The 144,179-nt window shown below is 43.3% G+C and overlaps 1 protein-coding gene and 1 pseudogene across 1 annotated transcript; both read left to right on the forward strand.

Moving 5' to 3' along the window:
• Positions 1–29,165: 29,165 nt before the first annotated feature.
• DNAJC15 (DnaJ heat shock protein family (Hsp40) member C15) lies at positions 29,166–104,370 on the forward strand. The gene is made up of 6 exons (XM_077483197.1): positions 29,166–29,350; positions 65,591–65,642; positions 69,702–69,775; positions 69,929–70,005; positions 80,000–80,070; positions 103,729–104,370. The coding sequence occupies exons 1-6, from the start codon at positions 29,246–29,248 to the stop codon at positions 103,797–103,799; spliced, it is 450 nt and encodes a 149-aa protein (XP_077339323.1). The 5' UTR covers positions 29,166–29,245; the 3' UTR covers positions 103,800–104,370.
• Positions 104,371–110,788: 6,418 nt separating this feature from the next.
• On the forward strand, positions 110,789–111,464 carry LOC143984441 (transcription cofactor HES-6 pseudogene; annotated as a pseudogene).
• The last annotated feature ends 32,715 nt before the right edge of the window (positions 111,465–144,179 follow it).

The raw sequence follows: 144,179 nt of genomic DNA on the forward strand, positions 1-144,179 counted from the left end.
GGAGTAAACCCCTGTTCCCTGCTGCTTTAGAGGAACCGGTGAGATTGCCTCTTTCTGAAGTAATTCAGTCACATATTCTTGCAAGCACCTTCGTTTTTTTAGGATCTTGTGGCCATTCTGTCTGGACAAGGATGTCTGGTGGTTTTTCTCGAAACATTATCTTGTATCTTTGATTGACTGTTTTCTGGACCCATTGGTCCTTAACTTTCTCCGCCCATACCTTCCAAAAGGATGCCAACCTGGCACTCACATGGGGGTGATGGGTGGTCAACCGGTCAAAAGGACTTCTCCGTTTTTGAGCGGCCTTAGACTTCACGTTCCGAAGAAAGGAACTTTTTGAACCTCTCCATTGAGGTCTCGTATATTCTCAGCCTGGTCTATATGACCTGACCTCCTGCTCCCTTCTGAGCTCTGATTGGCCTGACTGAGCGGTTTTCTGTCTCCTTTTGGGTCTCTGTGGTAGCAGACCCAACTTCCCTCCAAGAGCTTGTTTAATAGCTTCCTCCAGGGTGTCCCCGAATAGCATCTTGCCCTTGTATGGAATGTTAGAAAGTGCCTGTTTCGAGGTACTGTCTGCCACACAATGACGTAACCATAGGACCCTTTTCACCATTACTGAAAACGTCATAATTCTTGCTAGCAGTTTTACTAGGTCTATAGAGGCTTCTGCCAAAAAGGCGGCTGAGAGATTAAGTTCCTCCATTGCTGAAATGATTCTGGCTGTCTCTACATCAGACTTCAGGGCCGTCTCCACATTTGTGACCCAGACCTTCAGAGCCCTGGAGATCGAGGATAGGCTATGGCCAGGCGGCAAGCTGTGCCAGCAGTTAAATAGATTATCTTTAGATCTGTATCTGTGCGCCCGTCCATCGGGTCTCTGAATGTTGTAGAATCCTGCAATGGCAAGGACACCTGCCTTGCTAAGCGCTGCAAGGCCGCATCTACCCCTGGAGGTGACTCCCAAAAGGCAGCATATAGGGTGTTAAATGGGTATAAACGTAAAAAGCGATTTTGTACGTTTGCCTTCCTTTCTGGCTTTTTCCATTCCTCATTGAATAATTTGCGGATCTCCGTCATGAACGGGAAGGTTGCCCCTTGCTTTTTAAAGTTAGGGAAATATCTTTAAATTTTTTCTGGAGGCTGAGTGTCCCCAGTCTATGGCCTCCTTCACTGCTACAATGTAAGGATCTATGAGTTGGAAGTTGAATAAATATTCCGACGGGTCATCAGAGTCTGAAGAATCTCCTGAAGATATTTCAAGCCCCGGTGATGAGTCTCGCTTCTGCTTAGATGCGTTCTTGGCTCTAGGCTTAGTCCCAGAGGCACTACTGTCTGCATACTCTCCGTCACCGCCTCCTGAATATAGTCCTTTATCCTACGTGCCTCTGTTTCTCTATCTGTGACTACATCTCTTATGAATTCTGCACACAAGAGTTTCTCAGGGGCGGATGGTGCTTAACAGGCCTAGCAGAGGCCTTCGGCGGGACAGCTTCTTGTCGCACTTGGTTCTGCTGCCATAGCGGTCTGAGTATCTTTGCGGCGTGGACTTGGGGTCTATGTCCTGTGCGTGACCCAGATACATGCAGAGATTTTAAGCGGTGGCTACTGCTCCTATAAAGACAAAACACCTTGTTAGACTGGTGTTGCACTCTTTTGTTTTGTAGCCCCCATAGACCCCTCCTACCTTTCCGACGATCTTTGTGCACTTTGGGGTTGTGGTGAGCTCATAATACAGCAACAAAAGACAGGATATAGAAATGAGAAAAAAGAAGTTCCTATTCTACCACTTTTTTTTTCTTTTACTGGCTCTTTAACCGCTTAAGGACCGCCTCCTGCACATTTACGTCGGCAGAATGGCATGGCTGGGCACATCAACATACAAGCACGTTGCTCTTTAAGTGCCCAGCCGCCGGTCCTGAGCTCCGTGACCGTGGCCATGGGACCCGTGGACCCGATCGCCGCTGGTGTCCCGCGATCGGGTCACGGAGCTGAAGAACTTCCTAGTGTGGCTGTCACCGATTGTCTGTTCCCTGTTATAGGGAAAGATGATCAGTGACGTCACATGCCAAGCCACGCCCCCAACAGTAAAAAAAACACACACGTCGCACTTAACCCCTTCCTGCCCCCTAGTGGTTAACTCCTTCTCTGCCAGTGTCATTTACACAGGAATCAGTGCATTTAAATAGCACTGATTGCTGTATAAATGACAATGTTCCCAAAAATGTGTCAAAAATGTCTGATGTGTCCGCCATAATGTAGCAGTCACAATAAAAATCGCTGATCGCCGCCATTACTAGTTAAAAAAAATATATTAATAAAAATGCTATACAGTAAAACTATCCCCTATTTCGTAAACGCTATAACTTTTGCGCAAACCAATCAATAATCGCTAATTGCGATCTTTTTTACCAAAAATATGTGGAAGAATACGTATCGGCCTAAACTGAGGAAAAAAATGTTTTTTTATATATTTTTGGGGGATAATTATTATAGCAAAAAGTAAAAATATTGAATTTTTTCAAAATTGTCGCTCTATTTTTGTTTATAGCGCAAAAAATAAAAACCGCAGAGGTGATCAAATACCACCAAAAGAAGGCTCTATTTGCGAGGAAAAAAGGACGCCAATTTTGTTTTGGAGCCATGTCGCACGAGCACGTAATTGTCAATTAAAACGACACAGTGCCAAATCGCAAAAAGGGGCCTGGTCCTTTGGCTGCAAATTGGTCCGGGGCTTAAGTGGTTAAAGGAAATAACTTTACCTTAATGCTGGATATGGAGTCACTTGGGGTGGCAGCTGGTTTGTAGTGTATCTGAAAAGCTGTAAACACATGGTGTAATGCATTTTGTGATCATGGCTCAGTAACAACTGACACAACCCAGCCATCCCTCCCCCTCTGTGAAGGAAACTCCATTACACTTCCCTCACTAGCTATGGCAAACAGAACTGGAGCTTCTGGCTCTCCAGGCTTTATGGTGAGCATTGCTAGGTGACGCCTGACTCCTCCGCCCCACAGCCCAGTCCCCTTGTGAGGTTATCTTTGACCGACAGAAAACACAGGGAAGGTGGCCGGCGCAGCTCCTAGGGAGCAGGAAAGGAAAGCACGATACAACAGCAACACCATAGTCTAAAATGGTAAGCTCTTTAAGCTTAGTATGCCCGCATGGCTCCTGTACATAGAGCATCCAGTGTGATAAAAGGAACTACCTTTATTGTTCTGGACCTTCCAATCCCAGGAGAGGCTTGAACCTGGGTGGGTAGGTTCGGTAGGGGGGGGTGGAGTCTAATCCACGAGCATAGTGGCCTGGAGTCCAACCAAAAAAAGGAAACAAGGGCGGGGGAGAAGGGGCTCCCTTTTATCAGCTAAGAGAAGGTGGTACTGAGAGACTGGAGGAAGAGGTTAATCCAATGTGTGCCTAAATGGGGGCTTGCCAGGAAAGAGCAACTAGCTGCACAGCAAACTAATAGAAATATCAAATATTTCATTTAATGCACAGGAAGGGAAAATTTACAAATTCGATTCTGTATGCTAACAATAGCTCTGTCATAAACACACCCGCATTTTTATAATGTAGAGAAAGTAACTCAGCAAACTAGTGGTGAATCAATCACTGTCACTAAGAATCTTAACTTTTAGGCCCGGTTCACACTGGTGCAACGTGCGCTCCGACTTTGAGAGCACTAGTTGCATGACATTTCAAAATCAATGTTTCCCTATGAGAGCCGTCTTAACCTATTTCAACTTGTGTTATTCTGACTTTTGAAAAGGTTCCTGTACTACTTTCGTCTGACTTGGGTGCGATTTCATCCCATAAAATATGGAAGTCGCATCCAAGTCATATCACCATCTTAAATGATCTGACTTGTGACATGTGTAAAGAGGTCAAATTTATCTGAAGACCCCCTGCTTCTGTAGCCCCTTTCTGTTGCTGTGCTGTGGTGTGTGCAATGTTAGCAATGCAAAATGTATTTATTTTTTAAAACGGCGTAACCCCCCCCCCCTCCCACAAATCCATACCAGGCCGTTTGAGTCTGGTATGGATCTTGAGGGGAAACCCCATGTCAAAATACAAATTAAAACACCGGCGTGGGGTCGCCCCCCCCCCCAAAATCCATACCAGACCCTTATCCGAGCATGCAACCTGGCAAGCCAGAAAAAGGGGAGGCGAGCGAGTGCTTAAACCATACCAGGCTAAATGCCCTCAACATGGGGGGTGCTTTGGAGCAGGGGGACTCTATCAGAATCTTTCTTATCCCAGATAAGATCCCGGCCCCCCCTGTAAATTAATATGGGGTACATAGTATGAGGGCATGTGGCCTTTTATGGTTCAGGAGTGGGGGGGGCTTGCTCATCCCCCCTTTCCTGGCCTGCCAGGCTGCATGTTTGGATAAAGGTCCTGGGGGGGTCCAATGCCATTTGTTTTTTACATTTTGGTGTGGGGTTTCCCCTCAAAATCCATACCAGACCCTTAAGTCTGGTATGGATTTGGGGGGGACTTCAGGTCCTTTTCTTTTTAAATATGGCGTAGGGTTTCCCCTCATAATCCATACCAGACCCTAGTCGTACTCATCTCAAAGTCGGATCAATATCAGATCCAGTTAATTAAAGTCGCATGGAAGTCAGATCGATGTTGGACCGAAGTCGCAGGGCAAAGTCAGATTGACAGTTGCACGACTTTTGTGTCGTACCAGTGTGAACCGGGCCTTAGTGAATGTTTGGTGAATGTTAGATTCATTGTTTTATAAATATGCCCCTTAAAAGTTGTCTATGTGTTTTTACCGTAGTGTCCCTGACGGTACGATTATGTCAGATTTTTACATCTCAAAGCGGTACAGTTATTTTGCATAGAAATTTGGCGTTTTATGTTGTAGGCCTGTAATTCTTAGCAATAACACACTTAGATCTTTGCAAACAAGAGTCTAGTAGATATCCTGGGTATGATAAAGTTTGAAACACAAAATCATAAATTATAATATAATAAATAAATATAAATAATTGTAAAAAATAATAATTTACCCATAATTTACTATATGTTTTCTAGCTGGTCTAAAACCACTTTTGATGAAAGGGACACTTTTTGGTTGCTATGGACAATCTCCAGTTTCCAAGCAGAAAGAACAGTACCGTATATATAATATCAAACTGCATGCAGGGCACTGGATACAGCACTGGGGACAAAAGGGATGTGAAATAATTTCATACAGTAGTGTAATCTGTAAGTTTACACTGTACTGTATGTATTATGATTTTTACATTTTTTTTATTTGCCGCCGGGCTCTGCCCCCTGTGCGTCGCGATGCTCATAGGGAACAGAGCCCAGTACACAGAGGCTTCGGGCGGAGGATGGAGCCTGTGGACACAGCGGGGGGACATCGCAGGATCCTGGTGACAAGGTAAGTATACCGCACCAGGATCTTGCAATGCAGTCCCGAGTATGTCTCGGGGTTCCTGCTAATGGACTGAAATTTAACCCCGAGCCACACTTGGGAAAACTGCCAGGGAGGTTAATGCATTTCTTGCATTAAGGTAAAAAACACACACACCCCCCCACCCCCCCCAACACTTACGTGATATCTGACACATTCCAGCTCAAGCCCTGGGGGAGGAACTGGAATGAAGCCGTAATCGGCTTCATTCCAGTATCCTAATAGTAAACACGGAAGCGACGTCATGATGTCACTTCCCGTTTCCTCGGCTGCCAATGGCGCCGGTTTAAAAAAAATATACAATATTCAGAATCGCTGTTTTCGGCGATCTGAATACAGTGAAGTGTAAAGGAGGGATGGAGGGTCTTTTAGACCCCCCATCCCTCCATAAAGAGTACCTGTCACCACCTATTACTGTCACAAGGGATGTTTATTAAATACATTTATTAAAATAAATAAAATATTTCTTAAAATAAATAAAATAAATAAATAAAAAAAAATTGAAAGCGCCCGCCGTCCCCGCGAGCTCGCAAAGCAAAGAAAGCGCATACCGAAGTCGCGCGCGCATATGTAAACAGTGTTCAAATCACACATGTGAGGTATCGCCGCGATCGTCAGAGCAAGAGCAATGATTCTAGTACTAGACCTTCTCTATAACGCTAATCTGGTAACTGTAAAAAAAAATTAAAGCGTTGCCTATTGAGATTTTTAGGTACCGCACTTTGTCGTCAATCCACAATTCAATTATAAAGTGTGACATGTTTGGTATCTATTTACTCGGCGTAACATTATCTTTCACATTATGCAAAAAAATTGGGCTAATTTTACTGTTTAATTTTTTTATTTTTATTTAAAGTGTCCCTTTTCCCAAAAAGTTGCGTTTAAAACACCGCTGCGCAAATACCGTGTGACATAAAATATTGCAACAATCGCCGTTTTAATCTCTAGAGTCTCTGCTAAAATATATATAATGTTTGGGGGTTCCAAGTAATTTTCTAGCAAAAAATATGGATTTTAACTTGTAAGCACCAAATGCCAAAAATAGGCTTAGTCATGAAAGGGTTAAGTGGAGACACCCTTGTTGGCAAGCACAGAGGTAAGTTGTTTCTTGTAGTTGGTTAACAGGTTTGCACACATCTCAGGAGGGATTTTGGGCCACTCTTCTTTACAGAGCTTCTTTAACCACTTCAGCCCTGAAAGGTTTTACCCCCTTAATGACCAGGCCGTTTTTTGTACCACGGCACTGTGCCTATTTAACTGACAATCGCTGTACCCAAACAAAATTGACATCCTTTTTTTCCCAAAAATAGAGCTTTCTTTTGGTGGTATTTGATCACCTCTGCATTTTTTATTTTTTGCGCTATAAACAAAAAAAGAGCAACAATTTTGAAAAAAAAACAAAAACAATATTTTATACTATTTGCTTAATAAATATCCCCAAAAAATTTAAAAAAAATAAATGTCTTTATCAGTTTAGGCCGATATATATTATTCTACACATTTTTGGTTAAAAAAAAATCGCAATAAGCGTATATTGATTGGTTTGCGCAAAAGTTATAGCGTCTACAAAATAGGGAATAGATTTATGGCATTTTCATTATTATGCGACATTGCAGTGGACAGATCAGACACTTTTGACACATTTTTGGGACCATTGACATTTATACAGCAATCAGTGCTATTAAAATTTACTGATTACTCTGTAAATATCACTGGCAGGGAAGGGGTTAACATGTGGGGTGATCAAGGGGTTAATGTGTTCCCTGCTAGGTGTTTCTAACTGTATGGGGATGTGACTTACTAGAGGAGGAGACATATCGCTGTTCCTACTTAGTGCGTGTTTACAAATACATCCCTGCTCTGGCTCTCGTGCCCACGATCACACATGGCCGCCGGCAAACATCGGCTGCTGGCAACGCCCATCGTGTCCCCGCTGTACAGCCATCTGTTTAAAGGGCCGACATACAGCTACAACGATTTGCGGGAACATGCTGACCTGGCGGCTGGGTGGCAAGTGATTAACTACTTCCCACCTGGCCACTGCACATAAACTGCCGGGTGGTCCTTTCCTCATTCTGAGTGGATGTTGCTTAGAACGAGTGCTCGCAGCGGGGCCACGAGGCATGCTGCGGCTCGATCCTGTGATCATTCTGATCACAGGATCCAGCTGAGCAGAGATCAGGATATGGGTGCTGTGATTGGCCCTCCCGATCACCTGGTGGCTGTGTTCAATCACAGCTGTCACAATGTAAACAGAGACACGTGACAGGTCTCCCCGTTGAGCTCAGTGAGAGCTCAGTGCAGAGGGGAGGGGGAATCTGCAGATCTGTGACAGCTCTCTGTGTGAGGATGATTTTACACAGAGAAGTGTTATAGATCACCCCACAAATTACACCAAGCACCACTGATATACCCCTGTCCCTATACTCATTTATTGTCCCAATAAAAAATGTGTCAATCCCCCATCACTGCCAACACCAAATAAACACTGATTTGAGTTATTTTTACCAAAGAAATGTAGCAGCATCATTTTTGGTCAAAATATCAAGTATCAAGAGAAATTACTTATTTGCAAAATTGTATAACAGAAACTAAGAAAATGCATTTTTTTGGGGAAATTTTTCATTCTTTTTTTATTTGTAGCATAAAGAATAAAAACCCAAGCTCTTATTAAATATTACCAAAAAAAAGCTCTATTTGTGTGAAAAAAAGATACAAATTGAATTTGAGTGCAGTGTTACATGACTGCACAATTGTCATTCAAAGTGTGACAGCGCTGAAAGCTGAAAATTGGTCTGGAAAGGAAGGGGGTAAAAGTGCCCTGTATTGATGTGGTTAATGTAACACTTTTTTTTTTTGCTGTCTATCAATGTCTAAAATTGGCTTATCTATTCTCTCTCATAGACTGTAACTGTTTATCTGCATCACTCTCTTCTCTATATCCATTCAAAGTTCAGAATTTATACAACTTGTCTGAGCTTTCAGAAAGCAGGGGGCAGGGAACTGAATTTTATAATCTTCATTTTTATTAAGTTTATAATCTTATTTTTATTTGAAGTTTATAATCTTATTTTATTATTGAAGTTTATAATCTTCAGAGCTCAGTGAGAGCAGATTGGTGGGAGAGTCACACCCCCCTTCACACAGCACACAGGAACAGAGCTGAGGCTGTCAATCACAGGCAATGCGCTGGTGTTCTCTCCCCTGTCACCTTTTCACCTCTTGGTATAAGGAAAACTTGTCAGAAGTCACTCATGCAGATAGTAGAGGAACGAGGCACCAGACAAAAATGACACTTAAAATGGAGTGCCCCCTAAAAAAAAAAAAGTTAGGAGTCAGCAGCTACAAATACTGCAGCTGCTGACTTTTAATAATCGGACACTTACCTGTCCCAGGTTCCAGCGATGCGGGGAAACAAAGCTCCCCCTTGTTCCCCGCTCCGCTCGCGGCGCCTGCATTCTTACTGTGGGCACCCAGCTGTGGCTTCACTGCCGGGCACCCACTGCGCATGCGCGATCGGTGCCACGCGCCGTGATACGCCGCACAGTCATCTGGGACACGTGACAGGTCCCAGAAGACTGTGCGGCACCGAAGGGAAGTGATGTCAGTGCCCAGGCACTGAAGGAGGCAGACTACGAGGGACCCACTAGCAACAGGCATTTAGAGGTGAGTACATTTTTTATTTTTCCAATTATTTTTTTTTTTTTATGAATTTTAAGCTTTTTATTTTTTTTTGGTGGAAACACCACTTTAATTCGCTGGATTGAGACAAGTGCACACTATAGAGGGATATGCTTTGTTCATATTGCATGTTGAAGGTTTACAACCATGTTAAACAGTTGGTATTAGCTCCACTGCAATGCCAAATCTGTATTTTAAGAAAGTGTGCACATGAAGTCTGCAATCTGAAACTAGATCTAGAAGTCTGTAACAATGTCAGAGAGCAAAATTTCAATAATCACAATGCTTCTATGGACTTCAGTAATTGTCTCAAGGGATTTAAATTCACACATAGCTTACTGTGTTTGACATTTAAAGTCCCTGGTGCATAAAACCTAAGTCTTGGTAGCTCAGCATGTGCCCAATTCAAGGAAAAATGTCAGAACAAACTGTCTCAACCAGTAGTTATAAATGATGTGTTCGCCTCTACCAACTGCAATTAGGATAATGAACCAGAACATTCAATGAACATATACTGTAACTAAAATATGCAAGAACCTTTTCCAGAGAAAAGCTATAGGAGTCTTCTGTAAACTAAATAATTATAAGATGGTGTTCTAATGAATGCAGTTACTGAAAAGGCGCCATTTGTGAATGCTATAGAACTAAGTAAAGCCCCATACACACTATCAGATTTTCTGCTGATTTTTTCCTTCGGATTTACCAAAACCATATAATATGAGGTCAAACCTTAGGAGATTCAATGTGTATGCAATCAAGCAGGCCCTTGCACTACATGGTTTTGGTAAATCTGAAGACAAAATTCAACAGACGATCAAAGCTCGCCACAGCGCTTAGAGGCGATTCAGTTCACATTGTGCGCTATACAAGTATTTCATTCATTCAGCAGAAAATCTGATCCTGTGTATTGGGCTTAAAGCGGAGGTCCACCCTAAAATGGACCTTCCGCTCATCGGAATCCTCCCCCCCTCCGGCGCCACAATTGGCACCTTTCAGGGGGGAGGGGGGTGCAGTTACCTGGATAATCCAGGTAACTGCACCCACTTCCGGGATAGCTCTCTGCGGAAAGGGGCGTAGATTACGCCCCTTTCCGCAAGTGCCCGCCCCTTTCCGCAAGTGCCCCGCTGCCTGCTGGGAAAACACACAGATCCCAGAGGACCGTCCTTATTGCGCAGCGCGGCTCGCGCATGCGCAGTAGGGAACCGGGAAATGAAGCCGAAAGGCTCCACTTCCTGATTCCCATACCCAAGATGGCGGCGGCAGCACCCGACAAACGATCTACAGATCGGCTTCGGGTGCCGACATCGCAGGCGCGCTGGACAGGTAAGTGTCACTATTTTAAAAGTCAGCAGCAGCTGCAGTATTTGTAGCTGCTGGCTTTAAAAAAAAAAAAAAACTTGGAGTCCCGGCGGACTCCCGCTTTAAGTCAGTAAAATGAGAGACAGAGACTTATTATGCATTTCTAATCAAAAGGGTACATCACTAATCTGCTAGTAGTTATATTAGTGTGTGTATTACTAGAATCCCATTACTGTTTATTATATAGATTGATGAACATGGGATTAAAAAGAGAAAATCTTTATAATTTTGTTCTTTTTGTAAGGACACTTACCCCAGTTCATACCAGTTCAACAAGGGCATAGTAGATCTGTAAAACCACAACAAGTCTGATTTATAAAAGAGCTGCGAGATGTATTTGTAGAAAATATACACTCAAGTATTCTTAAAGTTTAAAATGAACTCTCCTCTTTTTACAGCCAAGGAAGCTGCCATCTTTAAACTGTATTAAAACACAAAATAGAAAGCAGCGCTACAAAACACACAATATTATTATTTTTTTGTATGTGCATGTATAACCGGATAAAATAAAAATGAAACGATATGTATGTAAGATATGTTTTGTGATACGCATGCAATGAAATTGTATTTGTGTTAATGTATAAAAATGTGTTAAAAATCAAATATAGAATTTACAAAAAAAACACACAGACAATATCATATAACAGGTGTGCATACTAAATAATATATATATTGGAAAATGCAATTAGAATATTAAAGTCCAAATGTGCCTAAGTCCTGCATTAATAGCAGGATCATTAGGTAAGATCAGTCCACACAGAGTTCAATTCCAACGTGAGGAAGGAAAGATGTCACCAAACACCTCCACGAGTGCCAAGCCATCCACCCCCTCTTGAACTCTTGCCAGATCAAGCTGGGTCAAAAGTGTAAACAGACAATTTTTTATCGAACAATCTCTTCCCAAAGTTGCAGCCAGGAGCATGGATCAAATATCAATGCACTCATCAAGAGAGAAAAGCGTAATCTCGTTTAAAAGAAATCTCGTTTAAAAGATTTCTTTTAAATCTCGTTTAAAAGATTTATCGTATTCAAAAATTCCCCCCTTTTAAGAATCACACTTACAAACAATAAAAGTACCGTTTACAAGCATATTATGTAGTTTAGTGTACCAATAGGAATCCTGCAAGTGTCTCCTACCGCACATATTAACTCTCTCTGGCACTGCTGGTATCGCCAATTTGGTGTGGTGACCTCAGTGTTGGTCGTCGTATGGACCCACCCTGACGTGTTTCGTCTACCTGACATTATCAAAGGGTGTGGCCACACTACACGATGTACCAGCTAATATAGCCACTGACTGGACGGAGTTAACCATTCACCACTCATATTGAACATCTAACAACCGAGATGTCTCCATACATCTGCCGATCGTGATATCTCCGAGCAACAGAGATCGTTCCAATAATATAACCATCATGTCTCGCACAGAAACAACACTACATCGAGGCATGAGGGAAGCTCCATAATTAAAACATACACAAGTGCTCTCATCAGTTTATATAACATTCATAAACTGTAGTTGACTTGGTACCTTGAATGGAACTATTCTGGGAAACATTTAAATTTGGTGGGTTTAGTTCCGCTTTAAGGTTTCAGCACAAATGACATCCTCATAAACATGTACATTAATGGCGGAAATCCCTCTTCTCCATTTGTCTTGGTGACCTGTATTGCTGGGTATTAAAAAGAGAAACACCAAAATGTTTGAAATGTCTGCAGAACTAGAATAGTAAAATCATTCAGTGGGGGCACTTGTTCTGGTGACAACTTTGGAGAGATTGTCTCTCACTTCCTGCTGTGCCTGTGAAGGAAGTAAGGGGGAAACCGTCCAATAAAACACACACAGCAAAATGAATAAATAAAAAAACAGCCTCTGTTTCATTCCCTATGCTATCCAAAATGGAAAAAAGCTTTGGCTTCATATAAGGACACTAAAAACTACTTAGATACTTTGAGTGGAGGTTTCTAGGTTAGTTTAGGTTAGAAGGCTAAGAGGGGTGGATTAAAGAAGTTTATATTAACAGAGACAGAACCTCCACAACCCCTCTTTATTTAGTACTTTGGGGCTCATATGTACTGCCCCCACAATGAAGCACTGGGTGCCAGAACTGTCGGTCACCGAGCCTGAGCACTTCCATGAAAGGGCTAGGTAAATTTGCATTCCTTTATGCAAATGTTGACTCTTTAAAGCGGAGGTCCACCCTAAAGTGGACCTTCCGCTCATTGGAACCCTCCCCCCCTCCGGTGCCACAATTGGCACCTTTCAGGGGGGAGGGGGGTGCAGGTACCTGTACAGTACAGGTATCTGCACCCACTTCCGGCGTAGATTCTGCTGAAGGTACGCCCCTTTCCGCAGAATCTACGCCCCTTTCCGAAGGTCCCCTGCTGCCTGCTGGGAAACACATGGATCCCAGAGACAGCGGGGACCATCCTTATTGCGCAGCGCGACTCGCGCATGCGCAGTAGGGAACCGGGAAATGAAGCCGAAAGGCTCCACTTCCTGATTCCCATACCCAAGATGGCGGCGGCAGCACCTGAGAGATGATCGGGAGATCGGCTTCGGGTGCCGACATCGCGGGCACGCTGGGCGGATAAGTGTCATTATTTTAAAAGTCAGCAGCTACAGTATTTGTAGCTGCTGGCTTTTAAAAAAAAAAAAAAACGGCGGACTCCCGCTTTAAGTAGGATACTCAGGGACCCCAGTAGTGGATACCAGCAGCAGAGGAGCAAGGAAGAAGTAACAGCAGGTACATGCATAGAAGTCACAAGCTTTACTATTTTCCACAAAATAGTAAAAAAAAAGTAAGCTTATACTATTTTTACAGATAAAGTGATTGCAAAGTCAAAGTTTTTTTTCTCAATAAAAAAAAGCAGGTTATATTTACCTGCTCTATGCAGTGACACTGCACAGAGCCAGTTCCTTACTTCTCCTCTAGTGGTCCCCACTGGTGTTGTTTTCTTCTTCTCCCTGCCAGTGCCCTTATAGCAAGCCATGTGCTATGAGGGCACCTGTGTGGGCGCACTCCACAGCCAGGATGTGTACATCCATAGACACCACAGCACTGGTTCCCCCTCTACATTATCCTGCTCCTTCCTTACTGGATCACAGGATTTGGCTGACAGCAGCAGGAGCCAATGGCTCCCGTTGCTCTCAGTGAAGCCTGTGTCTCTAAAGAGGAGACATTTTAATGAACCACTTTAATTAACCACTGCCTGGAAGAATTTACCCCCTTCATGACCAGAGCACTTTTTGCGATTCGGCACTGCGCCGCTTTAACTGACAATTGCGCGATCGCTTGGCATGGCTCCCAAACAAAATTGACGTCCTTTTTTTCCCACAAATAGAGCTTTCTTTTGGTGTTATTTGATCACCTTTGCAGTTTTTTTTTTTGCGCTATAAACAAAAAAATAGTAACAATTTTGAAAAAAAGAATTTTTACTTTTTGCTATAATAAATATCCCCAAAAAATATTTAAAAAAACATTTAGTTTTTTCCTCAGTTTAGGCCGATATGTATTCTTCTACATATTCTTGGTATAAAAAAAATCGCATTAAGCGTTTATTGATTGGTTTGCTCAAAAGTTATAGCTTCTACAAAATAGATGATACTTTTATGGCATTTTTATTGATAATTGTTTTTACTAGTAATGGCAGTGATCAGTCATTTTTATCGTGACTTTGACATTATGGCGGACACATTGGACAATTTTGACACATTTTTGGGACCATTGGCATTAATGCAGCAATCAATGCTAACAAATTGCAATAATCACTAGGCCCTTGTACACACAGTCGGACATTCCGACGGAAGGTGTCCGATCGGACCGTGTTGTCGGATAATCTGACTGTGTGTGGGCTCCATCGGACTGTTTCCGTCGGAGTATCCGACGGACCAAGTTTTCCAACTTTTTCGACAACATGATCCGATCTGACTTTTTCCGATCATGTGTAGAGAATTCCGATCGGACAAAGTGCCACGCATTCTCAGATCAAATTCCTAGACCAAAGCTATTGGCTACTAGCCTGAATGTAGTCCCGTCCTAACGAAATAACGTCATCACGTTAAGTACGATCGGATTTTCTGACAACTTTGTTCGACTGTGTGTATGCAACAGTTTCGGACAAAATCCGACGGATTTGGTTGTCGGAATGTCCGACCGTGTGTACAAGGGCTAAGACAAATAGAAAAACAAAAGTGTGATAAGGGTTATAACACTTCCATATGACCAATAAAATATATATATGAGTTTAGTTACACTTTAGCCTTGTGTTAGTTTTATAAATACTGTTCAGGCGCTGGTTGGCACATATAGCGGTTGATGCTATATTGTTTTGTTGGCTACAATAGTATTTAATAAAGAAATGTCTGAGTGCAATAAATGATCAAATTTCAGTCAAAATGTATGAAGCAGTGAAGTCAAATCTGGCACGGTCACATCGTGAAATCAGTTAGAGTATGGCTAGCCTTAACCACATTGAATCACATTGTACTCAGCCGCTCACGGCCTTAAAAAGGAGCAGCAAGCGTCAAGTCACATTTGTTGAACATTTTACAACAGTTAACTGAGCAGGAAACAAAAAGCTGCTTGTTAATACAGTCTGGGACCATGACTTGTTTTTCTCTGCAACAAAGGCTATTATTTGTGACACAGGTAATGAGTTGCATCAAATTAGCAGTAAATAGATTTTTTTATACAAATGTGAGCACTGAAGGAGCGCTCTGTTCCCAGAGTACTAATGCATCTTCGCACATCTGATATAATAACTGCCAAATAGCCCACTGTAGATTTTGAAGACACGCAGTGATGTTTGCAGGTGCTACTATATTTTCCTTCACCTACAACCATTAAACCTTTTAGCAATAAAGGTGTGATGCCTAAGGCCCAATGCAATATCATTAACTATCTGATCTTTACTTACATTCGCAGTATAGCCCCCTGGCACTAAATTATAATTGCCTTTTTTGTAGTGCATGTCAGAGAAGAAAGCAATGAACCTGAGATAATTAAAATGGGTTGCAGGTTACTATAGCCATGCAATTACCATACGGAAGTAAGAAGATTGCTGTTTTATTGCCTGACACTCATTAGCAAAGTGTTATTAAACGTGCCCAAATGTTTCATCATGGCTCACAAGTACAACCATTTAACGAGTTAAAGGAGTGTTAAGATACCTGGAAAATTTGTAAAAGTTACAAAGATAAAAAATGTTTCTACTTTTTCTGTTTTTGAAATGCAAAAGTATTTTAGTATATGCTGCATTCAGGGAAGAATCAGGAAATTACATTTATGCAAGCTAATTCTTACCATATTAAAGATAAAATTAAAGTGGAACTTGAGTCCCAAAAAGCACTTTGCATCTTAGCATTCATTCCCCTCTCTAGAATCTTAAAAAGCCAACTTCATTTTTTTGGTTATTTAACTTTTATTTCATTTATTTCTTGCTTTGGATATTCCAAGAAGCATTTGCTTACAGATAGGGGCTGAAGGACCAGGTGGTTCACCATCAGGGAGCCTGATGTGGAACACAGCAAGAAAAAGCTGGGTTTACTGGGCATATGAGTATGTTATTTGGGCAAAACCCAGCTAAAAAGGGAAGAGGGGTCAAAACCTAAATCAGCCCCTGGTGGGGGCAAGTTGACCTGATGCTGACTGCCCTGTGTAAAGAAAGATGTATACAATTGGTGCTCAACCTGTGGCCCTCCAGCTGTTGCAGAACTACAAATCTCATGAGGCATTGCAAGGCTGACAGTTAAAAGCATGACTCCCAAAAAAGGCAGAGCATCAGACTGATGCTGCCTCCACCTAGGTGAGTATCATTTTTCTTTTATGAATCCCAAACTTCCCTTTACTTGGGCTGCAAAGGCATGATGGGACTTGTAGTTCTGCAACAGCTGGCGGGTCACAGGTTGAGAACCCATGATGTATACAATTACATATTCTCAGCCCGCTCTGTTACAGTCACATGATCCCCGGTGACTGCAGGGGAGCGCTCGTCAATGACTGGGAATGATGATGCCACCCATAGGGTTATGTGTCATCTGTTTTCCACGCTCCTTTCTCTCCCCTGCAGCCACCGCTGGTTGACAGGGGGGAGCCAGATCACGTGACTGGACCAGAGATGACTGAAAATAGGTAAGTGTAGCGGTGTGTTGCCACTAGTTACTAACATCCACCATATCACCCTGCTGCCCAACCTTCATATATCACTTCTGAGACAATGAACAGTCATTTTCTTTGTTTTGTTTTTGTTTATTGGGGGGATATAACTTGGATGGGGAAAGGGTATATAGGATGCCCATAGATCAAATTACCTTGCCATCATATTTATAAATTAGAACTTCAGTTGAGCCTTGAAGAAATGATGCACATGTATAACATCTACAGCCTCTTGCCTGCATCTCCATGCAGATTATTGCTCCTCCTCTGCATAACTCCTGCAGACTATTGCTCCCAGGAATCCTTCCCTCCTGCACAAACTTATTCTGTAGCACATTATGTTTCATGTCACATCCTCTTCTATATGCAAAAGATCCTGCTCTGAATAGTCTCTAATTCTGACTCTGATTGGTTGCTGCTACTAGGCCAGAGGCCTTCAGTACCTCTCCCCTTAGGCCTAGCAGTTTAGTAACATGTGCTGAACGGTGGACTACTGTTCCCAGCTAGCCGAGCTTGCAAATCCTGCGCCCTCGTGCCACATCGATTTGACATTATTTCCCACAGTCTCTCTTCTGCTCCAGGACTCCTCATCAATGACCATGTAAGAATGAGGACTTCATCCATGACCGTGTAAGGATGAAGTTCCCTCACAGACTCCCTGACATGTCTCCACATCCAGCACTCCACCGTGGTACACTCACAGACCTTCTTCTGCTCCGAGTCCATGGGGAAGAACTTAACCGGACTGTATGTTCCGACAGCTTCACCTGTCCCTTTGCTCCAGGAACTCCTCATCAATGACCGTGTAAGGGGGAAGTTCCCTCACAGCTCTCCCAGGGCCTCCTCCCACGATCAGCGCATCCCCCCCCAGATGGGGGTGCACTCCTGCTGCTGTCTAGTACTCCATTCTCCAATCCTCCCGGCCCGACAACTTCTCCCAGTGGCCTGTTACCTCAGCTAATATGGGAGACCTGCCCCCCTGCCAATTCCAGTTGGGGATTGGTCAGGGCTCCTCACATGAGCTGCCTGCCACTCCAGTTCTAGGCCCTGGCCCTCTTCCAGAACATTCTCACTGGAAGCAGGGGAGGCGCCTCAGAACTAAAGTACAGATGGTCACACCCACTGCTACACTAACCACTCCCTGCCCCCAGATCAAAAACAAACAGGCCTAGCTTTCAGCATAGGCCTGTTTAAATGTACCTGTACTGCCAGAACCTACCAAAAATCCTTACGCTAGCACCTGCCTATGGTAGAGGGTGCTACATAAGTGTATACATCTTTTTTTACACACATTAATCAGCAGAGGTGCTAGGAGGAGGGAGGGGACAGTTTTACGGCTAGTTAAGTTTAGGTTGGAAGTCTACTTTAACTTTGAAACTTGTTTGAATGAGCAAAGATATGCAAATACTCTATTTGATTTATTCTCCAGTCCCCATCTGGGACTGACAAAACAGAGATCCACGGAGAATTCAGATTTATGGAAATTGTTTCTCTTATTTCTACCCACAATCATTCTGTCAAGCACCATTCTATGTGACAGCTTCTGCATCTACCATTCACTGCTGCAGCACATCACAGATGTCAACCTGGAAGAACAGTTTACAGGGCGACAAGGCAGTATGTGCACAGCATGCCTCATATTAGGGTATGTCTTCATCCAAGGGGCATGGATAGCTTAATGTTTAGATTTTAATCATAACTGGTATGTAAAACATGAATAGAATTACACCCAGAAAAGATAACAAGAAAAGATGTACTATTTACTATCCATGCATACAGAATAATAACAGCTACTGAGAATTATGCCATGCATACAGATTAAGAGAAGTGATATTGTGCAGAACACATATACCCAGACTACGAGCCGATAATTTAAATTATACCCAGTATACAGAACAAGTGATAAGGACAGATACTGAAAATTAAATTCAGCATACAGGACAAGTGACATGGTATTGTAAAATATGCCACAGACTTGAGTGTAGAATATTTAAGAAAGTCTCTGCCACGGACTTGAGTGTAGAATATTTGGGAAAGTCTCTGCCACAGGCTTGAGTGTTACTGAGGGCCATAGACAATTTTAAAGAGCTATCATATGGTACCAGTATCTCTCAGCCGATTTGGTGATGCCGTATGAGTGTAGATCCATGTAGTGTCCTTGTACTAATCCTCCAGGCTCCTTCAGAGTAGCCAACCTTGTGCATGGCCTTCTCCTGAAGAGTCCTCCCCTGGGGTTTCTCCAGTTGCTGGGCCTCTCCCTTAGATGAGACGGGACCGAACCACCTTTGGATCAATCGGCCCCAAAATCCATTCAGGCCTGTCCCTGCAGTTGCGTTGCCTTGGGCTAGCCAGCTCCGAGACTCGAAATGCAGGGCCATGGGGCTGGTCAGGAGGACCAGAACCAAACAGACAGAAAATAATTAATCCTTGAACCCCGTGATGTCAGTATCTTAAATACCACCTCCCAGAATGCACAGCAGGAGAACACTCCCACTGAGCTGGCATTGAAGAACAGTGGCATTCAATACACCCAGCTAAGCTGCGTTCTTACTCTTGCCGGCGGTGATAGCGACACCTGCGGTCAAGGAGAACCCAGTGCAACCCAGCTGGACTGGTACTGAAACCATAAATTTAGAGAATTAGCCCCAAAACCAAACTGTGGTTTCAGGAAAATTTTACTTTGAAAAAGCCATAGCGCCTGCTCGTCAGGAGCCAGAGCTACATAAAGAACAAGAGAAAGTGGTACTATGCAGCATTCAGATAGCATAGGAACACATACAAAACATTACACCCATCATACATGAACAACTTATCGACAAAGGTCTAAGCGAATGACCCCAGCAATTGGATCTTTTGAGCTCTATCACACGGGCAGTGTTGAAAGAAAGGGGAGGGTGGGTGTGGAGTAAAAACAGGAGGCTGAATTCTAACATTACAGCCTGATCCGCCTGTACATATGCTGCGCCCAGGATGCCTTGCCCTTTACAGCTGTGGCATTTCTAAAGGAGAAGTATAGCCAAAGCTATTTTCACAGTTTGTTCTGGACTCCTGTAATCTGTTTTCAGCCATCAGCGGACTAAAATCAACTTTTGATTGACATCACTGAGTCGGTCAAAGCTCTGAAGAGATTAGGACCAAATAGTCTGGATTCACCCAGATGCCTGGATCGGCAGCTAGCTTAGTCTCTCAATGAGCCACTGAGAGCCTGAGCCATCTGCTCCTGCCTTTTGTAGTCTTTTTCTTATCATTTTTTTCACACGAAAACCGTACTAATGAAATGAAAATCGGACATTGAGTTCACATCCGACAAAAATGTTATAGTCTGCACATCCAGCTTATATTTCTGACGAAAAAGCAAAACCGGCTGTTGAAAGCACCGTACTAACGATCCGAAAATCGTCAGACAGCTCTTCGTACAAGTTTTTCCACCTGATTTTCGTATTGTGTGTATGGGCCTTTAGAGCTGTCAGGGGACAGATGCAGCATCAGACCAATGCTGCCTGTACCTAGATGAGTATAATTTTTCTTTTAAGAATCCAAAACTTCTCTTTTAACTTGGGCAGCAAAGTTTGGTAGTCAGCATCTGTCAAATTTGCCCTTTGAGACTGAACACTTGGCTCGCAGTTTAGGCGTGGTCCAGTAAAATAAAAAATAAAAGTAAAAAGAGGCCTCAAGAAGCAGAAGTGGCACCTCCTGAATAGCTGTCAGTCACTGCTATACTGCTTTCTGAAAAGCAAGCCACCATAGTGTGCTTTTCAGAGGGCAGTCTGAAAAAACACTGCTGGAGAACCCCCACTTTATTTACCTTGTTTTGTGTGACATACTATAACTACATTGGAAGCCCATTACATAATAGGGAGAAAGCATGTACTTCTTTTCTCTCCCCAGAACCGAACGGAGCAACAGGAGAGCCACGGTGAGTATTTGTCTTGGGGAGGAGGAAAGCCAACATGTACAAAGCAAAGGCCTGATATCCATACATAATGCAGGCAATCACTTCTTTCATTAGGCCAATACATTAGAGAATACAGCTAATCTGCAGATATCACCCAAATCATTCTCTCTGCTCTTCCCAGGGCCTCCTGCTCTCTAGCTCCCTTCTAACTTCCTCCCACGCTCACCTACAGGACTTCTCCAGAGCCTCTCCCATCCTCTGGAACTTCCTGCCCCAGTATGTCCGCTCCTACCCTGTCCGCCTTTAGGCAATCCTTAAAAACTCACTTATTCAGGGAAGCCTACCCCACCTCCACCTCCACCTAAGAACTGTAGTTGAGTCCCCTCCATCAGATCATTCCCTGCAGCCATTACCTTTTGTACCACCTCTCCCTCCCTTTAGATTGTAAGCTCCATGAGCAGGGTCCTCCTATACCTTTATTGAACTGTATTGTAATCTTACTGTCCCCCTTTTTATTGTAAAGCGCTGCGTAAACTGTTGGTGCTATATAAATCCTGTATTATAATAATATGAACTACTGACACTATTGTGGTATCACAAGTTAAATTAGCAAAAGGTACACTTTAAATATATCTGAAATGTGGAAGTCTGCAGCTCGGTACAGCAGGGGTAAGCACACATTACAGTAACGGATCCATCTTAGTAAATAAGACATATTTTATATTCTTCCAGCCTGGGAATTGAACAGCTTTTTGAGTATGGTTTTCAGAAAAAAAATATGTAATTAGGTTGGGAGATTAGGGATGTTAACATGTGTCTGGGGACTGTTAGTAGTGTTTCAAACAAACAGTGACATGCTATTCTTGCAAACGGCAGCCCACAATCCTGTTTATGCATTAGATTTAGAGAGCCTCATGCATGTTTGGTATTCATCTGGAAACAAAGCCTGGTATAAACAAAAGATGTACACTAATTTGACTCATAAAAGCACCCTATGGAAAAGACTTTGTTCATAGATAGAACTGCTATGTAGCATAGCAAGATGGAGAATTTCCGTGTGCAATAGCAAATGTCTCAAGCATTCAAATGCAGGCTTTATCACCATATAGACAGGTTAGGGTCTCCAAAAGCATTTTAAAGGAAAACTCCACTGCCTTTAAAAAAAAATAATATAGCATATACAATTGTGAAACAAATCATTTTGTAATTAAAGCAGAACTTCACTCTGTAAATCAACATTGACTATTTTTATTCTTTATGCTGATAGCGTTAGTAAATAGATAGGAAAGTATATCATAATTAATTGTTTTACACTTTTTTTTTAGATTTTTTCAGTTACTTTCTGGTTTCCATGTCTAGATAAATTATGTCATACATTCCAGGAGTCTTCAGGAGGGAAAGAGGGACTTTTTTTATCTAGTGATGAAAAAAATGTAGCGCTAAAACAAATAGTGCAGTGAAAATACCTGAAAAGTATTAGTGCATACAATTTTGAATACTAAAACATTAAAGTCCAAATAAGTGTATAGATAGGATGGAACCATATGAAATATAGTCCTATAGCCCCAGTCCTATGGAAAATTCCTAATAAAAATAACAGTCCAAATGTGAAGTGATGATCTCCCGATGGAAAATAAATCCAACACAGGTAAATCCTTAAAGTGAAAAGAGGTTGTACACGCTTATCAAAACAGGTGGATCCGAATGTCAAATAACACTGGATCAAACAGGCATGAATATGCTGATAGATGTTTTTTCGCAAATGGAAAATGGAGACCAGAAATCTAATGGCGTCTCTTCTCAGCTGGGAGGATTTCCATAATATGCAACGAATATGAAGAAGCTGCTTGACCGATAGTAACACCAACTCTCATACAGCCATTGTATATGGAAAAAAGAGGGAATGTTCCAATGGTGCAGGTCAAAAACAGTTGGTTTATTAAACCGACAAGCATAAAAATTGTAAAAAAAGTGATCACGTGCAAATAAAAAAGCAATGTGGTGAGCGATAAGCCTTGTCCGTCACGTTTCGTCCCAATCGGACATCTACTATCGGACATCTAAAAGACGCAGAGGTGATCAAATAGCACCAAAAGAAAGCTCTATTTGTAGGGAAAAAATTATGCAAATTTCATTTGGGTACAGCATTGCATGACTGCGCAATTACCAGTTAAAACGGCGTAGTGCCAAATTGTAAAAAGTGCTTTGGTCAGGAAGGGGGTAAAACCTTCTGGGGCTGAAGTGGTTAAAAATGAATCAAATAGCACTTTTGGTTTGTGGTGCGCAGTATAGTTCCACTTTAAATGTTAATAAAAAAGACCTTTCCACTTTCATCTGCAGTCCCAGTCATTTTTTGAAACAACAAACAACATGAAATGCCAAACTGGAGCCAATTTATACACCGTTGGTGTACAGAAAGCCCCCAAGATTTTACTTCTTGCTTGTGTGATTGGCTCACTCATTTTCTTAAAAGTCACATTGGATGTATGCCCTGCAATAGAAATTTCATTTTTGGTGAAATGCTACTAAGACCACATGCACACAGACATTTGCAGGCATAAAATATGCCTATCACAAAATTCCTGATATTTTCCCAATGCGCAAGTTGCCAGCTCGGATGTGGTAAAACGGAATTTTACACAAAACATATATTATGCCTGTAAATGTCTGTGCCTAAGGGTTAATTGCTTTTAAATGGATGTAGACATTGCAGTTTCCTTAGAATACTGTGGGGTTGATTTACTAAAATTGGAAAGTGCAAAAGTTTAAACTCAAACTTTGACAATAAAACCTGTAAACTGATTGGTTTCTATGCAGCAGATTTTGCACTCCCCAGTTTTAATAAATCTGCCCCTGTAAGTGCAACAAGTGACTATAATGAACCTGCCCCTCCCATTCATGAATCAGTCTGGGAAGGACTTGCTGAAACATACAACTATTCCTTCTGAAAAGTAAAAGGTAGGAATTTGCTACAAAGTTTGTTAAAATCTTGCAATGTACATAGATAATTTTCCCTATATATCATATTTCCCCACTGACACCTATCATATTTTTCCTTATACTTCCCACTGGCCACCATTTTCAGGACATTGTCACTGACCTGACTGTTGGGTCCTACTATGGACACTGAATCCCGCCATTTTTTGTTTAATGCTCTCATAGATCACAGATGCCAGGATATTTTTCCCCTGCTGACCACTGGCACTGGTTATTTTCCTTCCCACTGACCACTGCAGCTGAGTGGTTCAAACTTCTACTGCTGCTGGGTCATTTTTTTTTTTCTTCCACTGACCATCAATGTAAGGGACCCGATGACACTCCTGATCTCTACACTTTAAACTTTGCATAGTTCAAGACTGCTACACTCTATATCAGTGATTCTCAACCAGGGTTCCTCCAGAGGTTGCTAGGGGTTCCTTCATCATTGGGCAATTTCTGCCTCTTAGATAAGTTCCCACTGACACCATTGATCTTTTTATCTATCTGTAAGGAGGTAATTCTTCCCAATGATCACAAGTGTAAAGACCATTCTCCCCACTGACCATCACGCTAATGTATCATGAGTTGTAGATTTCTAATTTTTAGCAGGGGTTCCCCGAGACCAGAGAACTATTTCACAGGTTCTTCTGAGTTGAAAAGGTTGAGAAAAGCTGCTCTATATAATGTTCCCTGTATTACATAATCATGACAAGAGTGATTATTTTTTCAACAGTTGCTCATTGCTTTGTACTGTAGTTTGCAACTATTTGGATTAAGATCCTCATTTAAGTGGAACTTTAAAAAAAAAGTAAAAAAGACAGGAAGGCTTTCTATTTCAGAAGAGGCATGTGGAAGTCACATTCTCCACCCTGGCCAGTCATAGAAAGCCTTGTATTCATTGATAAAAATACAAGACTGTCCCTGAATGGCTGAGGTGCCATGTAAGCTACTCTGTTCCCACCAAGAGGAAGGGTCTGGTACCAGTGCGGGAAAACAGTGCTGATTACTGTATGCAATACAAGCTACCTCACTATATTACAGCATCCCCAGCTATCAGACTGGTCTACAATAGTAAGCATTTGTTTTAACCTTGCTGACCTGAGCAATCAATATAACCATTTGAGCTCCAGAAGGTTTTACCTCCTTCATAGCACTGCCCTACATTAACTGGCAATTGGGTGGTCATGCAACACGCTACCCAAATGAAATGTACATCACTTTTTCACACAAATATAACTTTCGGTGATGTTTGATCACCACTAGGTTTTTCATTTTTAATTATATAAATGAACAAAGGCCAAGAATTTTTTTTTTTTTTCTATTTTCTTTTGTAGCCAGGAGCTGGATATTTACCTATTCCTGCTATCAGAGGACACTGTGTGGTTTTGTTCAGGGGGAGCTACTTCCCTCTAGTTAAAAAGATTGAGCACAGTCGCGCTTATGTAATACAGGAAGCAGAAAAAATATGAAGAATAAAGAACATATAAATATCTGTATATAGATATAGGTTGCAGCGCCCCAACCAAGAAATCCCCGCAAGGGTTTTTCAAAATAGTTAGTAATCTCAAGAAAATGTGGGGTATCAGGCGCTACCTAATAATAAAGGGGAGGACCACCCTTATTTCCACTAAACCAAGTGTCACCTCGAAACAGTAGATTATTAGTATACATAAACCTTTCTATATTCGTTGAGAGTAATCGAGTTATCGCAATAAAGATTCAATAGATTGTGAATAAAGACCTACAGAAACCCATATAAAGTGCTTTTGTGCAAAGGTAAGTGCCACATATAATACTTGATGTGAATTACGTCAAATTCACACAATTCCCTATGTGTGTTGAATAAATCAACATTAATGAACTACAAACTTTCAAATTATCACACTAAAGTGCAAACTTATGAAAAACCACACAGTATGGTTATAAAAGGTTTGGAGTTACTGTTTACAAATTTTATAACCATACTGTGTGGTTTTTCATAAGTTTGCACTTTAGTGTGATCATTTGAAAGTTTGTAAACCCATAGTGTCTGAGGTGGCATAGGACTCACAGGGTTAGGGCAACCAGAGGGGTATTGATCTATCTTGGGACCCTGAAGAGAGCAGCGTTACACTGTTATAGCACATAGTAGATAAAAAATGTCTTCATAAATTTAGTCAAACTGTATTCTGCTACATGTCTTTGGTAAAAAAAAAATCCCAGTAAGCCCCAATAAGTGTATATTAATTGGTTTGTGTGTAAGTTATAGCTTTGGCAAATGATAGTATGTATACTGGAATTAATTTTTTATTTTTATACTAGTAATGGCGGAAATCAGCAAATTATAATGGGACTGCGATAGTGCAGCGACCAATCTGACATTAACTGACACTGGAGGCAATGGCTAACTGCCACTGACATCACCAGTGACACTAATAGAGTGATCAGTACTAATAATAATCACTGTCACTGTACTAATGACACTAGCTAGGAAGGGGTTAACATGTTGGAGGTTGCGTGCTGCTTTCGACTACATACATCTTTGTTTCTTATCCCTGCTTTGCATGGATGCGAAACATAGATAATTTCCTCTGTACAGAGCCCTGTGTTGATTGTCAGTATAGGGCTCTGGGCTGTGATTGGACACAGCCAATCAGCAGGTCCCAGACATTAATCATTGGTCAGGAAGTGCTGACTAAGTCCTGCTGTCTTCAATCACAGCAGAGTGAGCTGGCTCCCAGAACCTGGAAGTAAGCCGCTGCATACAGGTATGTACTGCGGCGGGTCGGCAAGTGACAGTAAAGTGAGAATTCTGGTATGAGAGGTATTTTGTGAATACAATGACTATGGGCTATGTATGGGGTATGCTATAGGTAGGTTTAGACTCTAATATAAAAAATTTGAAAAAAACGTGCTAAGAAATATTCTGAATGAAAAGTGTAAGCAGCAAACCTTCTGTGAGACATATACACAGTGAGTAAACATAAATAAAGGTCGCATTATTCAATCATGTATATACAAATGTAAAAATGAGATGATTAGAACAGTCCATAAGTGATGTGAAAATAAATCCTGATGTCAATCTCCACTATCCACCACCGTAGTAATCTTAAATATCAGTGCCTCCACCAACAGCTAAAAGGCATGCTTACCAACTCCTATTGATGCCTCATTACATCACCTGGAACCTGAGTGAGAAATCTTCACATCTTATACGGTGCCAAGGGGTGATCTTGTTGGGAGACCATCCAGACCTGGAGAAAGGCCTTGGCTGGGCTAAAGCCACAAGCACCTATAATAAGGCTTACCTGTAGGGAAAAGTTGTATCCCTATTGTGGGGTCATTAGTATGGTATTTGTATATTAAAATCATATCCCCTCTCAAGTGTCTCTTCTCCAGAGAGAATAAGTTCAGTGTTTGTAATCTTTCCTCATAACTAATATCCTCCAGACCCTTTATTAGTTTTGATGCCCTTCTCTGGACTCTCTCCAGTTCCAGCATAACCTTCCTGAGGACTGGTGCCCAGAACTGGACAGCATACTCCAGGTGCGGCCGGACCAGAGTCTTGTAGAGCGGGAGAATTATCATTTTATCTCCAATATGCCAATATTCTGTTGGCTTTGCTTGCAGCAGTTTGGCATCGCATGCCATTGCTGAGCCTGTCATCTACTAGGACTCTCAGGTCCTTTTCCATCCTAGATTCCCCCAGAGGTTCTCCCCCTAGTGTATAGCTTGCATTCATATTTTTGCCACCCAAATGCATCCAAATGCAAGGATTGTAATTTAGAGAAGTTGGCTCTTTTGAAATCCAGTGTCTTATATTCCATTTCCTATTTGTGTGATTTATACTAAAACAAATTGACCTGTGATCGCGGTTTCCTAAATTACACCGTATTTCCACATCCGTGGTCAGGTCTGTATTGTTGGTAATCAGTAGGTCTAGTGACGCTTTGTTTCTTGTTGGTGCATTTACCATCTGACCCATGAAATTGTCCTGCAAGACATTTAGGAAATGGCAAGCTTTAGGTGAATGCACGGTTCCTTCCACCCAGTCTGTGTCTGGATAATTAAAATCCCCCATTATAATGACACTTTCCATCCTTGTCACTAATCCAAATTGTGATAGGAGGTCCACCTCCCCCTCCTCCCTCAGGTTAGGGGGCCTATAGCATACTCCCAGTACAACTTTCCCCTTTGAAGCTCTTCCCATAAGGATTCCACCTCCTCCCTTGCTCCATTAGGGATGTCATCTCTCACATTCACTTGTACATCATTTTTGATATATAGGAATACCCCTCGACCTTTTTTACCCTCTCTATCCTTGCGATATAGGGAATACCCTTGAATGGTTGCCAGCCAATCATGATAGCTGTTGAACCAGGTCTCTGAAATTCCTACAAAATCAAAATCTTCCTTGTACAACAGTAGCGCTAGTTCTCCCATCTTGTTTGCCAGATTCCTGGTATTGGTAAACATGCCACGTAGTTTAAACCGGATGCATACTATCCCCTTATTGGGTGTTCTGCGGTTGCAAATAGGACTGTATTCACAAAAAAGACTGTACTTACCTCGGATTGAGTTGCTTTAGTCAACCTACCACTAATGCCCCCAATACTATCCTCTGTGCAGACTATCTCTATATCTGGACCTTCCCCCATCGGCTAGTTTAAAAGTCCCTCTAACTTGTCGGACAACTTCCCTCCCAGCCGATCTGCACCCTCCTCATTTAGGTGCAGTCCGTCCCTTCTGTAGAGCTGGTAACCGACTGAGAAATCGACCCAGTTCTCCAGGATCCAAACCCCTCTTTACTACAGCAGCTCCTCAGCCAGTGAAGGGAATTCTTTCCAATGGGACACAGATGACAAACAAAAATTCATACATAAATAAAATAAAATGACAGGGGTTCTAACCCTCTCTTATTGTATCCAAAATAGCATTTTTGCCTTTAGATACAGTTTAGGAGTTGTTTAACCTTCGTTGTGACTGGGCTAATAACATACCCCCCAACATTTTGAGATCGGAAAGAGGGACACCTACCTGCAAAATATGTAGACATAGAACACGCCCCCTGCCATTCCTTTATATTGGCAGGTTTAGCACTGGGAAACACTTTTTGAAAGATAAAAAGTGCATTTTATATACAACTATATAGATCAGACCAAAATGAGGGACAAATGAGGAGGAAAGAGGGACAGAGTGACATTGGGGGTTATTTACTAAAGGAAAATCCACTTTGCATTGAAAGCGCACTTGGAAGTAAAGTTGCTGTAGTTCCGAGGGGGACATGCAAGTAAAATAAACAGCATTTTAGCTTGCACATGATTGGATGATAAAATCAGCAGAGCTTCCCCTCATTTCAGAGCTACACCTTAGATTCAGAGCGACTGCACTTCCAAGTGCACTTGCAGTGCAAAGTGGATTTGCCTCCTAAATAACCAGCATTGCTCCAAATCCGGGACAGTCCCTCAAAATCAGGGACAGTAGGGAGCTATTCTAATAATATATTTCTCATATCTCCAAACTTCTGAAAAGGGGGCAGTTAGTTTATCTGTGCGGTAAGCAGACAAAGCGCATGCTCCCCCTTCCTGCTCCTCTAATGAATGAATCTAATCCCAGGTTTCCTGTCACTATTACATTCCCTTCAATTCTACAGAGGAGCACGTGACTTCTCCGGGGGGCGGGCCCTTCGAGGTGACGTTGATAGGATTGGATGACACTTCGACAACATTTCCGGACAATTTTGTCCCTCCTGAGCCCCGTCCGAGTGTCATGGCGACCTCCAGCAGCGGCATGAGTTCTTCGGAAATACTGCGCTACCCGGAGTACAAGGTGGGGAGCCGGGGGACTGCGGGAGCTGACATGGATCGCGCACTGGTGAGTACATTGGGGGACCCCGGGAGGTGACATTGAGGTGGTGATGAGTTGGGGAGGTCCTGGTTGTGTCGCACACAATCTTTCTAGAACACTCCTCTGTGATCAGTGACCCCCTATGCATCATTCAGTAACGGTGACCCCCTGAAATTCTAGGTTTCAATGATGTGTCTCTGCCATGGCCGTCCCAGGGATGGATTGCACTGATATTACATCAGCTGGGTGTCAGAGAATGGTGTTCTGCCTCCATCACTGTCCCCTCACCCCAAGGTCTTCCATGACTTCTTCTATTACATCAATTGTTCTAGAGATAAACCTCACATGAAGTGCACAAACACAAAAAGGTGTTTTCTGGTTGTCATACAGATTTGTATTTTTAACCCAATCCTGACTGAGGGTAAAAAAAATCTTAACGCCTAAGCACAATTTTTCAACTTTGACATGTGTTATTAAAACCGTACTCATCATCATCATCATTATTATTATTAAATCATAAAAAAAATATACATTTTTTTTTCTTCTTTTTTTTTATTATTATTATACAGGATTTATATAGTGCCAACAGTTTATGCAGAGCTTTACAACATGAGAGCAGACAGTACAATTACACTACAATTCAGTACAGGGGGGAAATCGGAGGGCCCTGCTCATTAGCGCTTACAATCTAGGAGGGAGGGTCAAGTTCTACAAAAGAGTACTAGCTCTGGGGGATGAGCTAATGGAGAAAATAGTGCAGTTGTTAGTCGGAGGCAGGATAGGACTCTCTGACGAGGAAAGTTTTCAGGGATTGCCTAAAAAGTGGATACATTTTGGAGACATTCTGACAGATTGGGGTAGGGAATTGCAGAGGATGGCGGAGGCTCAGGAGAAGTCCTGGAGGCGGATATGGGAGGAGGTGATGAGGGAGCTAGAGAGCAGGAGGTCTTGGGAGGAATTAAGTGGGCGATTAGGTTGGTATTTTGAGACTAGGCTAGTGATGTAGCTGGGGGAAGAGTTGTGGATGGCATCACAACTACTTTGTGCATCGTGTCTTGTTTTTTTTTTTTTTTTTTTTCCAGGACAAATTGGGCTCTCATTTGGTGGTAAAGGGTATATCCTTTGTGGGTGTGGTGTTGCAGCGATACCATATATGTGTATCTTGGTACACGTAGTACAGCCCAGAAACATTAGTGCGCATTTTAATTCCCCCCCCCATTTATTATTATTTTTTATCATGATTAAAGGGTAAGTTCACCTTTACAGAAAAATCTGTAAGTGCTACACACGGGATACTCTCCTCATCCCGACCCAGTCCTGCTGACCTGCATCGCAGCGATCTCCCATTCTGAATCCTGCTATAGCCGCATCACAAGTCTGGGGCTTGGAAATCTCCATGTGCCCTGTCAGCATTCTAACTGGTCGGCGCCGGCCAATTAAGACTCGCGTAGCCTGTCCTGTCAGTGGGGAAGAAGACGCATGAATGCAGAGGGGATTTCTAAGCCTTGGACCGGTGACGCGGCTATAGCAGGGCTCAGAACTGGAGATTGCCATGCAACAGGTCAGCAGGACTGGGGTGGGGGGGGTGAGGAGGGGTCCTGTGTAAGCTCATCTTACAGATTTTTCTTTAACCACCTCAGTACAGGGCACTTACACCCCCTTCCTGACCAGACCAATTTTCAGCTTTCAGCTTTCTCACGATCGGTGTGTGAGGAGGAGAACCCGGTAACATCTCGTTACCACGGTTTGTTTACATTTTAGTGATCGGCTGTGAAAGGATCACAGCTGATCACGTGGGTAAACAGCCGGGCAATGGCTGTTTACCACCGCCGGTGACGAGCAGTGTTCCCGGGGAACACGCCGCCACCGACGTGCACGATCACACGCATGCGCCGTGCACAGCGGGGGTGTGACCATCTGTGATCGTCCGTGACTTTCATCATGGCCGATCACGTGGTAAACAGCCATAACCAAAGGCTGTTCACCCCCTTCGGTGGCGAGTGATGTCTCCGTGACACGCCGCCACTGAAGAAACAGGGATGCGCGCACACGATCGCTCGCATTCCCTGTTTAAGCGGGAGGTTGTCATATGACGGCCTCCTGCCACAATAGGTGCGCCGCCTGGCCGTCAGTCGGGAAGCAGTTAAAGGCGAACTTACCCTTTAACTGCTCCCTGCTCATCACATAGTGAAATGACGGAGGGGCGTGAGCACTCTCATTCTGGGAGGACGTCATATGACGTCCCCACATTCCTGGTGTGCAGATTTGTGGTACGCTGTGACACAGCCAATCACTGAACACGGTAAATAGCCTATGATGTAGGCTCTTTATCAGGTGATCAGCTGTGTCCAATCACAGTTGATTCTAGCATAAACAGAAAAATGAAGGTTATTGGACAGGAGAGCTGGTAAGCAGCATTTCTCAGTGGGGACATCTGCACTGACAATCAGGGCACTGATCATCTGATCATCATCAAAAGCGCTGCGCAAACTGTTGGTGCTATAAAAGCGCTGCGCAAACTGTTGGCGCTATATAAATGCTGAATAATAATAATAATTAGTGCAGCCCCAACAGTGCCCACCAGTGATACCTGTCAGTGCCCATCAGTACCTCCTCATCAGCACACATCAGTGAAGGAGAAAAATAACTTGGATTTTTTTTTTTTCCAATTTTTATAGTTTTTTTAATTTGTTTAGCAAAAAATAAACCACCTAGTGGTGATTAAATACTACCAAAAGAAAGCTCTATCTGTGTCACAAAACCCTACAAAATTTAGTTTGGGCGCAGCATTTCACGACTGCGCAATTGTCAAAGCGAGACAGTGCTGAAAATTGGCCTAGGTAGAGGGGGTCAAAGTGCATGGTAGGCAAGTGGTTAACATTAGTGTCGGTGTGTTTTTAAATTGTAAGTTCACCTTACTCTGTAAGGCAGGGATGTCCAAACTTTTATTCTAAGAGGGCCAGATTTGATGAACTGAACATGGGCGAGGGCCGACCATTTTGCCTGACATTCTGTGAACCATTAAAATTCGGTCTAAGTGTGTTCGTCCGAGCACTAATACACTGCCCAACAAGAATTCTCTTGCCTTTGTGGCTGTGTGTGGTGAAAAGATGAACTCAAGTGTATTATTTGGATACACTGTATTTATTGGCGTATAACACACACCTTCACTTTAAGAGGGAAGCTTCAGGAAAAAAAAAAAATTACAATTTTAAATAAAGAACTGTGAAGCAAAATACGTGTCAGTGCCCATCTGCAGACCCACCATTGCCGGGAATGCAGCGCCCACCATTGCCGGGAATGCAGCGCCCACCATTGCCGGGAATGCAGCCACCATTGTTATGAATTCGCTCACCATTGCCAGGAATGCAGCCCCACAATTGCAATTGCCATGAATGCAGCCACCATTACCATCAGTGCAGCCATGGAGGGCAGGACGAGCGCCAAAGACATCCTACAGAATTTCCTGTTTACACAACGGCCCCTTTAAGAGAAAGTCCCGCCTCCTCTGATGGACAGAACAGTCATCCAATGGCAGAGATGGGACTTCCCATTACAGCTGCCGTATAAACAGGAAATTCTACTCCTGTGTGCATGGCACTCGTCCTGCCTCCTCCCTCCGTGGCAAGCCGGACTATATATCTTTTGTGACCCCGGCGCCGGGCCGTTCAAAACCAGACTGCGGGCCACTTTTGGCCCGTGGCCCAGACTTTGGACATGCCTGCTGTAAGGTGAACTTAAGCAGGATAGAAGACTGTATAATGTCCTGCATGAATGAACATTTAAAGTGGTTGTAAACCCTTACAAACCACTTTGACCTACAGGTAAGGCTTACCTGTAGGTCCAAGAAATATCTCCTAAACCTATACGGTTTAGGAGATATTTACCCGAAGACAGCCACCGCTGTCTACGGCACATGCGCCATAGACAGCGACGTGCAGGCGCACTGGGCAGGCCACAGATCACGGCCATATGCCACGAGTGTCGGCTCCCATGCGCATGCGTGGGAGTGATGTCATCGCGACTCCGGCGAATCACAGCACCGAAGCAGCGAGACCCGGAAGTCGCTCCGGGATACATGGCAGCGGCGAAGAGGAAGACGGAGGACCGCTTCGGGGGCTTCCTTCTCAGGTAAGTTATTCATAATGAGCTAGTATGCTATGCCTTTGCCTTGCAGGGTGTGCTTTTTTTTTTTAATTTTTTTTTTTGCCTTTACTTCCTCTTTAAGTGATGTTTAAAGAAAATGGCAGTTTGGGCTCCTTCTGATGTGCGTCAGCCCTTGCTGCTCTCTGTAAAGTAATTTTCGGTTAATCGTCTTTCACAGAGTAGCTGGGGGGCGATATGTCGCCTATTCACCATCAGGTTTAACCCTCAAAAGTCTTGAGTGATTACGTCACATCCACATAATGACAGGATGGTTGCACCATGGCCCCGTTAACTTGAATATCGCAAACAGCGGCCGTGGAATGTGTACCACCCTCAGCGGATGCATGCCCTTGTTAGAGCGGGCGGTCCCCCACAGCTATTACTCTTTTGTATAACTTGACCCTCCCTCCTAGATTGTAAGCTCTAGTGAGCAGGGCCCTCTGATTTCCCCCCCCCCCCCCCCCCCCCTGTATTGAATTGTAGTGTAATTGTACTGTCTCCCCTCATGTTGTAAAGCTCTGCGTAAACTGTCAGCGCAATATAAATCCTGTATAATACGGTAATATAAAAAAAATATCTATCCTTTCTTTCTTTCTTTCTTTCTTTCTTTCTTTCTTTCTTTCTTTCTTTCTTTCTTTCTTTCTTTCTTTCTTTCTTTCTTTCTTTCTTTCTTTCTTTCTTTCTTTCTTTCTTTCTTTCTTTCTTTCTTTCTTTCTTTCTTTCTTTCTTTCTTTCTTTCTTTCTTTCTTTCTTTCTTTCTTTCTTTCTTTCTTTCTTTCTTTCTTTCTTTCCCACTTTAAAGCACCGGAATCCCATCAGGTTGCACTGGGTTGTTTTGATTATATAAATGGAAGAAATGCCTCCTTGGTGCCACCTTGGGATTGGTTAAAAAAAGGCATGTGAAATAATAATGGAATACTATCATTAAACATTTGAACTGCATATATAAAAAAATTAAGTCAGCAGCTACAAATACTATATTTGCTTATTTTTAATATAAGGACATTATCTGTCTATCTGTCCAAGGATCCAGTGCTGTCCTCACCTGAGCCAGGAGGGAAGTGGGGGGGGGGGATGCACACGAGCACCAAGAATTTACTGCATCAAGACTCTTTAAATTCATAAAGGGCGGCTCCCCTTCTTCTTCCCCAGTCTTTGTCCACCTCCACCGGAGGAGGAGGCTGAATGGGAGCTCTCAATCCCCCTAAGCCTGTGCAGGGCTGCCTAAGAAGTAGGGGGAAGGAGGTCTGCAGGTACCTGTAAGCAAGGATGGCAGGAATCTAATTCCCCCCCCCCCCCCCCCGTCAGGCTGCGGGGGGTTGATACTGGCGTTGTCCTCCATGCATAGGGCTGGTGCTCCCCGCACAAGGCTCACAGCGGTCTGCTGACCGGATAATATGGTCACATGTCAAAGTTGCAAAATTGTGCTTAGGCATTAATATTTTTTTTTTTTTTTTTTTTTACCCTCAGTCACAAATTGGTTACAAATCTGTATGACAACCAGAAAAACCCTTTTTGTCTTTGTGCACTTCATGTGAGGTTTATCTCTAGAACAATTGATGTAATAGAAGAAGTCATGGTAGACCTGGGGTGAGGGGACAGTGATGGAGGCAGAACACCATTCTCTGACACAGCTGATGTAAAATCTGTGCAATCCATCCCTGGGACAGCCATGGCAGAGACACATCACAGAAACCTAGAATTTCAGGGGGTCACCATTACTGAATGATGCATAGGGGGTCACTGATCACAGAGGAGTGTTCTAGAAGGATTGTGTGCGACACAACCAGAACCCCCCCCATGTAATTTTCTTATTTGCTCATTTACTTTATTTATTTTTCATATTCAGTTCTCTAATCTTGCATCTTCCACCAATCAGAAAATAATGATATTCCGCCACAAAGATGATGCACACATTCAGTTTAGTACTTCCATTCATATATCATTGGTCCTGTCGTAAAAAGCAAAAATACCAGTTCCAGCTCCTATTAGTAAGGTTAGGGTAACACTTATGTGGGTGGTTACATGTTGTTCCCACGTCTGCAAGTCCCATCACCCGTCCCCCCCCCCCCCCCCCCCCTCATTTCACTGAAATAGACACCGAATGCAGAGAGCAGGTAAGAGACACAGAAAAAGAAGAAATCTGATAGATGTAAGTAGGCAGAGGAGAGTGCCTTGCTGTCCTGGAGGCTTGGAGAGCTGATTTAAAAGAACCCTGTCTACATGCTTGCTTTGACCCATCTAGAATGCATAGTAGTGGTGACATAAGGAACACAAATTGCAGTTTGGAGGAGGAAAGATATCCGTATATCACACTGGACACGGAAATGTGTATTTATTTTGAAAAAATATGAGAGAATATGTTGATCCTGTATGCACAGATCCTCCCCTTCTTACATTGTCCCCATAACATGTCCATATACGGAGTTGCTGCCATCAGGCTGCACGAGCTAGGTTTGGTGTGTATTGCTAGAGGGGTTATTATTATTATTATTATTATTATTATTATTATTATTATTATTATTTTTTTTTTTATTACTTGGGAGAGTGCATGTAATCAGCACTGTCCAGACAGGGGGTCAGGGGTTCTGCATCCTGATAGGACAGGCAGTGAAGTATGAAAACTCCTCCTACTAGCTTTAACCAGACACTGATAGATGTTACAAGACTGCTTTATACTGCTGATGAGAAAAGGTATTTAGCAGTTCATATATAGTAAAATAATTGCATTTCCATGTTCTGTGTAGTGTGAGAGACCAGTTACTGGGTTTAGTAACACTTTAATGTAATGTGAACCGAGAGTATATGTATATATTATTTTTGTTTGGAGGATTGCTCATATTGCTATGTGTTAGGTAGTTTTATTTTGTCGCATAAACATTTTATGAGATATCAAACCGTGCTGCTGCTTTTGCAGATGGGCAGGACTGCCATTCATTATTAATATTCGAACCTTGGGTGGCCCTGTCAAGACCACTTGGCTAGACGAAAGTCCATTTTTTATTTTATTTTTTTAATTGCCTTTTTTTGAAGGAGTCAAATGTAAAATCGTCAGCCGAACAGTGACTGCAGCCAATCAAAAGCATTCACTGTTTATACATTCTAACAGCAGTGAACATCAACTGTTAGAAACAATAGCCAGCAGGAGAGATCCACATTGATTAGATGGGGTAATCTATTAGATTTCTCTTGTTCAGAAATCTTTGTGTGTTTAAAAAATTGCTTTAGATGTTTTACAATTTGACATGTACATTTCACCTACATCTGGTCTCTTAAAGCTTTTGTTGCCCCAAAAAAAATACAAATAAAACCCATCCTGTTCCCTTAAAGCATGTTATACAGCACAGTTCTTGTGCTGTGCAATTTGGCCCCCTGTAACACCGCAAAAACCTGGCTATACCCTCTCAGCTGTAAGCTGACCATGGTATATCTTAGCTGCTGAGCACTGACACTGTGGTCAGTTTATGTGCCTCCGTCATCCGCAGCTCTGCTCTGTTCTACTCTGCTTTCTACCCGTCCCTCTCTGTCTGTCAGCTCTGTAACTTGGGAGGCAGGCAAAACACATGGCTGATTCCCATTATCTAGTCATGTGCAAACAAAAATGTTTTTTTTTTTTTTTTTTTATTATTATCCTTTTGTGTGATTTGGTATTTTTATAAATTTTTTTTTTTTTTTTTTTTTATTTTTTTTTTTTGATGTTGTGTCATTGTGCATCACACAGTGAACCTTAACAATAATGTCTACCTGGGGACCACTGAAGGCATCTAATGGAAGCTTGTGTTCAAATATTTAGTGGTTACAATTGAAGTGGTTGTAAGGCCTGGTTCATACCTATACAGGTTGCAGTTCATGCATATTCCAGGTGCATTTTGTATGTTTTAACACACGTTTTCGCTCCATTGAAGTCTATGGAACCAAAAAACACAACCTGCTGATCCCTGGCCCTTTCCATAAAATGCACAGATGTGAACTATGTTAAATGGACCGTAGTGTGTTTCTGCAAAACTGAAAATGCACTAAAAAAATGCATAGTTGTGAACCAGGCCTTAAGGCTGAAGTAGTGTTTTGTGTGTGGGTTTTTGTTTTTTGGTTTTTTTTTTTTGTTTTGTTTTTTCTCCCCTTGATGTGCACAAGAGCCTTGGCAGTCCCAGGACTTCCGTTCCTCTTTGGTTGAGACAGCAGCAGGAGCCATTGGCTCCCACTGCTGTCAATCACAACCAGTGAGAGGGGCACGGCGGCTGAGCCTCGGCTCTGTGTCTTATGGACACACAAAGCAGGGCTAGTGCTCCCAAAGCAAGTGGCTTGCTAATGGAGGCACTGATCAAGAGGGAGGAGCCAGGAGTGCTGACGGAGGACACTAGAAGAAAAGGATCTGGGCTGCTCTGTGCAAAACCACTGCACAGAGCAGGTAAGTAGTGTGTGTGTGTGTGTGTGTGTATGTGTATACATAATACATACATATTTTTTTTTTTCTTTCTTAAAGCAGAACCTTTAATTCCACTTTAAAGTGCCGGAATCCCACCAGGGTTGTTTTGTTTATATAAATAATGTGGAAGAAACGCCTCCTTGGTGCCACCTTGGGATTGGTTAAAAAAAGGCATGTGAAATGAGGGAATTCATATACTGAATACTATCATTAAACAATTGAACTGCATATATAAAAAAAAATTAAGTCAGCAGCTACAAATACTATATTTGCTTATTTTTAATATAAGGACATTATCTGTCCAAGGATCCAGTGCTGTCCTCACCTGAGCCAGGAGGGAAGTGCGGGGGATGCACACAAGCATCAACAATTTACTGCATCAAGACTCTTCAGTTGACACATACCAAACAAGAGATGGAGTGTCCACACAAGTCCACTAGAGAGAGGCTCCACCTCCAGAGGCAGGAAACACAAAATTTAAATCCATAAAGGGCGGCTCCCCTTCCATCCTCCCCAGTCTTTGTCCACCTCCACCAGAGGAGGAGGCTGAATGGGAGCGCTCAATCCCCTAAGCCTGTGCAGGGCTGCCTAAGGAGTAGGGGGAAGGAGGTCTGCAGGTACCTGTAAGCAAGGATGGCAGGAATCTAAATTCCCCCCCCCCCCCCCCCCCCGGGAAGGGCTGGTGCTCCCCGCACAAGGCTCACAGCGGTCTGCTGACTAGATAATGTGGTATTCCGGCATGAGTACAACGGGGGGCAGGCGTAGGTCTCGAGTTCCAGCCTGTGAAACGCAGGAGGGGGGGGGGGATTCGGGAACGCTACTTCTGGTTCCGGGTCGCACAGTGAGAGTGGACGGCAGATCCATGGTGGCTTATTTAAAAAATGCCAGCCACGGCTAGCAGAGCCAAGTGGCAGTGGTGCCAGCCCAGCTCAGGTAGGTGGACACTGAGGTGGTTTTGGCCTACAGGGCTGGGAGGGGTGGTGGTGGACTCAATGCTAGCACCCATCTCCTCACCCCTTGGTGAGACGGGATCCAGGCTAAAGAGTCATGTGAATCTCATCAGCAGCTGGTGGGGGTGCATATAGGTGTTGGTGAATGTACACCCACTGGTTGGCAAAGGTATCTGACAGCAGTTTGTCCCTGGCTCCTTTTTTTTTTTTTTTTTTTTCTCTTCCCCCTCCCGGCTCTTCTTTCCTTCTCTTGTCTCAGGCTCAGCCCAAAGAACCAGAGATGTCAGGGGGAAGAAGAGGTGTCCGTCATGTGCAAACAAATTCAAAGAAGGGTGAGAAAAGCCCCTTTGGAACCCTGTATTGATAAATTGATTTACAAGGAGGCAACAGGGGCATGCAAAGAATTGATTGATTTCTGGCATTAAGAAGGAAATAAAGGCTATAGAGTTGATGCTGTTGAACCTTGAAACCCCAAATCAAAGAGGAGGGTGACGAATCAGGGGGAGGAATTGGATCTTTTGGATGATCTAAGTGAGACGGCATCATCCAAAGATACTCTGAGCCAAAGGACAAGGTCACCCAGATACATGCTCTTGCTCGAGGAGGTGGATGCCTAAGGCTACTTTCACACTGGGGCAGGCTGGCGTCGGCGGTAAAGCAACGCTATTTTTAGCGACGCTTTACCGTCACTTTAGCGGAGCTATTCGGCCGATAGTGGGGTGCTTTTTACCCCCCCCCCCCCCCCCCAGCAACCAAAAAAAGCAGCTAAAACCGCCCGCAAAGCGCCGCTTAAGTTCTAATCCTATCAAAGGCCAGGTGTCAGCCTTATCGGTGTGTTTTTACTAGGGATGCACCGAAATTTCGGCCGCCGAAACATATCGGCCGAAAATGCCCTTATCGGCAATTTGCCGAAAGAGAAAAACGGCCGATAATGGAGCCGAAAATGGGGCGGGGCCAGGGTAGGGGGCGGGGCTCCGCCCCCCGCCCCTGGTGCGCCCATCATGAAGAGCTATATCACGCTATAGTGCAGGCGAGCCGTCTCTGCCGCCTGTTTGATCACAGCGCGGGAACATCACAGCTTTCAGGTCAATAGCTGTGTGTTCCCGGCCGCGCGCCATCATGTACAGCCCCTCCCCCTTGTCAGGGCACTTTGATAGACAGATCACCCGTAGGATTGGACGGATGATCTGTCTATCAAAGTGCCCTGACAAGGGGGAGGGGCTGTACGTGACGGCGCGCGGCCGGGAACACACAGCTATTGACCTGAAAGCTGTGATGTTCCCCTGCTGTGATCAGACAGGCGACGGAGGCGACTCTCCTCTTCTCTCTTCTGTTTTCTCTTCACAGGTTGGCTGCTATGAGGGGACACACACACACTGGCTGCTATGAGGGGACACACACACACTGGCTGCTATGAGGGGACACACACACACACTGGCTGCTATGAGGGGACACACACACACACTGGCTGCTATGAGGGGACACACACACACACTGGCTGCTATGAGGGGACACACACACACACTGGCTGCTATGAGGGGACACACACACACACTGGCTGCTATGAGGGGACACACACACACACACTGGCTGCTATGAGGGGACACACACACACACACTGGCTGCTATGAGGGGACACACACACACACACTGGCTGCTATGAGGGGACACACACACACACACTGGCTGCTATGAGGGGACACACACACACACTGGCTGCTATGAGGGGACACACACACACACACTGGCTGCTATGAGGGGACACACACACACACACTGGCTGCTATGAGGGGACACACACACACACTGGCTGCTATGAGGGGACACACACACACACTGGCTGCTATGAGGGGACACACACACACACTGGCTGCTATGAGGGGACACACACACACACTGGCTGCTATGAGGGGACACACACACACACTGGCTGCTATGAGGGGACACACACACACACTGGCTGCTATGAGGGGACACACACACACACTGGCTGCTATGAGGGGACACACACACACACACACTGGCTGCTATGAGGGGACACACACACACACACACTGGCTGCTATGAGGGGACACACACACACACACACTGGCTGCTATGAGGGGACACACACACACACACACTGGCTGCTATGAGGGGACACACACACACACACACACTGGCTGCTATGAGGGGACACACACACACTGGCTGCTATGAGGGGACACACACACACTGGCTGCTATGAGGGGACACACACACACTGGCTGCTATGAGGGGACACACACACACTGGCTGCTATGAGGGGACACACACACACTGGCTGCTATGAGGGGAGACGCACACTGGCTGCATTGTATCAATTGTATCATGTGTCATGTATCATGTGTGCAATTTCTGACCCTCTCCTGTACCACGTCCGCAGTCTCTGACCATCTCCTGTACCACGTCCGCAGTCTCTGACCATCTCCTGTACCACGTCCGCAGTCTCTGACCATCTCCTGTACCACGTCCGCAGTCTCTGACCATCTCCTGTACCACGTCCGCAGTCTCTGATCATCTCCTGTACCACGTCCGCAGTCTCTGATCATCTCCTGTACCACGTCCGCAGTCTCTGATCATCTCCTGTACCACGTCCGCAGTCTCTGATCATCTCCTGTACCACGTCCGCAGTCTCTGATCATCTCCTGTACCACGTCCCCAGTCTCTGACCCTCTCCTGTACCACGTCCCCAGTCTCTGACCATCTCCTGTACCACGTCCCCAGTCTCTGACCATCTCCTGTACCACGTCCCCAGTCTCTGACCATCTCCTGTACCACGTCCCCAGTCTCTGACCATCTCCTGTACCACGTCCCCAGTCTCTGACCATCTCCTGTACCACGTCCCCAGTCTCTGACCATCTCCTGTACCACGTCCCCAGTCTCTGACCATCTCCTGTACCACGTCCCCAGTCTCTGACCATCTCCTGTACCACGTCCCCAGTCTCTGACCATCTCCTGTACCACGTCCCCAGTCTCTGACCATCTCCTGTACCACGTCCCCAGTCTCTGACCATCTCCTGTACCACGTCCCCAGTCTCTGACCATCTCCTGTACCACGTCCCCAGTCTCTGACCATCTCCTGTACCACGTCCCCAGTCTCTGACCATCTCCTGTACCACGTCCCCAGTCTCTGACCATCTCCTGTACCACGTCCCCAGTCTCTGACCATCTCCTGTACCACGTCCCCAGTCTCTGACCATCTCCTGTACCACGTCCCCAGTCTCTGACCATCTCCTGCACCACGTCCCCAGTCTCTGACCATCTCCTGCACCACGTCCCCAGTCTCTGACCATCTCCTGCACCATGTCCCCAGTCTCTGACCATCTCCTGCACCATGTCCCCAGTCTCTGACCATCTCCTGCACCATGTCCCCAGTCTCTGACCATCTCCTGCACCATGTCCCCAGTCTGACCACCTCCTGTATAAAATTTTTTTTTAAAAACAGTCATTTTCGGTATCGGTGCTGTTTCGGTATCGGTTTCGGTTTTCGGCCTAGTGTATTTTTCATTTTCGGTATCGGTTTTGGCACCAAAAAACCCATTCCGTGCATCCCTAGTTTTTACCAACCCCCCCCGCCCAAGGTATCACTTTAGGGCATGAGGCATGAAAATGCCATATAAATGATGCCTAACACTTTGCAAAAGATGCATTCAGAAGGCATTATGTGGTAACCTTACTACTCAACCACATAATGCCTTTAGAATGCATCTTTTGCAAAGTGTTGGGCAGAATTTATATGGCATTATGCCTATTGACCTAGAGCAGTGATGGTGAACCTTGGCACCCCAGATGTTTTGGAACTACATTTCCCATGATGCTCAACTACACTGCAGAGTTCATTAGCATCATGGGAAATGTAGTTCCAAAACATCTGGGGTGCCAAGGTTCGCCATCACTGACCTAGAGTGTTGTTGTTTATAAAGTAACACCACAAAAATGCTGGTCAACATACAATAACACTATGTAATTGTAATCATTACATAGTGTTATTGTAGAGTGTTGATTGAGCAGTATTTTTGTGGTGTGTTACTTTTAATTTTAATGAAAAAACATACCTGAGGAGGTAACATAGTTTTCAAGAAGGAGCCATATCCAACAAAAGCACTGCTGCACTGAACTGCTGCTCAACACTGTGTGTGCAAAAACACAGACATATACAAAAATAAAGTGCCAAAAAATAAAAGGTAACACTTTACAGCATGAGGCATGAACATGCCATATAAATTATGCCTAACACTTTGCAAAAGATGCATTCAGAAGGCATTGTGTGGTAACCTTACTACTCAACCACACATAATGCCTTCAGAATATATTTTGCAAAGTGTTAGGCAGAATTTATATGGCATTATGCCTGCTGACCTAAAGTGTTGTTGTTTTATAAAGTAACGCCACAAAAATGCTGGTCAACATACAATAACACTATGTAATTTAATCATTACTTACATAGTGTTATTGTAGAGTCGATTGAGCAGTATTTTTGTGGTGTGTTTCTTGTAATTGTAATATAAAACATACCTGAGGAGATAACAGTTTTCAAGGAAGGAAGGAACCAAGCCCAACAAAAGCACTGCTCAACACTGTGTCTGTGCAAAAATAATGGCCAATACACTGAAGGCAGCCATGAGCCATCTCATCATAAATACACTAATACAGCCCAACAAGAGCAGTGCATGAGTGCAAAAGGTTGGGGGCCTGTGTTACTCCATTGCAATGCTATATTTTAGCATTGCAATGGAGAAAGGTTAGCATATCGACATACTCTGAATTTAGGCTTGCTCTTCTTCTTTTTTTTTTTTTTTTTTTTTTTTTTAGTCACTGTTGCCAGCAACTGAGAAAAGCCTTTCAGATGGGGTTGATGTTGCAGGCACAGACAAGTAACTCTTTGCCAGCATGGCCAAGATGGGAAACCTCTTTTCATTTTCCTTCCACCATTTCAGCGGATTTTCTTCCTTTAGAATAGCCTGCTCACTGAAATACATGTGTATCTCATTCCGCACAACTTCACTGTGGGTTTCTTGATCTTGGATGTGACCAGTCATGTCATCCTCGCCATTACTGTGGTGGTCATCTGAATCTGAAGATCCAAGCAAAGTGTCTAACAGAAACACTTGCCTGTTCTAATAAAATTTCATGTCTGCACAGGCTAACTGTTGTTCCTCACATCGATGTTGCGTTTTCTCTTCCTCATGTCTTCTTTTCACTTCAAGAGCAAGAGCTTGGACCTTGAGGTGAACTTTTAAACTGTCTTCTGCTGGCAGGAATTTAAATTTGTGGAATCTGGGGTCCAGAGCTGCTGCAATAAAACATATTTTCTCCACCATCATCTCTGAATTTAGTTTTCCGCTCCCATCTTGATGTCATCTCCTGTGCAGCAACACTTTGGAAAGCCTTGACTGCTGCTGTCTAGCAAATTGTGCTCTGTATGGATTTCTGGAGGCCCTTTACCAGAGGAGGTAGAGCGGAAGCAGTCACATAGGACTCTCCACTCAAGAAAACAGTAGCACACTCAAATGGCTTCAGGACTTGTTCCACTTCCTCAAGTAAGCTCCACTGATCATGTTTTAAATCCAGGAAGCACTTCCCTCATGGTGTGACATCAGGATCGGAAAGAGTTGTAGTCACAGGCCACCTCTGTTCAAGCAGGCGGCTGATCATGTGTAAAGTACTGTTCCATCTTACGGATACATCATTTATTAGTGCATGCTAAGGGGTACCCATTTGTTGCTGCTTTGCTTTATGCTTTGTAGTGGCCAGCTCATTTTTTTTAAAACATGTTTCACAAGGCACTTTGCAGCCCTCGGGGTCTTGCTGATCTGGGGATCCCTCAGGGCATGGTTGACAACTAACTGCAATGTATGACCAGCACACCTAAGAGAAGAGATTACATGCTTTTCTTCCAAAATACGCAGAGCAGTGACAACATTTGCAGCGTTATCTTGGACAACTACATTTACATTGGCCATGGATATCTCAGCTGCTTTTTCCACCCAGTTAGCAAAGTTTTCAGCTGTGTGCCGATCTTCAAGTAGCATAGTGGTCAGATTGTACGATGTAAGATTCCAGTCTTCATTGATGAAGTGCCATGTGACACATCATTCTCCTCATATTTCTTCTCCATCAGCGTAGTGAAATGGGACCTGGAGGGAAGTGTGTATCCTGGGTAAAACGTGTTGATCATCTCACAAAATCCTTGACCGTCTACAATAGAAAGAGGTCTCATATCTTTTACAATCATGTTGAGTATGCTATTGGTATATGCAACGGCCATTTGGGGTGTGCAAACAGTGACATCCCTTTTTATGGAAGAAGAACTCCTGTACACAGCTTTGCCTCTTCCTGAGAAAAAAACAACAAACACACGCAATAATAATTAACATTTAGGAACCTGAACCAAGTTTGACCAACATGAATGCTCAATGCCAATAATGTACTTGAACTGTGTATTTCAAAGAGGCTACGGGTAGGGTAGTAAATGTCTGTAATAAATTAATATTATATTGTTGCTGCTCTGTGTATTTTGGAAGAAAAGCATGGCATCTCTTCTCTCAGGTGTGTGCTGGTCATACATTACAGTTAAGCCCCGTACACACGAGAGGACTTATGTCCGACAGACTTCCAAAGGAGTTCCGTCGGAGTTCTGCTGGAATTCCGACGGAGTTCTGACAGACTTTTCGGCCGAACGGACTTGGCCACACACGATCACACTAAACTCCGACGGATTCGAACGTGATGACGTACGACCCGACTCGAATAAGGAAGTTCATAGCCAGTAGCCAATAGCTGCCCTAGCGTCGGTTTTAGTCCGTCGGAGTAGCATACACACGAGCGGATTTTTCGAAGGGGACCGGGTCCGGCGGAGTTCCGTCGGGAAAATTTGAAGCATGTTCCATATTCTAAAGTCCTTCGGACTTTGGTGAGTCAAAAGTCCGTTGCAGCCCACACACGATCGGATAGTCTGACGGACTCGGTCCTTCGGACTTTGGATGTTTAAAAGTCCGCTCGTGTGTACGCGGCATCAGTTGTCAATGTCAACCATGCCCTGAGGGATCCCCAGATCAGCAAGACAATGAGGGCTGCAGTGCAAAGTGCCTTGTGAAACATTTTAAAAAACATGAGATGGCCACTACAAAAAAGCGATTAGCAAAGCAGAGCACAGAAACAAATATGGGTACCCCACCCCTGAGCATGCACTAATAATGATGTATCATCTGTAATAATTACTAGCAGCATAAATGAATTGACCACAAATTACTCCCATTGTCTCCCAAAACGAAAAAAATACTAGTAAGTACTTACAAAGATGGCTCGTCCATTTGAGGCCGTAGAGCGCCAGGATGTTTTCTTCTGAGGTGCTCGTGCATCGCAGTAGTGCTGCCGTGGTACGCCATTTCGGTTTTGCAGAGGGAACAAAGGACCATTTTATCTGGCTTCTGTTAAAAGAATTCCCATACATTTTGAGAGTCGTGGTCTGGCTTTTCGTGCTGCAGCGGAACTTTTTTCCCCATTCTCTGGAGCAGGAGGAGGAGCGGCAGCCACTGCCGCCATTACCGCCATTTACCCGCGAGATGAGATAAGCATGAGGCGTCTACGGCCTTCAAGCACGTCGATGTGTTTTCGTAGTCGATTACACTGACGCATCGTGGCAGCTCTAGTGGATATAGATATACTGTATATATAAAATATATTTTTTAGTTTTGAGCATTGACTTCCAATTTAACCTATTGCCTCAAATGTTTTTCTTTTTGTTTATTGGTATTCAGTTACATTGGAAGTTGTTTTTACTCAGACTTTGCAACCCTTGTGCCTTTTATCTCACTATGAAAAGGTAGCTAGCATTTCATTTTATCAAGTCTTTTTAGTCTGAAAAGGTGGACAGAGCATGGATGTTCCTTTTCCTGCCTCATCTGTGTACAAGTTTAAAGGAGTAAAAAAAGCAAACCTTTTTAAACATTTCTCTTTAAATTTGTTAGACTTTGATATGCCTCAGCTTTTTTTTTTAAATGCATAGGACTGTATGAATGAAATTTGCAGAGTCTTAGCCATGGATGGCATTTTCGTGGTAGTATGCTAAAGGTCACCTCCGTCCATAAAACATGACGTGCTCCAGACTAGGTAAACTTGCTACACTTAACTGCATTCAGTACATTGCTGGCATTTATTGGAAGAAATGGGAAATCTTAAAAATGCAGCAATGCTTTACACTTGCAGCTGGTCTCTCTCTGCACTGCAAAGGTTAACGGCTTGTTTTGTTTAGGGGCTTTTATATATATATATATATATATATATATATATATATATATATATATATATATATATCTCTATCTATCTATCTATCCCCAGAATTCAGATTTAAGCGTTAATAAAAAAAATACAAATTTTATTATTCAAAGCTGAACTTAACTCTCTAAGAGCCCTTTCATACTGGCTGCGTTTTAGAGGTAAAGCGCCGCTAGTTTTAGCGACGCTATTCGGCTACTAGCAGGACGCTTTTAACGCCTGCTAGCGGCCGAGGAAAGGGTTTCAGGCCCCAAAGAAGCGCTGCTGCCGAATCGCTTTGCAGGCACTTCGACATCGGTGCCATTCATTTCAATGGGCAGGGGCACCACCCCAAAGATGCTGCTTGCAGGACTAATTTTAACATCCTGCCAGCGCACCGGGGAGCATTGAGAGATGTTTTTTAGGCGCTATTTAGGCTAAAGGGCTACTTTAGCACCTGGAAAAATGCCTAAGTGGGAAAGGGGTCTTAAGGATTTTTTAATCCTCCTGCTGAGTAAATAAATTGGAAGGTATAATTTACTTGTTTTAACCAGCCAAACTGATAGCATACATCCCTGAAGTATTAACATTATTTTCTTTCATCTGGAAACGGGGCTTTCTCAGCTGAGTACACCCTCCAGAGCCTGCATATCTGAGCTGAGGGCAGATGGAATTTAGGAAATAAATGCTACATGAATCACCTGCCCTTACTCAAAATGGCTGCAGCTAGAAATGCTACTAGGTATTTTTCAAAGTGTTTTCCAATTTGTGTTATTATAGGAACTAATTTCCATTATCTCCTCGAACAAAAGGACTTCCACAATGACACCAGTACTGGGCAGCCCCGCCTTTCCCCCTAGATTAGATCATCTATATTTTGGCACCTCCAGACAGTTTTTCCTGAGAATAGAGGACTGATTATTAATTCCAGATATCAGAAATTTGACGGACCACCCTCTGACCCCATTGAAGCTCGGGCAGGCCAAGCAAATTAGACATTTTTTCATTACTCTTGTAGCCCAAGGGACTCTGTCAAATACCTCTATTGTCTTGTCTTCAAGGTCCAGTGTCAAACCCATTACAGCACACTCTGTCCTATGATTTCCTTACTAACCCAATTGAGAGTATACACCCCCATTACTCCTAAAATGGGAAAGAGACCTGGGTTGTATACTTATCCAAAAAGCGAGAGACCATATTTTATTTGTTGCTCATATATCCTAGGTTTTCAGCAACATTCAGGAAACCTGGCTGGTCCTGGGAGACATTAGTGGGTATTCTGGACCTGCTATCCTCCCCTCATCCTTCCTCTTTTTTTATTTATTTCATTCTATCCCCTCTTCTTGCATATCCTCTATAATCATTAAAAACCCAATCCACACTGCCAGAACAGAAAGCTACATTATTATTGTTCAGGGTGGATGTTTGGCATTGTTCTAGCAACGCTATAGTCTCTAGTTTTTGATATAATCCAAATATCTTCTCTTTGTGGATTGTATAAATAAAGAACTAATAAAAAAAAAACTACTGTATTTATCGGCGTATAACCAGCACTTTTTTCCCTACACTGACTAGTCTGCAAATGACACTGGCAAGGCTGCAATGACAAGGTTGCAAATGACACTGATAAGGCTGCATTGATGGGCATTTAAATGTAAGTTGTTGGTTTTTTTTTTTTTTTTGTTTGTTGGTTTTTTTCCTTTAAACTTCCCTCCTAAGCTTGGGGTGCGTGTTATACGCCAATAAATACAGTAATTCAGGAAGTGCTAGAACGTAACTTTATTTTTCTTTGCATTTACTCATTCACAAGCAGATCATAGTGGTAACTTTCTGCATATGATGGCAGCATTACAACATTACTTAGGTGTCAGAGCATAAGCAGTTAATGCCCCACTACAAAAACAAAAAAAAAATATGAAAATGAAAAATGTCTATGTGCGAATGTTACCATAACAGGAATAGAGGGGACATTTTTGAATAAGGGCACTCGTTCTGGTGACAACCAGGAATTTTGGCAATGGGACAAGAAATTAAAGGAAATCTTCCCAGTGGCACACAGATGGCAAAAAGTGGTAATAAATTATTTTTTAGTTCTACTGTAAGAATTATGGAATCAAGGCGTTTGTTTGGTCGAATTAACATTAGATAATTGTTAATGCGTAATTCTTGTGTTTTTTTTTTTTTTATTACAATTTTGTTTTTATAACTTTTTTTCATATTTTTTACTTTTGAGATTGCTTGTTGCTGATTGAGTATGAGGTTATTTAATATTTGCATTATGTTCAAATTAAAAGACAGGCAAGGGGAGAACCACTGTATATGTCCTACGAATTAGAAAAAAAAATTAAGGGAGAATATGATTGCATGATCACCATATAAAAGTACATAAATGGTCCATGCAGTGAACGTGGTACAAAGAAGTTCTGTACAACACACATTTCAAATGATGCCATGAGGAGACAGGGAGGACATCTCTAAATACTGGTGACTTAATGAAACCTCACTAACACTAGCGCCATTATACTAAAGCCCAGGAGCCACAGATTGCTACACAGTGGCACATACTGTGAACAGGGGTAGGGCGCTCTGGTGAGTGCATTGGTAATAGGAGCACGGATAAGAATTGCAGCACCACCCATTTGAGAGAAAAAATTTCCTTGGAAAAAGTTGGCTAATCATGGAACAATTTTAGAGCACAAAGTCACTTTGAATTAACCGCTTGAGATCCGCGCTATAGCCAATTGGCGGCTACAGCGCGGACCTGCTTTGCCGGGACTACGTCTATTGACGTCGTCCCTTGCACGAGCGGCCTGCGCGCCCCCTGAGGGGCACGCGCGGGGCGCGCTCTGATCAGCGAGTCTATAAGACTCGCCTGATCACGGATCGGAGCAAGGGGTCGATCCCGACCCCTTTCCACATGATCAGCTGTCAGCCAATGACAGCTGATCATGTGATGACAACAGAGCCGGTAATTGGCTATGTTTCAGCGCGAGGAGAAAAAAAGCCGACCACCGGCGGCCGTGATCGAGACATCAGTCCTGATCACGGCCAGCTTAGCACTGCCCACCTGCCCCCTGCCAGTGCCACCCAAATAATAAAAAATTGCCACCCATCAGTGCCCACAGTGCCACCTATCAGTGCCCACAATCTGCCTCAACAACAGTGCTGCACCCCAGTGCCACATATCCGTGCCATCTATCAGTGCCCATCAGTCCCATCTATCAGTGCCACCCATCCGTGCCCATCTTTGCCCATCTTTGCCCATCAGTGCCGCCTTAACTGTGCCTATTAGTGCCGCCTTAACTGTGCCTATCAGTGCCCACCAGTGCAGCCTATCAGTGCCCACCAGTGCCGCCTCATCGGCGCATTTCAATGAAGGAGAAAAATGACCTGTTTGCAAAATTTTATAACAAACTATTAAACATGATTTTTTATTTTTATTTTTGGATCTTTTTTTGCTTGTTTAGCAAAAAATAAAACTCCCAGCTGTAATTAAATACCACCAAAAGAAAGCTCTATTTGTGGGAAAAAAAATGATAAAAATTTAATTTGGGTACAGTGTTGTATGGCCGCCCAATTGTCATTCAAAGTGCATCAGCGCTGAAAGATTGGTCTGGGCAGGAGGGGGGTTTTAGTGCCCAGTAAGCAAGTGGTTAAGCACCAGTCACTTTTTGTTTATGTATATGGAGTATACAAAGTCGCTCTGTGTATCATTAATTTTTAGTCACTTTATTTTCATTTATTTATATGGAGTGTACAAAATCATTTTGTTCACCATGTTAAGCACCGTCACTTTATGTATAATCTTTTATCTGTTTATGGTACATCTTTATGCTATATGTATACGGAGTAGGTATTATGTAGAAGACACATATATATATGTGCATATACCTATTCATTTCTTATACATCTGTTTATATTGCATGAATGAAAGTACTCCAGTTAATAATTTGATGTTGCAATTATATTTTTTCATTCATTTTTATCTAGTATCTTTTGTGTATTGGAGATCATAGAATTTTCAAGAGCACAAGTCACTTTTTTTGGCACGGTTTTTCACTTTTATTAGAGCACGTGACATAACTATATTTATTTTAATTATTTTTTTTCATTTTTATATCACTATTTTGCCTCAAAAACCCCAGAGGGTCTAACACAGGTTAATTTCATAAATGCTCTATAATTAATATCAGTTTAAATCAATCCCACTATTAGACCAGAGTGTTAATCATGTCAGTATCAGGCCCAATTGATTAAGGAAAACTCTTAAGAGGGTAACAAAAAAGTTCACAGATAACAGTCAAATATAGGCGGAGGATCAAACGCGTGGGAGCATTTAGTCCAAAGAGTATCCATAGGGTGGGGCACTTATCCCTAACCCCTCCAGGGTTTTTTAATGGATCCACTTAACCAACCTCTGGGCTTTTTCATATATAAGGTTATAACCTGCAGAGGGTATAACACAGTATTATAGGAACAGCGCCACACCTACTGCCATATTCTTTCTTTGTTACAGATTGCCCTCTCTGTGCTTTTTAAGAATTGCGTCCCCCTTCCACCAGAACCTGTCTTTCAAACATGATTTGAATCTATTGACTGTCATGGCCGAAGCAGTATATGCGGAACTGGCTGTGAGCCTGAGAAGTGGGCCTGATAGTGATAACCATTCAAGCTATGACTGGCATGGTTTGTCGGGCCTTACAGCTAATAGCCAAGAGGCTGAAACCTGATTGTATAAATTGCCATAAGGGATCAGCAATACCTTTTTTACTTTCCCACATGACCTATGTATGCTTTGGAATAAAGGTGCTCAGTTTGTGGGTCATCCTATTTTTACCCTGAGAAGTGGAGGTATCCAAGGAATATGTGTGTGTTTTTTATTTTTTTATTTTTTTCCCCTCTTTATATAATATAATTTCTGCCTTAACACGCACATTAATTTTAATGGCATACCAGTCTTGGTGTATAGGGTTCAATTTTGAGTTGGCGCACCCTTTGCAGCTATAACAACTTCAACTCTTCTAGGAAGGCTGTCCACAAGGTTTAGGAGTGTCTGTGGGAATGTTTGACCATTCTTCCAGAAAAATTTGTGAGGTCAGACACTGATGTGGACAAGAAGGCCTGACTCGCCGTCTCCACTCGAATTCATCCCAAAGGTGTTCTATTGGGTTGAGGTCAGGCGAGTCAAGTTCCACCAACCCAAACTCTCTCATCCATGTCTTTATGGACCTTGCTTTGTGCACTGGTGCACAGTCCTGTTGGAACAGGAAGGGGCCATTCCCAAACTGTGCCTACAAAGTTGGGAGCATGAAATTGTGCAAAATGTCTTGGTAAGCTGACGCCTTAAGAGTTCCTTTCACTGGAACTAAGGGACTAAGCCCAACCCCTGTGAAAAAAAACCCACGCCATATACCCCCTCCACCAAATGTTTTGGACCAGTGCACAAAGCAAGGTCCATAGAGGAATAAATGCACTAATACTGCCCCCACAGGGTGGCATTGTGGACAGGAGAAAAATACACTATGCCACGTCCTTTAAATTATCAGAAACATTTAGGAAAATGGAAAGAATAGACTTTATAGGCATGATTTAAACTTTTTTCATAAACAAATGTTATTTATAGCAAAAAATTATGGACATAGACAAGTATAAAAACACATACATCGGTGGCTAAAAATTCTCATTGACCAATACACGGTCGAGAATCCACCCAGACTCAATCGGCTAGGCTGCTGGGCCAGAGCATTCCTGAGTTTGGTGATTGTCCCAATATAATAACATGGAAGGTAACCTGATCAGGTATAGTGCTGACGCAAATGGTAACAGAAACCAACTCTGGTTATATATTCTTCTGGACTTTAAAGTGGTTGTAACCCCACTTGGTGCTTTTCAGGTAGTCTCCTGTCTTCCTTGATGCTAATTGCCCTGTGTATGTGTTTTTATTTTACATAATGACGTTCTTTACCTTTTTATATCCTAGTGCCACTCGGCGCTCACGTGACTGCCCGCCCTTTCCTCTCTCGATCTGACAGCTATAGTGGGCGGGGCTGAGAATCCCTCGCTGATGTCAGATAGGCAGTCGCGTGAGCGCAGAGAGGAGCTCACAAATATAGTATAGAACTGCATTATTTTTTTTTTTTATTTTTATAAAACGCATACATCGGACACTTGCTAATTTTCAGCACTCACCTGTCTGCCTTAATGCCAAGTTATTTCTGCAGGAGGGGAGGGGCTTTAGGGGAACAGAGATAGATAGATAGATATATATATATATATATATATATAATATAATTTTTTTTTTTTTAACTCCTGCTCGCGTTTTGAGTTAAAGTAAAGCAGAATCAATATACCCTGAGTTTACTTTCTATTTAATTATATTGGGACAACCACCAAACTCAGGGATGCTCTGGCCTAACGGCCTACCCAATAGAGTCCGGGTGAACTCTAGACAGTTTTATTGGTCAATGAAAATTTTTAGCCATATCTATATTCACTTGTGTGTGTTGTTGGTGTTTTTTTGTTTTGAGATTTTTTTTTTTTTTTTTTAAATCATGCCTATAAAGTCCATTATTTCCATTTTCCTGAAAGTCCTTCAAGACATGGATGAGTGAGTTTGTACTTTTAAGTATATACAGTTGATCCCTTGAAGATTTTGTAAGTTACTTACAAAGAAATGAAGGGTCTATACGTTTTTTTTTTTTTTTTTTTTTATCATAGGTGTATTTTAAATGATCGAGACAGAATATCAACCAAAAATCCAGAAAATCGCATGATACAAATGTTATAAATTGAGTTGTGATTCAGTGAGTAAAAATAAGTATTTGATCCCCTACCAACCAACAATAATTCGGACTCCAACAGACTGGCTACAGTATGTGCTCATGTGGTACACAGATTAGTCCTGTTAATTTAACCACTACAGCCCCGGACCAATAAACACCTTAAGGACCAGAGGTCTTTTTCCAATTTCGCACTGTGCTGCTTTAACTGGTAATTGCGCGGTCATGCAATATTTCACCCAAACGAAATTTGCGTCCTTTTCTTCCCACAAATAGAGCTTTCTTTTGATGGTATTTGATTGCCTCTGCGATTTTATTTTTTGCGATATAAATGGAAAAATAGCGAAAATTTTGAAAAAAATACGATATTTTCTTCTTTTTGTTATAAGAAAAATCGAATAAACTAAATTTTAGTCATACATTGAGGGCAAAATGTATTCAGCCACATGTCTTTAGTAAAAAAAATGTCAATAAGCGTATATTTTTTGGTTTGCGCAAAAGTTATAGCGTCTACAAACTAGAGTACATTTTCTGGAATTTACACAGCTTTTAATTTATGACTGCCTATCTCATTTCTTGAGGTGCTAAAATGGCAGGGCAGTACAAACCCCCCCCCCCCCCAAATGACCCCATTTTGGAAAGTAGACACCCCAAGGAAATTGCTGATGGGTATGTTGAGCCCATTGAATATTTATTTATTTATTTATTTATTTATTTATTTTTTTGTCCTAAGGGATTGAATAATGACAAAAAAAAATAAAAATTTTACAAAAAGTTGTCACTAAATGATATATTGCTTACACATGCCATAGTTATATGTGGAATTGCACCCCAAAATATATTCCGCTACTTCTCCCGAGTATGGGGATACCACATGTGTGGGACTTTTTGGGAGTCTAGTCGCGCACGGCACCCCGAAAACCAATCACCACCTTCAGGATTTCTAAGGGTGCAAATTTTTGATTTCACTCCTCACTACCTATCACAGTTTCGAAGGCCATAAAATGCCAAAATAGCACAAAACCCCCCCAAAATGACCCCATTTTGGAAAGTAGACACCCCAAGCTATTTACTGAGAGGCATGTTGAGTCCATGGAGTATTTTATATTTTGCCACAAGTTGCGGGAATATTACAAACTCTTTTTTTTTTTTTGCACAAAGTTGTCGCTAAATGATATATTGCTCACACATGCTATGGGCATATGTGAAATGACACCCCAAAATACATTCTGCTGCTTCTCCTGAGTACGGGGATACCACATGTGTGGGACTTTTTGGGAGCCTAGCCGCGTACGGGACCCCGAAATCCAAGCACCGCCTTCAGGATTTCTAAGGGCATACATTTTTTATTTTACTCCTCACTACCTATCGCTACCTATCAGTTTTGAAGGCCATAAAATGCCAAGATGGCACAAAACCCCCCCCCCAAATTACCCCATTTTGGAAAGTAGACACCCCAAGCTATTTGCTGAGGGCCATGTTGAGACCATTGAATATTTATTTTTATTTTTTTGTCCCAAGGGATTGAATAATGACAAAAAAGAAAAAAAAATGTTTTTTTACAAAAAGTTGTCACTAAATGATATATTGCTCACACATGCCATGGTTTATATGTGGAATTGCATCCCAAAATATATTCCGCTACTTCTCCCGAGTATGGGGATACCACATGTGTGGGACTTTTTGGGAGCCTAGCCACGTACGGGACCCCGAAAACCAAGCACTGCCTTCCGGATTTAAATATAAAATGCTACCAAAAAAACTGTTAGTGATCGCAGGGATCAGGCCTGACTCTGCGATCGCTGCATTTATGTGTTTAGTGTTTTGTAAGTGACAGTGATCGATCGATACTGCACTTGGGTGGGCTGGGCAGAGGGGCAAAACGCAGGTGCTAGCAGGTATCTGCGCTGATCCCGCTAACAATGCGTTTTTTTGGAACCCTAAACTGCTGGGGACGCTAGTATAGATCTGATCAGATCAGATATTGATCTGTTCAGATTCTATACCACTACGGGAGGTTTATGCTTTGCGTGTGGGTGTTAGCGGTACTGGCACTAACCTAGCGCTGCCTGGGGCGACGCAGACCCTGACCCTAAAACCTAATTGATATCACCCGCCGGGTGATCAGGGGGTTAAACCTTTATTGGGTAATAAATGGTGGGTGCCCTGATGCTATAAAAAGCAAACTAACCAGAGGCACCCGTAACACTTATACGGTGATCAGTGGTGAAAGGGTTAACTAGGGGCAATCAGGGGGTTCAGATTTTTATTAGGTAGTATATGGGGGTCCCTGGCGCTATATAAAAACCTGACGGGGAACCTAAATAACTAACTGGCTAACCAGCGTCACCAGTGACATTTATACTGTGATCGCTGGTGAAAGGGTTAACTAGGGGCAATCAGGGGGTTAAAACCATTATTGGATAGTATATCGGGGTACCTAGCGCTATAAAAACCAGGCGGTGAACCTAAAAAAAAAAACTAGCTACCTAGCGACAGTAGCGACACTAATGCAGCGATCAGAAAAATGATCGCTTAGTGACACTGCCAAAAGGGGGTGATGACGTACAATGGCAGTACGGCGGTCCTTAAGTGGTTAAGAAGCTGCTCATAACAACAACTCATTATGTGTATAAAATACACCTGTCCACAGCATCTTTCTTCCATTCAAGCCTCACGATCATGGGCAAGATCAATGAGCTGTCAAAGGACGTGAGGGACAAGATTGTAGACTTGCACAAGGCTGGAATGGGCTACAAGACCATCGTCAAGATTCTTGGTGAGAAAGTGACATCTGTTGTGTGTTCGCAAATAGAAGAAATGCAAAATAATCATCAATCGCCCTTTGTCTGAGGCTCCATGCAAAAGTTTGCCTCATGAGGTAAAGATGATCATGAGAAAAGTGAGGGACCAGCCCAGAACTACACAGGAAGAGCTTGTAAATGATCTCAGGGCAGTTGGGACCATAGTCGCCAAACAAACCATTGATAACACAATGGGCTGTCATGGAGTGAAATCCTGCAACGTCCTCAAGATACCCCTCCTCGCGAAGGCGCATGTACAGGCCCATCTGAAGTGTGCCCATGAACCTCTAAATGATTCAGAGAAGGATTGGGAGAAAGTGCTGTGGTCAGATGAGACCAAAATTTTGCTCTTTGGCATTAACTCGACCTGCTGTGTTTGGAGGAAAAAAAAATTCTGACAATGACCTTAACACCATCCCTACAGTCAGGCACGGAGGTGGAAACATGATGCTTTGTGGCTATTTCTCTGCTAAAGGTACAGGCTTACTATTTCACATTGAGGGACCAATGGACTGGGCCATGTAATGTAAAATCTTGTATGAGAACCTTCTTCCCTCTGAAACACTGAGATCACTGAAGATGGGTCATGGATTGGTCTTCCAGCATGATAATGACCCAAAACATACCATCAAGGCAACAAAGGAGTGGCTCATGAAGAAGCACATTAAGGTCATGGAGTGCCCTAGCCAGTTTCCAGACCTTATGGAGGGAGCTTAAACATCGAGTTGCCAAGCAAGAGCAAAGAAACCTTAAGGATTTAACCACTTGCCGACCAGCCACAGTGTGTAGATACTGCGGCAGGTCGGCTCTCCAGCGTAAACTGACATGCATGTTAAACTGCATGTTAGACTGGATGTCCCTGGCCAGGAGAGACAGAGCGGGGATCTGCCTAGGTAAATAAGGCAGATTCCTCCGTTCTGTCAGGGGACAACTCTGAGATCTGCTGTTCCTAATGATCAGGAACAGCGATCTTTGTCGTCACAGGCAGCCCAGCCCCCACACAGTTAGAACACACCCAGGGAACACAGTTATCCTCCTGATTGCCCCCTAGTGTTAACCCCTTCCATACCATTTTTTTTTTTATGGCACCGATCAATGTAATAAAGTCACTGGTCACCAAAAACCACTATCACCATTGTCATTTGGGGTCAGATTTGACCGCTGCAATGTCCAAGTCCCACAAAAAATTTGATTGCCACCATTACCAGTAAAAACTTCTTTTTTTTTTTTTTTTTAAATAGGTCCATAAATCTATCCCCTATTTTGTATACACTATAACTTTTTCACAAACCAGTCAAACGCTTATTGTGAATTTTTTTTTTCTCTTTCTTTACCAAAAATATGTAGCAGAATGCATATTGTCTTAAACTGGTAAATACCTCAAAATGACAACCAAAAGAAAGCTCTATTTGTGGGAAAAGGACATCAATTTTGTTTGGGTACAGCATCTCACTTCCGTGCAATTGTCGGTTAAAGCGACACAGTGCCGTATTGCAAAAAATGGCCTGGTCGTTAACCACATCAATACCAGGCACTTAAACACCTTCCTGCCCAGACCAATTTTGAACTTTCTGCGCTGTCGCACTTTGACAATTGCGCGGTCATGCTACACTGTACCTAAATGAAATTTTTATCATTTTTTTTTTCCCCCCACAAATAGAGCTTTAGTTTGGTGGTATTTGATTACCTCTGCGGTTTTTATTTTTTGCTAAACAAATAAAAAAAGACCAAAAATTTTGAAAAAAAAAAAATTATTATTATTATTATTATTTTTTTTTTTTGTTTCAGTTTCAAAACGTTGTAAATAAGTACGTTTTTCTCCTTCACTGATGGGGCGGCACTGAGGGGCACTGATGAGGCGGCATTGATGGGCACTGATAGGTGGCACTGATGGGCGACACGGGTGGACACTGGCACCGATAGCTGGCACGAATGGGCATGGCTAGGCGGCACGAATGGGCATGGCTAGGCGGCATTGTATTGTACTGATGGATGCCAATCAGTGATGCCCATTGTGGGCACTGATTGGCATTCATTGTGGGCACTGGCATCCATTGTTGACACTGACTGGCATCCCTGGTGGTCTAGGATGGCATATCTGGTGCTGGGCATCCCTGGTGGTCCAGTGTGGGCATCCTTGGGGGGGGGGGGGGGGGGGGGCTGTGCTGATAATCGATCAGCACAGACTCCCCCCTTGTCAGAGGAGCAGCCGATCGGCTCTCCTCTACTCGCGTCTGACAGACGCAAGTGAGGAAAAGCTGATCACCGGCTCTTCCTATTTACACTGTGATCAGCCGTGATTGGACACGGCTGATCACGTGGTAAAGAGTTTCCGTCGGAGACTCTTTACCGGGATTGTAGTTACGGGGTGTCAGACTGACACACCGCAACAACGATCACCGCGGTGCGCGCTCCCGGGGGCGCACAGTGGCTCAAAATCCTGAGGACAGTCTATGACGTCCAGTCAGGATTTTGAAACCCCTTTGCTGCGGTCCTTTGACAATGGGCGGGCGGCAAGTGGTTAAGGGGGTTAAACCTTCCGGCACTGAAGTGGTTAAAGAAGAGTGGACCAAAATCCCTCCTGAGATGTATGCAAACCTGGTAACCAACTACAAGAAACTACTTTCTACCTCTGTGCTTGCCAACAAGGGTTTCTTCACCAAGTACTAAGTCATATTTTGCATTGGGATCAAATACTTATTTTTCTCACTGAACTACAACTCAACATTTGTATCACCTGTTTCTTCTGGATTTTCGTTGATATTCTGTCTATCATTTACGTGTAAATGATTGGGTTTAGAACTACTGTAACCTAATCCGCGCATAAATCCTATCCTTCCTTGCATCCACTACACATCTCTTAAAATGAACCTCTTAACTCTTGTCTCTAACAATAGCGTAACGGTTTACTGCTACTTCTTACCACTAGATTAACTAATTCAGTAAATCTGTGTGTATACCTAAAGATTATAATGCTGTAAATAATTTTTTAGTGGAACACCACTGCTTCCATTGCCTGGTGAATTAGAGACTGGTGCATAACCAAAACAACTAAAATCGAATCTCCTCCATTTTAGGAAAAATCAGCAGCTGTTAGGAGCCAGCCCCCGTTACTATGTGTATGGCTTCCAAACAAATTACATTTTTAATCAACCTGGATACTTTATTTTTATTTTTTTATTTTTTTTTCCCCCTAAACTAATTGCAAAGGTACTGTATTCAATGATTTTAACATATGAAAGAGTAAAGGCGGCATGTAGAAGGGTTAAATGATTAAATGTATTACATTTTATGGAAGTGTGCCAAGCCTCCAATGTACCTAGTAAGACAGTTTTCATTGAGATGATTTTGGAGCTGATACAGGATGACCACTGATGGGATCAAGCCTGTTTAGACCTAAATAGTAAACTATTAAATCAATTATTTACTTTAAATAATAAGGAAACAAAAAAACAAGTCGGTGAGTATTTACAAAGCATATTTATTGAGTTTTACATTTTGACCAGATTTTTAGTTAGTGCTATTAAACCTTCCATGAAAAGTAGCAGCGGACCTTGCATCAGTATTGTTTACCGTCCCCTTTTTGTTACCACAGCATAATGAGCCTTTGATAGTGGGTTTTTTAAAAGGCATTGTACACTTTTTCATATGTTTTTGGTGTTTTAACGAAGTATAAGTGTCGTTTTGTTCCCTATGTTGGTTTACCTCACCTTGTAATAATGGGCTCACAGGTTGTGTCTGCAGTGTGTAGTGTTGTGGCTGATGGATTTCCCTATGTTCATGTATTCCTTTACCAAGCTTGCCCAGATTCACTAAAGGGACAAGGAGCATCCAGTCAATGCTTCGCCAATTCTCTGTGTTGCTTCACAAATGTGGGAGTGCTAATATGATAACCTATCTTCTCTTCATTACATTTGCCTGCTTATGTATGTTTCAGATCTAGTCACTATGAAGTTTTCACCTACAAAACACTAGACTGAAAGACCCAGGGTTTGTGGGATATATAGTTTCTTTACAGGAAGTGTCAGTTCTTGGGCTACAGACAGAGATCATGCCATAACCTGTGCAGTGTCTTGCGGCATGCCTCATGCTTGAACAGAAACTGCTGACACCAGAATGTGAATATTTACTATCCTGTAGGCTGTGTACAAGGCTTCAAATGACCTTCTATAACTACAGGTAGAAAACGCACTGTGTAGATAGTAAGGCTTATAATGCCTTTAATGTCCCCCTATAGATTAACTGTGTTACATTGCAGGGTCTCCCTGGAGGCCGCGCATAGACACACTGACATGGGGCATATGGCATTACGGGCAATGCACAATGTATCTTAGGCAGTTGCTCATTACAGGCAGTTCATTGGGAATCATGGGAAATGTAGTACTAATTGAAGTAGGGGGAAGAGCAGCAGAGGGCAAAAAGAAGAAATCTCAAAGTGGGAGTAAACTTCCACGTCTGACTTGTACCTATAAGTAAGCCAACAATAAGGTCTGATGCTGCATCTGTCCCCCGCTGGCTCTAAGACTGAGAACTGAGAGATCAAAGACTGCTGATAGCTCATTTCTCAAGGCTCTGCTCTGCTACAAACCCCCCCCCCCATGATCACTCGAGTGCTCAGCCTCTCAATGGCTTGCTGAGAGACTGAGCTGAATGCCAGCCCAGACATAGGCGAATTCTGACTTTATTGTTGCGATCTTGCCCTGTGGCTGGACCAGCTCTGTGGCATCAGTCGATTGCGGGATTCAGGCCCGTTGCCTACTGAAAAGGGGTCACAGATGTGCAGTGCAAACTGCACTCCTGTGATCCACAGGAGAAGTGCAGCCTAACAAGGTTTGGCTGTACTTCAACGGGTAAGTTCACCTTTACAGAAAAATCTGTAAGGGTGAACAAGACACCCCCCCCCCCCAGTCCCGCTGACCTGCATGGTGGCGATTGCCTGTTCTGAGCCCCGGTATAGAAATCCCCAGAGCTTAAGCTCCTAAATGTACCCAATTAGGAGCATTCTAATTGGTCAGTGAAGTCACATGGGCAGCGCCCACCAATCAAAACCCACATAGCCCATCCTCTCAGCGAGGTAGAAGAGAGAAAGGGAATTTCTAAGCCCCAGGGCTCAGAATGGGCAATCGTCCCCATGCAGGTCAGCGGGATTTGGGGGTCCTGTGTAAGTTCACCTTACAGATTTTTCTGTAAAGGTGAATTTGCACTTTAAGTTTTTAGAGCAAAGCACAGAGAAGTAAAGGTTTGTTTTTAAGGTACTAAGCTAGATAATAACCAGGATGTTGTTCCTTGTGTTTAATACTACTAAGAATGCACCACTCCTGCACTCAGGTAAATATGAAGTTAGGTATTGTATTTGTAACGGCAACTTTGCAGAATTATAACCATCATGCAATGTTTTATTTCTTTCTGCTCCGCAGGTAGTGCCATACTTTTTTGGCAATCGCTCTGATGAATCGGCATATTTTTTGTTTGCAGGACATTGAAATAAAATCAAAGTGCTTTGTTCACAGAATTTGAAATAAACTGTAGAAGGCATAAAAATACGAGGATGGCACATAAAAAAAATAAATAAAAAAAGAATAGATGCCTCAGCAGAATGTAGGAATGTCAATGCTTGAGAATGGGATGTGAATCATTTCTGCTCAGTAGAAACATTCTTCAGGATTTGTAATACTTCCAGCTGGGGATAAAGCAGATGGCTTCCCTCCTGCTTTCAAGTTTCACTTACTGCTAATGTGTTGCACATGTAAATAACACTCTGCATGAAAGGTCTATGGGCCAAAGGAGAAGAAGTACTATGACAGTCTGTCTTGCATTGACACATAGCTTTTCTGAAAATGGCATCTCTGTAATGAAGCTCCAATCCTTTTATCTTTTGTTTTTCCAACCTTACTTCATGTACCTCTATGAAGAGCTGTCATTACTTATAGCAGACAATGTTGAAGTGTGGCTCTGCATATAATTTCACAAAACCCAATAGAAAATTTTTCTTTTTTTTTCCAATATATTTTATTGAAGGAAATTGCAGTACAGCCTATGACAATGGTGGTAATACATTTTCATAAAACATTTGGCATAAACCATGTAGCCTAGGCGTTGTTTACATGGGTAGACTGTAAAACTAGAGTAGTAAGAAACATCATATAAGAAAAACTTCCATGAAGAGATAACTGGGTGGATCATCTGTGGAGGATCCCTAAACTACAAGGTGGAACAAAAGAGGGGGGGAGTAAGGAAGGGTTGGGGGGAGGGGGGGCGTACACCAATTATACTGTAGAAAGACACTAGGACTGTGACGTCATGAGCTGAGTGCTCTCAGTTGGGATGCCGATGATTGGGGTACCGGTGAGGAAGGAGGGTGGTCATGTTGAATGACTTTTTTGGATCTCGAGTCCCACTAGTTGTGGGTGTTAGGTGACCATGGTAGTAGTTGATTGTCCCAGTACCTGAAGATGAAAAGCAGGGGGTCTTTTGGCAATTTCAACAGGGTTATACCATATATAAACGATATGACTTGATCCCAGAAGGTGGAGATGTAGGCGCATGCCCAGAAACGGTGAGTTAAGGAAGGCCTTGCCTGGTGGCATAGGTGGCGGTGCCCTGGTTGTTCTTTTCTGAGTGGAAAGGTACCATGAAGAATTTTGTAGTTGGGTTTCTCTCCAAGATTCGTTGGGGATCAGTTGTAGGATTTTGTTGCAGCCTAGTAGAAGTTTATCTACTATGTCTGTCTGTATCTGGAAAGTCTCTACCCCAGTTTGCTGCTGCTGAGGTTGCTATCATAGGAGTGGTCATGTGCAAGAGAGGTTTGTAGATGTCAGACAGTATAGGAGTCTTCTTCTGGAGCAGATGATTTGTGCTCCTCTCTGCATGAGTTGCGAATTACGCTGACACATTGCCCAGAATTAAAAGCATGGGACTGGGGGAGGTAGAATGTTTCAGCAATGGCTGAGAAGGTGGGCCGCATAGTATAGAGAATTTGGTAAGGCTTATTTTTTTTTTTTGCTAGATAGAAAAAGGTTTGTGATCCATCCTCGGAGTGAAGTTTGGGTTGCCCTGGATCGGAAAGGGGCCTGGACATGAAGGGGGAGAGTTTGACTTTTTCTTGCTTCGCTCCAGGCTATGGCTGTGTCCTGTAAGAGGAGGTTAAATTGTATGGTTGAGGGAATAGATTTCCACTTGCAGTGCAGATTGGCCACCAAGGAGTAAGGGTGGGTCATTAGAGATTCAATGGGGTAGTTTGAACAGCGGGAGGATTGTGTGCTCTGATATTAGGAAGACTAATACCCCCTTTACGCCTGTGAAGATATAATTTTGCAAAAGCAATACTTGGTCGTTTATTCTGCCAGATAAATTTATAGATGGCTTTAAAATTTTAATATTCTTGTGCTGCAGAAGTAGTGAAATTATTTGGCGTGGGAGTCAGAAGGGATTAGCTGAGACGATAAGAACATCGTCGACGAAGAGGGAGGTGCGTAGTTCATGTTTGCCAATGCTAATCCCATGTAATGGGGCCTTTTGGGTTAAGTATCAAGAAAGGGGTTCTAACGCAAGATTAAATAGCAGCGGGGATAGGGCTTGTCCCATGCCATTGTCGAGGTGGAATTCGTCCAAGAGAAGGCTAGCCATTGCCAGGCTGGCCACGGGGTGTACATGGCGTTTACGAGATGTTTAAAGGGGCCAGTAAGCCTAATTTTTTGGCATGGTCATTGAAAGCAACTCAAAACTAACGTTATAACGAAGGATTTCTCCACGTCCATAGTGATGATGGCGAAGTCTCGTCCTGTTTCATCCCTGCATTCACTGCCTTCTTCACTGAGGCAGCTATCATGGGCGTCAAAAGTGTTGCCACTGTGTGAGCTATGCGCTCAGTATTGTCTCCTTGGTAGGAGAAAAACTTCCAAATGAGGCTTATTTAACAACTTACTGACCGGCTTATGTATATATACATCAGCAGTTTGAAGATGGATATCTCGGTAATGGCAGCAGCTGCTGCCACAACCGAGGTATCCATCTTTAGAGCTGGCGGTTCTGTTTACAATAATGGTGGTCTCTGTGGCAGAATCACACAAGATCACCGTTATCGGTGGCGGGAGCCGTCGTTATCGGCGGAGTCGATTGTGACATGTTTGGTATTAATTTACTTGGCGTAACATTATCTTTTACGATATAAAAAAATGGACTAACTTTACTGTTGTCTTTAAGTGGTTAAATAATTACAGAATTCATAGAGTGTCTTGCATGATCCCTGGTAATGTACTTCCTGAAGCTTGTGTTGTGTAACTTTCTCTTCTTCTGCCTTTTCCAGGTATATTTGGACTTGCAAAAGAATCTTTAATTTATTGGCTTTTGCTATACGACTGTTCCATTTACTAGTATGAGAAAGTATTGTCATTAAATTATTGGTAGAGAATGACAGGCGGCAATAAAAAAAAAATTACCAGAAATATTAATCTTTTTCTCCAGTCAAAAAAGGTGTGTGTTTTTTATTTTTTAATTGCTGTCCTCATGGCTAGGATTCACATCTAACATATCTTGCACAGTTTTGCTTATGTCCATAGCAATGAATAGAATTGCAGAATGCATGATTGGGCATAGATAAGTAAAGGACTTTAAGGTGGGGCCTAGAGTGAGGGTTGCTTTGATATAAGTGTAACCACAACAGGATATACTATATAATGGAATTATTGATTTCTTTTCTACTATTGCACTAATATACTACAAATGATTGTACATTTGATTTTTCTTATCAGTTTTTCCCACGCACAGTATTTTGGTTGCTTTTCCATGTATTGTATGTATGTGGTTTTATTGCAATTTTGTTATACATGTATGTTTTATATTTAGTTATATAAATTATATAAACAAACTTTTTTGTTTCTTTTTAGGGAGGGACATTGATGGCAGTGGGTCTTGGAGTTGCAGTTGCAGCTTTTGCAGGTACGCATAATAACATTATGTGTTTATTTCCTCTTTGGTAAGTGAGATTTTAAAGGGAAAAGCCAACTTTATTGGTAGCGGGTCAAACATTCCTCTTAAAGCAAACCTGCTTTAATGGTGGTGGGTCAAGGTCAATGATTCCTTTTCTAAAGCTAGATGTGTCTTGACTGAAGAATTTGGATTGAAGCAAAAAGTCTGTAATTATTGTAGAATATTTTATTGCTGTTGGACTTCTAATTCCTATTATAATGTCCATATAAGTGCTGTATACTTTGCATATATTACCTGTTTGTTAGCCAAAACACACTCCCCTCTATGGCTCTTTGAAACTTTTTTTAAATCAAATAGAATTTGATTTACAGGAAGGATCATCTTGCACCCCTATTCTCACCAGTCTAGATGGCGTGTAATGGACGCGCAGGAGTACATATAACTGGGACAAACTTTGGGCCACATTTAGGGAGCATAGGGGAACTGCAGAGAGCCTCCTCCCATTGGTCCTCCTCTAAGGCTCCTATATCCCTTTCCCACTTGGATATGATCCCTGCGGGGCTGTCGGGTAGGAATTTGTTTAGCAGCATAGAGCTGCACGAGATAAAAAACCTTTATTCAAGGTTACTTCTCTCATGTAATTGAAAATGGGCATGAGGCTCTGGGTCCAAGCATCACTGTCCAGTTAGGCTTTAACTGCGTGTTGGAGTTGGAAATAATAAAACGGCATGGAGGCAGGGAGTTTAAATTCCGACTGCAAAGCATTGAACAGGCAAAGTTTACCATCTCTAAATATTTGTGTCATATGTGTAATCCCATATTGTTGCCATCTCATGCCATTTTTAATCTCTCCAAATATCGCTTGTTTCCCCAAATGGGGCTATGGGGCTAAACCTGGTGAAACCCTCTACTTGTTGTAAAGCTCCTAGCTTTGTTCCATACTTTCTGCATCAAGTTGTAGGTAGGAAATGGCATTTGGAAAACCTCAGCGCCTCCAGGCCATCCACCGCCCCCCCCCAATACCCCTCCATTGTAAACCGGAGAAGGTGTGCTGTAGGGTCCACCAAATTCAGCACTGGAGCACTAGGATGGCTCAGAACCCTAGCTATGTGTTGGAGTTGGGAGGCTAGACAGTACAGTCATGGATTTGGAAGTGCCATCCATCCTGCCTCCTTAGAATGCTGCAACTGTTCCAATTTTACCCTTGCTGTTGAGTTTAGCCAAATAAGGGACCTAAAAATGGAGTTAATAACCCTTCTCTCTTTTTTTTTTTTAAAGCAGGACAATCATGGGGGGGGGGGGGGGGGGTTGTGGAGTATATAAAGGAGCTGTGGCATCAAGATAATTTTGATCAAATTTATCCTGCCCACCAGAGATAGTTTCAATCTAGACCACACCTTTACCCGATCCCTGCAGTGATTCAATAGAGGGGGCAGATTTAAAGTGATATATTCTAGAGGGTTAGGTGTAGCCTATATCCCCAGATAACTGAACTCCATGGAAACGGGGATGTCTAGTAGATTTGTCACCTGCGGGCCTGATTTCTTATTTATTGGCATGAGAGCGGACTTGGTACAGTTAATCGCTAAAACTGAATAGTGGCCAAACTTTCAGACAACAAGGAGCGTAATGCCCTGTCCCCCATATTATCGGAAGTGGATTGTAGATTGACAAATAACCTGTGTAAATTTATGGCCATAGATTTCTGAGACTTGAACCCTGCTTGATCCAAATAAATTATGGAAGCTATAACCTTGTTCAGTCTTAGGGCCAGCACCTTGGCCCTTTTTTTCATGTCTGATTGCAGAAGGGATATTGGCCTTGGTCTAAAGGGTCCTTGCCAGGTTTCAATACTAAGACTATAATGGCTTTAGTCATAGAGGGAGGAAGGCACCCGGTTGTTTTGGCAGCATAAAATATCCCCAACAGTCTATACAATAGCTGTTCCCCATATTGATATACACCTCGGCTGGGATACCATCCGGCGCCTTGGCGTTAGAACATTCTGGTCACTATCTGTAGCTCCTCTAGTATCAGGGGAGCATCCAGTTGTTGTCGATCTGTGTCTGATAGAGTAGGTAGCTCAACCCCTTTAAGATATGCATGTAAGGAATTGTTAGTGTAGTTCTACTGAGAAAGCTATAAATCTGAATAATATGAACTAAGAGCCTTCATAATAATTTCCGGGGAATTTGTCACCTTTCATATCCGATGCCCTTAAGGCACCAATGGATGGCGATGTCTGTTGAAAATTGGCAATTTTAGCTAAAAGACGACCAGTATGTTCACCCTAAAAAAAAAACAGTTAACCCAAGGTACACAGAGGTACATCCAGGTGACCCAACTGAAATTCCAGCATCACCCGCAGGACCTAATGACTATACAGAGGTGGGATATATAAAAAAGGCAAGTATACAGTTCAAAGAAAACAGGCGGCAATGTAAAATGACATATCTTCCCTCGGTATCCACCTCACTATTCCTGGTGGTCTAGTGAGCCATGTATCGACACACTCACCCCTCTGGAAAAGGAGGTGTGGAGTGATGAGCCTTGCCAACCCACTGGAATTTGAGGCAAGACGGAGTCAGGGGGTGAGGTGAGTCTACTGTAATGCACAGATAGCAGGGAGATATTTTCTCAGAGATGTGGAAACCATTGTGCCACCGCTGACATCCGTTGCTCCATAGACTAGCATGGAGCACCCCGTTCAGGTCCACCGACAAAACTGGCAGGCGGACCTGAACGGTCCGACAGTGTGACAGGGGCCTTAGTGTAAAGATACTCTACACTGCCTCATAAAGACACCAGTCAAAGCTGGGTTTATAAGATATTTTCCACTCTGTGTCCTTGCCGCCCCTTGACACCTTTGGTGCAATTAAAACTGCAGACCCAGGTGGTAGATCAGCTCTGTCAGGAAATTGCCAAATACAAGCTGTTCTTCAAATGCAATTTCATGGAAAAAATACACTTTTAATGAACTGCAAAAAAACACTATATACAACCCAATTTATTGGTAAAATATAAAAAATTGATACCTAACATGTTACGTCTCAAAATTGCACATGCTCGTTTAAATGGCGACAAACCATTTATATGTAATGGGATGGAGGCACTTTTTTACTATTAATATTTACATATTTCGGTCTGCAAGTGGCTACTTTTGAACCAGGTGGCACGCTAGCTAGCTGGTAAACTGTGACAAATGTGTGTAGAATACTAACAAGAAGGCAGGATGGAAGAATGATCACATTTTGGACGTTTTTTTTGTCCAGACTTCAGGGATTCCGCAAATGGTGCTCAGTAGTATTAACTGACATGGGCCCCTTGTCTGCATAGTCCTTTTAACAGAAAAGTTAAACATATAGCCTTTAAAATGTGTGTGTGTGTGTGTGTGTGTGTTTATATATATATATATATATATATATATATATATATATATATATATATATATATATATAATCTATCTATCTCTCTCACACACTCAAGTCTGTACCTATTATTTATAACGACATTTTATAAAGTATTGTTGTTTTCATAGATACACCTTTTTATTGTTTAAAGCCATCTAGCTGTAATGTCCATCCAGGGTTGTAGTCCATAAATCCTCTTTACAATTTGGTTAGAGAGCTGTGCTGCATTGATTAGTGAGTAGACTGGATCCTTAGATAGGGTTCTTCTGTCTCATACTTCAGTGTCATAATAACCACAGGAGAGAGTTTCAGTTCAGAAGGTTTATCTTACATGATTTTCTCATACAGAGAATCTTTTACTGAATAATAGAAGTGCTGATCCCTGTGGGGAAGCTTTATTTTTATCCCTACCTGACTATATGAAATAATATTAAAACACCCAGAACAAAAGTAACCAAGGTTTTTATTCAATAACGAGCTGCAATTAGTTTGCATTTTCCTAACTAACTAAATTACATTCATAATACAAATGTTGTCCTGAGGTTATGAGTTTAATGTATATCATATTACTAACATGTTTGTTCTATTTGGTTTAGCATTCATTTTAACACAACATATTCATACAGAGAGCCTTATTAAATGATGTGGATTTTTCTAGGTCGCTTTGCATTCCAGCTGTGGAAACCCTTGTGTCAAGTTATTGTAGAGCATGCAAAGAAAATCTCGACTCCGGTAAGTGTGAATTGAGTTTTTTCTTCCAAGTAAGACAGAACAGTACAAGCCTTCATTGTATATCCCAGATTCAGTTTCTGATCACGTCCAGGAGTGTGATTTTGTTACATTGCTGTGATTTCTGCAACATGGATTTGTTTTCTCTTTCTGTAGGGCCTTTCTTATTACTACAAAGGCGGATTTGAGCAGAAAATGAGTAGGCGAGAAGCCAGTCTAATTTTAGGCATCAGGTGGGTGTCTTTCTTGTGTTTTTCCTTGACATAGGAAATGAATATACTAAGCATCAGTTAGGAAAGCAGTGAAATTAAAGTTCTGTCCACTAATTAAGCGCTCTTTAAAGGATTTATGCATATCATGTTTATATTCAGTTAAATGCTTTCTTGAAATGTGTGCAAGTACACCCTAGATATCCATCTACAGTGGCAAGAAAAAGTATGAGAACCCCTTGGAATTAACCGCCTGTGTCAGTATTTTGCCATGAAATGTGATCTGATCCTCATCAACATTACAACAATAGACTAACACAATGTGCTTAAAGTGGTTATAAATGCAGAAGGTTTTTAAAGCTTTCATTCATGTAAAAAATCTACTGTGTTTAGCCACCTTAAACATTTGAGCCCAATCTCAATCCAGGGCTATGCCCAATAGCAGCGGTTCTCTCCTCACTGGACATGGAGGCAGCCATTGGCTCCAGCTGTCAATCACAGCCTGCATGGAGAGAGTGGCATGCTTACCCCCGTACAGATTGCTAGGGGGGCACTGGCGGGGGGATACTTGCCTTAAATGGTTTTGCACAGAGCAGCCCCGAGCCTCCTTTTCTGGGGTCCCCCGCCTACTCTCCGGACCATCCCTCTTCAGTGAGTGCCCCCAGGGAAAGTGGCTTTTATTGACACAGGCCAGGCAATTTGGCCAAACCTCCCATTACCTCATCCTGGCGTATGATTGACAACAGCGGGAGCCAATTGTTGCCACTAATATCAATCTGCCCAGTGAGGAGGGAGGCAGCGGTGAGAGCCGCTGCTCTCGTACAGATCCCTGGATCGGATCAGGCTTGAGTAAGAATGGGGGGGACTCCTGCAGTACAGAAGTTTTTTTAGCTTAATGCATACAATGCAGAATCCTCAATGAGGTGAAGAACCCACAAGTAACAGAGGCTTGAAGACCTCGCTGCAACTGGAAAACATCCCTGTTTATGAGTCTGCCATACGTAAGCCTTTGAACCGGCAGGGTGTCTATGGCAGAACACAATGGAGGGAAGCCAATGCTCTAAAAAAACATTTCTGCGCACCTAACATTTGCCAAAGGGCACCTTTTCAAACTGCAACAGTACTTGGAAAATGTTTTGTGGACTAATGACCTAAAAGTTTAATTATTTGGGAAGAATACTTGGAACTCAAAAAACATGCCAACGGTGAAGTATGGTTGAAGAGACTATCATGATTTGGGCTTGCTTCACTGCCTTAGGGGCCTGGACCGGGACTTGTGGGGAAAACTGATTCCCAGTTTTACCAAAATATCCTACAGGATAATGTCAGGATGGCTGTCCACCAGCTGACAATTAGTAGAAGGTGGGTGATGAAGCGGGACAAATGACCCTAAGTATCAGAAGTAAATCCACAACAGACTGTCTTCTGAAAATTAAAATGCGCTTTTTGAAGTGGTCCAGACCTTAACCCCATAGAGATGCTGTAGAATGACGCCAAAAAAGCGATTCACACCAGATCTTCTACAAATGTGTCTGAGCTTAACCACGTCAGACCTGGAAGGATTTTTTTTGCCCTTCCTCACCAGAGCCTTTTTTGCGTTTCGACACTGCATCGCTTAAGCTGACAATTGCACGGTCATGCAACATTGTACCCAAACAAAGTTGACATTCTTTTTTTTTTTTTTTTATTTCCCCACAAATAGAGCTTTCTTTTGGTGGTATTTGATCACCTCCTGCGGTTTTTATTTTTTGCGCTATAAACAAAAAAAAAAAAGACAATTTTGAAACAAACAAAACTTTTTTTTTTTTTTTTTTTTTTTTTTTTTTTTTTACTATAATATCCCCAAAAAATATTTAAAAAAATAAAAATAAAATTTCTTCTACAGTTTAGGCTGACATTTATTCTTCTACATATTTTTGGTAAAAAAAAAAATCACAATGGTTTGTGCAGAAGTTATAGTGTCTACAAAATAGGGGATAGATTTATGGCATTTTTATTATAAATCGTAGCAGTAGATCCCTGTCATGTTGCTAGGCAGAACAGGGAAATTCCTTGTTTACATGGGCATCTTCTCCCTGCAATCATGGGATGCCGGCGAACATCGAGTTTGCGGGACTCGTGGACACGTTACCGCGCTTCTGCTCGACGGCAAATTTAAAGGGACGTACATTGGCGTGCAGTGGTGGGCAAGTGGTTAAGCAACGTTGTAAAGAGGAATGGTCATGCAGTTGTCAAAGAAGATTCGACCAGCTATGGTGGGTTTACTTCCTCTTTGTTTCCCTGCAAAGGTAAAGCATAATGGGCTACTATGCATCGCATAGTAGCCCATTACATGTCACTTGCCTGACACAGGAGCCAGCGATGTCACCGCTGTCCCCTCGGAGCGTCCATCTTCGTTACGGGTATCGTGGCTCTGGCTCTTTGATTGGCCGGAGCCGTGATGACGTCACTCCCGCACATGAGAACCGCCACTAACTGCATATCGCCGTTAGCAGCAGCATGCTCAGTGCGCCTGCGTGCTGCTGCCGTAGACAGCGGTGCCTGTCTTTTGGCAAATATCTCCTAAACCGTGTAGGTTTAGGAGATATTTCTTGGAATTACAGGTAAGCTTTAATCTAGGCTTACCTGTAGGTCAAATTGATCTGTAAGGGTTTACAACCACTTTAACTTCAATGGTTTAATTACTTTTTCCTCTACCACTGTGAATGTTTTGATGGGTGTGTTCAATAAAGACACGAGAAATTAGAATTGTTTGTTATTAGCTTAAGTCTGTTGTGTTTGTCCATTGTTGTGACTTGGGTGAGGATCAGTTTATGGAAAACTATGGCAGAAAACCAGTTAATTCCAAAGGGGGCTCACATACTTGCCACTGTATATATTATATAAGAAATGAACAGAGCTCTACTCCTGTTTATTGTTTTTATACTTTTTAGTTGTTGCTCCTACTTTTTTCTGTGCATTTAACATACTGATGTGGTTTCCAAAACAATTATCTGACCCCATAGCAATTCCAAAGATTTTCAGAAACGTATTCAACACTTCTATCAGTTGGGGCTAAAACCTCCAATTTAATTTTAAGGAAAAAAAAAAACTTACATTTAAATGCCCATCAATGCAGCCTTGCCGTTTTAAAAACAGCGCCGTCGAGATAGAGCCGGATGTACTGTGTATCTCGGCGGTGCTCGGTAGCTCTCGCCAGCTCATGCGGGACTGCGTGTTATACGCAGATAAATACGGTAACTATAACTTCATCACCAATGCAAAGTCCCACAAATCTGTTTTAAACCTGCTGCGTTGCACCTGAATTCTGAGCAGAGTTGCCACTCTGGGCTAAGATGAAATGTTGCAGGGGGCATGGCTATCACCATTGACACTGCTAATTCACAAGTCTGTAGTTTGTCGATCAGCACCTGATCACAACTACTCTTGCCCACTGTTTCCTAGATTGTTAGCACTGCCTCTGTTGCTGAAACCCTCTCACTGTGAGCTGCAGTGTCTGGTAGCGAGAGCATGTGAAAGTAACCATGATCCCAGTTGAGGGGACTCCTGCATTCAAGGATCCCGCGGACAGGAAGGCCGAGGCGGTGGCTCATTCCTTGTTTACGGTTGTGGGGTCAGCCGTGCAACCTGTACTGGCATCCGCACTTGTGTCACAGACAGTGACTGAGTGGGCAAAACGTTTGCACAGCGAATTGGGAGAGCAACAGGCCTCCCCTGTCTGCGTGGAACTAGCAGACCAACTAGTGCAAGGCCTTAAGTACGTCTGTGACGTGGCCCTGGATACTCTCCCTCTGTTATCCAGGTCAGCTGTGGTGCTGAGGTGCCTGATTTGGCTAAAAGAAAGCCTTGGCGGATCTTCCTTTCCTTGGCGACCGACTCTTTGGAGCCTCGTTAGATGACATTATTAAAAACACTACTGGTGGTAAGAGTACACTACTCCCACAGGCCAGGAAAGCTAAGGAGCCACGCCGCAGGCAGAGGCCCTCTTTTTCCGCTCACAAACGGCTTTTTCGTCCGCCCGGTTCTGTCCCTGGAACCACAAGCCTGCGAATAAAAGTGCTACCGCATGAAGGTTTGCCCCCACCCATGTCTCTGGTGGGGGGTTGACTTCGGGAGTTTGCAGCCCGGTGGTCCTCCCAATTATCTGACCAATGGGTCTGCGATCTGATTTCCACAGGCTACAAGATAGAGTTTCTCTCTTTGCTGCCAGACAGATTCTTCCCCTCCAGCATACCCGTATCCCCGGTTTGCCGGGAGGACCTGTTGGGGGCGGTGAGGGACTTGCTGGATCGCGGGGTGATTGTACCAGTTCCGGAATCGGAACGCTTCTAGGGATTCTACTCAAATCTGTTTATGGTTCCCAAGAAGGAAGGGGTACATCCGATCTTGGACCTGAAAGTCCTCAATCACTTTGTAAAAGTGCAGAGGTTCAGAATGGAATCTGTTCACTCGGCAGTCGCTGCACTCCATCAAGGGGACTCCCTGGCGTCCTTAGACAACCAGGATGCGTACCTGCACATACCCATTTGCCTTCGGCATCAAAAGTTTCTGCGTTTTGCGGTCGGGGAAGCCCATTACCAATTTATGGCTCTTCCTTTTGGTCTGGCATCAGCCCGCCGAGTCTTTACCAAGGTAATGGCTCCAGTATTAGCGTTGCTGAGACAACGTGGGATCGCGATCGTGGGCTACCTGGACGATCTCCTGCTGAGAGCATCTTCCGCCTCAGAATCAGAGGAGGATATGGCGATCCCCATGCTGACCCTGCAAGAATTTGGGTGGCTGTTGAACCTGAAGAAATTGGTGATGGTACCCTACGCCCAGTTCCACACCAGAGTACTACAGAAGGAGATCTTGTTAAAATGGGACAAGTCTCGGCTGTCCCTAAATCGACAGATCCAGGTGAGCCAACCAGTCAGGAACTTTCTGATCTGGTGGCTGAGGTCCCCGGTGATTCAGTCTGGAAAATCGTTCCTTCCTCTGAAATGGACGGTGATCACTACAGACACCAGTCTATCCTGCTGGGGTGGAGTGATGGTGGTTGTCGACTCAGGGCCTCTGGTCGACGAAAGAATCCGAGTTGCTGACCAATCTGCTTGAATTGAGAGCAATCAGGCTGTGTCTCCACACATGGTCGGTGAGGCTTCAAGGGCGTCCGATCAGGATACAGTTGGACAATGCCATGGCTGTGGCATACATAAATCATCGGGGGGGAACAAGAAGCTCAACCGCTGCCCGGGAGGTCGCTCACATACTTCTGTGAGCCATTTACATCCTGGGAGTGGAAAACTGGCAGGCGGACTATCTGAGTCGACAAATGCTGGACCCAGGAGAATGGGTATTGCATCCGGAGACATTCAGGCTGCTGTGCCTGAAGTGGGGCACACCAAATGTGAATCTACTGGCCTCCCGTCTCAATCGGAAGGTGCCAAGATTTGTGCCCAGGACAAGAGATCCATGGGCAGACTCGTCAGACGCAGTGGTGGCTCCGTGGGATCAGTACCAGCTGATCTACGCCTTTCCTCCACTGAAGTTGTTGCCACATCTGCTTTGCAGAGTGGAAGCTGAGGGGATCCTGGTAATAGTGGTTGCCCCAGATTGGCCTCAGCGTCCCTGGTACACAGATCTGGTGCGCCTGATGGTAGACTCTCCCTGGCGACTGCCGTTGCGAGAGGACCTCCTATCTCAAGGTCCAATTTTCCATCCTGCTTTACCATTGCTGGCTTTAACGGCATGGCTATTGAGAGCCAGGTGTTGAGGAACTGGGGTCTTCGCACTCAGTAATTCCAACTATGTTGAGGACACGGAAATCTTCTTCTCGGAAGATATACCATCGTACCTGGAAGGACTACATCTCCATGTGTAAGGAGAAAGGATGGCATCTGTTCCTTTTCCATAGCAAGAATCCTGCTATTTCTCCAGCAAGGAGTAAACCAGAGATTGGCATTGAGCACCATCAATGGGCAAATCTTTTTTTAAATGACCCCTGGCATCGCACTCCTTAGTGGGTACCTTCGTTCAGGGGGTACGACATGTAGTCCCTCCGTTGCGCCCACCGTTGCCTCCATGGGATTTGAATCTGGTGTTGTCGGCACTTCAAAAACCACCGTTTGAAAATATCAGGGAGATTCCCCTGTTGACTCTTTCCCAGAAAGTGGTCTTTCTAGTGGACATTACATCGGCCAGGAGGGTTTTGGAATTGGCGGCCTTGTCTTGCAAGTCGCCCTATCTGGTCATCCACAGGGATAAGGTGGTGTTGCGTCCGCAACCATCTTTTCTATCGAAGGTGGTCTCGACTTTTCACATCAACGAGGACATTGTATTACCATCACTGTGTCCTAAGCCGAAGCACCCCAAAGAAGTGGCCCTTCACGCTCTGGACATGGTTAGGGCCCTGAAGGTGTATTTGACTGCCACGGCTCCCTTTCGGAAGTCAGACTCACTGTTTGTTTCCTTGGCTGCTCCAAAGACGAGCATGGCGGTCTCGTCGGCCACCATTTCCAGGTGGATCAGACAGATTGTAGTACAAGCCTATGCCTTGAAGGTGCAGGTGCCCCCCTTTCTGGTCACGGCCCACTCTACGAGGGCAATCGGACGTCTTGGGCCTTTCGACACCAAGCGTCGGTCGCTCAGGTGTGTAAGGCCGCGACCTGGTCGTCTGTCCATACGTTTACCAAGTTCTACAAGGTAGATGTCCGTGCATTGGCTGATGCTTGTTTTGGCGGCAACGTTTTGCAGGTGGCCGTGTAGTTGCAATTTAAATATGCAACCATTTTTTTTTTTTTTTTCCTGGTTTTTCGGTAAAAACGCAGTACTGTTATGTTAATGCACTGTTGCATTACTTCTGCAATTGGTTGCGGTCTTGGGGATCACTCCTGTTGAGGATACCCGGTTATTTGGTGGTGGTTTTTCCACGCACTGCTGTTTTTTGTGCGCCCCCCCCCCCCTCCTTTTCCTTTATTCCATAGAAAGTATACATTGAGGACAATATATTTAAAAAAGGAAAAAAGAAGAATTATAAATATTGTTTAGGTATAAATTTATATGTGTAAAGGTAAAAAAAACGGAAAAAGGGGATGGAGATAGATAGAGATTATATTTATTTATTTATATTAGTATACACATCTCCCCCCCAGTATACATGACACATTCCTCCCCTCTCACAAGGTGTCAGTGCCCCCCCCCCCTCCGGTGTCCTCGGGTTCTCTCGCCCCTTCATGGTGACAGCGGCTCCTCCTCTGTGTGCCGGGTGGTGTGGGGCAGAGTCTCAGTCCGGACGTGCCACACGTGACTCGGCCGACTCCTCCGAAGGGCACCTCGAAGCCGCGAGATGTTTGCATGCATGTGCAGTGCACACCCTCCAGTCACGGCAGCGCTGGAAGGCGGCCCGGCGCTCTGTGGTGGGTCTATCGGAACCCTGCTGGGTAGAGGGGGGAGGAGGAGCCGAAAACAGCGCAGACGTGGGTGGAAAATGCGAGCCGGCGTAGCTGCGTGCTCGCGAATGTGGCGCATGTGTAGGACACAGGAGGATACACAGGATTCTAACAGACCGGCAGGGAGGAAGGTGCGGACCAACTAATCGATAATGAAAATCGTTGACAACGATTTTCATTATCGGTTATTATTGATGATATCGATTAATCGTTTCAGCCCTATTCTTATATTTATATGTTTAGTTTGCAACAAGTACAGTAACACACAACTTCTAGCCATACAAGGACAGTGCCAGGAATTTGACTGTTCACTCTCGCACAGCCATTGTATGAGATTGCAGGCCACCCCCACCCGCAGCAAACTTCCCCAGATACAAACCTAAATAAATACGCAAAACTTATTTGGAAAAAATTGGCCACGACACCCTTATTTGTTTTAACCACTTGACCACTGGGCACTTAAACACCCTTCCTAACCAGACCAATTTTCAGCTTTCAGTGCTCTCACACTTTGAATGACAATTACTCAGTCATGCAACACTGTACCCAAATGAAATTTTTGTCCTTTTTTTCACACAAATAGAGCTTTCTTTTGGTGGTATATAATCACTGCTGTTTTTTTGCGCTATTAATCAAAAAAGACTGAAAACTCAAGTGTTGCAGAGTGCCAACAATGTGCAATACACACTGCGCAACAGAGTATTGCAGACTATTGGCACTGAGCAGCGCCGTGGGCACTTCACATCCAGCCCACAGCACTGCTGCCATCTCTCCCCCTCTCCGCTTCTCCCCTCTCAGCGTACCGATTGGTACAGAGAGGGAAGGGAGGAACCGGCGTCATGACGTGACGCCATCCTGAATACCTCTGTTCTTGCCTCTTAAAGGGGCAGCGACCTAAAGTAACTATACCACACAATATTAAATATACTTACTCCTAACCTGGGATGGGGAGTCTACAATTTCAAGAAAGTGGCCCCATATTATGCCCCCTTTTTTTCATTCTCCCAGTGGGGGTGGCCCCTCCGTGAGAGCACTGTGATTATTTCTAGCGGCTATAACAGCTATTGGCAATAATCACATGTAAAATCCAATCAACTTGGATACAACCAGCTTGTCGATCAATCAACCTGGGTCATTTCAGCCTGCCCATACTTTGTTCGAATCTCAGCCAGTTCTTGCTGAACTGTGGCCGGTGGCAGTCCCCCCTCATAAAGGTGTCTGTCTGGGGGTTTTCTAGTGTGCTGCCATTTTTACATGATATGTTGTATAACAAAGTATCATTTATTTGGATAGTTTTTGCATGACCAAGTAATTGACAGTCAAACTATCACAGCACTGAAAAAATGGCCTGGTAATGTAGGGGTATATACAGGCTAGTACTCAAGTAGTTGCGCACAATGCAAAACCATTCTATATTCTACTTTGTATACTTAATTTAAAATTGGGCTTCCTTAAGACATCAGCATCAGAGTATTCCTCTGTATAGCTACATAGCTGCACCCTAAACAGTGGAGAGAGGGAAGACCTTTTGGGATTGATTTACTAAAACTGGAGAGTGCAAAATCTGAAAAAGCTCTGCATAGAAACCAATCAGCTTCCAGGGTTTTTGTCAAAACATAATCGAACAAACTGAAGTTAGAAGCCGATTGGACACCATGCACAGCTGCACCAGATTTTGCACTCTCCAGTTTTAGTAATTCCACCCCTTTTGAGTCTATTCTCAACAGTCCTAAGCCCAAAACCTTCTGCTTTTGACCCCTTTAACACTGGAGGTGTTTTTCAGATGTTTTAGCGCTAACCATAGTACCTGTAAAGCCCCCGGAAAGTCTCATCTGCAATGTCAGTGTGAAAGCCCGAATGCTTTCACACTGGAGCTGTGCATTGGCAGGACACTAAAAAAGCCCTGCAAGGAGCAGCTTTTGAGGTGCTGTAGGAGCAGTGTATACACCACTCCTAAAGCACCATTGAAATCTTCAGCAGCACTTTATGGGCGCTTTTAAACCTTTATTAAGCTGCTATCGAGGGTTAAAAGCGCCCCGCCGTCGCCCGAAAAGCGACACAAAAACGACCGTAGAGTGCTGTTTTAGCTTTACCGCCGACGCCCGGCTGCTGGCAGTGTGAAAGGGCTCTTAATAAAAGTCAAGAAGCTTGAACACAGCGGGTGTTGGACTTTAGTGGAAAAGGATTGTATTTTGTTTTAATTAAAGTTGTGAAAGAATTACTGATTTAAAATATAGATTGTGTATGATTGTCATGGTCAGAATTTGAGCTGCAGTGTCTAACTCGCAATCAGTGAGGGCATTGAGGATGAATTGCTGGCTTAGCCACTTAAAGTTACAAATAATCCTTCTGCTTCAGTTAGACAGAACTGCATTAAATTAATCTGTAGAAGAAACAATTACTGAGTCAGCTAATTAATAGCTTAGAAAAGACAAGTGTCTTAATAGAATTGTATTTAAAATGCTCATGTAATGCTTTGTATTGACCACAAGATGGCAGAAGTCCTGCTTGTTTTAAAGTGTGAAGCTATAAAATGTAATTTACACTTGATAGTTCATACAGTTTATTGCAAAACTTTACTTTTACAGTCCATCTGCTAGCAAATCCAAAATTCGAGCAGCTCATCGGAAAATTATGGTTTTAAATCATCCGGATAAAGGTAAAATAATAGTATCCTCGCTTATTTTTGTTTTTTGTTTTACTTTGTTTTCATTAGTGGTTAAAACAACTAGGGCAGTCTGTAATGTTGACTGTTTAAGAACTATCATTACGGTTTATTTATTTTTACATTGTTCTGCCCCTTATGGCACAAAGCACATATAGCACAAGGTCCCATGTTGCTAGATATGTCCTAATTCTAGGTATGAGGCCATTTCTCTCCCTCTCATGGCTCACAACAGCTAGGAGGTTGAACAATTCATCATAGTGGTAGCTTGTCTCAGCTTAGAGCCGGACAAGAGGCTGGGGGTCATATAGTCATATAATGCCAACAGTTTGTGCAGCACTTTATAACATTAGGGCAAACCGTACAGTCGCAATAAAATTCAATACAGGAGGAATCCGAGGGCCCTGCTAGTTGGAGCTTACAATCTAAAAGATATTATATATTATAGCTCCCACTTCCCCTTGGGCCACCTAGATTACAGGATTCCATCCTGTAATCTTCTGGGACACATCACCAGGGCCGCTGATAAGGCAGTACAGCCAGCCCTCCAGTAGGGGGCCCGAGCCTCATCAGTCCAAAAGGGGGCCCGGACAACTGCAGGAGAGGAGAGCTGGCTGTTCTGCCTTGTGACTCCTGTGCTTTATCCCTATGTTCTACTTACTTGCCTGCAGTCCCTTTGTTTAGCAAGCTGTCCCATGCTGGCTTTATTCTCGGGCTGCATCCTGATTTTAGAGCAGCAGGGACAGCTGCACACTGTCTCTCTGCTTCTGCCTTGATATCATTACACTGCCCGTGTTCTGTGGGTCCTTAAACTCCCCCTCCCCTCCCCCTGTGATTGGCAGCGTTATCTTGCAAAGAAGACAGATTGAAGGTAAGAAGTTCTCTGCCTGTTCCTCCCTGATGAGTCCTGAGCTCTACTCCGTGCTCTGTGTGAATTGTGGCTGTAGGGTTTCAATGTTGTAGTTCTTCTAATGGAAAGGGGTGACTGAGGAAGGGGGGTGAAGCTGCAGAAAGTTCAGAATTCCAGCTGACAAACATCTCCACCAGCCACAATGCACCAGCTATTTCTATATGCCACTCCTGAGGCCCCATTCACACTTAGCATAGCGAGAACACGTTCCTGCATTTTTTTATTTATTTTTTTAGATTGTTTATACATAGGGCAGCCCATTCACTTGAATGGGCGCCCTATATTTGACAAACACACCATAAAAGTTCTAGAACATTTTCAGGCATGCAGCTTTGCAAGTTTGTCACATGACAAAATGCAAGCTGTTTTTGGGGTGCCATTAACAATTAACGGAACCACAAGCACTATGCAAGATTGCAGTGCATTTCTAAAATGCATGCAAAGCATGCGTTTCCCTTACCCTTTGTCACACGGTCAGGAAATACAAAGTGGGAATGCAGCCTAAGAACTCTTAGCCCCTGTGCACACGGTCGGAGATTTCCACAACCAAATCTGTCGGATTTTGTCCGATGGATCTTGTCCGAAACTGTTGCATACACACGGTCGGACAAAGTTGGTGAAAAAATCCGATCTTTCAGAACGTGATGACGTAATTTCTTTACGATGGGACTACGTTCAGGCTAGTAGCCAATAGCTTTGATGTAGGAATTTGATCTGAGCATGCGTGGCACTTGGTCCGATCAAAATTTTCTACACATGATCGGAGTATGTCCGATCGGACCAGTTGTTCGGGAAATATTTCCAACATGTTGGAAAATTGGGTCCGACGGATATTCCGACGGAATCAGTCCGATGCATACCACACACAGTCGGATTATCCGACGACACGGTCCGATAGGACACATTCCGACGGATTCTCCAACCGTGTATACAAGGGCTTACACATGGTTGGCTGAGCCGTGGATTTATCACCACCCCTAGCTGCACACCCAAATCCTAACAATACCGTCAGACAGGGCTGTACACATGATGTAGTTGCAATGTTTTACTACACAGCTGCGGCATTTTAACACAGGCTGCAGAGTTTGACAGGCAGCACCACCTATCAAACTTCCCATTGAATTCAATGGGGCCACTTTGCAACTGCAAGCCAAACACTTGGCTCACAGTTGCAGCCAGTCTCGCAAAGAAAAATGACTATTCAGCAATTTTTAAAAATTATAACAAAATACAGGTGTCAGGAGGCAGTAGTAGCAAGGGTATAATTTCTGCCATGGGTGCAAAACGGCATTGCTACCATCGTATTTTAGCAAAAATGTAATTTGATATTTTCTTTTTTTTCGGGGGGGGGGGGGGGCCCTGTCGGGTAGGCTGTATGGGGCCCTGTCATTTCTAACAGCAGCCCTGCACATCACAGACACGTTTCTGGGACACGCAAGCTTTTACAGCCGGATGTCCACAGTAGTATTGCCAGCGCTGTGGATAGGCGGCGGAAAGAATGGAGGGTTTGGGTGGCCATGTCGCTGGATTGTGGGACAGGTGAGTGTCTTTTTATTGAAAGCTAGAAGGTACTTTTTTTTTTGTTTTGTTTTTTGTAGCTGCTGACTTTTAATAAACACAAAATTGGCGAACTCCGCTTTGAATTAAAAATAACCTTGCTTCCTTAAAGTGTACTAATCTGGTGCACTACAGGGTACAGGCATTCACACACACTGCTGCTGGGAGGTCAGGAGGGATTACAATCCACAGCTGACAAACTGCCCTGTGAAGTTCCCTGTACTGTATCTGTGCCAGTGGCAGCTGGTGCTCAAATTTTTTTTGGGGGGGGGTCGCAAACAAACTGAAATATACTGAACATCCCCCATGAAACGCAGCCCCTGGGCCCATGAAACACAGCCCCTTGTGCCCGTCAAAGGCAACCACCTGTGCCCTTTAAATGCAGACATCACTTTACTAACCCCCCAACAATGCACGTGCTGCCACTGGTGCTGACAGTTTCTTGGCATTCATGTTTGCACCTTCCAGCACACTAGAAGTTTACAGTGGAATGTGCAAAGGGAAGCTTGGGGATCTGTCAGCACGGAGCGTGAAGTAGAGTACAAACACATTTGTACGCTACTTACTGTTGTTAAATTGACTTTATTTTAATAAATGCTGTGTTACAATGAATGATGTACCCCGCTGTATGTGCTTTTTAAAAAAATGTCACTTCAAATTTCACGGGGCAATAGCTGTGGCTGCCCAGCCGTCCCACCTCTTTCCACTCGTCTCTCACTTCTCTCCTGAGTCTTGACGTCAGCACGGAATTCTCAACCCCGCCCACCTCTCTTCTGATATGAGGGCTAGAGTCAGCGGGCGGGGCTAAGAATTACCTGCTGATGTCAGGACTTAGAAGAGATGTGAGAGAAGAGCGGAGAGAGGTATGCCGGACTGTCACATGAGAGGGATGTAGTGTCCTGTGAAATTCGGTATGAAGTGACATATTTTTGTAAAAAGCACATACAGCGGGGCACATCATTCATTGTAACACAGCATTTATTAACCACTTGAGACCCGCGCTATAGCCGAATGACAGCTACAGCGCGGATCTCCTTTTCCGGGAGTACGTCTATTGACGTAGTCCCGTGCACGAGCGGCATGCGCGCCCTGTGATCGGCGAGTCTATGAGACTCGCCTGATCACCGATCAGAGCAAGGGGTCGATCCCGGCCCCTTATCACATAATCAGCTGTCAGCCAATGACAGCTGATCATGTGATATAACGGAGCCGGTAATCGGCTATTATTCCTCCTCGCGCTGATCATCTTTATTGATGAAGGGGCAGGTGGGCACCACCCACTGATAGATGGGACTGATAGGTGGCACTGATAGGTGGCTCTGATGGGCGGCACTGATGGATGACACTTATGGGTACGGATATGTGGCACTGGGGTGATCGGCTCTTTTTTTTCTCCTCGCGCTGTCAGCGCGAGGAGAAAAAAAAGAGCCGATCACCGGCGGCCGTAATCGGGACATCAGTCCCGATCACGGCCAGCCCTGCCAGTGCCCACCTGCCAGTGCCCACCTGCCCCTTCATCAATAAAGATGATTAAAAAATAAGTGCCCCCCCGTCAGTGCCACCCAGCAGTGCCCACAATCTGCCTCAACAAAGATGCTGCACCCCAGTGCCACATATCCGTACCCATAAGTGTCATCTATCAGTGCCGCCCATCAGAGCCACCTATCAGTGCCACCTATCAGTCCCATCTATCAGTGGTACCTATTAGTGCCACCCATCCATGCCACCCATCCGTGCCATCTTATCTGTGCCCATCTTTGCCCATCAGTGCCGCCTTAACTATGCCTATCAGTGCCCACCAGTGCAGGCTATCAGTGCCCACCAATGCAGCCTATCAGTGCCGCCTCATCAGCGCACTTCAATGAAGGAGAAAAATTACCTGTTTGCAAAATTTTATAACAAACTATTAAACATGATTTTTTTTTTTTTTTTTTTGCATCTTTTTTTGTTTGTTTAGCAAAAAATAAAACTCCCAGCTGTAATTAAATACCACCAAAAGAAAGCTCTATTTGTGGGAAAAAAATGATAAAAATTTCATTTGGGTACAGTGTTGTATGCCCGCGCAATTGTCATTCAAAGTGCATCAGCGCTGAAAGCTGAAAATTGGTCTGGGACTGAGGGGGGTTTAAGTGCCCAGTAAGCAAGTGGTTAAAACAGTCATTTTAACAATACGCTCGGCACACTCACCCAGGAGGGGCGGGGCAAGTCGGGATGACGATTTTCCAGTCCTTATGCATCAATGCCGCATCGGAGACACCCTAATCGCAATGCAACGATTAATTTCAGCACCCCTAAATAAATTTAAAAATATATATATATATATATATATATATATATATATATATATATATATATATATATATATATATATATATATATATATATATATATTACAATTTTCTAAATGTTTTGTTCAGAATTAACTTACAAAAATATATATTAACAACAACTTTATCAGTGCCCATCAGCACAGCCTATTACTGCATGGGGATCACTGGGAGGAGAGCCAGCCAGATCACAAAAAGTGGGGATCGCCTGCTGTGAGACAGCTTTGATCTGAAACGCGAAGTTCCACCTTCTGGACTGGCTCTACGATAGATGTCACATTACTTCAATTTCCCAGCATTAGACCAGTGTACTGGCTATCATAGGAGGCGGGACTTTGACAGCGGCCGGCGTTTCAGATACAAGCTGTGTCACTGCGGGAGATCCCTGCTCTTTGTGATCCGGCCAGCTCTGCTCTTCCTTTACTTTCCCTTCCCCATGCTTTTATTTCCACTCACCAATTATATATAATAATCTGTTTGGATGGTTTATAAACTTTTACCAGTACTTATCTATTGGAAATAGGGGAGTTGCTGCCACTGTGGACCAATGGACATTTAATGGTCCACAGGCCTCTACCTGTCACTACCAGCTTCACATTTAGGCCTCATGCCCACGGACGTTTTTACAGCCACTTTTTTGATTGTTTTTTGCAGCTTAAAAATGCCTCTCCATGTTAGCCTATGGCCTCATGCCCATCATGGCGTTTTTGAGCTGTAAGTGGCATAGGTGTTTTTAAGCTCCAAAAAAACCCAGGACCAGTGCTTTCTGAGGCTCCAGCGCTAGAGCTGTAAAAACACCAGCTGCTGGTAAAAGGTGTTAAACGCAATTTTTAATGGGGCTTAGCGCTGTATACACAGCATTATGCACCATCCCGTGTTTCTCTGTCTCTATTCAAAATCAATGGTTCCCTATGCGAGACAAATTGATTTGAATAGAAGTCTCTCACCAGAAATCGGATCAAGATGATCCAACTTGCAGTGCAACTTGTTTGCTGAGAATCTCGAAGGGGAACCCCAACAAAATTTTGCACGAGGTTCCCCCCAAGATCCATACCAGACCCTTACCTGAGCACGCAGCCCGACAGGTCAGGAATGGATGGGATGAGCAAGCGCCCTCTCCTGGACCATACCAGGCCACATGCCCTTAACATGAGGGGTGGCTGCTTTGGAGCAGAGTGGGGCTGTGCCGCCCCCCCCCCCCCCCCCCAAAGCACCTTGTCTCCATGTTGATGAGGACAAGGGCCTCTTCCCAACAACCCTTGCCCGGTGGTTGTTGGGGTCTGCGGGCAGGGGGCTTATCGTGACATCGTAAAACAAGGGGCCCCCCGGATCACGACCCCTCATCCTAGGTGAATGAGTATGGGGTACATCGTACCCCTACCTATTCACCTAAATGTGTCAAAAATAAACACACTGCCCTGGTTTTTAAAGTATTTTATTAAAGCAGTTCTCTCTCTCTCTCTCTCTCTCTCTCTCTCTCTCTCTCTCTCTCTCTCTCTCTCTCTCTCTCTCTCTCTCTCTCTCTCTCTCTCTCTCTCTCTCTCTCTCTCTCTCTCTCTCTCTCTCTCTCTCTCTCTCTCTCTCTCTCTCTCATCTTTTGCTGGGTCTTCTTCCCCCTGTTCTTCTTCCGATGTTGACATGACGCAATCTCCCTGTGTAATGCTGAGTCCGCCGTGTGCAATTACTTATGACTTAGAGGACATTCCCCTTGTGATGTCATCCCCCGGCGCATTATGGGGTGATAACTTTACAAAGGGCGTGCCCTCTAACTACGTCATTGGGTGGCCCTGCCCCATGCCAATATAAGTCATTGCACGCGGCGGACCCAACATTACATCGTGAGATCGCGTCGACAAAGTAATTTTTATTATAGTATTTTTTTTATTTTTTTGACACTCCCAGTTTCAGTCTAATGTAAATGGGCCTTTACCGGCCTGTAAAATATCTGATTAAACTGATCTTGGTTTGCTCATCGGATGCTTTTAAGGGCAGAGGAGAGATATGCGGTCTAATAGACCCCAGATGTCTCAGTAAAGAGTAGCCGTCACTGCCCATACTATAACAAGGCATGTTGCTCAGCCTTTGGAATAACAATAAAGTTGTTAAAAAAATAAATAAAAATTAAATAACCGATTGCTGACCACGCTATAGCCAAATGACGGCTGCAGCGCAGTTGGATAACTCTGGAAGGGCGTACATTGACATCCTCCCAGAATCCCGCTCTCACATGCACCCGGGAACATCTGTGACCATCACCGTTTACCACGTGATCGCTCCTTTAAATGAAGGAACGATCACTAGTAAATAAACCGGCATCACTTCCTGTTCCTCTCCCCCCTCCCTGCACCTATTGGTACAGTGCTAGGGGAGAGGGGAAAGATCGGTGGCAGCAGCAGCGCTGTGGGCTAAATATGTAGTGTCCACAGCGTTGATATGTGCCCATTGCAGCCTCCTCCATCCAGCCATCCGTGCTCGGCATACTCATCCATCCATCCTCATCCATACTTTGCTTACTCATCCATTCATCCTCATCAATACTCGGCATACTCATCCATCCATCCATGTTCAACCATCCATACTCTTCCATACCCAGCATACTCATCCATGCTCAGCCAGCCATACTGAGCATACTCATCCATCCATCCATACTGAGCATACTCATCCATTCTCGGCATACTCATCCATCCATCCATCCATCCATGCATGCTCAGCCATCCATACTGTGTATACTCATCCATCTATCCATACTGAGCATACTCATCCATCCATCCATGCTCAGCCATCCATACTTGGCATACCTGCATACTCATCCATCCATGCTGAGCCATCCATCCATCCTCAACAATACTCATCCATCCATGCTCAGCCATCCCATCCACCTCATCCATAATTAGCCATACCAATCAATACTCAGCCATACCCAGCTGTACCCATCTGGTTCCTCTCTCCCCTCCCGGTACCCATTGGTACAGTGCTAGGGGAGAGGGGAAAGATCGGTGGCAGCAGCGCTGTGGGCTAAATATGTAGTGTCCACAGCGCTGATATGTGCCTATTGCAGCCTCATCCAGCCATCAATCCATCCATCCATGCATGCATGCATGCATGCTCAGCCATCCATACTAGTCAAATTAGATTTGTAACTTATGCCCCTAGAACACCTGACGGTACTCCCTGCATGTTGGGCCTCTGTATGTGGCCACGCTGTGGAAAAGTCTCACGTGGTATGTTAGAAACATTGTGTAAATGGACAACATTGTGTAAAAAGAAATGGGTTTTCATTTTCTTTACACATTTTCCAAAAACGTGTAGAAAATAATGACATGTTCAAAAGTCTCACTACGCCTCATAGATTATACATTGGGGGGTTTTCTTTCCAAAATGGGGTCATTTTTGGGGCGTTTCCATTGGCCTGGTTCTCCAGGACCTTCAAAAGTAGTGGTAGTAGTAGTAGTAGTCGTAGTCAAATTATATGTGTAATCTCCAAGAATGCCTGATGATGCTCCCTGCGTGTTGGGCCTCTGTATGTGGCCACGCTGTGTAAAAGTCTCAAACATTTGTGTTGCCATACTCAGGAGAAATAGTAGAATGTGTTTTGGGGTGTAATTTGTGCTATGCATATGCTGTGTGTGAAAAATAACCTGCTAATATAACAATTTTGTGAAAACAAAAAAAAGACAAAAAAAATCTTGATTTTGCAAAGAATTGTGGGAAAAATTACAACTTTAAAAAACTCGCCATGCCTCTTACTAAATAACTTGGAATGTCTACTTTCCAAAAAGGGGTCATTTCGTGGGGGTTTTTGTACTTTCCTGGGTTTTTAGGGTCTCGAGTAATGAGATGGGCCATCAGTACTTCAGGTGTGATCAATTTTCACCGTAGCTTGTGGACTCTAACTTTCATAGAGACCAAATAATATTTCACTGATTTAGGTTATTTTCATCAAAAATATGTAGCAGTGTAAATTTTGGCCAAAATATATGAAGAAAAATTACTAATTTGCAAAATTTTATAAAAAAACTAAGAAAAATGCTTTTTTTTTAACAGAATTTTATGTCTTTTTTTTTATTTATTTTTTATTTTATAGCGCAAAAAAAAAAAAAAAACAGCGGTGATTAAATACCACCAAAAGACAGCTCAATTTGTGTGAAAAAAGGACAAAAAATAGTATAGGTACAGTTTTGCATGACTGAGTAATTGTCATTCAAAATGTGAAACTTGGTCTGGTTAGGAAGGGGGTTTAAGTGCCCAGTGGTCAAGTGGGTAATGACATAAAAAAAAAAAAAAAAGTAAGCACCCCCACTCTGTGCTTGCTCACAAAGGTGGAAGCATATACAGGCGGCGGTTGCAGTGTTGGGAACATGTTACATTTTCCACTCTAAAATTGGGTGAAACATGTTCCCAAAGGTGAACTTATGCTTTAACCACTAGGCGTCCGCTCTATAGCCGAATGACGGCTGCAGAGCGGATGCCAATTGCTGGGAGGCCGTCCCTGGACGTCCTCCTCCTGTTTACTTCCGCAATGCGCGCGCATCAGGGAAGTTCTGTGCTGGCCATGTCCCCCGGACACAGCCAGTCACAGATCGCTGTAAACGCCCAATCACAGCGGCCGTTTACAGCGTGTGTGAGGAGGGAGAGCTGAACGGCTGCAGCGGCCGTAAGTAATGTCCCCAGTGTGCCATCTGTCCCTTGTATGGCTGTGCCATCTGTTATCAGTGTCACCAATGCCACGTATTAGTGCCATCTGTCATCAGTGTCACGTGTCGGTGCCACGTGTCATCAGTACCACGTATTAGTGCCACCTGTCATCAGTGCCACGTATTAGTGACATCTGTCAGTGTCACGTGTCATCAGTGCCACGTCAGTGTCACTGTTCTGGTGCTCCAGGGCCTTCAAAAGTATAATAGGTAGTCAACAAGTTAGATGTGTAATTTATGCTCCTAGAACACGTGACTGTGCTCCCTGCATGTTGGGCCTCTCTATGTGGCCAGGCTGTGGAAAAGTCCCACACACGTGGTATCGTAATACTCAGGTGGAGTAGCAGAATTTATTTTGGGGCATTATTTGTGGTATACACATGCCATGTGAGAGAAATAACCTATTACAATGACAATTTTGTGGAAAAAAAAACCTTCATTTTGCAAAGAATTGTGGGGAAAAAATGACAACACCAAAAAGCTCACCATGCCTCTTACTAAATACCTTGGAATGTCTACTTTCAAAAAAGGGGCCATTTGGGGGGTATTTGCACTTTCCTGGCTTGTTCGGGTCGCAAAAATTGAGATCGGCCACCAGTACATCAGATGTGATCAATTTTGTATGATTTGCACCACAGCTTGTAGACTCTCTAACTTTCACAAAGACCAAATAATATCCACTAATTTGGGTTATTTTTACCAAAGACATGTAGCAGTATAAATTGTGGCCAAAATTCATGAAAAAAAAAATAATTTGCAAAATGTTATCACAGAAACAAAGAAAAAATTGTTTTTGTTTTTTTTTCAAAATTTTCGGTCTTTTTTCATTTATAGAGCAAAAAATAAAAAACCCCAGAGGTGATCAAATACCACCAAAAGAAAGCTCTACTTGTGGGAAAAACCAGAACAAAAAATTAATTTGGGTACAGTGTTACATGACTGAGTAATTGTCATTCAAAGTGTGAGAGCACCAAAGGCTGAAAATTGGTCTGGGCAGGAAGGGTGTTTAAGTGCCCAGTAGGCAAGTGGTTAAAGGATCTGCTACTGACAGCTTGGTACCGGCATACCTACAGAGCTCTAGTGGTGACCGTGTGATAGGTCAGGGCTGTTGTAATGTTATGGCTGATCTTTTATTGATGGAGAATGGTATCTTTTAGATTGGGCTGCACTGGCGATGCCTAGAAGCAAATCTTTTACAAATGCACCTGCTAGTTGTTGCTCATCCTTTTGATAACTGTACCTTTTTAGTACTGTTATTCACAAAAATGCACGATTTGGATTCCCGCAGAACTTTTGTGTTCTTCACTACTTGTTAATCAATGGCAATCAAAAACTAAGGCAAACTTGCGCTTTCATCAGGTTTGAAATCTGCCACTTTTACACTACAGTTACATGCTCATGACATAATGGTATGCAGGTAAGAACTGCTACTTTTTAACTGACTTACCCGATTTTCAGTCTTGTCATGTCCAATAGCAATTGTCCAGGCTTACTCATGTCTACTTTAGTGTAAAGCAGGCAATGCTTAATCATTTATAACTGTAGCTGCTAAAAACGTGTAAGACGTCTGCTCAATCATTTCCATTTTTGGTAACATGCAAGAAATAAAAGCTCTTCTGAGTGAGATTGCCTTCTGTAAACTTGCCATAAAATATTAATGCCATTCAGAGTTTGGAAATTACAGACTACAGAACCAGAGCACAAATGCTGTAACTAGCCAGGTTTTGAAAGTAAATGATTTATTTTACAGAAAGACTATTATTATAACTTCTAAGTAGACCACATCTGCTGGAGAAAAGCACACCCATATGCTCGTTTCTGCCTCAGCTTAAAAATAGCAGATGGTAAAACATTACGCTGTATTTCAAAAGTCAAAGAGGAGAGTATTTTTTGCTTTGCTCGTAGTTAGATTTACAACACCCTCTACATTTTATGACAGAGTGCTGACACTTCACCCTCACCAATAGTTATAACTTGTGGGCCATTCACCGTTTGCAGCAGTGGTAAAACAAGCCAGCTAGAAACCTTGTGGATTTCTAATTTTATGCTAGTGCTGTCCTATAGTCCATAAAACCTTAATTTGATAGTCCATAAATGGGTTATCTTGTAAAGGTTGCAGAAGATAAAATTACTGTGTTATGGAGCTAGGGGTGCCTGTACAGGGCCTCATCTTTCTAAGCAATGTATTCCATTCAAGCTTTGGGAGAATCAGGCTGTGTAAACCATTTCTGGGGGGTGATAAGTGCTAACAACTGCGAGAAACACTTTTCAAATGGTAAAATCTCTGTTCAAGTAAGTGATGATTGTCCACTTTTCTACAGGGCTGTTACCCTGCCTGTGTATATGATACTTATTGACCAAATCTGGAAGAACGGTTGCTGGAGCAGTTAAAGCAGTCTTACAATTTATTCTACTATTCAAATATTATTTACTCCTTACTTACCTTCCAGCATCACCAGATTTATTGCACTTTCAAACTGGGGTGCTCTGCGGGCGATACAGCGCTAAAAATAGCGCCTGCAAAGCGCCCTGAAACAGCCGCTGCTGTGTCTCCAATGTGAAAGCCCCAGGGGCTTTCACACTGCGGTATACACCACTCCTGCCCATTGAAATCAATGGGGCAGCGCAGCTATACCGCTGGCAAGACGCTGCTGTAGCAGCGCTTTGCGGTGGTTTTAACCCTTTCTTGACCACTAGCAGGGGGTAAAACTGCCGCTAGCGGGCAAATACGATGGTAAAGCGGCGCTAAAAATTACATCGCTTTTACCGCCGACGCAGTTCATAGGACACGCCCAATTTTCTATATTGTGAAGAAGTTATATTTACATTTTTGGGAGTTGTTGGGTGGGTTCATAGTTGCAGGTTGAATTGGGGGTTATTTTACTAAAAAAGAAAATTAGAACTATTTTAAAACTAATTTGCATATGCCAGGTATTGAACGAGTGGTTTATATACGAAATTAGAAAATCGAGAAAATGAACTTCTCCTTTTTAAATCCACCAAACGTTTACTCTGTTTTCATTGACTAGGAGCAGTCATTTTATGGGCCAGTAGTTCGGATCTTCATCTGAACGTAAAATCTATATCTGTTTTTTGATGTACAAGTCAAAGGTCTAAGTTGCGCATTTTATTACATAAGTGCACATTTTATTTAATCGTTCAGTACTGATTACATGACAGTTGGCAAAAGAAACCGTTTTCTTACCTTGTTTAGGAGTATTGTCAGGTTAAATTCAAATATCTGTAATGCTTGCCCTGAGTACAGTAAAATTAAAAGAAACCCTGTGAGGGTAGAAATATGGGAATTGCTGCATTGTTTTCAGGTATGAAGTGTGTAGGAAGGGGCTACAAGTTAATCTCATCATAATTCATATGAGGCATATTATGTAACATGTATAAGCAGAAGTTATGAAGCTAAAGATGTGATTCTCTGAAATGCGTCATCTATGGCCTGCCTAAGTGAAGGCTGTGTTTGGCCTAAGCTGACTGAGGCATGTGGTGTTTCACTTTGATGTCTGAAAATATTACAGGGGATTAGATGCCTAACCTTCCTGTTATAAGCACAGGTTACCGTTGTGTGAAAAGTATGTCAAAGTGACTTTTACATCCACATATTATGTGAATTTGAATGTTGCTTCTAAAAGCTGAGCTTAGTCCTGTTTCCAGAGCCTCCCTATATGTCCTCTTAGTGTGATCAGTGGCCAAACTCGACGCAGGGCCAAGCCTGGCTTTTACATAAAAAATTTGATTTTACCATAATTGCTGTTCCCTGTGATTCTGTGCAGGGCTCAAGTCCTGCGGGAACTCATGGGAACGGAGTTCCTGTACTTTTTCCACAACAGGAACTCAGTTCCCATTAGCAGACGCGTCCTGCAAGACTTTGAAGTATGCAAGCTGTGTGGCAGGTGCTACACCAGCAGCCACCAACACGGCTCGCAATAGTAAGTGCCGCACACCTGACCATTCAGGCATTGCCAGTAGGGGGCCCCATGACAGCTTTCTCTTCGATCTACCTGTCAATCACAGGTAGCTGATGGGTAGATCAGGTCCCTGCTGCGAGATTGTATTTAGTCAGACCCCTCATGATGCGCTCCTCCCCGCCGGCCCCTCATGATTTTCTGTCTCCTCAGCCCCCCCCCCAGTCTCCTGCATACTTGCTCTGTGTGTCCCGCTGAATCCCCCCCTCCTCTGTCTTCAGTGCCATATGATGAGAGAATCCAGAGGAGGAGCACAGCTATTCAGCTATTCTGCTACAGGACATGCAGGGAGAGAGGTGAGCTGAGGGAGGAACATCAGTTTGGGGTGGTAAGCTGAGCACAATACCTGGCAAAGTTTAATGCCAGGAGGGAAGTTTATGTAGAAATATGTGAAGGGTTGGAAAGCAGCGAGTGTGTGTTATGAGCCCTGCAGAGTTTGCAGTCCCCCAAGCTAACATACATCTCCTAAGCAGGAACACATCACTATCTCCCCAAGCATTCTGTCCAGATAATGTGCAGTTTATTTATGACCTTTCCGTTTTAAAGGGGAAGTAAACCCTGATGAGTTTACTTCCTCTTTCATTCCCTGCAAAGGTAAAGCATAATGGACTACTATGCATCGCATAGTAGTCCATTTTGTGTCACTTACCTGACACAGGGCCGATGTCACAAGGAGGTGGGGCCACCGGGTGACTTCACCACTTTGCTCCGCCCCTTACCCATTTAAGAACCGTCACCCAGCAGAGCAGGCATTCGACTGACATCCTTCCTCGCAGATGGAGCATTTTTTCCTTTTTCGGGTCTGACTGTGGTGACAGATCCATCGGGGGACATAGTTTTTGACAACTCCATTAATACTCCATTCACATGGGGCAGGACCTGGGGCCCCTTGTCCCCCCCGCCCCCATAGAACCCCCCCCCCCCATGTCAAGGACATGTGGCCTGGTATGGTTCAGGAGGGGCGTGCTCTCACCCCCCCCCCCCTTTTTTTTTATTTTTGGCCTGCCGGGCTGCATATTTAGTTAACGATCTGGTATGGATTTTGGGGGACCTATCAGCATGAATCATTTCAGACAATTTTTTCTAATCGGAAGAGAAAAATTATGATAGGGGAGGGACCTTCAGCAGATTGACAGCTTCAGTTCGAGCTGTGAAGTGGGGGGTGTGTCTCTTCCCTTCAATCAGCTCTCAGACCTCTCCTCAATGAACTCTGCAAAGTATAACTTTAGCTCTCCACCCCCTTTTTTCAAAATGTTTCCAAAAAAGCTTAAAATGTAACACTTTGAAGAGATGTAGAGAAGCCTGCAGATATACAGGTACAACTTATGTAGGAGGATTTATTTAATCTGTGTATCACCTGATGATGGTCCCTTCGGTGAGTTTATGTTGGGGTTTACAACCACTTTAATGCATTTCCCAGAAATGCTAATCAATGCTTTGCACTTGGTACCCAGTCACCCTGTCTGCACAGCAATAATACTGTTCTTACTTGTAAGAGGAGATTGGGGAACAACAGTACCTGATCTCTCACTCTCCATCCTTAGTCTCCATGCACACTGAAGCTCAAAAAAGCTTTTTCTGGACGCCAGATTGCTGGTAGAAAACACTAGTTGAAAGACGTGCTTTTAACAGTGTTTTGTACTAGCGTTTATGGGCATTTTCAATAAAAATACACATGGGACACTCCAAAAATCCCACAGTGCATTCCAAGCTCCCACAATGCATTGAAAAAATAGAATGCCGAACACTAACGCATGTTTATGAGCGTTTTTGAGCATTTATCAGCGTTTTCCGTTTTTTGGTGGTGAAAAGCGCCACTTTGAACGCAAATTTCTGGCGTTCAGAAAAATGCCCATAAACTCCACTGCTCATTAAAGCTAAAAAACATCCATGTGTGCATGGACACATAGGCTAACATAGAGTGGAGTTTATGGGCTTTTAAAAAAACTGCCCAAACTCCAATAAACTGCAGTTTATGAGCTCCAGTGTGCATGGAGCCTTAGTAGCCCCAAGGAGGAACCAATGAGTACCTTGGGCTGGAAGACAGCTGAAGTGATCGGGTGGCTGTGCAATTCTACCTGCAGACCCTGAACGCCCACAATGTCCTAGGTACCTGCCAAGGTTGCCTTGTTTGCGATTCTTGTTTGCAGTGGCAGCCTCTGTGTTTCTCCTAGTACAGGTATTCTAATATCTGAATTGTCTGATTAGTAATTATTATAAGTGGTTACAGGATGGTTTCAGTATGGCTGCCTAACAGGAAAAGGGTCTTGGGTTAAAGAATATAGCAACCCCGAATTTTATATTTGTGATCTGTACCTGCTGAACTGTGTACTTGAATTATAAAGTATCCTGTTCTCTTTGTATTGCTTCCTTTGTGTGAAATCCCTGGTGTCCCTGCCAGTCACTCTGCTTTCCTATTAAATAAAACTGACCACACTAGGCATGAGCACATATTGTGGTCACTCTTACGGCTGTGCTCAACCTGCTGCCTTCCAATAATCAGACTTATGCTGACACACAGCCATTCACTGGGTAGACCAGTGTGCTGCTGCTGGTTTCTTTTCTTTCCCTCCTAGGGTTACTGAATGTTATGCATCTTGCCTTATGGAGTTGGCACTTGGAAACAGGGCAGGTCAGTAGCTTGGGCATCTTCTGTTAAGCAGTTTAGAATATATTTGAAGATGCTGCTGTATAAATGATAGAAGACATCTACAGTAAATTTACTATAAATGTTTCCGAGATAAAGTCCAAGAAATTAACCAAGCTTTCTGTGCCATGTTAATGCTGCAGGAAACTGTCAGAAATAGTATGCACCGCATTAACTAAGCAGATAGACATGTTTCAGGTTTATCTGCGCCACCTGTGCCTGTTTCTATTTGAAATAGAAATTAGCAAAGGTTTGAACCTACAAAAATTAACAGTGGGAATCTGGCAGTTTTCCATATAGAAAACTACAGATTCCTGTCAGATGTTACTTTGTCATATGGATGTGAGTTGTCCGAAGACAACTCGCATCCCCTCTCTGCACGTTCAGTGATTACACTACACAAGCAGAGCCTGCACCCTCATCCAGTTCTGATCTGTCAGGGACGATAGAGGGATTGGAGCATGTACCTCCATCTCTCCTGTTCTCTGTACTGCGTGTCTGTGTCTCTAATTAACAAAAGAGCCTGGTGCATCTGCTCCATTTTTTTGTTGTTGTTTTAGAAGGGTAGTTTACTTCACCCCAATGTGTTTATGTAACTTTTTTTTTTTTTTTTTTTTTATAATTCTATTGTGCAGTTTCTTGGGTAGTACAGCCTTTATTCCAGGGACAAGATCTGGAGACTTAAGCTATGTTCACACATCGCGTCCAGTAAGATTCATTTGATTCTTGCTGGTGGTTCTAACTGCTGCGATGACGCACTGGGGTTGATTTACTAAAACCAGAGTGCAAAATCTGGTGCAGCTCTGGATAGAAACCAACCTGCTTCCAGGTTTTTTTTGTTAAAACTTAATTAAACAAGCTGAAGTTAGAAGCTAATTAGTTACCATGCACAGATGCACCACGTTTTGCGCATTCTAGTTTAAATAAATGAACCCCACTGTGTGCGACCAGCAACAGCTGTCAAATTTGTAGTCTGCACAAATCAATGGCTGGGCTACTGCTGTTTGCATGCAGCAGATAGAGCCATAAACTGACTCTGGAGGCAACCAGTGTGTGTGCAGAATTTTGGCTGAACACAAACTGGCCACTGCTAATCTCCCCAATTGAATGCGGCCATAGCACAGAGTGTTGCTGCGTGTGAATATAGCAATTCTTGTGGCTGGATTTCTTATGTTTTGCACACTGCGGTTTAGTAACATGGTCTACATTTGCATAAACATCATTTCATTATTGTTACCTGTGTGTGCGGGTTAAACATAAAATAAATAATGCTCTCTGTAGACTGTTCATCAAAAACACATTTGCTCCTGCTCAACCAGTGTGATAAGACTTCAGCAGCCTGCAGATAAGCTGATATTTCTTTCCGTTAATTAGATCACACTGACACTTGACTGAATTTTTCTTTTAAATCGAGGATTTAGAGCAGATTACATTGAAAACGGAGTCAGGAGAGATTTTAACTGCCATTCCCCAAGATGGGATATTACAGCTTTAATGCTGGGATTCATCAAACTGCGCATAATATCTGCAATTGACCTCGCAAGTAATTAGGGTGCAGCTCACTCGCTGTGAAGTTTGGTGATTTTGGGCCACAGTGCCTAATTAGAGCGCATAGGAGCAAGTCATCAGCCGGTTATAATTTCTGCTCCGTATGAAACGCAAAGCTTTTGCAAAAACAATAAACCAAATTCATATTTTATTTTTTATAAAGTATATGTTTGTTAATTTCTACATGTTTCCATTTTCAGTGTCGGTGATTTCTGGGTGATTCCAGCACTGTTTTTATAAATTAAATGACCTAGGTATACTGTAAAATAAAAATTGGGGGCCAGTTACCAGGCCCTGGGAGGAAAAATTGGGGGCCAGTTACCAGGCCCTGGGAGGAAAATCATTTATAGGGGCTCCTTTTCCTTCATCTAGCATGTGTGTTGTACCGTGTATATATATATTGATAACGCCTGAATGTCCTGCTTTTTTGGATGTCCTTTGAGGGTTATACCCAAATAAAGATGCTGTGCCTGTAGTCTTGTTCTTTTAAATTATCGCTTCAAATAACTATGTGTAGTGTATGATATTGCATTTAATATCTTCTGTGACCTGTAATAATTTTTCTGGATATATATAGAGATATATATTTATATTATTATTATTATTATTATTCACGATTTATATAGCGCCAACAGTTTACGCAGCGCTTTACAATGTATAGGGGGGACAACACAATTGCAGTACAATAAAAAAAGTACAGGAGGGCCCTGCTCATAGAGCTTACATTCTAAAGGGAGGGGGTGGTGATAGATAGATAGATATCTATCTATTACATTTTTTTTTTTTTCTCCTCTATCTCTAAATAAAATCTACCAGGACGTTGGTTATATTGCTGGATAAGTAGGTTTTCAGTAACTAGTTACATTTAAAATGGCATTTGGCTATATTTTCCTAGATTGCAAGCTCTAACCAGCAGGGCCCTCCGATTCATCCTGTATTGAATTGTATTATAACTGTATGTACTGCATTTTGTAACGCGCTGTGCAAACTGTTGGTGCTATATACATCCTGTATAATAATTTTATTTATTATTTTTGTATAGACATACATATATCTTGGCACAAGTCGTCATATACTATAAATGTTCAGCTAGGAATGTGTTAAATGTAAGAACCTGGACTGCCCAATGTTTTATTGTGTGATTGTAGAGTTATTTTATACAGCTTATGTTTTCTGATGAGATTACCACTTCTTGTAACGCACAAGCTCAGTTTTGGAAGATATGGAAGAAATAGAATCCATCAATTCTAGGGCTAAATATAAAGTAATTATGATCTAGGTTTCACATTTTTTTTTTTTTTTTTTTTTTAGGAGCCAATACATATATTTAGGCGCTGCTCAAACTATTGACACTATATAAATCCTGTATAATAATAATCTTTTGTCAGGTCACCCACTTAATTTTTTTTTAAGGTTTGCTGCTTCACAGTGAACAATTTTGACTTTGCAGTTTTTTGCTGTGCACTTTTCACATTGAAACATATCCAGGTTTTGGTCTGTGATTTTGCAATGATCACCAGTAGAAGATCATCAAAATGTAAATGCATTTCTCTCCCCAGCTCTTCATATCATCTCTTAAGAAACACAAATCTAGTCCCATATCTGTGCTAAAAATGGAGTAAAGCTGAAGTCCAGCCAAAAACACTTTTATGGAAATGGCCACTAAGGATATAAATGCTCTTTGTGTGCACCAAATGCCTTATAGTGATGACATCATCCCTGTGCTGCACATCATTTGTCAGAGTAGAGCTGTGGGAGGGGCTCAGCAGGTCCACCCACTATGGGCGGCCTTCAGTGTCACTGTGAAGCACTGCACATTAAGTATTCATCTTCTACAGAGTTGAAAGTGGCACAGCACATAGAAAATTTTGAAAAGTGCCACATTCACTTTGTGCCCTAGGGGACAGGATGAAGACAAATATTTGTGGCAAGACTTATTTAAAGCGGAGGTCCACCCTAAAATGGACCTCCGCTCATCTGATCCCTCCCCCCCTCCGGCGCCACAATCGGCACCTTTCAGGGGGGAGGGGGGTGCAGTTACCTGGATAATCCAGGTAACTGCACCCACTTCCGGGCTAGCTGTCTGCGGAACGAGCGTAGGTTACGCCCCCGTTCCGCAATGCCCCGCCCCCTTCAGCAAGTGCCCCGCTGCCTGCTGGGAAACACACAGCTCCCAGAGGCAGCGGGGACCGTCCGGATTGCGCCGCGCGGCTCGCGCATGCGCAGTAGGGAACCGGGAAATGAAGCCGAAAGGCTCCATTTCCTGATTCCCATACCCAAGATGGCGGCGGGACCCGGCAGCCGAGCGAGCGATCGGCTTCGGGTGCCGACATCGCGGGCGCGCTGGACAGGTAAGTGTCACTATTTAAAAGTCAGCAGCTGCAGTATTTGTAGCTGCTGGCTTTTAAAAAAAAAAAAAAAAAACGCGGAGTCCCGGTGGACTCCCGCTTTAACAACTTCCTAACCACACCATAGCCGAAAGACAGCTACAGCGCAGCTCTCCCATTTTGGGAGGGAGAACCACATCTCTCGTGCACCCTGTGATTGCGGGGTCCTTCAGACACAGCTGATCACAGATTATGGTAAAGGTCCCATCACCACTGCCCTTTACCATGTGATCAGCTGTGTCCAATCATAGCTGATCACAATATAAACAGAGTTGCCGGTTATTGACTGTCAGTGTGGGAAGAGGAGAACCGGTAACCTGTACACAAATAATCTGTACACTGATCATTATTGCCCTGATGATCAGTGCAGCTCCATCAGTGGCAATTTCTGCCTATCTGTACCGCATATCAGTGCAGCCCCCTCAGCGCACCCCAGTGAAGGAGAAAAATTACTTATTTGCAAAATTTTTAAACTGAATCTAAAAAAAAAACTGCCCCTTCTTCCCTTTTTTCAGTGTGTGTTTTTTGTTTTTGTTTTTTGTTTTGCAAAAAATAAAAATACCAGTGTTACTTAACCACTTTCAGACCGGACCATTTTGCTGGCTTAAGACCAGACCACTTTTTGCGATTCGCCACTGCATCACTTTAACTGACAATTGCGCGGCTGTGCGACGTGGCTACCAAGCAAAATTGACGTCCCTTTTTTTTCTCACAAATAGAGATTTCTTTTGGTGGTATTTGATCACCCCTGCAGGTTTTATTTTTTGCGCTATAAACACAAAAAAAGAGCGCAAATTTTGAAAAAAATCATAATTTTTTACTTTTTGCTATATCCCCCCCCCCCCCCCCCCCAAAAAAAAAAAAAATATATATATTATATATATATATATATATATATATATATATATATATATATATATATATATATATATATATATATATATATATATATATATATATATATATATATATATATATATATATATATATATATATATATATATATATATATATATATATATATATATATATATATATTTTTTTTTTTTTTTTTTTTCCTTCGTTTAGGCCAATACGTATTCTACATATTTTTGGTGCAAAAAAAAAATCGCAAAAAAAGCGATTTATTGGTTTGCTCAAAATTTATAGCGTTTACAAAATGGGGGATAGTTTTTATGGCATTTTTATAAAAAAAAAAAATGTATATATATATTATAAATAAAAAATTTTTTTTACTAGTAATGGCGGTGATCAGCAAATTTTTTTTTTTTTTTTTTTTTTTTTTTTTTAATTTTTTTTTTATTGTGACCGCGACATTACAGCGGACACATCAGACATATTGGGACCGTTGTCATTTATACAGCAATCAGTGCTATACAAATGCACTGATTCCAGTTTAAATGACAGTGAAGGGGTTAACCAGGGGGTGGCAGTGTAGGAGTTAAGTGTGTCCTAGGGGCGTGTTACTAACTGGGGAGTGTGGCTGTGTGCTAGTGAACACTGATCTCTGCTCCAATCACAGGGAGTAGAGATCAGCGTCACTTGTTGCTAGGCAGAATGGAGAGATATGCTGTTTACTTCCGCATCTCCCCATTCAGCCTCCCCGTGAGACAATCGCAGGTATCCCTGCAGCGATCGAGTCCACGGGGATGCCCATGACCGCGCCGCCGGCGGCGTGCACATGATGGCATGGCGGCAATTTCAAATGGATGTACCTGTACGCTAGTTTGCCTGCCCGTGCCATTCTGCTGACGTACATCGTCGTGCGCAGATTGGGAAGTGGTTAAATACCAACAAAAGAAAGCTCTATCGGCCTAGAAAAATAATATGCTAAAAATGTCATATGGGTACAGTGTTGCCTGACTGTCAAGGTGTGACTGCGCTGAAAGCTGAAAATTGGCCTTGTCATGAAAGGGGTATAAGTGCCCAGTGAGCAAGTGGTTAAAGAAAGCATTCCATTACGTTTTTCTAATAAATGTTAGGGTGAGTGAGCCAGTCCACTACTCATATACCACATGCTAGTACTTTGCTTTAACCTTTGTCATTCAGATTGCCTGGTCTGGAACAAATATGTGGCTTTTGAGAATAGCTGACTCCTTCAAAGTCTGAAGGCCGGTTCACACTTGTGCCATGGCAGACATTGTATTTAATTCGCAGCGCACTGCTGTTCACATTATATGGGATGTCTGTACGATGCGATATCAGCCATACAGATTCTTCTTCTTCTTCTTCTTTTCCAGACCAGAATCCTATCGCATGTGTGTTCACCCATGCGATCCGATTCATGTCCAAACTGTCAGTTCGCAGTGCGATACGCGAGCTGACATGGGGGTGTCATTAACATATAATGACACTCCCCAGCAGTTCGCGTATGGCAGGGTGAACTGCCATGCGCGTTGGGTGCGATGCAGTGAATTTGCAGGGTTCTCGAATCTCACAAGTGTGAACCGGCCCTTAAGCCTCGTAGACACGGTCTGATTTTTGTCAAAAGGGCATGTGCAGGATTTTGTCTAGCATACTAACTATCCGCAAATTGTGGTTTGACAAACACGAACGTAGTGACGTACTATGAGAGTATAAAGAGGAAGTTAATTTCTCAAGCGCCACCCTTTGGGCCCCTTCTGCTAATTTCATGTTAGTAGAAGTTTAATCGTTGATTCACAATTATTTTCAGATCGTACAAAACACATGTCTTTTAAAATACATTTGGCAAAACTACATGCAAAGCGGCTTCATTATTATCCCATTAAAGAGGATGAGAATTTTGACATTTTATCAATTGCCACTCCACGAATGTTAATTCTAGATTACGAACAGTAGTTTACAAGACCGAACCCAAGCGTTCCTTGATTCCAAGCATTAGAGCTTCACGATTCTGGCTAAAATGAGATTTATTTTTTTAGCAGAGACCGTAGGGAATAAAATGGCAATTGCTGCAATATTTTATGTCACACTGTATTTGCCCAGCAGTCTTTCATATGCAGTTTTTCGGGAAAAAAAATACACTTATTTCACATGTACTCCTTGTATACATTTATAAGAAAAGACCTTTTATTAGAGCACCAGTTAGGCAAAACCCACTTTTCAGACAATCTGTGCTCAGCCATGCCTCTTACTCAATGCCACCTATATAGGGACATTTAGGGGGTGTGCATGCATATATAAACCACAAGTATTCTACTCTACTCTTCTCTCTCACCATTTAAAGAAAAATTATAACAGTGTTAATTTTAAATTAAATAAAATCTCTTCAATGTAACGGAAATCCCTCTATTAGACAGTTGTTGTCGGCACATGCACCCCTATTAGATTTTCACGTTTTTGCTGTTCTGGTGACTCAATATTTAGCATTTCCCTTCACTTTTAGTTTCAGTAATAATGGTCACCAACTCGGATATAAGGCAAATCTTCCCAACTGGTACACAGCCTGCAATAAAAACCTTTTATTAACGCAATCCAAAAAAAAAAGAAAAATGTTTTGGCTATAAACCCTTTCAGACTATATTTGCATGGTTTTTGAATAATGGATTACTTTCGCTTATTTTGTTCTATTATCATTCTTTCTTTACACACCACTTCTTTAATCCCTGTGTTTTTCTTTACAGGTGGCTCACCTTATATGGCAATGAAAATAAATGAAGCAAAGGACTTCTTAGAATCTAGCACGAAACCATAACAGGAAATCTGAATAATTTGTATTAAATTCCATGCTGCCTGGAAAGATCCCACATTGCCTTTGTCTACCCCACTGTTCATCTGCTAGAATTCATCTTTTGTTTTTTGACATGACTTAAATATTTATTTGTGCCTATTGTTTGATATTTGCATAGTTTACTAATGTTTGATTTAAGCTGCTCATACATGTGTAAATTGGTTCATCTGGGATTTCGCCTTGTCAATGGTGGACATCTCATTCTGCCGATTTAGATATTTACTTAGATGGTTCAATGTTGCGCATTAGAAATCTGGGCAGGTGCTGACTGTCTGGATCATTTTGGGGAAAAGAAAACTATGCAGATTCAGATCCCATATATAAGGGATCTCATGCATCTAAAAGGTATCCAGGTATATATGCATCAGTTTTTTTATAGTATGAAGCAGCTCATTGCACAAAAAATTGTTGACTGAGGTGTAAATATTTTTCTCAATCTGCAGTATTTGGACATCTTTAAAATGTATTATATAAATTGCTCACACTTAAAGAAAAACTGGAAAAATAAAGCTACATAATCATATTTTAATATTTATTATGTGTGATCTTGTGTGTTTTTTTTTTTTTTTTTTGTTAATTTTTTATCGAGTTTGGTAAATTTTCACTCAAGTTTTTCAATGCTCCTCTGACTGATAGCACAAGATCTCTAAGCAAATTTATTTTATTTTGGATAGCATGGGGAAAGGGTTAAAGTTGTGTCCTTGTTGGGGAGATATCCCTGCACCTCCTGTTAGGACAGGAGATGGTTGGAAATGTCTCCAATAGAAATACAGACCAAAACATCAATTTAGTAGCTGACCATGTTTATTGCTCTCGGTGCCTCATTACTCCAGTAACAACCTCATGCCTTGTTTGTTGTGCAGGCATCACGTGGACAGGTAAATTTCCTGATTGGCAAACAAACAGAAATACATATTTCTCATAGATAACTCACTACCACTCTAAACCTTTAAAAAACAAAACAAAAAAAAAACTAATGTTGGTGCAGTTGGGCTTTAAAACATACTTTCCTTATTACTTTTTTTCCTATCAGAAAGCATGGTCATGAGCCTTCCCTCAGTACTAACTTTTTATTGTCCCGTGTTCTGTTACCCTTATTTATAATGACACTTGCAAGTATTCATAGTAGTAGGCATCAGAAGTAAAACCACTGCAGGCACCTGGGGGTGCAGCATGGTTCGGAGGCAATAATTCAGACAGTTGCAATATAAAACTTGTATACAAAAAAGCTATCCAGCCGGGCACACTCCTAGTTTCTAATGACATGAAGCAAGTTTCAGCCAAACCAATATCTTCTGTTGGGTGGACAGAATGCAGCCTGGTGGTCTCATGCCAAACAGGAAGGTCTCCAGAGAGATGTGAGCCTAAGCTTTCCCTATCGCTAGCACTGCCCTCAACAAGACTAGGTATCTTTCCCTACACTGTTCACTTGCATAATGCATGCCAAACCCAGGGTCTTAAATAGACTCTCCCACACATAATATGGCCACCATAGTCACATGGGCACCCAACATCCAATCAGATCGCTGGCCCAGTGACTCAGGAAACCATAGAGAAACCCTGGTCCCCATGACTCCTGCATTGGAGATAGCAGACTGCACTTGCCTACACCCCCCCCCCCCCCTTTAATAGATGCTGTTCTCTGCATCACAACAACATGAAAACACAGTAACACAACAGAGTATAGACCGCAAAGGGTGCTGGTTCTCTTGCCTTTTAGCAGAGTCACTTGTCAAAGGTTTGTTTTTAGGTAGTGGCTCAAGGCCTGCCGGTAGCAAAGGGTCATACATGTCCTCTGCTTGCCCTTCACCTAGGTCCAAGATTGCATCCACAGAAATATCAGTACAAACATCCTTGTAAGACGCTAGACTGACTCCACCTTGATGAAAAATCCAACGCCATGATTGATCCAGATATCGGTAGTCATTTAGAAGGGCTGCCTCAGAGTGACCACTGAAATAGTGGTGAGAAACACATAAGAACATAACACAGTCAAGGCGCTTCACAAATTATATGTGGGTGTCATATATGCACCGCAATAGGCTAACAGGCAGTGATATCAAAAGTAAAGAGGACAGTGTATCTATTAAAACAGTCTTGGTTTATTCCACACAAGGTTAAAAAATGAATGGGATGACTGGTTGTTACCAGTTTATGACCAGCCCCATAGCAAAGGCACGCAGGATATGCTGGGGAGCAGGGTTATCGATGAAGACCATAGGATCTGTGTTGGAACATTCTCACTGGCCGCGGCAAAGAGGCGGGTGGATTCACATCACCAGATGTGATGTAGGCAGAAGCAGGAAATTTTGTGGTGGTGCCAGGATAGCATGTTTTGGGGTACGCCCATTGGTCAAATCCTGACAGGCAACCAGAAAGCCAATGTTTGCATCTGTGCATCGACACTTATCAATTAACAGTTAACCCAGTATATCCCTCAGCACAAGGATGGTCTGGTCAAACACTGGTGGGGAATGCAACATTAACGCTCAATAGACCTTTAAAAAAATATATAGATTAAAATATTAATGAAGGGGTGACAACAGTCCGACCATTTAAAAGTACTGCATTACAGACCAATATGGTCTATAAGAATATCAACATACTTATCCAACTAATTATAATTTGGATCCTCACTGAGGCCATTGGGAGTCAAAGTATCTAATCTGAGGATCCAAAAGGTCTCACGTTTACATCATCAGATACATATTCAATTGTGAATACCATCAAGGCCCGTGTCCCTGCCGCTACACTGCGTGAAATGGTGTGGGGCACTGTTCTTGTCTGAGCATTCCTTAACGAACCTACGGTGTTCACCGATCCTCTTGCAGAGTAGACGTATGGTGTGCCCCACGTACAGCTGATCGCATGAGCACCATAGAGCATAAATCACATGGTCCACAGAACAAGTGATAAACTGTCTTATTTCATAGATGTGGCCGGCATTATCTCTAAATGTGTGACCTCGCACAATAAAGGGGCAAGTGAGGCTTCCTTGCTTACCACACCTGAAAATGCCCATTCTGTTGTCAAAAAAGAACCTGCTATCCTCCCGTTTGACCTGTTTTCGAAACACCTTCTCAATTTCACGGTAGTCACCATTAAATGTCATAATGAACAGGGTGACATTAGATTCAAATGGTTTGGACCTTTTAAATGTTTTATACGGGGGAGGGAGGGTTTTTCAGAATTTTGAATATGCCTCCGATACTAGTACCCTAGGGGTAGCCCTTATCTATACAATTATGTTTCCAAAGCCTACTCTGTTCCATGTAATTCTCAACTTTTGAACAATTCCTTCTTAGTTGGTGGACCTGGCCAGAAGGAATATTGTCCTTCCAGGTGGGTTGCTGGCAGCTTGTATAGTGCAAGTATGAATTGCACCCAACCGATTTTACAGAATTTTTTTTGTAATAATGGAACCTTTCCAATGATTCAATTCTAGGTCCAAAATAATAGACTGGGTTTATGACATGGGTAAATTTTAGGCCAAAACTGTTGTTGTTACAATAGGAGGCAAAGAATTCAAATTCCTCGACTGCCCCACTCCAATTTTGAAGCGTAACATGTTGGGTATCAATTTACTCAGCATAGCATCATCTTTCACAATATAAAATAAAATTGGTCTGACTTTACTGTTGTCTTATTTTTTTTAATTAGCCACTTCCCACCCGGCCAATGTATATAAACGGCTGAGTGGGCACTCTCTCCTTCCGAGTGGACGTTCAGGACTGTCCCTCGGAAGGAGGGGGATCGTGCGTGCCCGCACAGCTGCTCAATCCCGATGCGCTCATGTCACCCAGATGCGTCTCATCTCCGATCGGCAGGAAGGCTCTGTGATTGGTCCTCCTGATTACATGACAGCCGTATCCAATCACAGCTGTTATGTGATGTAAACACAGAGCCGGTTGCTAGGCAATCTGCTCCCCTCTCCACACACAGAAGTTGTCGGTGAGGAGAGGGGATTGCTGCAGCCGGCTGGTGATCAGTGAGTATGAGCTGTTTTTTTACAGCTTTTTACTCACTGATCACCAACCTAGTGTCACCACACACTGTCCCCAAATAATAAAAACACCTGTCCCCCACATATGTCCCACTAAAATCACATGGCCCAATGATTAGATGATCATTTGCGTACATATGTCCGTGATCATGCGAACCAATTATTATACACTTAATGGAATTTTTTTTACAAAAAACATGTAGCAGAATACATTTTGGCTTAAATTTATGACAACATTCGATTTTATTGGATTTTTTTTAAAATACAAAGAAGACATTTTTTTTTTTTTTCAAAATTTCTGCTATTTTTTCGCTTATATCGCAAAAAATTTAAAACAGAGTCGTGAATAAACACCACCAAAAGAAAGCTCTATTTGTGTGAACAAAATGAAAAAAAAATGTAATTTGGGTACAGCGTAGCATGACCGCGCAATTGTCATTGAAAGTGCGAGAGCGCTGAAAGCTGAAAATTGGTCTAGGAAGGAAGGGGGTGAAAGTGCCCAGTATTGTAGTGGTTAAAAGTGCATTTTTTCCAAAAAAGTGCGCTTGTAAGACTGCTGCGCAAATATGGTGTGACAAAGTATTGCAATGACCGCCATTTTATATATATATTTTTCTAAGTAATTTTCTAGCAAAAAAAAATATTTTACCTTGTAAACAACAAGTTTGAAAAATAGGCCTGGTCTTAAAGTGGTTAATACCACGTTATTAGATATTTACTCCTGGAGTATATAATGAGTTTGGAAATTCTAGAGAAATGCTTTAATAATGCATTACAATTTACATAAACTCCCTCGATTTTAGTTGACTGAAGATTTTTGTAGCCTAAAATATGACTAAAACGTAAACAATTCAGATGACTAAAATGCAACTGAAACTAAAATGGCATCTTAGTCAAAAGACTAAGACTAAATTTAAATTGAAATTTGATGTCAAAATGAACACTGCTCGCTGTTTCGTGCCAAACAGGAAGGTATCCAAAGAGATGCTACCCTAAGCGATGCTACCCTAAGCGATGCTACCCTAAGCTTTCCCTCCTTTCCCTATCGCTAGCACTCTTCCTAACAGACTGGAAACCTTCCTCTACACTGGCCACTCACATAATGCATGCCAAACCCAGGAGCCAGGGTCTTAAATAGACTCTGCCACACCTAAGGTGGCCAGTGAAGTCTAATGGGTGGCCAGCATTCAATCAGATCGCTGCCCCAGTGACTCAGGAAACCTGTTCCCATGACTTCCTCTCCCTCTGCATTGCTGCACCACCTGCAATGGAGACAGCAAACTGTACCTCCCTACAATACTATGCATCTAGTTCTGCCTCCAATGGAATTACCCTTTTGTCTTCTGTTAATGTTGTTGGTAGCGGGGAAGGAACATTATCATTGTTTAGAAGATATACATTTGAAAAAAATACCTTGTAGAATAATGGCCAGTAATCTGTAGTTAAACTTTCAGCACCTTTTCCAGCACTCCATTTTTATACTAAACATGGTAGAAGCTTTACATACCCTTTGAACCAATAATGACAGCACTGCCTGGAAGGCACAAGGGAAATATTCTTAACTATGTCAAAAGTTCAGATCAGTTTAAGACAAAGCAAATTGCATGAGCAGTTGGGCAAGGCTTTCCTCTCTTGATGGATTTTTCAACCTGTTCCCACTGGCTGTACATAAATATGCAGTGGCTGGGCTGGTGGGCCTTAAAACGGAGCTGTCGCACATATGCGTCTATGAGGAATGTTTTTTTCTGTGCTGAGAATGCACTCAGTAACAAAGCTGTCCTTGGCATCTCCTGATGCATACAGCGGCACCTCGGATTACGAGTAACATGGTTTATGAACATTTCGCAATACATGCTTTTTTAAAAAAAAAATCCTGACTTGCTTTGCGAGCGTTGTCTCGCAAGATGAGCAGGATTCAAGCTGCTGTGTGTGCAGTACCGCATTTGGCCAGAGGTGCGGAGACGCTTGGAGACCCTCCGTTCCCAAGTGTCTCTGAGGATTTCTGAGTGTTTCTGAGTGTCTCCAGCGCCCCCACACATCTGGCCACATGCGGTACTGCATAGACAAGCAGTGGCTGTGGAACGTATTATCTGAGTTTCCATTATTTCCTATAGGGAAATTCACTTTGATATATGAGTGCTTTGGATTACAAGCATGCTTCTGGAACAAATTATGCTTGTAATCCAAGGTATTATTGTACTTGCGATTAAGAGCTTCTGATTGTGTGACCACTGTGACAGCCCAGAAAGCCGGCGTTCAACAATTTGATTTTTAACTAGTCATTTAGATCTAGAATCTTCATTATGTGAATGGCTAGCCAAAGCAGATCAGCTACAGCTAAACTTCAGGCTACCACATCCAACTACACAGATGAAATACATATAAGGGAGCCTTTTTTTACTTGATTTATTACTTACATGTTTGACCATTCAAGCAACCATTTAGCACATGTATGTGCAGTACACCCTCGGTACCAAGTGCTGATTTTCCTCATTAGCTCTAAGTGCAGCTGTAGGGGATAGCAAGATGCTGTTACCAAGTAGAAATCAGCTACTTTAACTTAGTTGCATTAAATAACATTATTATTTAGTAATAAAAAGCTGTATTTGTATAATAACCTCATTGGAAGTTTTGACTTCTATTTATGTTCTGTGTACATGTCAAAATTTTATATTTACCCTCATCCCCAGTGACATCATCATTCTGTCCAACTCTAAGTAAAAAAAAAAGTTTGACCTTTAGTTATACTTTAGGTAATTTCTGCATGCAAAAGAAGAGTACCCCCACGTGGCAGAAACTTAATCACAGTATACAGTATTATCTTCTGCCATGGTTCTGAAACCACTAGTCATATATCTCTATCAGCTCTTAATTTTTTTCAGCCAAGTTTTGATTTAGGTATTCTTACACTTTAAAAGAGAAATATGGACATGCAAAGAAGGCCGAGCAGCGAGCAACCGCAGGGTGATGTCACAAAGGGACCGGGGGAACGTTGTCTAGTCACATGGAGCGGGGGGAGAGGCAGGTGTGAGAGATTGCCCTATAAACACACACTGGGAGCCCACACTGTGCCTACAGTCACACCATGGATCGGGGGGAGAGGCAGACAAGAAAACCACTGGTTGAGAAGAAGAGAACGGCGAGGATTAACAAGAGTCTGCAGGAGCTAAGGAAAATCCTGGCTGACAATGAGTTTCAGTCAAAGATGGAGAATGCAGAAGTTTTAGCGCTCACCGTGAAGCGGGTACAAAGGATTTTACAGAGCAGATTAGCTGTGGCTGACCAGTTGCAGAGAGAGGCCAGCAAGCGTTTTGCTGCAGGCTACATCCATTGCATGCATGAGGTGCACACCTTTGTGTCTAGCTGTAGAGCTGCTCAATCATCTATTGGAGTCTATGCCTTTAAGCAAGTGGAACATACAGGATCTGGTCCTTGATGTGCTTCTGGATTCTCCTGTCTCGGATTCTTCCTGTGGCCTGGGATTGTTGGTATCTTCTTCCGATGACAGCTGTTCTGATGCAGAGGAATCAGATATGGTCAAGGGAGGGACAGAGCCTGTAGAGGACAGTGACAGGACCCCCAAGATTCAGACACCTCCTGCCCCTTCTATATGGAGACCATGGTGATCTAAACAAGAATATATGTACACTTGGGGACCTCTGCTGACCTGTACACCTTTGCTTAACTTGTTACAGTACAAAGAACCACACAGCATAACTGGGTTGTTTTTCAGCCATCTCAATGCCTTTGATGTAAAGGTCATTTAATCTCGGACAAATCCTTTCCTCAACTGAGATGGCAAGATCACAGTATGGATTAAACTGCAGGATATACCCCTGTAAAGACACTCTCTGTAATCAAATGTACTGTATGTTCAACATTTGTTATACTGTGCAACATGCTTATAGTCATTGTATAGATACTATTCATTATACTGCGCAGCAGGTTCTTTATATAGGCACTATACCTTAATCTGAGGCTTTTGTTCATGGAAGGCTCTAAAAGGTTTTACACTTTCAGTGGAAATGTAGGAACGTCTTCTGGCTTTTACTGGCGTCCAGTGTAGGAAAAATGAAAAATATTGCCATTATGTCAGATGGCAAGGGGTAAATCCAAGAGGCTGTGCCATTTTTAGTGGATTTAACTATAGGGTCATAGGGCCTTCACACATATCCCTGAACATGGAAATCTTTTAAATTGAATGAATAGAACACACTGGGGATGATTTGCTGAAGCTGGGGGGTGCGGAACCAGGCTCACTTCTGCATAGAAACCAATCAGCTTCCAGGTTTTATTGCCAAAGCTTAATTGAACAAGCTGGGCTTAGAAGCTCATTGGTTTCTCTGCAGAAGTGAGACTGAGTTTGCACTCTCCAGCTTTAGTACATCAGCCCCGGTATTCTCTGGAACAGAGGTGTAAGTCTGAATGACTGAGCTTTGTAATTTGTGCTGAATCTTGGTGGGGGTACAAGAAGGACACCCTGTGATAATTGCATACACCCACTCGTAATAGTAACCATAATTTATCATTATAATCAGGGGGGGTTGTTTTAAGAAATGGTGCCTTTCGCACTATGTATGAAGCAGAGTTGTCTGCTCTGACTCTCTTGGCTTATAAGACTGTGCTTTGTGCTAGGCCTGCTTCTGTCATGTGTAGCTGTACACACCTGGTACAAGCATACATTGTCACAGCCTGCCCTGCTTATGCCCATGTCACTATACACATGTATGAACAAGCTCATCTCTTGAGTTTTGTTCCTCTATTGCAGGAATATGCAATTAGTGGACCTCCAGCTGTTGCAGAACTACAAGTCCCATGAGGCATAGCAAGACCATGACAGCCACAAGCATGACACTCAGAGGCATGATGGGATTTGTAGTTTTCAACAGCTGGAGGTGCGCTAATTGCATATTTCTGCTCTATTGTTTCACAAAACCTTATGCAAAATGCAATCCTCCTAAACACAGATCAGCTTTACTAGAAAAAGGCTGTTATGTGAGCAAAAGAGACGGAGGAACCTATGAATTTATTTATGTTTTTATTTTTTTTGCTTAATACATAGTGCACATGGCAATATTACAGTATTATATTGTGTTTCAGCATAAAATAAAGTTGTTAATCTAATGAAGGATTCCGTTAAAATCAGCATAATCATGACAAGGGAAGTAGTTAAGACACCTGGTTTGAGAAAAGCTTTATATAGGACAGTGATGGTGAACCTTGGCACCCCAGATGTTTTGGAACTACATTTCCCATGATGCTTATCCACTCTGCAGTGTAGTTGAGCATCATGGGAAATGTAGTTTGAAAACATCTGGGCTGCCAAGGTTTGCCATCACTGATATAGGGGAAATGTAGGTAGTGTTTCCTCTGGCTGCGCAAGAAGAGTGGTAGTGCATTGAATTTTCATCCCTAGGGGGAATGTTTAGAGTTAGGTAAATTGAGGTTCTACCTTCAGTGAAGGAGACTATAGAGGATTGTTTGGATACCGATTTGAAGGGTGCTAAAGGAAACTTTCAGGAATATGTGTATATTAGAGCGGTAATGTGTTGTGTGTGTAATTTTTTTTCTTAAAGAGGAGCTGCACATTTAAAAAAAATATGAAAAGTCAGCAGCTACAAATACTGCAGCTGCTGACTTTTAATAAATGGACACTTACCTGTCCCAGGGTCTAGCGATGTCGGCAGCAGATGACGAGCGATCGTTTGTCTCTCGGTTGCCCCCGCTGCCATCCTCTGTCAGGGAATCGGGAAGTGAAGCATTGCGGCTTCACTGCCCAGTTCCCTACTGCGCGTCTCCACTGGTCCCTGCTGTGTCCTGGGAACTGTATGTTTCCCAGAACACAATGGGGGGGGGCATCTCCGGCTAGCTTTTCCCAGAAGTGGGTGCAGATACCTGGATTATACAGGTATCTGCACCCCCCTCCCCCCTGAAAGGTGCCAATTGTGGCACCGGAGGGGGGGAGGGTTCCAATGAGCGGACCTTCCACTTTAGGGTGGAGGTCCTCTTTAATGTACATAGATGACTATGTGTGATGCACTTCAAGCATATATTGGAAATACATGGTCTCCATTATGTGCTTCCATCTGGTAAGCACTTATTCTTTATAAACTTTTTATCATGGATCTTACTGTCTCTTTTTATACTAAAATGTACTAGTGTGTGTGTACGTAGTGCTACTGCGCATTAATTTCCTATAAATAAATTAATGATCTTTGATAAAAAAAAAAAAGAAAAATATGACCAAAGCTTTTTTGGTGATACTTCTCTTCTGGGTCACAGGAGCGCACTTATTTCTGCACTCCTGTGACCCAGATTCAGCTAACAGTGGGCTAAATAAAGTCTGCTGTCGGCTGACATAGCAGATCCAGTCCAGGCTCTGTAGGAATCCTGACAATAATGTCAGCATCCACCCAGATGCCTGATTGGCCGCTGAAAGCCTCAGCCAGCCGATCCTGCCACCTCCACAACTTGCAACTCCAGCGAGCACTGGAGGGGCATATCAGAGAGTGGTGCCTGACAGTAACAGCTCTCTGCTTACTGTAGACTGAGAACTGAGCGATCAGCCATCATGTAATCACTCCGTTCTCGGTCTTGGAACAGGAAAGGGACAGCTACAACATTGGACTGGCACTGCAGCCATCTAGATGAGAATGTAGGTTGATTTATTTTTTCCAATCCTACACTTCTTTAAAGAATAATTTGATCTTTGGGCAAAAATAATAAATACATATTTTCTCTTTCGTTCATTGACGGACACAGCATCTTCATCTGGACCTTAGGGTTATATCGCTCCTTTAGTAGAGGACTAGGCAGAAAGTGTTAAAAACAGCAACACTTGCACAGTACCGCCTAAGGGGGGGGGGGTCCTACTGGCTATAACCCCTCACACTGCATCCAACAGCTCAGTTTTTTTTCTGCCTAGTGTAGGAGAAGGACCTGGCTCCCAGTGGAACCATTGGTCCTGGGATTTTTTTTCTTTTTTCTGCATTTTTGATTCCTGTGATCTACAATCAACAGCCGGGCTGGGTGAGAGGCTGGATAATATAGATCCTGGTAGTCTCCCTGGCCATTGAGCGTCAGCAGGCCCTAGCTATGCGCTAGGTTGGCCACGACATGCCCAGTCTGTCCCAGGGGCGGCCGGTGAGCTATATGCTCCGGGGCACACATATGACCAGGCTACTGCTGTCTGTGTCACAGTGTGCCTTGCTCGTCAGCCACCCCATACTGCTCGGGTGATGGGTCTGTCTGTGGAATGCGTCCAGCAGTCCCTGCAAGAGGGGTAAGTATGGTTCCACCTGTCTCAGCAGGATGGAGCAGCTGGGCATTCCCTGGGAGGTCGACTAGGGGGTCTCTCACCCTCCCTTTCTTCTCTCCCTGTCCGTTCCCTCCTCCCAATGCTATGGGCCACTGTGTGACTGGGCACATGGGGGTGCGGTGCACGTACCTGGCCGGGGTCCTTTGGGGGGCTTAGGCGGCCATTTTATAGTAGCCCCAGGTAGTTTTGCCACTAGCGCTGGGTGCTTGTTTCCTTCTAGAACAGGGCGCTTTTCACACAGACACCTCGTGGATGACACAGGGGAGAGCGAACAGCAGCAGCACAGCGCAGTACCTGGGTCAACGGTGGTGAGTCCTGCGGGGGGCATCTAGGAGAGTGGACATTTTGTGTGACTTGCCTTAGGTCCCTAAGTGGTGACAGGCGAGTGTGTGTCAGCATGGCCTTGGAAGCTGGCACTTCTTCCCCAGACATCCCTGTTTTTGCAACTGGTTCCCCTGCACCTGCAGTGCCTATGGACGCTGTGACGGCGGTCCCGGAGGCCTTTGTTGCCGGGGTGGAAGTGGCATGCGGGCACAAGGGTGGTAAGAAAATGCCCCCTCCCCCCACCGACTTCTGGAGAAAGCTCTGATTCAGACTCGGGCCCTGCCCTGGATGCGGACCAGGACCGCTCGGACAGTGAGGACTCCACAGGAAAAAGTGCTTGTAGGAGCACTTATTACAGCAGTGCGGGATACCCTAAAGATGGAGGATACGGCGGGGGCAGCTACAGAGGTGTTGTTCCCTTTCGGGTCCCATAAGCCAGCCTGCACGGCTAAGGTGTTTCCTTACCCAACTTATTTTGATACGTTTATTTACAAGGAGTGGGGAAAACCGCAGCGGCCTTTTCAGTCCCGAAACACATGGCGGTGCATTACCCCTTTGAGGAGAGCTTCCTGAAGAAATGGACTTCTCCTCCGATTGTTGACCCCCACGGTATCCAGGTTAAATAAGGTAACCACGATTCCGGTGCAAGGGACTCCTGCTTTCAAGGACCCTGCTGACAGAAGGGCTGAGGCGGTTGCCCGGTCCATGTTTACGGTGGTGAGGTCAGCATTGCGGCCAGTGTTAACCACGGCCCTGGTGTCATGGATGGGCAAAATTGTTCCACCATGTGTTGAAGAAGCAACAGGCTTCCCCGGTCTAGGTGGACCTGGCTGACCAGTTGGTGCAGGGCCTTAAGTATGTCTGTGATGTGGCCTTAGATACGGCCCCCTTGCTCTCTAGAGCCTCTGTATCAACAGTAGTGCTACATCGCCTGATTTGGCTGAAATGTTGGTCTGCGGACCAGGCATCTAAGAAAGCACTGGCGGACTTGCCCTTCCAGGCAGAGAGGCTATTTGGAGCCTCGCTGGATAACATTCTTAATGTTACTGGGGGTAAGAGTACATTTTCTCCCACAGTCCAGAAAAGGTAGGGAGCTACGCCGTAGGCAAGGGCTCTCCTTTTCCGCTCAGAAGCGGATTTTCCGTCCGTCCGGGTCAGCAGGTAAGTGTTCCCAGTCCAACAAGGTGCCTGCTGAGAGACAGAAGCGTCCCTGGTTTCAAGGCCAAACAAACCTGTGAGCAAATCTGTTACCACATGAAGGTTTGCCCTCGCCCGACTCTTGGGTGGGGGGTTGCCTTTGGGAGTTTGAAGCCCGGTTGACCTTCCTACTTTCCAACCAGTGGGTCTGCGAACTGGTTTCATCAGGATACAAGATAGAGTTTCTTTCTTGTCCACTAAACAGATTTTTTCCCTCCAACCTTCATCTTCTTCCAGCTCATCAGGAAGCCCTGTTCAGGACCTGCTTTTTCACGGGGTGATAGTACCTGTACCAACGCCGGAAAGGTATCAGGGATTCTACTACAATCTGTTTGCAGTCCCAAAGAAGGAAGGGGTCTGTCCAGTCCTGGAGCTCAAGGCCCTCAACAATTTTGTGAAGGTACAAAGGTTCAGAATGGAATCAGTCCGCTCAGTGGTCGCTGCGGTCTATCAGGGGGATTTTCTGGCGTCCCTGGACATCAAGGATGCGATTTGTGGTCGGGGACGAGCACTACCAATTTGTAGCTCTCCCTTTTGGCCTAGCGTCGGCACCGAGGGTCTTCACCAAGGTGCTAGCCCCAATTTTGGCTTTGCTAAGGCAGCGAGGGATCGCAATCATGGGTTACCTAGACAACCTCCTTCTGAGAGCAGCTTCTGCCTCAGAATTAAGGGAGGATGTGGCAATCACTATGCAAACTCTTCGGGAGTTTGGTTGGGTACTGAAACTACAGAAGTCGGTGTTGGTGCCGACAATGCCTGGAGTACCTGGGCCTGCTTCTGGACTTCTCAGAGGCGAGAGCCTTTCTCCCTTCGGACAAGAGACTCTTCAAGCTGTGGTGAAGTTGTTGGTGTCCCGCAGGTGGTCGTCGCTGCATTTTTGCATGCGAGTCCTGGGTCTCATGGTAGCCATTTTCGAGGCGGTACTGGATGCTCAATTCCACACTCGAGTCTTGTAAAAGGAGATCCTTTCCAAATGAGACAAATCTTCGTTGTCCCTGGATTGTCAAATTCGGGTGAGCCAGCTAGTCAGGGATTCCCTGCTCTGATGGCTGAGGTCACCGGCCCTTCGGTCTGGGAAGTCATTCCTTCCTCTTCATTGGACGGTGATCACAACGGAAGCCAGCCTGACTGGTTGGGGGAGAGTTCGGGGCGTACAGTCAGCCCAGGGTTGCTGGACCCAGGAAGTATCCCGCCTGCCGATCAACGTGCTGGAACTTTGGGTGATCAGGCGGTGCCTTTTCACATGGTCACAGAGGCTGCAGGGGCGTCTGGTCAGGATGCAGTAAGACAACGCCACGGCAGTGGTGTATGTCAACCATCAAGGGAACAAGGAGCTTGGCTGCAGCACTGGAAGTTGCTCACATCATGCGGTGGGCAGAGTGGCACGTGCCGGCTCTGTCGGCCGTGTACATTCCGGGTGTAGAATAGCATCTTCGGATGCTTGCTTCGGCTGCAAGGTTTTGCAGGCAGCTGTTTAAGGTTGCAACTCCTCTGTTGAGGAGCTCTGGTTGTTATGGGTGGAGTTATTTTCTTGCTGTTCCCACCCCTCGTTTCTTTGACACTGCTTGGAGACGTCCCTAAGGTCAAGATGAAGATGCTGTGTCCGTCAATGAACAAAAGAGAAAATAGGATTTTTGTACTCACTGTAAAATCCTTTTCTCCGAAGTTCATTGATGGACACAGCACCCACCCCTCCTGTTTATGTTTGTACCGCTTTTGATGAACTGAGCTGCTGGATGGAGTGTGAGGGGTTATATCCGGTAGGACCGCCCTCTGGGCGGTACTGTGAAAGCATTGCTGTTTTTAACACTTTTTGCCTAGTCCTCTCCTAAAGGGGAGATATAACCCTAAGGTCAAAATGAAGATGCTGTGTCCGTCAATGAACTTCAGAGAAAGGGATTTTATTGTGAGTACAAAAATCCTATTTTTTTGCAGGTTAAAAAAAATTTGCATTTTTTTTGCAGGAGCCTGTAAAGCATTGCACCAGCGAGCAGCAGATCGCTGATGACATGCAGTTCTGCAGACCTGTCAGTCTATCTGTTTGCTCGTACCTCATATGAAAAAGCAGACACACACTGACAGGAAGAGTCAATGAACTGCCACGGCACTCACAGCACCTTAACAGCTTTCAGGATTTGTAGTTTTTCGTTCACAGGGTACTTTTTTAAATTGTCACAGCTAGCGGAGGGAGAAGATCCTCCCCTAGCTGTCAAAGCGGGGGCCACACCTGAATATGGTTGTAACGTTATGAAAGGTGAACGTATCCTTTTAATTCATGTGTAAAATAGCAATTTGCCTTAGGTAGTGAAGTGGTACTGTATGCAGAAAGTTTATTTGGATTCATTTATGACCTTATGTGCAGCTTAGCTGTGTATTATTTGTATGTATGGTTTAAATGCAGCATAATTTAGACTTTGATATTTAGGCAGTTTTTGTGACTGTGCCAAGGCAAATACACTCCGCAATAACCTTGGCAGCCTCACAAGAGCAGGAGCTGTAGAGGCTTCATCACATTCTGTGCCTGGATCCCAGCTGTTCTTATAAGGGGCCATCAGCCAGTTTCACAATCATCTCTCTCTTTGGACTGTCTCATTCTTACATTGGATGCAGAGCACGTCGATGTAATGTGCAAAAAAATAAATAAATATGTAATAAAATGTTGCGCTCGCTGCCAGCTTCCCCTTGCAATCAATGGCTACTGGCTGCATACAACTGAAAAACGAATAAGCATTTGCCACAAACAAATTCAACAGGAGGGGAAAAAATCTTTGTTTTATTTAAAACCAAATGTCAGAACTGCCAAATGGATAAAATGTAAACTATACGTGTAGAACATTTTAAAATACATTTTATGGGGGCTCATCAAGGCCCCCCTGGCTTTAATTAGCTGTAAGTTGAAAGCATCAATCTATGTGAGTGGGCAAAATACAATGGCAGCCTTCATTATGAATATTCAGTTCTGGCTGCGAGCTGGGAGATGCATAATATTTAAGAACAAATCAAAGCACAGGCCCACTGTGATAATGGAATGTGCTTTGGCGAGCCACAATACCTTTGTTATGCTAGCTATGTTGTGAGGTCAATGAGCCATGTGATATATTGTGTATGTAATGACCTATAAGTGCACATATGCTTCTATTAAGATTTTTCTATAGAAAACTTTAATTGCTGTTTCCTGCAATTTTATTTCAGCCTGCTAATTTTCCTTGTTCCTCGACTAAGAAATAAATATATTTTAGGAAAAACTGTTGTTTCCAGTTATGCTTTCTAACACACATTAAGGATTTTCCAGCACACACTATATAATACAATGGATAATTATAGAGACCTTCCAAGCTAAATAGCAAAAGCGCCTTTCAGACAGTTATAATGAGCACCGCCCATTCTCTGAAGCTACAGTGATTACGTTAGAAGTGCTAGCTGTGCATTCTGACACCTTGACCATTTTTGTACTCCCATTGGCATGGGATGATAGCTGCATGCCTTGGCTTTTGAAAGAATTGAGCAATAAATACCATGCTAAGCCAGTACCATTCTTTTACCTTTTTTCCTTCCTTTCTTTCCTTTATAATACCTAACTTGTTGGTTGACTAAACCAGATTTAAAGGTTTTATGCAAGGCTTCACAGCCCCACCTAAAGTCAATGAGCTACACAAAGCATGACAATCAGATTTTACTCTAAATGAAATTGTTAACATTGTAAATAAATGTGTAAATTGTTCTGACATTAAAATCTGACTTTGTGTTTGGGTATTACACACTTTTACATGAATACACTCAATGGCAGGGGTCCTCAAACTACGGCCCGCTAGGGTCTTTTACCCGGCCATTCGGGCACTGAAGCGCTCACAGCACAAAGTCCGCTTGGAGAGATCCATTCCTCACAGACCCCACTCCATAGGGGGAAAGAGAACCAATCTCAGGATGGGGCTGGAGAAACAGAGAGCCCGCTCCAGCGCAGGAAAACTTCACAAGGATCCTCCTCACGGCTGCCTGTTGATAACAGTAAGTTCCCCAGCACTCCTCTCTCTAATCCCCATGCACTGGAGGCTGGCTGCATTACTGGGCACAGGTCACACTGCATTACTGGGCACAAAGCAGACTGCATTACTGGGCACAGGTCACACTGCATTACTGGGCACAGGTCAGGCTGCATAGATGGGCATGGGTAAGGCTGCATTGCTGGGCATGGGTCAGGCTGTATTGCTGGGCACTGGTCAGGCTGTATTGTTGGACATAGGTCAGTCTACATTAATGGACACAGGTCAGGCTGCATTACTGGGCACAGGTCAAGCTGCATTACTAGACACAGGTCTGGCTGCATTACTGGCCACAGATCAGGCTCCATTACTGGGCACAGGCCACGCTGCATTACTGGGCACAGGTCAGGCTGCATTGCTGGGCACAGGTCAGGCTGCATAGATGGGCATGGGTAAGGCTGCATTGCTGGGCATGGGTCAGGCTGTATTGCTGGGCACTGGTCAGGCTTTATTGCTGGGCATAGGTCAGGCTGCATTACTTGACACGGGTCAGGCTGCATTACTTGACACAGGTCAGGCTGCATTACTGGTCACAGGTCAGGCTGCATTACTGGGCACAGGTCAAGCTGCATTACTGGGCACAGGTCAGGCTGCATTACTGGGCACAGGTCAAGCTTTATTACTGGGCACAGGTCAGGCTGCATAGATGGGCACTGGTAAGGCTGCACTGCTGGGCGCAGATCAGGCTGCATTACTGGGCACAGGTCAGGCTGCATTACTGGGCACAGGTCAGGCTGCATAGATTGGTACTGGAAAGGCTGTATTGCTGGGTACTAGCCAGGCTGCATTACTGGGCACAGTCCAGGCTGCTTTACTGGGTACTGGTAAGGCTGCATTGCTGGGCACTGGTCAAGCTGTATTGCTGGGCACTGGTAAGGCTGCAATACTGACAACAGATCAGGCTGCATTGCTAGGCATTGATCAGGCTGCATAGATGGGCACTGATCAGGCTGCATAGATGGGCCCTGTTAAGGCTGCATTGCTGGGCCCTAGTAAGGCTGCGTTACTAGTCACAGGCCAGGCTGCATAGATGGGCACTGGTGAGGTGGCGTTACTGGACACTGATCAGGCTGCATATATGGGCATTGGTAAGGCTGCATTGCTGGGCACAGGTCAGGCTGCATAGGTGGGCACTGGTAAGGCTGCATTGCTGGGCACTGATCAGGCTACATTGCTGGGCACCGGTCAGGCTGCAATGCCGAGCACTGGTTAGGCTGCATTCCTGGGCACTGGTCAGGCTGCATTAAAAGTTTGGGTTATTGAATCAATACCCAGGAGTCACTTGGTGGCAGAACATTTTAAGCGTCTCTGTCAATGTGAGATTTTCTGGATCTATACATTAAATATGCTTGCACCCAAAGGCCTTAATGAAGACATAGAGGTTAGCACAATCTTATAACATTAACATATTCCACTGGATGTATCTCCAGAGATATCATATATATTTCCTTTCTCGGTTTTTCAATAACATCTGGTCAGGTCCCTAAATTGGATGATTACAGCTCTACAGTGTTAATGATGTTCTCATTATTGACTTGTTATTATATTATATAATATTATATATTATATTTTATAATTGTTATTATATTATTATATTGTCCTAATACTATTTTCTGCAGCCATGCATAGTGGGATTGTTCATATTTTAATTTACATAACTATATACTTTATTTCATTTTATTTTTATTATGTATTTACTATTTTTTATATTTCAATGTTTTTTAATTAAGAAAATATGATAATGACAGAAATAGCATTTAAACATAAATAAGCCAATTCTCGGATTGTCGCTATGAAAAATACACAAATACATGTATGGTAGAGTGCAGGAACTGAAGTATGGTATGGGAAGATAGGCAGGGAAGGGACTATAGTGGATCAGGAGTTTCTGAGAATGTCATCAAAGACAGAACCTAATAAGGTACTAAAGACAGCCCAATAAATATGGAGTTCAAACAACATAAAAAAAAGGGGGGGGGGGGGTGTGGGGGAGAGAAAAGGAGAAGAGAAGAAAAAGAAGGTCAGCTCGGAGCTTATTAGGGAACCAAGACGTGACAAATCCACAGGTCCCATATTTTATCAAATATTTTAGAGTTATTATAGAATATGTGAGTTTGTGATTAGTCATAATCCAGTCAAGTGTACTCTTAACGTAATCAAAGGGAATCACCAAATGTTTCCAATGCCTAGCAATAGTGATCCTTGCTGCCAACAGAATATATGTGATTAATTTCACTGACTTCCTGGGCACTTCGTCAGGTAATTTGTGGAATATGGCAACCTCTGGGGATCTACGGATATTTACCCGTCACTAAATTAATTCAGTTAATTATCCAAATCCTAAAAAGCCTAATCACGAGGGGGCACTGCCACGAGATATGATGCATTGTCACCAACTGACCTCAACGTCGAAAACAGTTAAGCGATCTGGAAGAATGCACTTTAGCCAATAGGGATCTGGTACCATCACAAAAGTGTTTTATAGTCGGCTTCAATTAGCGTGGTATTGATGGAGACTTTAGTTAAAGCCTAGGCAATATCCTGCCACTCGGACAGATCAAAAGTACGATTCAGGTTCTTTTCCCATTGGTTCATATAGGAGAGTTTTAAATTTGGTTCAGTGAGGGTGGCATACACCGTAGACACTTGTCCCTTCAAAAGACCTCTTGCCTGTCAAGACAATTTAAAAGTCATAAGTGTAAGTGGCCCAACTATTAGATTGATTTTGCGTCTGACAAAGGACGCAATTTGATTATATCGGAATATTTCCCTAGAAGGTATCTGCATCTTGTCTTTAAAGTGTTGTAAAGAGTATACTTAATTTCCATTGACCACTAGGCATCCGCGCTATAGCCGAAAGACGGCTACAGCATGGACTCCAATAACTGGGAGGGTGTCCCTGGACGTCCTCCTGTTTACTTCCCCAATGCATGCCGCCGCGGGCGCGCACCAGGGAAGTTCTGTGTTGGCCGTGTCCCTTGGATCACAGATCGTGCTAAATGGCCAATCACAGCAGCCATTTAGCACTCGATCTGAGTGTCCAATGAGAGATGATCTCATATGTAAATATACAAGATCATCTCTCATCAACACAAAGACAGCGTGTGAGGAGGGAGAGCAAACGGCTGCAGCTTGTGAGTGAAAAAAAAGGGGGAAATAAAGTTCCTATATTACATGCCAGTGCCATCTGTCCCCAGTGCCACCTGTCAGTGCTATCTGTCCCCAGTGCCACATAAAAGTGCCACATATTAGTGCCATTTGTCACCAGTGCCACATCAGTGTCAACAGTGCCATCTGTCATCAGTGTCACATGTCATTTTCCTTGTGCTCCAGGGCCTTCAAAAGTGTAATAGGTAGTCAAGAAGTTAGATGTGTAATTTATGCTCCTAGAACACGTGATGGTGCTCCCTGCATGTCGGGCCTCTCTATGTGGGTAGGCTGTAAAAAAGTCCCACACATGTGGTATCATAATACTCAGGAGGAGTAGCAGAATGTGTTTTGGGGTGTCATTTGTGGTATACACATGCCATGTGAGAGAAATAACCTATTACAATTTGACAATTTTGTGCAAAAACAATCTTCATTTTGCAAAGAATTGTGGGAAAAAAAATCAAAAACCTAACCATGCATCTTACTAAATACCTTGCAATGCCTACTTTCAAAGAGGGGTCATTTGGGGGGTATTTGTACTTTTCTGCCTTGTTAGGGTCACAAGAAATGAGATAGGCCACCAGTACATAAGGTGTGATCATTTTTTAATGATTTGCACCACAGATTGTAGACTCTCTAACTTTCTTAACGACCAAATAATATCCACTAATTTGGGTTATTTTTGCCAGAGATATGTAGCAGTATAAATTATGGCCAAAATGTATAAAGAAAAATTAATCATTTGCAAAATGTTATCACAGAAACTGGGAAAAAATCGTTTTGCCTGATTTTCAGTCTTTTTTCAACATTTTCAGTCTTTTTTCATTTATAGCGCAAAAAATAAAAAACCCAGAGGTGATCAAGTACCACCAAAAGAAAGCTCCATTTGTATGAAAAAAAGGACAAAAAATAATTTGGGTACAGTGTTACATGACTAAGCAATTGTCCTTCAAAGTGTGAGCACTGAAAGCTGAAAATTGGTCTGGACACGGGAGTTTAAGTGCCCAGTTGTCAAGTGGTTAAGGTAATTGCCAATTCTTAATGGTTATACTAGAGTTATTGAATTTGCCTATTGTAAGTACTATGTTTTTTTATTGTCATTAATGTTTTAACATTTTGTATATTTCTAAGTCTATTAGTGTTGATTGCTCATCTAAGGGCTGGTTTTCAACATTCTGTTACATTGCACCCGACTGGCTAGGCTTTATTGTCCTCCGGCCGCCGGTGCCCTTAAATACCTTTTTTTAACATGGACGCTGAATGGCCGGCAGAAATAGCACATATGCTCCGCAAACACATGGCCACGCCCAAGCTGCATCATTGGTGTTGTCACGTCCGCCCCCATGCTGTACCCAGAAGGCTGGGGACACTCCATAGGAACGCACTCGCTCTTCCTATCAATCATGGCGGGAGTAAACATAGTGGATGCTCGGACAGCGCAGGATAGAGGAGCTTTGCTTTTACACTATTTCTGAGTGCCTTGATTTTTTTTCTTGAGTGCCTTGATTTAAGCGCAATAAATCCTTTTTAATTAACTACTACACGCTTGTGTTGTTTCTCTGTTATTCTCTGCTACTTCCTGCCTGCTACCAACTTATGTCTCGCCTGTCTGCTGTCGCCAATAGCAGCCGGTTCTTGCCTGCTCCTCATCGGCTGCTACCCAGCTCACCTGCTGCATTTGGGGCCACTGACGATTTGCCCTGCCTGTGGTGACTACCAACCTTGATTTTAACAAACCGAGCCACTCTGCATTCTGCCACTCACCCTACCAGGGGCACAAAATCAGAGGTGCAAGAGAGGCCTTACTCGTAATATCAGGCTCTTCAAACCAGGTACATGACAAGTATACTCAAGATCCTCTACCAATGTAATGCAAACTAAAGTGGGATATGTATGCTACTGTTACTATGGAAGGTATTTTATAAAACATTTTTGTAGCAAATTTCACCTAGACAATGTGGACAAAATAAATAAATAATGCACTTAACGCTTTGAGGCATGTGGGCAAAGCCATCCATGTAACTTCACTTGAGCATTACCCAATTTTTATTTAATATGAAAAATTCCTTTGGGCATATTTCATCTAAGCCAAGGTGTAGAAATGAGAATTTGCAATCAGTATGGGACATGTGAGCAAAGCCTTCCAGATAACATCACTTAAGCTGTACCCAATTTTTATTTAATATGAAAATTGGTTATCTGAAATTTGGCTGAATACAACATCAGGTAGGATCATTTAAAGATATTTTCAAGTTGTAAAGATAGTTTTATACTATTATGAACCATGGGTATAGTCAGTATGACTTCGTACTTGGCAGTAATTGGCCTGATAATTGTTTTGGGAAGAGTGGTTTTTCTAATTGATTGTAAACTGAATAAAGTATGCAGGTGATGGTTATCCATCACCACTTTGCTCTCCCCTCCTAATACCTATTTCTGTATGGCTGATTGCCTTCAAAGGCAATTATTGAATATTAATTCCTTCTTAATAATGCCACAGACCAGGTTTTTTTTTACTATATTTTCACCAAACTAGTATGTGTAAACTTGACTGCATGGCAGCAAAGAACTCTGAAGACACAGGTAAAGACATTATGAACTTCTTACATGCACGTTGTGTTTTTCACCTGCATAAGAAGTACATTGATCATGTAGTTTCAATAACTACTACACACTTGTGTTGTCTCTCTTTTATCATTTGTTGCTCTGTACGCATAGCCAGTTGTAGACTTAATCGTAACCCCTTGCTACCACTTGTACACACATGCGGCCTCACTGAAGTGGGTCTTCTTCTATGACTCCACATATATGCATACAGGACTTTTTGCTGGGAGTGTGCTGCTCTCAGGAACCAGAAAGCCCAGTCCCCAATCAGCTCCTGTGTATGCTTTCTCCTCTGAATGGAGAGCAAGATACCTGTACATTGTATCTTTAGCTCTTTGCCAGAGGAGATAAATGTAAATAAACAAAAGTGTGTGGTTAAAAAAAAAAAAAGAAAGAAAATATTCAGATCAAGGTTTGGTCAGTGTCAAGGTTAGAGATGAGGGTCAGTTCATTTAAGCATTTTTTTAAATTAGTATCAGTGGCATATAGTGTAAGTGTGTTTTAGGTAAGATAAAAAAAAGCAAAATGTGCACCATTATGTTATTGGTTCTGGGTTGTACTATGGGTACAAAGAACACATAACATGCACAGATGTGGTATTGCTGTGATCATAAGGAGTTAGACATGTGCAGACTGAAATTTTGTTTCGGAATTTAGTTTTCATCCGAAAATACATTTATTTAGTTACTCCAAAAATTCGTTTTTATTTATTTTGTTTTTTTCGTTAAAAAGTTTCATTCCTCCGAAAATCCAAATGAATTAAGGTCAAATCTGTCATTGAAGGCTTATGGTGTCTGTCGAATGTTTAAAGAAGATTAGACGGAGCAGCGAAAATCACTGTATGATGCTGCAATCATACATTCCCGGTCGAATATTTCGACTACAAGCTATGTTGTACGTCTTCTATGGGTTTTTTTAAGGCTATTTGCATTGCACACAGGCCATGTTAGCATTAGCATTAAAAAAAAAAAAATTAAGAAAAAAAATGCACGGGGGTCCCCCGAAATTCCATTCCCTTCAGGTCTGGCATGGATTTTTCAAGGGGAACCCCGCGACAAAAAAAAATGGTGTGGGGGGTCTACCTCAAAATCCATACCAGACCCTTAGCAACATTTAAAAATATTTTTCACTATTTCGGGCCAGTTTGAGCATAAAATAATTATGAGATATCTGTTACTATTTACCACTAAGCCAAGGGCCAATTTGTCCTGGATAAAACAAGGAACAAGGTATAATTCACCTGGATACACTAAGTAGTTGCATACTAGCATGTCAAAGTTGCAAAATTGTGCTCAGGCATTAGGATTTGTTTTATCCTCCATCATGCAGGGGTTAACTGCTCATTCGGAAATTTCTGTTTGTATTCAAACATAAGGCATGCCTTATAGCACTGCACAGGTTAATGTATGACCTCTGTTCATAGTCTGGGAACTAACATTTCCCATAAAAAAACAGAACTAAAATTCCCCTATGATACACTGAGCAGGCAAGAATTTTACTGCAGAAGAGACATGAAATGCCTTCTGCAATAACACATTTGTATCTGCCAGCTCACAGCAATCCCGGGACTGTAAACTGAGCTGCGCATGTACAGCTCAGCTTATAGCAGCTAGGCTGATCCTGTAAGCGAGGATGACTAGCTCCTGCACATGCGTAGGAGTGGCATCATCCCACTCAGGCCACACTGGAGAAGCAGCCGGCACTGGTGAGGGAGGGTGAGTATCCTCCCTTTGTTTCCGATTTAAGAAACTACATATCCCACAATGCCTAGGCCTTTTGGTCTAGTGTTCTTCAGGTGCAGCAATTAGATCTGATAGACACAAAAAGTCAAATCATTCACAGACACACAGAGAGCTTACCATGCAGCTGGAAGATTGTTTTTTTTTTAATTAAATTACATTTGTGATACAACACTGGATGCTGCATGACCCAGAACAAGAAGTTTCTGTGTCCCTTATATATAGGGACAAGCTAGCTGTAGCAAACCATAGACATGGGGAAATAAATCAGCCACTACAAACTACAGCCACCATACAGTATGTGAGCCCATCATTACAAGGTAAGGAAAATAAATTACACAGGGAATAGAACTACATTATTACCTAGTTAAAACAACAAAATCATTTGGCAGTGTGCAATGCCTTTAAAGTGGTTGTATACCCACAAAAATAAATTAATAAATATAAAAAATAAAAAACTGTAAGGCAAAGGCATAATGAGCTAGTATGCACTGCTAGCTCACTATGAAATACTTACCTTAAAATGAAGTGCCGACATCAGCTCCCATCACCGTTGAGGGAGCTGTCATGTTCCCTCTGCATTTCTTGCGGGTTCGTGGCTCCAGTGCTATGAGTGCCCAAAGCCGCAATGACGTCACTCATGCGCGCGGGAGTCTTTTTTTCTGGCAAGAAGCTCTGATTTTCAAGCAGCATCCACTGGACATTCAGAGCGCATGCGCCTCTGACGTCAGCGGGTGCATTCAAGGTGAATATCTCCTAAACCGCACAGGTTTAGGAGATATTCATTTTACCTACAGGTAAGCTTTATTATAGGCTTACCTGTAGGTAAAAATGTGAAAGCGGGGTATACAACCGCTTTAAGAAAACTGATGCAAAGAATATTGGTAAATTATGTACATAGCTTTAGTTTCACTGTACAGGTTAGAAAATGAAAAGTATAACTTTACTTTTCCTTTGCTCTAAGATTCCTAAATTAGGCCCTTCTGTCTTAGAGGTGCATCTTTGGAGCCTGACAGCCTCCCAAATAAAGCCTGTGTCAGCTCTGCTAATATTTGTTACATTACACTCTTAATAACACCAAATTTGAAATCCAACAGAATTACTTCCAAAATATATTTAATCACTAAAAGGCTAAAGGATTGCCTCGTTAGATGTGAAATTGCTTGCATAGCAATGAAATAGAGTGATTAAAAGACAAATTAATTTATTACATAGAAGATTGTTTCATTAGCTGCCTGTTTAAACCACCAGTGAGCTTACCCTCCTTTATGCCATTGTGAATTGTAGGAAACGTATAAAGAGAGGTCATACAGTCTAGAGTGACAATTTTGTTGTTAGTTTACTGCAGCAATCACTTTTAGTAAGCCCTATTTCCCTTATTCTGCTCACACCTTATTTGCACTAGAATTAAGTCCTATTCCTGCCAGTGGAGATCTAAGGAGCTGTGGATGGTCCTGTGACAGTTCCAAATGAGGTGCCTATTATACACCCATTATACACTGTTGAGAACAGCCTGTAGGTCCAGGCTAGGAAATTGCAGAAAGTGCAGTGATGCCTATGAAGTATTATGGCTGGTGGGGGCTAATAAAAGTTGGCACTTGATCCACGGTCCCCAGAAACCTGTGAAAAGTTCAGGAATGCCATCTTTGAAATAGGGATGAGATCTAGATATACTTTTTATCAGGGACAGTCTCCTAAAATAGGGATTTATCCCCATAAATCAGGCATGTTTGTACACCCATAGTAAGTGAACATTGAGCCCTGCTGTCTCTTGCTGGTAATTTCTCTCTGTTGGCATCTACAGTGCCAGAATATTTGGGGTGGGGAGCTTAACCAAAGGCAACCCAGAATGTATTGTGCATCCCTTTTCTGTTTCAATCAGTTTTTATTAAATGTTTTTTCTTGAGAAAAAGGAGGAACAATAAAAAGCAGAGCATGAAACAGTAAAGTAGGTACACAAAAAGGGAATACAAAGGGGAACATGAGAAATGGGATGAATTATCTAGGACGTTCAGTGAAGTGAATGGTACAATAAATATTATTGTACCTATATATTAATTTGTCTAATCCCTATAATTAGCTATTCTATGTTAAACTCTGAGCACATGTTACTGTTGATATCACAATAATACAAGGTTAGCTATGAAAACAAGCACACGGTTTATAAGTCTTATTTATGTCCTAAGGAAATAAGAAAGCTAACATAAGAGTATTAAAATATATCACAATATTACAAAGCTTACAATCAGAACATATAATACAAGAACATCATAGATACTTATCAAAAGGCTCTCCGTGAGTATTTGTATCATCGGCTAGCTCAAATGTTGAAGAGAGACAGACATGTGGCTTAGGTAGCCACCCGGCTTGAATCACCAGCGAAAAGGGGAAGAGAGGGCTCTTGGTCTCATTCAGTCCTTTTTACTCAAACATTCACACCCACTCGTAGCCACCCCCACCTGCCTCCTTGTCCAATGAGGTATTGCCAAGCGGTAATTCTTATAATATCTGCCCATTCTCCAGGAAGCCTGCTGTATTTTCCACTAGAGGGCAGCATTTGTCCATGAATCGCCACTGTCCGACCTGAGTCAAATCTTCATAGATATCTTGGTCTTTGATCTTCTGTAGCTCAACTCATCAGTCATCTTGGCAGCAGTGGCTCTCTTTGAAGCTTGTAATCACACCACGTGGGCTTGAGCCAAGCCCTTGTTATCTGATATGCTACAAAGCTTTGATGTGTAACTGGTTACCTTCCAACTTAGGCCACCTAGCTGTATCGACCAGGAAGTAAACCTCCAGAAATATGATATTAAATCATGTTGAATTCCAACATCCAGTATAGGTGCACACAGATAAGACCAAACATGAAGATGGTTTTGAAGAAGGCCATCCTGAGAAATAGCTTACCAAGTCCACCTATAAAATGCACCAATAATACATAGCTTCTACAAGGTGGTCTGCAGAAAAATTTAACATTTAACTTATTCTGCAAAATATCAAAAACCCCTTCTCATTGTCCAACATCCACATAATTTGTTGGTATTGCGCCTACCCTTTTTAGCCTGAACCCCTTACACTGGTGTCCTCATGGGTCCCCACCAATTCCCTCCCTCTGGGTTTACTTTGCTCCCCACTTTGCTTCCTGGGCTCTCCCTACACAGCTTAGCACTTATTCTGTGGGTTCCAGGTCAGCTCCCTTTCCCTGGCCATGAATTCTGGTCAAATTCTGCCTCACTTTCCCACTTTCAATGAGCTCTGGCAGCTTCCTCTCTGCCACCGCTATCCTGTCTTCCTTTTTTGGGCCCAATGGGCAGGACTTAAGTTACAGTTGACCAATCATGTTCCAGCATCCTCCCACCAAAGGTCTGAATGTGAGTAGTAAGCTATACTGGTGATGTTTGTGCCTAGGCTGTGTGGCTCCTGCTGGTTAAAGAGGCCACCAGCCAGGGCTACATAGAGTTTTGCTGTATGTAGTGATAATATGTTTGGGAATATCTTTGTTGGATTGCCTCCTTTTCTAAAGTTCAGTGAACCTTATGTGATGTGGTAATCATAAAACAAGGTAAAAAAGCTGTCTTAGATTTTCTGAATAAAGATTTTAGACAGTGATTTTCTCTATGGATAATTTAGCTTACAACAGCATGCTTCCCCTTATCCTATTTTCATTCCCTAGTTTTGCTCTGCTTGTCTCTTAATGGACACTGTACATGTGCACAAATGTCAGTTACCGAAGTAATGTTCTTTAAGACATGTCAGATTTGAACATTTTTAACCAAGCAGACGGAGCTTGGCCTTTGACAGTGCACATGGGAAAATAACAAGACTGTAATTTTTAAACATGCATGGGAAATACTGTAGAGCCAAAATCAAAGTTTTCACTTAAATAAGTACACTTACAGATAGCAAAACAAAAATGGTAATCTCCCTAATTTATAACAAGCTTTTAGAGTAAGGTGCACATGGAAAGGCTTTGCACAGAATAAAGAAAGCAAAATGTATTCCCCAGCTAGCCAAAAAAAAAAAAAGCAAACAAAAAAAAAACACTGTCTATCAATTTGCATTACCACTTGGCCTCCGGAAAGGTTTTGCCCCTTTTATGACCAAAGCGTTTTTTGCTATTCAGCACTGTGCTCCTTTAACTGGCAATTGCGGTCATGCAATACTGTACGCAAATTACATTTTTATAATTTTTTCACACAAATAGAGCTTTCTTTTGCTGGCATTTAATCACAACTGGGTTTTACATTTTTTGCAATATAAATTATAAAAAAAAAAAAAAAAAAATTTTTGAAAAAAAAAATATTTTGCACTTTCTGTTGTAAAACAATTCAATAGAAAAAAATCTAATTTCTTAATCTATTTAGGCCAAAATGTATTCTGCTACATGTCTTTGGAAAAAAATAATAATAATAAGTGTATATTAACTGGTTTGTGCAAAAGTTATAGCATCTACAAACTATGGTATATATTGCATTACTGAAATTTATGCAGCTATAGACGGTCTACTGTAATAGAGTTGGTTTGGTCAGCAACTTATAGCGTGACTGTGATAGGGTGGCAGGAAATCTGGCACTAACAGATACTATTTGGGAGTGTCACTAACTGACACTGACATCGCTAGTGACACTAATACAGTAATCAGTGATAATACTATACTACTGACACTGACTATGAAGAGGTTAACGTCTAGGGGCAATCAAGGGGTGAAATATTTTCCTAACATATGTAATGTCTGCTGATTTTCCTTTTCTACCTGGCTGTTTTTTTCTCCCTGCTTTGCATGGAAAAAAACAGCCAGATCACTGATGAGTGTACAGAGCTCTGTGTGTTTGTACACACAGGTCTCTGTGCCATGTTTGAACACAGCTGATCAGCAGGTCTCAGCCATGAATCATTGTTTGGGACCTGCTAACAAAATCACGCTGTGTCCATGCAAACCTAGAAGTCACCACCAACGTACAGGTACATGATGTCCTGCTCCCCCACAGTAACTAGGGTGGGGGCGGGCGGCAAGAAGTTAAAAACAGAGGCTTTATTTGTGTAACATTTGTAAATATATGTGGAAGCTGCACTGCCTCATCCAAGCCCTTCTGTATAGTGCACCCCTAACTCTAATCTAAGAGAGCCTCCATATTGGAGCATATAGCAATGGATTAATTGATGGCAGGTATGCCTGGATACAGCCCAATTCTCCTTAACCGCTAGAGATCCACGCTATAGCCGAATGACGGCTACAGCACGGACCTGCTTTGCCGGGACTACGTCTATTGACTCATCTAATCACCTCGTCTGATCACAGATCGGAGTAAGGGGTCTATCCTGACCCCTTACCACATGATCAGCTGTCAGCCAATGACAGATGATCATGTGAGGACAACAGAGCCGGTAATCGGCTATTTTTCTTCCTCGCACTGACAGCACAGCGAGCTGGCGCCAGCTCATCAGTACCCATCTGCCCCCTGCCAGTGCCACCTAAGGAAAGGCAAAAGTGCCATCCATCAGTGCCACCCATTAGTGCCCATAGTGCCACCCATTAGTGCCCACAGTGCCACCCATCGGTGCCCACAATCTGCCTCAACAACAGTGCTGCACCTCAGTGCCACATATCCGTGCCCATCAGTGTCATCTACCAGTGCCCATCAGTGTCCATCAGTGCCACCCATCAGTGCCCAGCAGTGCCACCCATCAGAGCCACCTATCAGTGCCCATCAGTCTCATCTCTCAGTGGTACCTATCAGTGCCCATTAGTGCCATCCATCTGTGCCAACCATCCATGCCACCCATCCGTGCCACCTTATCTGTGCCCATCTTTGCCCATCAGTGCCGCCTTATCTGTGCCCATCAGTACTGCCTTATCTCTGCCTATCGGTGCCACTTTATCTGAGTCTATCGGTGCCACATTAACTGTGCCCATCAGTGCAGCCTATCAGTGCCCACCAGTGCAGCCTATCAGTGCCCACCAGTGCCGCCTCATCAGCGCATTTCAATGAAGGAGAAAAATGACCTATTTGCAAAATTTTATAACAAACTATCAAACATGATTTTTTTTATTTTGCATTTTCTTTTGTTTGTTTAGCAAAAAATAAAACTCCCAGCTGTAATTAAATACCACCAAAACAAAGCTCCATTTGTGGGAAAAAAAATTAATTTGGGTACAGTGTTGTATGGCCACGCAATTGTCATTCAAAGGGCATCAGCGCTGAAAGCTGAAATTTGGTCTGGGCAGGAGGGGGGTTTAAGTGTCCAGTAAGCAAGTGGTTAAAGGCTCAGGGACATATCAAAAGCCTAGCAGAGCACAATGGCAGATGAGCGCCTCTGATGTGTCCCTGTGCCAATTCCATTAAGCTAAACAAAATCCCCCCTCTCCCTTGCCAAATTATGACTAGCTTTTAGGGCTGGTTTACACTTCGCACATGGTAAAATACCGAATTAATGTGCAGGAGGTGTCCATTCTGGCCGGCGATGTCCTCTGGAGAAAACCCAGAACATTTGATGTGGAAGGAAGAACAGGATCAAATCCATTTGTTGTGGCAAATGTCAAAAACGTATCTCATATTCTTGAATATATGGCATTGGTTGCCGGTTTTCTGTTTTTTAGGAGGGTTGATATGACTCCTGGAGAACATCCTAGGGACTCGAACCTTCGCCTTTAAACCTCCAGATTCGAAGATTCAGCTTCTGGGGGTTTGGATGAATTAGAGTGCCCTGCAACAGAAGTTGAGGGAAAGGCAGGATCCTGATTGGAGAGCTCACGCTGAGGCGCGTGGCTAGAGGGAACCAGGGTCTCTTGAGCCAATATGGAAGAACTGCCAGTACTTGGACCTTCTCTCTGAGAAGCCTCAGGAGGAATTTGAATATTAATGGCCGGGGAGGAAAGGCGTATACTGTGGTGAGCAGGGGCATGACAGGGCATCCACTTCCTTGGCTTGCGTATGCGGCAGACAAGAGAAGAATCTGGTTAGCTTAGCATTCTCCGGAGTGGTGAATAAGTCTACTTGAGGGGGATCCCAGAGGCTGGCAATTTGATGAAAGACCTGGGGATGAAGGGCCCACTCGTTGTTGTCCAGGAAGTTCCTGGACAATGTGTCAGTTTAATCTGCCCGGAAGATACATTGTTCTGAGATCTAGGAGGTTCTTCTCTGCCCAGAGCACGATCGGTTTTACTTCTCTGTGCAGCCTATCAGTGCCCACCAGCGATCTGCTGCGAGTGCCCCCCTGCTTCTGCAGATAGGCAACGGCTGCCCTGTTGTCTAGGCGTAAAAGTATCCTTTGGCCTTTGACTTGAGCTGCCAGTGAAATCAGTGCCAGAAATGCTGCCCTCATCTCCAGGATGTTGGATACCACTCCCTGGGTGGAGCAGGACCATCTTCCTTGTATCCTGCTTTCCCCCGCAATGGGCTCCTCAGCCTTGTCCGCTTACATCGGACATAACTATGATCCAGGGGAAGGGACCCAGATGACGAGGTTTGGAGAGGTTTTGAGTGAAGTCCCCTGCACATTGCTCCCGTCAGCAGGATCATCTGCGAGAGTCACTGTCTCTTCCACTGTGCCAAGAAACCCATCTGCAAATACCTCAGGTGCCAATGGGCCCAAGGGATCATCAGTATGCAGGCAGACATTGTGCCAATGAGGCTTATACATTGAGAAGCCACCAGGTATGGGCTCCGGGTGACCTTGACCATTCTCTGGATGATGATCCTCATCTTCGGAGAAGGTAATGATACTGTCCCCTCCTGGGTATCGAACATTGCCCCCAGATAGATCATCTGCTGTGTAGGTGTAAGCTGACTTTTTTCTGAGTTTATCAGCCACCCCAGTTCCTTTAGAGAGTGGAGAAGAATGTCTTGGTGATACACCAACTGATCCGGGCTGTTTGCTACGAGGAGGATGTAGTCGAAGTAGTGGTATATTCTCAAGCCCTTCTCCCCCAGGGGAACCAGAGCTGATATTAGAATTTTGGTGAACACCATGGGGGAGGTGCAGAGACCGAAGATCAGGGCTTGATACTGCAGGTGGATCCGTCCTACTGCAAATCTTAGATATTTTTGAAAGGTAGGCAGAAATGGGACATGTAGATACGTGTCTTGCAGATCTACTGAGATCATCCAATCTGATGGCTGAACTGCCTGGATAATTATCTGCAGAGACTCCATCTTGAAGCTTCCGGGTTGAATGTACCTGTTGAGCCTTTTTAGGTCAATCACCGGCCTCCATCCACCCGTCTTCTTTGGGACCAGAAAAAGGGTGGAGTAGAAGCCTGTGAATCGCTCTGCCAAGGGAACTGGAACAGCCGCTCCTTGAAGTTGGAGTGATGTTACAAAGTGTTTTAGGGCTTGGGCCTTCAGTGGAGAAGATGGAATCTCCGTTCTTTGGAAGGAATTTTGAGGTGGAGGATGAGAGAAACTCCAAAAATGTCCCCATTGAATTGTGGACAGGACCCAGGGATCCTGGCAATGGTAGGACCAGAGTCGAAGAAAGAACTTTAGCCTGGCTCCCACCGGGAGTGTCTGGGTCCATCTGGCGTCAAAAAGACTGCTTCTGCTCCTGCGGAGCCAGAAAGGTCTTCATTTTCTTGTTCAAGAAGGATGCCTGAGTACCCCTCCAGGGTCTTCTGCTGTCTCTGGGTTGTCTTGACTGTCTAAAATCCCTAGTATTTGACTGGCGGAATCTAGAAGAGCCCCCTCTTCTGCGCATTCTTCTGTCCTGGAGAAGCATACTGGACTTTCCTCCTGACAGCCTGGAGGTCGCTTTATCCATCATGTCTCCAAATAATGCTTTACCATCGAAAGGTATTTTGCACCAATTTTGTTTGGAGGATAAGTCAGACGTCCAGGGCTTCAGCCACAAGGCCCTCTTAGCCATTACCAAGTGCAACATGGGCCTCGCTGAGCACCTAATCGTGTCTATGGCCACTACGCGAACAAAGTCTGCTGATAACCTGATCTCTTCCAAGGCTTTAATTATATCCCCATTTGAAACATCCCGGCGCAAATCTGTTTCGATGTTATCAGTCCAAGCTCTGATGGCATAGACACAGAGGTGAGGGCGATCGCTGGCTTACATGCTGCTCCCGCGGCCAAGTAGCTCGTCTTGAGGTCCAGGTCTATTCGTCTGTCAAGGGGATCCTTGAAAGAAGCGGAATCCCCCATAGGTAGAGTTATATTTTTTGCAAGTCACACTACAGATGTGTCTACCACTGGCATGGAGCTTAGCAAGTGTGTTCTCTGGTAAGGGATATAACTTATTGAAACGTCCCAATGAGAGTTTCTTGTCAGTCTTTGACCACTCATTTTGGATGGCTTGACTAATTTCACCCATCAATGGGAAGAAAACCTGCTTCCTTTTGAGGATCGGGAAGTAGAGTTTCCTGGGGAGATTCTTCTGCGTCCTCCCAGGCTATCGCAGATCTGATCGCCTGGGTGAATGGTGTTACCAGGGAATGACTGAAGCCAGAAGCCTCTGACTCCTCTGAAGAGACCTCTGAAAAGTCCTCAGGTGGGGAATCTCTCGTCGGTCGGCCTGACAGAGGCGTAGGAGTACTGGCTGTAGAAGGACCGGGAAGATTAGGTTCTGTATCCAGTACCTGGGACATCTGCAAGCCTGGCTGAGCGGGAACCAAGGCCGCAAGCTCAGAGAAGGAGTCCTTCATGGTTTTTTTGAGCAAGTCCACAACCTGCTGATCTTCTAGTTCATGGCTGGATGCATAGTCCGCAAAACAGCCTTCACAGACCAATTTATTTGGTAGCGGAGTGGCCCCACAGGTCCAGCATTTTTTGTATGGGACCTAGGAGAGGGGGACCGTTCTTGCCTTCTGGACCTTGATCTGTGTCTTGAAGAATGGGATCTGCGACCAGAGGAAGGGGACGGGTGGCGTGAAGGATAGGACCTGCGGTCTAGGCTGCCTCGAGGATTTTCTGGACCTCTTGGAGTAGACAAGGCTACAATTTAAGAGATCCACGTTAGGCCAGCGAGTGCGCTTTTTTTGTTTTTATACTCAAGTATAGTTGGTCTTTTTCCTAATAGAAGTGTGAGGAACTTTGTTGCGACATGAATGGCTCATTGCAGAGTTTCGCACAAGCTGCGGAAATATTGCAAGAAAGGGAGAGGAAAATTTTTATTTTTTTTCTTCCTAAAAACACACAAAAAATGTTTTGTGAGGGATACTTACCACAGAGCAGCTTCAGAGAAACCTAGCAGGGCATAGGCGAGGAGACTCTGACAGCCTGCCCTGAAGTTGAAATACCTACAAGGTGGGAGGGTTAATCACGTGACCACCTTTGAACTTTAAAACCCTCCCTTTTATTTATATATATATATATATATATATATATATATATATATATATATATATATTTATATATATATTGTGACCTGGGGGACAGGTAGCAGGTATAAAGCTCCCTGGGATGAGCAGTTTCTCAGGCACAGATACCAAATCCAGAGATGAAGTGACAAACAGTGCTGTGTTTATTTGTGGTATATACAAGTCCATATACAGATGCTGTACAGTGCTCCAGAAAACAAAATAAAGGGCAAAATAGCAAAACACAAATCCTAGCCGTGTCATGGGTCTAACTATACAATCTGCAGGCCCTCACTACCAGGCTGAACAAGCCTAACGCTTGTCAGTCTCTACAAAAACTGCTTAACAGCTTTTACCAACCTTACTCTCTTCACAGACCAACTTTGTGTATATGTCCCAGGCAGAGAGCAAAGGCTGTCTGCTCAGGTGAGCTTAAATTAGCCTGGGGAAGAGGACCAAGACCCGAACTGGATCATGGATTACAGATTCCTGAATGTGTACGAGAGGAGCCTGGGAGAGGTATAAACCCAGAACAGGACTTTTCCTGGCTCTCTCTGGGACGCTCTGCTACTATATATATATATATATATGTGTGTGTGTCTATTTTATATTTTATTCATTTATTTGGAAAAAGGGCAAATCTGGCCCTTTTTCCAGAAACTAAGATGGCCGCCGCATCTCCGAGCGGCCGCGCATACGCCCGCCCATGCGCAGAAGCGTCAAATGGCGGAAAAAAGGCAAGCCGACCTCCCCAAGCCCCGGAACACGCATGCGCACACGGCGGTGAGGACGCCAGCCAGCACAACTCAGTCTGCCTGGCTTTTTCGGATGGGAGAAGCCCAGGCACCTGGTCCTGAGGGAGGAGTCGAGGCGGAGCTCTATCACCAGTATGCTGCCATGGAGGCAGCAGGAAAATGCCTTTCTCTTGATGGGACACTACTAGACTTAGTGGCTTCAGATTCTTTGGTGATAGTTTCTCGACTTCTTTCCCTTATGATCCTAAGCTCATTTCCAAACCTGATCCTTCTGTGGTGAACTCTGCAGATGACAGCCCAAATATATTAATTACCAGAATAATAAACTTTGATTATGATATCACATTCTTAAACTATTTTGTTTGTAAATAGCATACGTTCCATCTCATCCTTTTGCTGCGTTGTTCAACTATCAGTGTTACAACGGAACTTAACGCCTGCCTGTAACAAGTGCTATCACCTCACTCTCTCCTTCCTAAGCTGTGCTATCCTTTTATTTTAAATTTCTCAGATTTATAACTTCCTATTTAGGGAAGCCTAATTCCATATGTATCTATTGAGAAATGATTTCTTGTCCAGGATCATCCCCCATGTTATACACTTCCATTGTCCTAATGGCAAATGCCATCTCTTTACTTCAGATTGTTTTCTACTTGGTTTATATTTTTATGGCTATAGTTTGTCTTTTTTATTTTTTTTTCCCCTAAAGTCAAGGATTTGGTTTACTGGGCTTATGCCTTCATACCTATGCATTTTAATGAACAGTTTAGTTGCTGATCAATGGTAATTTTTTATTTTTAGCACTACAAATAGCGCCCGAAAAGTCCTGTAAGCAGCATTTTCTGAGAATCTTTGGGGTGCTTCAAAATGTCCCTCTCCATTGAAAGGAATTGAAAACACTTTAAAAGTGCCTTAAATGTGCCTGAAAACCACCCTGAAGCTGTGGGAAGGTCACGTGATCGCACTGAAGTGTAAGCCCTTGTACACACGGTCAGACATTCCGATGGACAATGTCTGATAGGACCGTGTTGTCGGATAATCCGACAGTGTGTGGGCTCCATCTGACTGTTTCCGTCTGAGTATCCGACGGACCAAATTTTCCAACTTGTCTATAAAATTTTCCGACAACATGCTCCGATCGGACATAGTCCGATCATGTGCAGCCTAGTCCGATGGACAAGGTGCCACGCATGCTCACAATCAAATTCGGACACGGAAGCGCTCGCTCAGGTAAAACTACCGCTCGTAATCGATATAGCACATTCGTCACGCTGCAACGTTAAAAATTCTTTCATGCAGCGCATTCTCTTGTTCTTTACAATGCTGCAAGAATTAACTTGTTTTGATGCTCATATTCACACACACTTCTCCCGAATGTATTTCTTTATTCTTTTTACTCATTTCAGGAATACAATATTTTACATCGTCACATCTACCCAATCTTTTTCTTTTTTTATTTTGTGGTTGTTTTTTATAATCAACATCTCCTTTTTTGACAGTTTGCTCATCTTTGCATTTTTGTTGGTGTGTTTTGTGTGTCAACTTACCACAACACCATTATTGTCTTTTTAATTTTGTTTTTCTTTTTTCATCTACAGGAGGTTGTTTGGTGTTGGTGCCCCTTGTTATTCATTTCACTTAGTTTTTTTGAAATGTACCTGCCTACTCACAAATAAACTGTCCTTTTTGAAGTAAAACACATACGCAAGTATTTCTTCAACCAAAAAAAAACTTTATTTAGGTGTCAGTAACAAATAAAGAGGGAGGCAGCGCTGGAGAAACTGGGGAGATTAGCGAAGCCTTTGGCCCCCAGGGCACACATCAACTATTTAAACGCAAAAAATTGGTGGCCTGAGGAGTACATGTCTGAGGGAGAGAAATCTGGTCCTGAAGTCCAAGAAGCCCGGAACAGCAGCAGATGACATCTATGTTCCCAGGCTGTGGTACTACAAGAGGCTGCATCTTCTGTCAGACCAGACTGAACCCAGGTTATCACACTCTGGTCTTCCTTCCACGCTTCCTTCCAGGCTGTGGTGCTGGAGGTGTGGCAGAAGGAGGAGGGGCATGGGCAAGTGTGTTGCTTGTGTGATTTGGCCCAACAGCCCCTTGTTGAGGGTGTGAAGAATTAGCTCCTCACACGAGATCTTTTGCCCCTCCTCCATTTGCTGGAGTTTACATGCAGCCAAGGCGGCAAAGGCCTCTTGATAGGTGGGGGTGGCCTGGAGGGCCGATGAAGCCTCCCCGATGAGCCTCAGAGTCGACTCCTCCACATTTCCCCCCTTTCTTGCCCTTTTGCGTGGAAGGTGGAGGGGAGGGACCTGGGATTCCGTCAGGCTCCTCCACCCGCCCACCGCTTGGCTGCCGCATACCCCTGCCTCCTCCTGGCTGACACTTTCCACAGCCACCTCCTGGCTGCTGCATTCCACACCCTCCTCCTGGCTGATGAATTCCTGTGTATGAAAAAGGGACATAGTTTTAGTTTTTGGTTCATCAAACACACACAATTTTCACCTCAAGACTGTTGCAAATTGTTAACCAATAGAAAAGACTATCATTCTGAGCCCAGCATTTTTCATTCTTGACCCAAAGGTTTTGGCCACTACTGTCTATTGATATGTGAAACACTTTCTAAAATCAGCAATTAGAGAGCAAAAAACAATTTTACATCATTCATTTTTGTAATGTGTGTAGTACCTCTGCACTGGCCGAACGGAAACAATACAAAGGGAGATGGAGTACTGCTGCATGCACTGGATAAGGGTAAACTCCTACCCTAATGGGATAAATGTGTATAAGTGTGGTAAGTGTGTGGGAATTATGCAAATAAGTAATACATGTGAAAAAAGTAAATTAATGATAAGTGCTGGAGGGTAAGTTACCATTAAATAAATAATAATAGTCCACTATATAAAACGTGCTCAGTTCAATTAAAATGGTAACACAAAGTAATGGCCAAATATTAATAATACTTCACAACATATATATGAAATCAAAGTGCACATGTGCTGAAAATGCAGTTCCACTATAAGATAAAGTGCCAAGTGCTAGAACTTAGTAGTGCAAAAAACATGGATCAATAAAGTGACTAGTGCCAATAACACACGCAGCATATATATATATATATATATATATATATATATATATATATATATATATATATATATATATATATATATATATATATATATATATATATATATGGCCAAAAAAACAAGTCCGTAAGATAAAGTGCTTGGTGCCAGTAAATCCAAAGAAATTAAACAATAAAGCAGTCCAAATAGTGAGAAATGTGTAAATGCTGCTGGCGCAACATCCAGACATAAGACATTCCAACGTAGTTTGCTGTGCAAATCATGCAGGCTAATCAGTGCCACACTCCTTCTTTTCCCTCCGTTGGATAAGTGGATGGATGTCCCCTTACCTTACAGCTGTAAGGTTACAGCGTGTATCAACATGTATTAACCGCAACAGGGGTTTCCTCACATCTTATACCACAGTGTCTTGGGACGAATATACCTTTACAAAGTACAAAAGATGATACTGGATAGTGTAGTAAGTTTTAAACTCCAATGTTTATTTGATAAAAGAATTGTCAGGTTACTCACATTTAGTATTACAAAACAGGCATCAGTGTAAACAAAGACGAGCGGCAGGCTCGGACGTCACTTCCGGTGTCTCTCTCTCTCTTTCCGACGCGTGTTCGTCACCGTCACGTGACTTCATCAGGGAAAATCAGCAATTAGAGAGCAAAAAACAATTTTACATCATTCATTTTTACTCCCAAAATATGTACAACAATACTATACCTGGCTCAAGCTGGGCTCCTCCAGTTCTTCCTGAGTGGAAGGCCCAGGTTGGGCGTCGGAAGACTCAGCAGGTGTGGAATGTAGCATAGAAGGACGCGTGGAAGGAAGGGTAGAGAGTGATTCCCTGACATCAGCCTGGTCTGACAGAAACTGTCATAATGCCACAGCCTGGGGACATAAACGTCATCTGCTGCAGCTCCAGTTTGCATGGACTCCAGCACCTTCTTCCTCTCCCTCAGATATGTACTCCTGAGGCCACCAACTTTCACTTTTAAATAGTGGATGTTTGCCCTGGGGACCACCGGCTTCACAAACGCAACCAGTTTCTCCATCGATGCCTGCCTCTTTAGTTTGTTACTGTAATGTGGGTGCGTAGATTGCCACAGGCAGGGTAGCTCCCTGTATTTATCGATGAACAGAGGGAGGAAACTGTGGTCATTGAAACCGTCCATAATCTCTGCAAGACACAACACAAGACAAAACCTAATGTCAGGCTAAACTCCACTAATGCAGGCCTCTATCTAGAAGCAATATAGGCTAGTGATGTACCAAGTTGAAAATTGTACCTTTGTTTGCACAATCGGCGCGTCGGCGTGTGGCGTTTTATATACAGTGCACATGCGTGAAACTCTGCCCGCCCCTGACGTTCTTTCTAGACTATTCCCCGCCCCTTCTCTTTCGGGGCAGTGGGGAGAGCACATGGCGGAGACAACGCAGGTGTGCAATCAGAGTTCCACTAATGAGGAGGAGGGCGAGGAAAGCCCGGAGCCTGAAACGTCATGATCCTGGAGGAGAAGATTTAAGGCCTCAAATATGTCTTTTGGAGAGATGTTGGAGATGGTGGACATATTGAAGAGGAACGACTATGATGGGAAGTACGGACCTTACCCAAACCCAAATATCAGAAAGGCCAAGATCATGACTAAAGTTGTGAAGAGTCTTCAGAAGAATTTTGGGGTACGACGATCCAAGGATCAACTGAGAAAACGCTGGTCAGACCAGAAACTGAGGGAGCACGGTCAGTACAGAAGGATCAAGCGTGTTCTTCAAAAAAGTAAGTAGTTGTCGTGTGTTCATATTATTATTATTGCTTGCATACTGCTCC

Source organism: Lithobates pipiens, unplaced genomic scaffold (genome assembly GCF_037356315.1).
Source record: "Lithobates pipiens isolate NorthernLeopardFrog02 unplaced genomic scaffold, aLitPip1_a1.2 Scaffold_16, whole genome shotgun sequence".
Classification (NCBI taxonomy): domain Eukaryota; kingdom Metazoa; phylum Chordata; class Amphibia; order Anura; family Ranidae; genus Lithobates; species Lithobates pipiens.

Bases quoted from the DNA above. Each gene is read 5' to 3' on its own strand.
- DNAJC15 (XM_077483197.1), top strand. From the start codon at position 29,246: ATGGCGACCTCCAGCAGCGGCATGAGTTCTTCGGAAATACTGCGCTAC. The intron at 29,351-65,590 runs GTGAGTACATTG...GTTTCTTTTTAG, and splicing joins CTGACATGGATCGCGCACTG to GGAGGGACATTGATGGCAGT. The intron at 70,006-79,999 runs GTGGGTGTCTTT...TTACTTTTACAG, and splicing joins AGTCTAATTTTAGGCATCAG to TCCATCTGCTAGCAAATCCA.